This window comes from Dermochelys coriacea, chromosome 26 (genome assembly GCF_009764565.3).
Source record: "Dermochelys coriacea isolate rDerCor1 chromosome 26, rDerCor1.pri.v4, whole genome shotgun sequence".
NCBI classification, from domain to species: Eukaryota; Metazoa; Chordata; order Testudines; family Dermochelyidae; genus Dermochelys; species Dermochelys coriacea.
In genome coordinates, this window is record NC_050093.1 from 14,400,392 (window position 1) to 14,541,767 (window position 141,376).

At 49.9% G+C, this 141,376-nt stretch overlaps 5 protein-coding genes and 1 long non-coding RNA gene across 8 annotated transcripts in view; 1 reads left to right on the forward strand and 5 right to left on the reverse strand.

Moving 5' to 3' along the window:
- Positions 1–5,180: 5,180 nt before the first annotated feature.
- Positions 5,181–36,749, reverse strand: STARD7 (StAR related lipid transfer domain containing 7). 2 transcript variants are annotated; one of them, XM_038384781.2, is made up of 8 exons: positions 36,255–36,749; positions 25,025–25,227; positions 24,614–24,663; positions 18,459–18,569; positions 18,282–18,364; positions 15,826–15,925; positions 11,564–11,648; positions 5,181–7,409 (listed from the first exon to the last, which is right to left on the reverse strand). In XM_038384781.2, the coding sequence occupies exons 1-8, from the start codon at positions 36,635–36,637 to the stop codon at positions 7,219–7,221; spliced, it is 1,206 nt and encodes a 401-aa protein (XP_038240709.1). In that variant the 5' UTR covers positions 36,638–36,749; the 3' UTR covers positions 5,181–7,218. The 2 variants fall into 2 exon arrangements, with proteins under 2 accessions (XP_038240709.1, XP_043358828.1); XM_043502893.1 differs by having other exon boundaries at positions 5,181–8,816; positions 36,255–36,738.
- A 4,705-nt stretch (positions 36,750–41,454) lies between these two features.
- TMEM127 (transmembrane protein 127) lies at positions 41,455–58,600 on the reverse strand. The gene is made up of 3 exons (XM_038385021.2): positions 57,876–58,600; positions 45,876–46,040; positions 41,455–44,740 (listed from the first exon to the last, which is right to left on the reverse strand). Exons 1-3 carry the CDS (start codon positions 58,117–58,119, stop codon positions 44,433–44,435), a joined length of 717 nt encoding a protein of 238 aa, XP_038240949.1. The 5' UTR covers positions 58,120–58,600; the 3' UTR covers positions 41,455–44,432.
- On the reverse strand, positions 46,846–51,043 carry LOC122457572. Its single transcript, XR_006277180.1, has 2 exons — positions 48,669–51,043; positions 46,846–47,841 (listed from the first exon to the last, which is right to left on the reverse strand). It is a non-coding gene; the product is annotated as an uncharacterized LOC122457572 (long non-coding RNA).
- A 341-nt stretch (positions 58,601–58,941) lies between the features above and the next one.
- Positions 58,942–70,223, forward strand: CIAO1 (cytosolic iron-sulfur assembly component 1). Of its 2 annotated transcripts, none has more exons than XM_043503178.1 (8): positions 58,942–59,245; positions 60,047–60,212; positions 60,461–60,609; positions 63,543–63,654; positions 65,089–65,177; positions 65,690–65,891; positions 67,402–67,489; positions 69,381–70,223. In XM_043503178.1, the coding sequence occupies exons 1-8, from the start codon at positions 59,135–59,137 to the stop codon at positions 69,619–69,621; spliced, it is 1,158 nt and encodes a 385-aa protein (XP_043359113.1). In that variant the 5' UTR covers positions 58,942–59,134; the 3' UTR covers positions 69,622–70,223. The 2 variants fall into 2 exon arrangements, with proteins under 2 accessions (XP_043359113.1, XP_038240508.1); XM_038384580.2 differs by having other exon boundaries at positions 59,118–59,293.
- Positions 70,224–72,210: 1,987 nt separating this feature from the next.
- SNRNP200 (small nuclear ribonucleoprotein U5 subunit 200) lies at positions 72,211–112,994 on the reverse strand. Its single transcript, XM_038384579.2, has 45 exons — positions 112,724–112,994; positions 110,136–110,299; positions 108,495–108,666; positions 107,710–107,902; positions 107,199–107,254; positions 105,920–106,018; positions 104,159–104,311; positions 103,363–103,462; positions 103,115–103,251; positions 102,241–102,324; positions 101,803–101,976; positions 100,698–100,835; positions 98,276–98,431; positions 97,713–97,883; positions 97,215–97,408; positions 96,074–96,197; positions 95,319–95,468; positions 94,810–94,920; positions 92,745–92,876; positions 91,558–91,746; positions 90,280–90,477; positions 89,775–89,927; positions 89,498–89,578; positions 89,021–89,104; positions 88,353–88,459; positions 87,624–87,742; positions 86,166–86,320; positions 85,533–85,722; positions 84,673–84,846; positions 81,894–82,054; positions 80,212–80,439; positions 79,492–79,683; positions 79,230–79,408; positions 78,307–78,458; positions 77,759–77,867; positions 77,460–77,568; positions 76,306–76,495; positions 75,943–76,107; positions 75,482–75,603; positions 74,908–75,051; positions 74,467–74,643; positions 73,964–74,124; positions 73,735–73,816; positions 73,326–73,418; positions 72,211–72,791 (listed from the first exon to the last, which is right to left on the reverse strand). Exons 1-45 carry the CDS (start codon positions 112,766–112,768, stop codon positions 72,648–72,650), a joined length of 6,411 nt encoding a protein of 2,136 aa, XP_038240507.1. The 5' UTR covers positions 112,769–112,994; the 3' UTR covers positions 72,211–72,647.
- Positions 112,995–130,348: 17,354 nt separating this feature from the next.
- The window catches only part of LOC119848574 (pituitary homeobox 3-like), an 18,027-nt gene continuing 6,999 nt past the window's right edge, over positions 130,349–141,376 (reverse strand). The window contains exons 2-3 of the mRNA XM_038384542.1: positions 131,956–132,170; positions 130,349–130,831 (exon numbers count right to left, since the gene is read on the reverse strand). Coding sequence (XP_038240470.1) covers positions 130,349–130,831; positions 131,956–132,170 — 698 coding nt within the window. The remainder of the gene's footprint in view (positions 130,832–131,955; positions 132,171–141,376) is intronic.

Genomic DNA, 141,376 nt, shown 5'->3' on the forward strand with positions numbered 1-141,376 from the left:
CAGCGCAGTAAAGGAGCCCTGGGCACTGTACACGTGGGCAAGGCACGTAGAGCGCTCTGACTCCGTGGCTGCAGCGCTGCTGGTACTCCACCTCGGTGAGTGGAATAACATCTGCTGCGCCCTCGCTGGAGCGCCGCAGGTGGACAAGGTGTTGCTTTACTGCGCCCTGATCAGCCTCCGGAAATGTCCCATAATCCCCTTAAGTCAAGTGGCCACTCTGGTCATTGTTTGGAATCAGCTGTAGGAATGCGGAAATGCCCATTGAAGCTCCATTTCTGACAGCCGGCTGCTTATCTGCTTGGAGACAGAGCAACCATTAGTGTGAATGCTGGGTGTGTGAGAGAGAGAGAGGTGGGGGAGGGGCCTGCAGCTGTCTGAACTTCCAAGACAGCATGCTGACATAAAATATCCGGGTTGGAAGGGACCTCAGGAGGTTATCTAGTCCAATCACCTGCTCAAAGCAGGACCAACCTCCAATTTTTGCCCCAGATCCCTAAATGGCCCCCTTAAGAGGCACTTATCATTGTGAGCATCTTATGCTCTCAGCCCCCCAAAAACCCACTCTCTCTCCCCCCACATACACACAACACACTCCCTGTCACACCCCACCCCCTACCCCATTTGAAAAGCACGGTGCAGCTACCTACATGCTGGGATAGCTGCCCATAATGCACCGCTCCCAATACCGCAAATGCTGCAAATGGGGCCACGCCAGTACGCTTGAAGCGGTCAGTGTGGACAGACTGCAGCGCTTTCCCTGCTGCGCTCTGCGAAGGCTGGTTTAACTCAAAGCGCTCGACATCTGCAAGTGTAGCCATGCCCTGAGTCTGACCTCCTTGGTCAGACTCCAGCTGAGAGCCTGGATTGCTTCCAGCAGCCAGCTCTTATCCCCCACCTCACACCTCCCATCCTTTGTTCTCCAGCTGAGGTATGTTGCTCACCCTCCCTCCTAGGAGATGGTGAAAATCCACCTGCCTCTGGCTGCTTGGTTGCTAGGCATCCTGCTGAGTGGCTTTGCCATTGTCTTCATAGATTCTCCACTAAGATAGACTGGCTGAGCCAGACCCCTTTTCCAATCACCCATTTAGGGCATGTCTACACTACAATCTTAAATTGAGCAGTGAGGTTGACTTTCAGCCTCCTTCCGTAGATGCTTGCGCATCCTCATTATTAAAACAGCCGCCAAGGAGAGACTGCTGAATTGGAATTAATTTGCAAACTGGATACAATTAACTTAGGCTTGAATAGAACTGGGAGTGGATGGGTCATTACACAAGGTAAAACTATTTCCCCTTGTTTATTTCCCCGCCCCGTTCCTCAGACGTTCTTGTCAACTGCTGGAAATGGCCCACCTTGATTATCATTACAAAAGGTTTCCTCCCCCCCGCACCCGCCCCTTGCTGGTAATAGCTCATCTTAAGTGATCACTCTCCTTACAGTGTGTATGGTAACACCCATTGTTTCGTGTTCTCTGTGTATATAAATCTCCCCACTGTATTTTCCACTGAATGCATCTAATGAAGTGAGCTGTAGCTCATGAAAGTTTTTGCTCAAATAAATTTGTTAGTCTCTGAGGTGCCACAAGTCCTCCTTTTCTTTATCCTCATTATAGTGCTTCCACCCACTGAAGAGGGGCAGGGGGCGGAGGGCTGAGAGCCAGGTCTCTCTGCAGCTCCTTGCTGGGAGTCCAGCTTCTTCCCCCCCCCACCCAGCTTCTCAGCTCCCTGCTCCCACCCAGGAGCAGGTGAGCAGCTGCCTGGGGCTTCTTGCAACTGGTAGAGAGCAGGGAGCCAGCCAGACTGCCAGTAGGGAACCACGACGCTGGGGGCAGCAGGTGAGCCAGGCTTTCTTGTTAATTTCACAGCTCTAGCAGCATCATGAAATTGACAAGACAGCCAAGAGCTAATGTAAGGAAGGCAGAGTCTACACCCACACTATGTTGCCCTAGCTACAGGGACATAAGCCCTGTGCCTCTCATGGAGGTGGAGTTATGGTGGTGTAGTAGGGCACTTGCACTGATGGGACAAGGCGGTAGTGTAGACAGTGACATAATTAGGTCAATATAATGTAGACCAGGCCTTAGTCTTGGACAGCAAGAGGACATTCATCCCTGCGCCTCTTAGCCTGCCCTGAGAGCAGAGTCCTTGTCCATCCATTGGGTAACACTACCACACGCAGGAGAAACTGAAGCACACATAGGATTAATACAAATTCCAAAAATTCCCACTGTGTCAATGGGGGGCGGGGGAGATTAGGCAAATTCACACAAGTACTACCTCCTAGGGAGGTCTGCATGTACTGATTACACTGGTAAAAACCTCAACCACAGGATTTAAAACGGTACTTAAAAACACTACACATGCAAAGGGAACAATATCCTGCCAATACAACTTCATTTGCTGCTGCATTTGTCTAATATTAACCATTATAAACAGAGCAATGCAGCTAGTATTTGGAATGATCCTTACAGGGGTAAGAGGGCCAGGCAAAAAACTTCACTTCTCTTCACACGACTCGTTCTCTGTGTACCTGTGCTTCTTCCTCTTCTGTGAGGTCATTCTTGAGGTTGAAGGTCTTATGAATTTCTTCTGGAGTTTTCCCCAAGGAAGACCGAGGACAGGGTAGGTCTGTTATTCAGTGAGAGGTGGAAAATAACAGAAAATGTAGAAATGGTAGAGGTGCTTAATGACTTCTTTATTTCGGTTTTCACCAAGAAGATTGGTGGTGATTGGACGTCTAATGTAGTGAATGCCAGTGAAAATGAGAGAGGATCAGAAAAGGATAAAATAAAGAACAAGTTAAAAATTACTTGGACAAATTAGGTGTCTTCAAGTCACCAAACACTGATAAAAAACATCCTAGAATACTCAAGGAGCTGACTGAGGAGATATCCGAGCCATTAGCAATTATCTGTGAAAAGTCATGGAAGACTGGAGAGATTCCAGAAGACTGGAAAAGGGCAAACAGTGCCCATCTAAAAAAGGGACAAAAGGACAACCCAGGGAATTACAGACCAGTCAGCTTAACTTCTGTACCCGGAAAGATAGATAATGGAGCAAATAATTAAGCAATCAATTTGCAAACATCTAGAAGATAGTAAAGTGATAAGTAACAGTTTGCATGGATTTGTCAAAAACAAATCATGTCAAACCAAACTTGATTGCTTTCTTTGACAGGGTAACCAAGCCTTGTGGATGTGGGGGAAGTGGTAAGACATGGTAAATCTTGACTTTAGTAAAAAACTTTTGATACGGTCTCGCATGACCTTCTCAAACAAATTAGAGAAATGCAACCTAGATGGAGCTACTATAAGATGGGTGCAAAACTGGTTGAAAAACCATTCCCAGAGAGTAGTTATCAGTGGTTCACAGTCATGCTGGAAGGGCGTAACGAGTGGGGTCCCGCTAGGATTGGTTCTGGGTCCGGTTCTGTTCAATATCTTCATCAATGATTTAGATAATGGCATAGAGAGTACACTTATGAAGTTTGCAGACGATATCAAGCTGGTAGGGGTTGCAAGTGCTTTGGAGGATAGGGTTACAATTCAAAATGATCTGGACAAACTGGAAAAATGGTCTGAAGTAAATAGGATGAAATTCAATAAGGACAAATGCAAAGTACTCCATTTAGGAAGGAACAATCAGTTGCACACATACAAAATGGGAAATTTTGGCCTAGGAAGGAGTACTGCGGAAAGGGATCTGAGGGTCATAGTGGACCACAAGCTAAATATGAGTCAATAGTGTAATGTGGTTGCAAAAAAAGCGAACATCCTTCTGGGCTGTATTAGCAGGAGTGTTGTAAGCAAGACACAAGAAGTAATTCTTCCACTCCATTCCATGCTGATTAGGCCTCAACTGGAGTATTGTGTCCAGTTCTGGGTGCCACATTCAGGAAGGATGTGGACAAATTGGAGAAAGTCCAGAGAAGAGCAACAAAAATGATTAAAGGTCTAGAAAATATGACCTATAAGGGAAGATTGGAAAAAAAAAAGGGGGGGGGGTTGTTTAGTCTGGAAAAGAGAAGACTGGGAAGGGACATGATAATTTTCAAATATGTAAAAGGTTGTTACAAGTAGGAAGAAGAAAAATTGTTTTTCTTAACCTCTGAGGATAGGAAAAGCAGCAATGTGCTTAAATTGAAGCAAGTGCGGTTTAGGTTGGACATTAGGAAAAAACTTCGTGTCAGGGTGATTAAGCTCTGGAATAAATTGCCCAGGGAGGTTGTGGAATCTCCATCATTGGAGATTTAAGAGCAGGTTAGACAAACACCTGTCAGGGATGGTCTAAGATAATACTTAGTCCTGCTATGAGTGCTGGGGACTGGACTAGACGACTTCTTGAGGTCCCTGGATTCTTTATAGACCAGCAAACAAAGAAAAGGACTTTTGAATAAATAGCCTGTGTTTAAACTGACTCAAGGTCTTCTTTCTAATCCAGGAAAAGGGAAGGACATTCTGCCCAAGGGGGCCCCAACCCTTCTGGAAGGGTTGGAAAGACTGATACCGACCAGAGCCTTTGTGCAGATGGGGTGATCTCTGGTAAGCTTATTAGTATGTTTATAGGTTCATTGTTTTTCATGTTTTTTCTGTAATGCAAAATTTTACCTTAAGAATAAGTCTACTTGCTTGGAGACAGCCACGTGGTAACTTATGTGTGGCAATTCTGCTGTTTACAGCCTCTGATGAGAAAAGCAATGCAGGCCTACTTAGGCCATCTGGCTTGCTGGGGAATGCACAGTGTAGGCAGGGAACTGTGCTGGCTGAAAAACCTCACGCAGGAGGGAGATGCAGGCAGGTCTCTGCCCAAGAGAGGGGACAGCTGGGGAACCGGGACCCTAGAGTGGGTACCCTTCCAGATCATGGAGAGAATGCCTTGAACTGACACCACCCACCAGGCATGCAAGAACATACTAGGCTGTATCTAGATCTCCTGGCAAGCAGCGTACCTGGCAGTGCACCAATTGCTGCTGTTCTCCTTGTTCATGTGTCCTGCCTTGGAGGACACATTCCTTCTCCTCAGCCCAGCCCTGCATACCCTTGAGAAGCAGCTGGCCAGAGCCAGAGGCAACTGACTCCTTCCAGCTGCCCGCAGAGGCACAGCGAGAGCTTTGCTCCGCCAACCCCATCACCAGCTCCACACTCCCTCCTTCAACCTAAGGACGCTGTGACTCCATTAGGGTTTGTACCAGTATAAGTTTATTCACACATCTGTTTTCATAGAAATGCCAGGTTTGAGTGAAGTAACAAATCCAGCGTGGCTCTGTTAATGGACCCCAATGGTCACAAACAGGAACTGAGAGGCCAGGAGGCCTCCAAAACAGCACCCCTCAACTGCACTCAGATGAGGGTCGAGCCCCCTCCCACTCACTCACTGTACCCTATGGTAGCCAGGCCCTTGAAGAAAAGGGGAGGTGCAAAGAGTTGCTTTCTGGCACCACAGCAGGATCTGTTTGTAGGAGCCCACCAGGCTCATGCCGTCTGTCTTACATGGGACTTCAAACCGCATGTTATAAGAAAAGGAGTGGGGTCGGGGTACCTGACCACTAGGGGCTATCAGCACAGAATTCAGTTTCCGCTGGGACCAGGTATATCCCGAATGGGAGGTGGCAGAAAGCTCTGGCCCCAACGTCCCAGCTCCCTGCACTGAGAGGTGAGCCCCACCAGGCAAGTGCCATGAGCAGCAGTTCCCTACAGCACAGGAGAATTCATGGAGTCCTTCCCTGTGATGGTGCAATTAGGGCTGTTCAAGCATGAGACTTCAGCCCCGTGGAAGAGCATTTGCACTGTGTGCTCCCCCCTGCCCCCCCAGGGGACTGGACTAACTCTGCCTATCACAAGGAGAACCAGGCTGACACACACTGGCTAGTACATTCTGAGTAACAGGAAATACACAGGATGGGGAGAACTCTCAGTCTCTCCTCTAGATCCAAACCGGGACTACAGGGCAGAACAGGAACCTCTGAGGTGAACACATGCAATTAGCCTGACCCAATATGCAGTTCGGTCATTGCTACAAGAACTTACTCGTTTATTAAGGTTTAACCACTTTCCTAGATTGCTCCAGACCCCTCCCTACCAAAGCAAGTGCTGCCAGCTACCCTCACCCTGGCTGCATCCTGACAGCTTCCCCTCATTGGTGTGCCTGGGAGATACCTCCTCTCCCAACACAAGGGAAGCTGGGTAGCAGCCATGACTGCACGAGTGTCTCTGATCCTACAAGACAGAGGTGCAGCTAACTCACCACAAGAGGCAGCTGTGGGCAGTTTTCTGTTCCCTTGTTAGTTATGGTGGCATGGGCATTCACAGGAGCAGGAGCTGTGCCCTCCCAGGGAAAAATCAAAATAAAAAGCCACTGAGGCAAGAAGGCAGCTGAACCAGGCCTCCTAATCCATACTCCCTGCCCAAGTGATACCAAGTCCCTCTCCCATGCCAGCCTGCAGAGCTACAGGTAGTAATGCTGCCAAGAGTCCTTCCTTCTTCCCACCAGGAAACCACAGGCAAAAATATGGTGACAGGTGCTCCGGTGCTGGTTCCCCAGGAAGCATCATCCTGTTCCAGTGGGCAACACTGAGTACAGCCACAACCCCTGCCAGGCATGGCGCTTTGCTTCCAGCTGAGGCCAGGGCAGCTGCGGGGGAAAGGCACTTGGACAGCAGAGGAACACTCCCCTCATGTGGCAGAGGCAAACTGCAGTACACACACAGTGCCACAGCCCTGGTGCTGCTGAACACAGATCCCATCCTCCTGTCCCCACCCGCGTAACGTGTTTGGGGCTGGCTGCAGACCAGCACACCCCTAAGCTTCCCTAGACCCCACCCCCAGCACTGCAGAGCCTGGAGCTTCAGGAGCCAGTGGCATCTGTGCCCAACACGAGCTGAAAGGGGAGGGAAGGAGGGAGAGACATGTTGTCCATACTGTGACAGAAACCAGGTGTTTTTCTGGGGCATCCCATCACCAGGACAAAACACCAGTACAGAGAGAGAGCCACAACGTTGTGTTTCAATGGCCAGGCCTTGCTAGGAACAAGGCTCACACAGGGGAGAGACCCCTCTCCCCACATGCTGCAGAAGACGGAGGTGAGGAGAGGTTTGGAGACAAAAGGAGAACAGCTGAACTAAGCTCCAGTGGCTACACTGACATCATAGCTCCCCATCAGCCCTGCTCTGTGGATCCAGGAGCAGAGGCTAGGGTGCTGACTCAGGTGGCACTGCCAGCCCTTAGGCGTACTCAAGCTGCGCAGGGCTGTGGGTGTCTTCGTTCTTGTGCTCTGCACTGGGCATGCTCGCCTTCCCCTCGCCACTGCTGCCGCTCTCAATGGGTTTGGCAGAGATGTAGTCCCGCACTTCAATCTCCATCCGCTTCGCTTTCAGAGCCGCTGTGTGCAGCTTCTCCAGGAAGTCTGGCATGCCTGTCAGGAAAGGCAATGACACAGTGAGCACCAAGGAAGTGCAGGGAGGGGACATCTGGACTGCTCCAAAAACAGGCTCATACCTCAACACAAACAGCCACCAAAACAATCTATCCAGTGTCTAGCACACAAAGGGAGCACCCATCTCTGCAAAACCTAGGCACCTCCATGCCCCCCGGAGCTAGTGAGCCACCTGACTAAGAGGTAGGAGTAAGTATGGTAGCCAGGAACTCCCAACTAGGTCACTGACACACTGATCTCAAGGTACAGAGAGGCAAGGTGACTTGCCTAGTTTCCTCCTCTAAGCAGGGCCAATGGTGCTATGGGGTGGCGAGGGAAAGCACACACAAGAACACTCACAGGAAGGTGTACACTATTGTTTACAGAGATGCTATCAAATCAAGAAGGACTTGGCAGGGCCATGGCAGTAAACTTCCTGTTCTGTTCTACATGAAGCTAGATTAAGGTTGCCCAAATACTTTCCATTACAAGACCCTCTTTTCAGTTGTGTATAAATTTGCCAAACATTAACACTTTGGGTTGAAATTTCTCAGGACATATTTCTGCCCCTGGCTGAATTTGTCTGGGAAGTTTCAACTGTTCAGTCATTTCTGAGGAGGAGGTTAGTTAAAACAAAGTCTTCCAACTATTTCACTGAGAAGCTCTGCTACCCCATGCTTTGCAGCAGGTCTTGAAATTTCATTGGGGAGATGCTATGGTGTCAGGGATGTGACTTGTGCCCATCCCTGTGAAAAATTAATCCAAATTTGGCCAAATCGCAAGCATGTGAAGAAGTCTCAGTTTGCACTTTAGAAAAGGGAGAAGTTCACTAAATCACCCTAGATTCCATCTGCACTGAACATGCTCCATCCCCTCACAACCCCATGTGTCATCCCCAAGTGAGCCTGCTCCATCCCGGGGCTGATCAGGACTTGCCCCGCAATTGCTCCTCCTGACTGTTGCTATGTCACTGGAACCTAAAGCAAGGAGCCTGTCTCTCCTTTGCTGATTGCTCCCCCTTCTGGTACCCAGGAAATAAGGAGGTAGAAGGAAGAAGTACCTCTGTAGGCGAGTGAGAAAATGGTGGTAGGGTTATGGGAACCAGAGGGTGGGAAGGAGCATAGGGGGAACAAACAGGCTGAGGTACAGGAACACAATGGTGGTCTACACTAGAGTATACTTCCCCAAAACCTGGTATCAAGCCATGGAGTTCTCAGGCTCCAGACTCCTCTGCTGTCAGCAAATTTCTGTGAAACTACTGGCAAAGTGTCATCCCCCTTTAGTGCAGATCCACGTAGAGTAAGAGATGGTCATTGTACTATTCCCCTCTGTTAGCTCAAGTGGGAGAGGGCTGGGTTTGCAAAGGGCTGAATCCTGCTGATGGCCCATGGGCAGATCAGGCTGATTCTACAGTAAGAGAAGTTGTTTTTTCGCCCCCCCTCCTTTTTTTATTTTAAATTTGGAAGCTAATTCCCAAAAAAGCGACACTGAAAGAATGTTAAAGATGCAAAGTCAAGCACTCAACAGTTAGGTAATGACAGAATTAAGGTTGCCCAGGCAACCTTCATTTGCCCCCTTGTGTGTCTGTATTAGGATAGTCTTTGGTTACATGATCACATAATATTTTTTCCCCAGAGGACCCAGACCTTGTGCTCTGGGAATGAATGAGGGTTGTGTAGTGACAGACGCTGTCTGTAGGACCTCTGCCTCATTTGGTGCAAAAGTCAGGTGGTGTGTATTTACTCTTCCTTTAGTGGGTGCTATGAGATACACAGGTCCAGAGTTGGAGAACTGCAATGGAAGTGGAGCAGAGCTGTTCTTTGATCAGAGGGCTATAAAAATGCTAAGTATTTCTGAAAAAAATAAAAATAAAAATCAGACCTTAGGTATCACAAGCTGGGCACCCAAAATTAGTGAACACTTGACAATTTTGGTCTTATTCTGTACCTCAGCTGCAAAAATGGGGATACCAGCATCACTTACTCTCACAGGGTACATTCATTAATGTTTGTGAAGCACTCAAATACTACGGTAAGAGTAACACAGAAAGAGTCAGGAGGAAATTCCAAGTCCTGGGTCCATCCAGTGCAAGTTTTGGACGGTGTGTGGTAAGCAAAGCCTGAGGGCATATATTGAATGAGGAGGATCAAGAGAAACACTGAACTGAAGGAGATGGGTACTATGGGGAAATAGTATTTAGTTACATGATCTCATTTTATTACACAGTGCAGATGCCCAAGGGAGCCAAATTAAGGGCTCCTGGACAACCTTAATTCTGTATTGCCCTACTTGAGCACTTGACTTTGCAATCTTAATGGTTTAATGTATTTCTACACAGGTTCTTATCCCATGCTCATAACTGTAGTATCCTACTGCTTTCAGGCATGCACTATGTACAGTGACTAACAAGCATCTTGTGCAGCCCATTCTCTCCCCTGGAGAGCCATGTGTGGCAGGGTACAGGTCAGAGTAGTGCACCTAGTACTTGGAGTGGAAGGGGAGGAGGTTTAGCTGGTGAGAGATTTCATTCCACAGCTGCAGACCATCCCCTGAGAAAGCTCTGTCTCCTGTACAAAAGAGCTTCACCTCATGGAAGAGTTTTCCATCATGCCCAAGATGCAAAGCTGCTGACCAGTGTCTTCCCTGACAGAACGTTAGCCTCAGTTAGATATGCTGGTCCCAGACCACTGAGCACCTTGAAAGCAAGAACTGAGAGCTTGGTTTTGACTTGCTTTTTGATGGGAAGCCAAAATAGGGAGTGGATGCCAGACCTGCTCGTCTCACTGTAGCCCGTGCTGCTGAGAAGATGTGCTGCCATGTTCTGCAAATGACATCAGTAGAGGCTCTCAAATTAACAGACCCTGGTGTAAGCAGGACCCAGCTGGTGACAAGGTGTTTTCAATTCAGGTCCTTGTCTCTAGCACTCCCTCATGCTGTTGGTCTGAAAGAGCCCAAGCTTTAGAGCATCCATTTTACACAGGCTTTTGGGCCATTGTGGATAGAGTCTGGGGATGGGAAACTCAAGTCCTTTAAATGGTAGTGGGTTGCTTAAGCTACAGAATGGATGGATTGTATCTCAGAGGTTCTGAGCTGAGCAGAGCAGAGCAGAGCATTCGGGGATAAGTCACCTTGTTGCACAGCCCTTCCACTCCAATCCCGGAGCAGGAAGCTTCTATGTTTTCACCCACTCTCGAGGGGAGACTAAAACACACCATGTGCATCTGCAGTGGCTAGTGAGCCGAGCCCACTTGAGTGCTTGGAGGGTCACCCTGGGAGGCGTTTCGGAGGGGATGAGAGTTTGTTCAGCTTCTTCCTGATCTTACAAGTAGTGATTTTTTTTTAATGGCAAGTTCCAGTCTGTGGGTCTCAACCGTGGCAGTGTGCCTTTAACGGCTCCTGGGGCGCGGAGATCACCTAGTACAAGGGGGAAGGAACACCATTCCAGAGTGCAAGGATTGGAGGTACAAAGGCCACAGTAGGTAAATCCCCTTAAGTGTCAGACAGACAAGAAGTCACGGACAAGCCTCCCAATTCCCATTTCCCCTTGATTGCTGGTCAAGGGGAATCAGTGAGAATCAGCACCGCTGGGCAGCTCTCCTCTACAGTTATCTTTCTCAGGTTCTTCAAACTGAAGCCCCTGTGTAGTGCACCTACCCCTCCCCATAGGGACAGAGAAACCAACAGAAAAGTCCTGAGGCCCTTCACCACGCATTCCCCAGATCCCCCACACCAGACCTCTAGTTTGTGTACTGAAGTCTGTCTGTAGTTCCCAAAGGAGGAGGTCCTTTGGACCAACACAGGCAAGATTCTCCACAAAACACCCTCCCACTGCTTTCATTCCAGAACCAAGGAGACCTGAGGGCTCATGATGCTCAAAGCATCTAGACCCCCAAACCAAAGTAGGGATGTGAGTATTGTTTAAAAAGTTAACCGGTTGACCAACTAAACGGAGAGGGACCCGCAGGGCTGGGGCTGCTCTGGCCGGCGTGGCCCGCAGGCTTGTGCAAGCCAGCACAACTGTGGCTGCACCAGCCTGCCAAGGGCTGGGGGTTAACAGTTAGGCTGGGTTAACCGGTAAGACTAATACTTACTGGTTAACTGTTTACTATTTTACATTCCTAGTCCAGAGCGAAGGGTTAGAGCCAGTGACTCACCACTAGAGACCATCCAGCTGACACAGTAGCGCGGGAACACTGTCTGTGGATTGTCGCTGTACGTCAGCAGGTAATCAAAGCCGTTCTGCAAGAGGAATAAGTTTAGCGATACCTGACCTGTCACAGGAACCTCTTGACAACCAAGGCTGATCTTACAAAGCCACTACCTAAACGGGGCAGACAACAGCCCCCATCTCAGCCAGCCTGTAGTGCTGAATGACTCACAGGAAGGTATTTTAGTTGCACAACACTATACCACACAGGGAACTTTCTTCCTGGCTGCCACTTAAAACCAAGAAGCATGAGAATTGAAAACAAATGTATCAGAATCCTGACTAGAGTCTCTGCAGATACTATTGGCATTATGTATTTTAAGTCTGAACCATTTTTCTCCTCCAGTCTCTCTTTAATTGGGGCAAGAGAAGGCTGACATCCAGGGCTTTGATGGAGAGCCGCAAAAACACGAAGACAGCTGGGACATGGAGGAAGCAAGCAAGGGGCTCAAAGTATTGAAATCATCAAATTTACCCCCAGCTCCAGGTGTCTTGAGCAAGCTGTTTCACCCATTTGCTCCATTTTCCCATATGACGACAACATATTTAGTCAGCTCCTTCCCAGGAGAGCGGAGGGTTAGTTTGTGAAGTGTTAAATGTGTCATTTACCACACTACAAAACCCTGAGCAGGAGGATCTGAGAGGCAGCAGATCAGAGGCCTTTGGAACAATACATAACAGCAATAAAATTGGAGATATTGGGTTCAGAAATAAGAGCATAAAATACAAATGGGAGGCATGGTCCCACAGTATACCAACATTTTTATGGCTGACTTAGAACAACACTTCCTCAGCTCTCATCTCCTAATGCCCCTACTCTACTTACACTACATTGACAACTTCATCATCTGGACCCATGGAAAAGAAGCCCTTGAGGAATTCCACCATGATTTCAACAATTTTCATCCCACCATCAACCTCAGCCTGGACCAGTCCACATAAGAGATCCACTTCCTGGACACTACAGTGCTAGTAAGTGATGGTCACATAAACACCACCCTATACTGGAAGCCTACTGACCGCTATTCCTACCTATATTCCTCCAGCTTTCATCCAGACCAGACCACACCATACGATTCACTGTCTACAGCCAAGCTCTACGATATAACCGCATTTGCTCCAACCCCTCAGACAGAGACAAACACCTACAAGATCTCTATCAAGCGTTCTTACAACTACAATACCCACCTGCTGAAGTGAAGAAACAGACTGACAGAGCCAGAAAAGTACCCAGAAGTCACCTACTACAGGACAGGCCCAACAAAGAAAGTAACAGAACGCCACTAGCCATCACCTTCAGCCCCCAACTAAAACCTCTCCAACGCATCATCAAGGATCTACAACCTATCCTGAAGGACGACCCATCACTCTCCCAGATCTTGGGAGACAGACCAGTCCTTGCTCACAGACAGCCCCCCAAGCTGAAGCAAATACTCACCAGCAACCACAAGCCACACAACAAAAACACTAACCCAGGAACCTATCCTTGCAACAAAGCCTGTTGCCAACTGTGTCCACATATCTATTCAGGGGACACCATCATAGGACCTAATCACATTAGCCACACTATTAGAGGCTCGTTCACCTGCACATGTACCAATGTGATATATGCCATTATGTGCCAGCAATGCCCCTCTGCCATGTACATTGGCCAAACCGGACAGTCTCTATGTAAAAGAATAAATGGACACAAAGCAGACTTATAAGAATTATAACATTCAAAAACCAGTCGGAGAACGCTTCAATCTCCCTGGTCACTCGATTACAGACCTAAAAGTCACAATATTACAATAAAAAAAAACTTCAAAAACAGAGAGACTGCTGAATTGGAATTAATTTGCAAACTGGACACCACTAAATTAGGCTTGAATAAAGACTGGGAGTGGATGTGTCATTACACAAAGCAAAACTATTTCCCCTTGTTTATTTTCCCCCCTACTGTTCCTTACATGTTCTTGTCAACTGCTGGAAATGGCCCATCTTGTTTATCACTACAAAAGGTTTTTTTTTCTCTCCTGCTGCTAATAGCTCACCTTAACTGATCACTCTCATTATAGTGTGTAGGATAACACCCATTGTTTCATGTTTTCTGTGTGTATCTATCTTCCTACTGTATTTTCCACTGCATGCATCCGATGAAGTGGGATTTAGCTCACGAAAGCTTATGCTTATATAAATTTGTTAGTCTCTAAGGTGCCACACGTACTCCTGTTCTTTTCTCAAATCTAGGTTCCAATCAGCTAGCTGCTACACAGGTTGACCAGCCAGAGTCCAAGGGGCAGATCTAGACTGCTATGTATTCTGCTAATACCACATAAAAGCTCCTCCCAAGTGGTTGAAGCACAAGGGCCAAGATTTCCAAGAGTGATTAGCAATTTTGGGTGCCTGAGACTCCTTAGTTGGGGACTGTCCTGCTTTGAGCAGGGGGTTGGACTAGACCTCTTGAGGTCCCTTCCAACCCTGATATTCTATGATTCTAGGGGCCTGATTTTCAGAAGGTGAGTGCTCAGAACTTAGGAGGAGTCTCAAGTTGGGCACCCAAAATCGGTTATTTTCAAAAGCAAGATAACATAACACAACTCTTGAAAAAGTGTTAGGCAGGTCAGAGGACATGATCAAAGTGGTCTCTTCTGGCCTTGGAATCTATGAAAATCTTGGCTAAACTTTGACTTCGGGTACTTAGCTCAATATCAAAACCAAGATGATACCAAGGAAGTCACAGCTTTGTGACTGTGACACAGGAATCTCTTGGTGCCAACTGGCAAGGAGGTTACAGAAATCTCCTGAATCTGGAATAGACATGGTAGCTCATCAGGAGAGCATCACGTAATAGAAGCCTATGTCACTCTGGTCATCAATATAATTGTAAAATGTATGTATGGGTACTATGCAAGGAGTTACGTATATATACTGAAAATATGTTCTCAAAGAATATCTAGGCACTGGTCACCAACAAAGGTGAAAAACAAGTTTTCTGTCAGACAAGAGATGTTTACCTGTCTGGCTATTTAAATGCACATTAATAATTGTATGTTTCACAATGAGCCACCTGTTACCAATCTGAACTGAATGCTAATGAAGGATTGTAAGAAATTTCAAAGAGAACAACAGTGTGTGAGAGTGAGTATGGACCCTACCTAGAGGTGCACATCACAGGTTTGTTCTACTATATTTGGGACAAAGACGATATGCTGGAATCCGTCACCTAGGAAGCAAGTGCACAGCGAATTTGCTTCATGAAAGTGGGATCTCAGCTAGGCTTGGCTGAAAAAGCTGGAGAGGAACTTGGGCAAAAAGCTTCTTTAGACAAGACAGTAACTTGTTACAAAAAACAACAAGGAGCCTGGTAGCACTTTAAAGACTAACAAATTTATTTGGGCATAAGCTTTCGTGGGTAAAAAACCCACTTGACATCTGAAGAAGTGGGTTTTTTACCCACGAAAGCTTATGCCCAAATAAATCTGTTAGTCTTTAAGGTGCAACCGGACTCCTTGTTGTTTTTGTGGATACAGACTAACACAACTACCCCTCTGATACTTGTCAAGTTCAGTCTTCAGAAAGAATTATATTCTTTTATATGTAACCATTTTCCCCCAACATTCTTACTCAGTATCACCTGAATCTGTTCTTTATTCTTGTTTTCACTATAAACATAACTCAGTCCTGTGGTGTAAGCTAAGAGATGGCCCTGAGTTGAATGTGAAAAGCTAGTATGTCCTGTTCCTTTGGGAACAGCAGGCCTGGTAATTCTGAGAGCATTCAGTGGACAAGGGCTGGATACTGCAGGGGATACTCTGAGGACTCGGGGGTTGGTGTGTGCCTATTGCTACCTGTACATATAGCATGAGGCCTGAGGGGCCTGGAAGGCAGTACTTGTGCTGCCAGAGGCTGGTGGTTTCAGGGAGCTGATCCACGGCAGGCACAGACAAGACTTCCTTATGCTAAAAGCAGGCAATTGTCCAGGGCCTCACAGTCCTGGGTCCCATCAGAGTGGTTTGTTGTCATTACGGCTAGGCGAATCTACACAGCTCTCCCCTTGTTACTTAGAGCTGGTATCCCTGGTGCAGCAGCTGCAGACCGCAGAGCTTTAGTCAGCATATTCAGTTACCACCTTTCAGAAGAGGTCCTGTCCTGACTCAGGTTCTACCTGGGGAGGCCTCAATGACAGCCAACTGTTCCCCTGGTTTTCCAGGCTGGTCAGGAACTTACCTCATCGAATGTCTTGTGTGGTCGGATAACCATCTGGGATTCATAGGTTCGAACCCGCACGAACTCGGGATCTTCTGGGATACCTGGGTGATCCACTGCTCTGGAATATATGCAAGATGGGAAAAGGGTATTTATAACCCTGGGTAACCCCTCTTGAGGTTAGCTTAAGACCTGGGTCTAAATGGACAGATGCTGACAGACTGTACTAATCATCACATATGATAAAATATAGACGAGTTTCTCCACAATGGTGAGAACCCAAGCTATTCTCAGAGAGCCTCCTGAAATTTTGCTGTCATTTAGAGAGGCTCCAACAGGCAATTTATAGTAATACCTAGATCACAGCGATTTACAAAAGGGGGCATCAACATCCCTATTTTACCAGTGGGGAAACAGAGGCAGAGACATGACTTGTTCAAGTTCCCACAGGCAGTCTGTGGAAGAACAGGAAACGGGCCTGCCCTATTATCCACCCTGCCTCCACTGCCATTGATAAGGCATTTTAAGTAGTCATTGTGTGTCTATGAACCAGGTATCGCTACGTATGTGACTAAAACGCACACCAGATAGCCCTCTCCAGTATTCTCTTCTAGCCCAGTGGTTCCAGAACTGGGCTCTTCCACACCACGCTAGACATGACAGAAGGGCTTCTGACAAGGGACCCGAGAAGTACCGGCCTTTCCAATTTTGAAGCCACATCCCCTTTGAAGCTCTCATTCTTTCCTCCATTACTGGATCAAGAACATCGCTCATCCTTCAGCCAGCAGAACGGAGGCCATTCCACGGACTGCAGGGCAGGAAGCTCGCACAACCATAGCAGCATCTGAGCACCACTACTTGAGCCTTGTGCTCACTCAGTTCCAGCTTCCTTCATGCCCTCCTCCCACAAGCATCTCACTCGCTCTCTCCTACGCCTGGAAAGACCCTCTCACTCCTCTTCAAATATCTCATCAAAGCCCGCTTCCTCCAAACAAGCTCCCCCACACCAACATAACAAGAAGGGGAACACGATGCACACAGTGCAAAATGAAGAGTAACCTCTTGATTTGTCACCATCTAAACTTCCCTCTCACTCCCATGCCCTTGTCTGCCATTACACCTAGATTGGCAGGGACCATGTTTGACTGTCTATGCAGCAAACGTCAAAGCGCCGTATAAATGCAGGATAGTCTCTAATTTCATGGATACGTACTATTTGCTAGGGCATAGGCATAAGAGACTGAATTAAGGTTGCACTGAGGCTCTAGTAGAGACACTTCTGCCCATTCCCTGCCTTGCCCCCAAGTTTGAACTTTTCTTCACTGTCCCCATCCCAGTCCTGTCCTTACCCATGGCTCCTTGTTTCAGTCTATTCTCCTCACCCCCTCCAAACTCTATCCCCAGTCTCCTTGCCCAGCTATTCCCAGTTCTCCCCAGGCCCATCTTCTCCCCACTCAATGGCCTCCAGTCCCTCTCCCCCCACCCATATTCCTCACTCCCACTAGCTCAGAATCCCCCTCCCTGGACTTCTCATTCAGTCTCCTCCCTGCATTGGCAGTCCCCACCCCTGTGCCAGCCTCCAGTCCCAGTCTGTTCTCCACCTCCCCTTCAAAGCTTCTTGCCCCAGCCTACTCCCTCTCGCCCCCCAGGTCCAGCTGTTCCCCTCTGCCCCCCACATTTGAGTCACGTGGCTTACTCCTTCAGACTGCCTGAGTGCCGGCATGAGAGTCGCTGAAAGCTCAGGAGAGAGAGGCTTCTTGCTCTCAGTTCTGGTGCCCAGCCCTACCCTGGCACAAAGCTGCTAATAATAGGGAAAGTCCAGCTTCACTCCCTCCAGCCCAGGGCTACAGGTATTGCTTATTCATACTGTGGAGAGGCACAAGCACAGCCGGGTCAGCACTACAAGCTGGAGATGCTGGAGCATGCACAATGCACATAAAATCTCTGAAGATTTTAGCTTAAAATCAAAGAAGTCTCTCTACTGAGCACATGTGAACTGAGATTTTTCAAAGAGTTACAACTTGGCCAAATTAGGGTAGATTTTCATATGCTCAGCAAAAGGCACATCCCTGATAAAAAGTCCACCCTTCCTGCCAAATTTCGAGTCCCTCTTCCAAGATGCAGGAGCACACGAGCTTTTCAAAGAAAAGCTGATCAGAATTTACTACTACAAAACATTTTTCCCTAGCCTTATTCTCAGAAACAGCTGAACCAGCACAGTTTCTGAGGCAGACACCCAGCACAGAAAATTTGAAAACAGGGTCTTATAATGGGAAGGGTCAAACAAACAATCTATAACTAACTGCCTATAACAACCCACTGACCCAGGCAAAAGAATGGCAAAGGAGCAAGGCTTACAAAAGAAACAATGCCTTTGCTATCTTTGTCAGAGTGACAGTGAGTCTAAGGACAACCCCATCCTCACACCATGGCGCTAGGTGTAGCAGGAATAGCTAGATTGCGTCAGTGATACATACCGTGACACCAGCACCATCAGATTGTTTTCCTGGTCCACGCTGTACCGCCGAACATACACATAGTCCCGTGAATACATTGGGTACTAAAGGAACAAAGACATGCAAATCAGTCCCTTCTAACACCAGACAGGCCATCAGAAAGCAAGGGGGGTGAGGGAGGGAGGAAGGAACACTCACCGGGAAGTGAGTTACCCAGTGAACCACCTCCGAGCCAGTGGACAGGTCTCTCTCAATCACATCCAGTTTGATGACCAGTGAATCCCATTTCTTCCTGTACTCAGTGTCCAGCTATGGAACAAGGGAAGAACTTATGACAATTGTGTAGCACGTTTCTTCTATAGTCGAGGTTATGGCTGGAGGAGGTGCCCCCCACCTTAGAAAGCCAGACAAATGAGCAGTTCCTTATACTGTGGAAAAGCCAAGCTCTACCTGCCAAAAATAAACACTGCTTTTGGGAGCCAGGCAGCATTACAGGAAGTTTATGACCACTAAGATACTCTTGCTGGGAAAAAACACAGTGGCGGGGATGGCAGCAGGGACACAGGACTTTATAGCTTTTCCCCCCTCTATAAGGCTGCATTGGGAAGCAGATGCTCTGCTGAGGAGGACTGGGGATAGAAGGCCCTAGAGTCAGACTCTAGAGGCCTACAACAGACCATCACACAGAAAAAAATTGTAGGCAAATACTAGAATAATCTTGGTGACTCCCCCTCATTCCACTCACACAGAAAAATGGTAAAGTAAAAAACACTATCACCTGTGGCAAATACTTTTCACAAAATGACGACTCCATATTTGACCTCTCAGTCCTTGTCCCTCCACAAAAAAACCTGCACAACGCCTTCAAAATACGAGCTTGGGAGTTTAAATTCATAACTTTACTAGACCTTCAAGATCACAGTGAAGATAGACACTGGATTTATGGCTTATTACAACAACCTGTAACCCACTAACCCCCCTTTTTTGTTCTATGACAGCAGAGGTGTTAACAGGCCACTTCACCTTGAATGATTTCTTACAATCCGTGTTAACTACTTATGCTAAACAATCTGTTCCCGCCTGTATTCAGCTGGGACACTAACCCCTAGTCTACACTAGTTAGGTCAATGTAAGGCAGCTTACATCAATCTAAGGACTTGTCTACATTACAAAGTGTTGTCGACAAAATGCATGTCTATGATCAAAAAGTGCTATAAAGATTGCTATTGCACGTTCACACTATGCTCCCTTTATCGGCAGAGCAAGTCCGCACTTGGTGCTCTTGCACAGACGGTGAGAGCAGTACACTGTGGGTAGCTATCGCACTGTGCTGTTCACCACTTTCTGAAGGTAGGACTTGTGGGAAGGTGGAGTGGACCGCAGAGCATCATGGGTGTGAGCTCAACGTCCCATGATGCATTATTTTGTGTCCTAGTATTCCCATGGTCTTCTGACTGCATTTTTCAACAGCCCCAGTTTACTGTGTGTCCATCTCTGTATGAAGGGATCCTACACTCCTCTCTACTGTTGTGGTCATGTGGTTATGAACACATCACGGATGGACATGCAGTACATCATGAGCTCCCAAACTGAACAGGAATCAGAGTTGCCTGACCTGCTGCGTGCCAGGGAAAGAACCACCACCAGATTACTTTAGGCATTCACAGAACAGCTGCACATGGTGGACTGTCGCTTTTGGGTTTGGAAAACAAGCACCGAATGGTGGGATTGCATCATTATGCAGGTCTGGGATGACGAGCAGTGGCGGCAGAACTTTCAGGTGCAGAAAGCCATCTTCCTGGAACTGTGCGCGGAGCTCGCCGCAGCCCCGTGGCGCAAAGACACCAAAATGAGAGGTGCCCGCTCAGTGGAGAAGCGTGGGGTGATGGCAGTATGAAAGCTGTTAACTCCATCCAGTTGGTCGCAAATCAGATCGGGTTAGGAAAGTAGGCCATGGGGACTGCGTTAATGCAAGCGTGCAAGGCCATTAATTGCATCCTGCTACGAAGGACCATGACTCTTGGCAATGTGCATGAAATAGTGAATGGTTTTGCAGAAATGGGATTCCCTAACTGTGGCAAGATTATAGACTGAACACATGTTCCAATTTTCACCCTGGACCATCTTGTGACAGAGTACATTAATAGAAAGGAGTACTTCTCCATGGTATTGCAGGCACTAGTTGATCACTATGGGCGTTTCACTGACACCAATGCAGGGTGGTCTGGGAAGGTGCATGACAAGCATCTTAAGGAACACTAGCCTGTACAGAAAGCTACAAGCAGGGACTTTCTTTCCAGACCAGAAGATTCCAGTGGGGGTATGACGAAATGCCCAGTAACCTTGGGAGACCCAGCATACCCCTCACTCCCTTGGCTCATGAAGCCTTACATGAGAAACCTGGACAGCAGCAAGGAGTGCTTCAACAATCGGCTGCGTAGGTGCAGAATGACCACGGAATGTACATTTGGCAGATTAAAAACACACTGGTGATGCCTTTATGGCAGATAAGATCTAAGTGAGGAAAACATTCCAACAGTCATAGCTGCCTGCTGCATGCGCCATAATCTTTGTGAGACTAAAGGATGAAAAGTTTGCCCAGGGGTGGAGGGCTGAGGCAAATCACCTGGCTGCTGGTTTTGAGCAGGCTGATACAAGGGCTGAGACACACAACAGGGGGCAATTCGAATCAGGGAGGCTTTGAGGCAGTATTTTGATCATGAGAACCAGTAATGTGTATTTCTATACAGCAGTCTGCCAGACTTCATTAATCTCAGTTTTGTTTGCCTAACTCAACATGATTCCTAAGCAGGATTTGCAGTAAACAAATGATTAAACTCATGCCTATGTTTTACTACCAGTTGCAATCAATAGGTGTAGGGTACAAAGATTGGTCATCTTTCAGAGAGTTTGTTTTTATTAAACACCAATTAACACACACAAAAGGCTTGGTGGGAAGGAAGAGATCAGTGAAGGACAGTGTAAGCTCTCAGAGCTGTGCGTGAATCCAACTATCATTTTGGAAGCTATCCGAAGGGGTGGAGTGAACAGGATACCGAGACGTTCCGAAAAGTTGAAAGGAATGTAGGGGAGGAATTTGGGGAAGGCATGGAAAACAGTTCTGTATTGGCTGCAGGGGGTAGAGCACGCATCTGTTCTGACTGCAGTATGACTAGGGACTTAAGTCATGGAAGAGCAAATGGAGATGCTGATCTGCTCATGGGCCTTTTGAATGCATGCCTCACTCTCCTTTCTGTCCTGCCTTTCCATTTCTCGCCATTCCCTGCATTCTCTGCCTCAGAGGATTTGAGCACCTTTTGGAACATGTCTTCCTTGCTACGCCTTGGTTGCTTCCTTATCTGCCAGAGGCGCTCCCCCAAAGGCCACATCTGCAGAAGCACAAGGAACAATACACAGAAGCATGATTGTTAGTTCACGCACAGCACTGAATCATTACAGTAAAATACACCTCTTGGAACATACTAATCACTTTCTCACTGACCCTTAGCAAGCAAACACCTTGCCGAACACGCTATGTTTCAAGGGGATCAGTGCAGGCGAATAGGGACAATATTGTAGATTCTGCCACCATTTTCCACAGGCAGGGGTCACTGAAGCAGATCTCACTCCTGAGGGTAAGCAAGGATTCTAGGATGCATCTGCTGCACACATGCAGCTTCAGACTCGGTCCCTAGGCTGTTCACCTGTGTGCCGCTTTAGTCCCTGAACAAGTGATTGCCAAGTGGCGTGGGAAAGTTTCCTACAATGGGGGAAGGAACAAAGCAGCTCTTCCAAGGAACCTTTGGCAGAGGATTGGCGAGTACTTCCAGGAAAGTTTTCTAGAGATCTCTCTGGAGAAGATCTCTCTGGAGGATTCCTGTGAAATCTCGGTGTGCATCAACACACTGTTCCACCGCACTGCTTAGCTGCGCAGGGTAATTTGGAGCACACTCAAATCCAGCTAGTCTTGCACATTTCTATCCCTTCACCCACTTCTACAGAATACAAAGCAAAGGGAAGCTGCACATCATATAACTGAGCAGTATCAAGTCAAAAAGATCACTTACCAGGAGTCTCCTCTCCTTCTTGTCACCGGCAAGGGACTGCGGGGACTGGCTAGACATTTCCGGAGTGGAGAAGAGTTCCTGACTTGCTGCCCCATTGGACAAACCGCTGTGGGCTCCACATCGTCCTACAACTCCACCTCCTCATCCATGACTTCATCTTTGGTGTTAGGTCCACTGTCTGCTGCCTTCAGCCACGCCAATGTATCCGGGGGCTATTGATGGTAGGGTTGCCGCCAAGGATGGCGTACAGCTCCTTAGAGAAGCGGCAGCACCGGAGTGACAGTTTGCCTCCCTTGCCTTCTTGTATGCCCACCTCAGCTCCTTTACCTTCGCTCTGCACTGCACAGTGTCCCAATCGCAGCCTTTATTACACAAGCCACAAGAAATCTCCCCATAGGTATCGAAATTCCTACGGCTGGACTACAGCCTCCTTTCCCCACATACACAGCAGATCCAACTCCTCTGCTATGGTCCAAGTGGGAGAGCATTTGCCACATGCACCCACCGTGGTCAGCTGGGAAGATGCGAAGTGAGCTCTCCATGCTGAGCAAACACGAAGTAGAATTTCAAAAATTCCTGGGCCTTTAAAGGGGGATGTTTGTGTACCTGGCTGCAAGGCAGTGGAGTTTGAATTTCTGACCAGAGGGGTCAGGATGGGCATTGTGGGACACCTTCTGGAGGCCATTTACAGCAACAAAACCAAAAGTGGTGTCTACACTGACACTGTGTCATTAAAATTTTGCTGCAAAAAGCTCTGCGCCTCTTGTCAAGGCAGTTTTATTTTGTTAACAGGAGAGTTTTGTCAGCAAAAGTAGCATTGTAGTTTTGTCAATAAAAGCTGCCTTTTGCTGACAAAACTGTGTAGACAAGGCCGAAAACAGCTTATGTCGACCTATGTCAGCGTCTACACTACAGCCTTGCTCCTGCCGAGGTAAGAGTCCCACTACACCAACATAACTGCACCTCCACGAGAGGCATAGGGCTTATGTTGATGTAATTAGGGTGACAGTGTCTGTGTAGACACTGCGTTCCTTACATCGGCTGTTGGCTGTCTTATCAATTTCACGGCTCCTCTGGATGCTCTCCCGCTGACATAGTTACCACCGTTCATTGAGCGGCTTTTATTATGTTAACGGGAGAACTCTCTCCCATTGGCATAATGCAGCTACACAAGTGCTCTTACAGTGGCACAGCTGTATCGATACAGCTGTGCTGCTGAAAGCTTGTAAGTGTGGACATGGCCTCAGTCGATGTAGTTACGTTGATGTAGTGCCAGTGTAGACACCGAGTTGTTTGCATTGATTGTTGCTGCCTTTCAGAAGCTGTTTCACAATGCCCCACACTGACAGTTAAACAGCAAGTGCTTCTGGTGAAGATGCACACCGCCGACACAAGGAGCGTAGTGTGGACATGCAAAAGCAGTTTAATTACTGCGGTGGCTGCAAGTCGATGTAACCTTGGGTCAACTTAACTTTGTAGTGTAGACTTGCCCTCAGTACCTTTCCCAGACCTAAAGAAGAACTCTGTGCAGCTCAAAAGCTTGTCTCTTTCACCAACAGAAGTTGGTCCAATAAAAGATATTACTTCCCTCACCTTGTTTCTCTAATACTAGGTTGCGCCAGTAGTGAGGTGGGATATGAGAGAAGGATGACTTTGGCAGCATTAACAATTGCAACTCTGGATATTCTTGCTAACCATATAAAATGTCCAATCCTTTTTTGAATCTTGCTGAGTTTTTGGCCTCAACATCCTATGGCAGCAGGTTTCACAGTCTAATTATGCATTATATGGAGAAGTATCTTATCTAGAACTCACGTCTCCTGAATCCAAATGCCATGCCCTATCTGTTGGGCCAGGACGGCTACCATGGGGAAAACAGAGTCTCAACTAATTTAAGCAGCTCCATCCTGCCAAGTATTTTTGATTCACCAGAAAAGACATACCAGGTAATTAATGTGAAGAGGGAGCATAGAGTTTATACCAAGGATTTACTTAACAACGGATCCTAAGGAGATTACCAGCCAGACAGGGCATAAAGCTAACAGGAGGTGAGCAGAAGCTGTATACATATGTAAAGCCAAATAGACCCACTTCCAGGTGAACTACAGGTGGATTGTTAATGCAGAGCAAATCACCCTGCTGTGGGCATCACAACAAAGCAAGCCCTAGGACTTGCACGCCCCTCCTATGCGGATGTTATATTAAGTGCTGTGGGTAGAGAGTTGTATTTTATTTCCAACACCTCATGCATCCTGGAATTAGAGATATGGGCCTAGAAACACTCACCTGCACATTGAAGAACTGCCTGGGAGTCACATCTGTATACGTCCCAAAGACTGCAGTAAAGGGAAACAGAGTTTTGAGACCACATGTACAAGCCAGTTTTTGTATCTCAGTTCAGTGGGATCACATGAGAAAGGTCTTTTCCAGAAGCTGCTATCAGGGGCTGGAATCATACTACAGAGGGGAGGAGAGGCAGTGACCAGAAAGAGGGACAATATGGGGGAGGATGGAGAATTCCAGTGAGAAGCTGGGAGAGGGAATAGTATGATGTCAGGAGAGAAAGAAGGAAGTAGGTTTTAGGACAGGCCATGCTGAATTTTTGCTCAGCGTTTGAGAGCCACGCACAGAGCGTGAACAGGCATCATACTGCGACTGACAACACACAGAGTCAGGCAAGGGGGATGGAGGAATTACCTCTGTACTGAAACAGGTGGGTCCCTTGTATTGGACGCCTCCACAGCTTGAAGTGCTTCTTGTCCATCACCATCTCCCAGGGGTGCTCTTCGCGAGCGGCTGTTAAATCAACATGGGTTTTGGAAACCAGCTTCTGGTGCTCTCCCCCGCTGCCCTGGAACAGCCTGGAGACTTCCTCCATGTGCTTCATCTCCTCTGCAGACCTGGAGTGGGAACAGAGGAAAGGCTGTGCTAGTCAGTGCCAAGGCCTTGCCACAGAAGAGGCCAGGACCACCTACTATTTTGCTACATACACAGCCTACGAGGCTAGCAAAGTATTTTCTGCCTTCATTTATCCCAGCAGCAGCCACGTTAGAATAGGATTCCCCGGAGGTGCCAGCAATGGGCCGCACACTCCCTCGCCAAGGGAACAGAACCCAGAGAAGCCAGGCTGGGAAAGGGACAGCAGCTCCACTGTATACTCTCTCTCTCCCTGGGCAGAGTTCTTCATGCTACCTGCTAGGCTTGTCAGGACTCCAAGTGAAAGCCTCCTTCAGCATTGATGGGGATTGCAAAGATCTTTTCTTGGGGAGGAGAGAAGGGGGCACAGTTGGGGCAACCATTAATGCCAACACTGCTGCTTAGGAAGCCAAACTGCCTGTGTAGGGAGAGGGAACTGCAAAGGAGCCTGCTCCTTGTACAGATGGACTGAAGCTTTCTACAAGGTCAGGAATACTTTCCCCTTGAGAAGAACAGACTCAGCAAGCAGTATTTGCTAGCATTCTCCACACATTTTTAGTCCCTCAAGCAGGGTCAGAACCCCATATCACCTACAAGAGATAGTTCTAAAGTTCACAGGTGGAAGTTAGACTTCGCTGGGAGGTCAAATGGATCATTCAGCTCTTGTAAATTAAGCTTCCAGTAAAAAGCTACAGCACTGCCCTGGATTTGAGGGGTGTATATACCCCCAGAATGTGATTAAGCTAATGGAAACCATATTATGTGTATTCAGCTACCCTGAATTAATGAAACAGAACTACACATAGCTAAGGGTTAATTTGGAGACCGGCTTTCAGAAGCAATGTCATATCTAGCAGGCAATTTCTGCTAATCAGAATGGGAGGAGGGGACAGACAGACAGACAAACAAACTGATATGGAAAACCTTGGTGGTTGGAAAACCTTGAATCTAGATGCCTCTGATATTAGAAAGTTTATTGAAAGTTAGGAAAAGTGATGATCAAGTGGGGGGTCATTATGACCCGTGTGTTTTGTAGAAGTTAGTTTTAAAAGATTGGCTAACACAGTGTACTTTGGAGCAGTCCTCTGAAACTATCTTGAGAAACAATTTTCCTGACACCCTTTTGCACCGATGGGTGAGCACCTGGCCACTGCGAACCTGCTGTTTAGTTACTCAATACCATTCCAGATGTTAGGTAAGTATCTGGGATGTTCTAAACCTATTACTTATGTCTGTGTGTGCTTAAATCTGATAAATTGCAGTTTTAAATAGATCACGCTTACTTGCATGAATCTTATCGGCCCGAATTGCTGTGTTCCTGTTGATTTATTCCTTACACCAGCTGGAGTGAAACAGTTAAGTTGCCCATGTTGTTAACTTAACTTCTGAAAACCCTGGGTAACAGCAGAGGCAGCCAGCAGTTATCCCAAGTAAACAGATGATGGACTAGATTGCTAATGTGCAAGGGATGAACTGCTAAAAGAAAAAGCCTTGACAAGGGAAAGAACCTCTTTGGAACAAGGTGAAACTTTGGGACTAACCCATTGTTAAAGATGACACTTGCAGCACTGAACTAGAGCCAGGGTGCTCACTAAGTCAGAGAAGTATAGCTTCCCAAGATAATCTAGGACAGGTTGTGCCTATTTTATTAGTATAATGTTTAGCCTTGTAAAAGTGGAGACCCCATAGTGCAGCAGACAACTAAACCCCATTGTGGCACTGCACCCCATTGACCATAGTAATATGATTATGATATAATTATGTAGCATCTTGTATAAAGTATGCCTTGTAAGGTATCATTCTAAAAAGTCTTGACCTGTTGAAGATTAATATCCTGTTAGATTGTGTGCGAAGTTATACAGTTTTGCTAGGTAAGTGAAAACACCCACTGTCAGCCTTTCAGGTACAAAAATGAAGAAGCTAGACAGTGCTGATGGCTCATCAACAAAGACAATGGACCATGGAAGAGCTGAGCCTTTCTGTGAATGTTTCAGCCAGCCTATAAGCAATGGCTGCTGTGACTCAGCAAGGCATGCAAGGACATGTGACCAGACCACATGATACTGAACTCCATTTTGGTACCTGTATTTGTCCACAAACTGGGCTGGAAGCTTAGCTTAAAACAAAGGGTTCCTGCCAGATGAAGAGACTATATAAGGTGGGGAGTGACATCATGATTTGTCTTCACTCCCCCATAACTCAACACCTGAAAGATGTTCTGAAAGACAAAGGACTTGGAATGCCGTCTGTGCCTTAAGAATCTGCAAGCCTGCTCGTATCATCAGTCAGGGTGAGAAACTAATTCAAATCCTATCTATCTAGTATGCAAGGCTTAGTTCACATTTTTGTTTATTTGCTAGGTAATCTGCTTTGATCTGTTTGCCATCACTTAAAATTTATCTTTCTGTAGTTAATAAACTTGTTTTATATTTTATCATAACCAGTGTGTCTTTAAGTCCCTGGGAAAATCTCATCTTGGTTAACATAGGCATGTGCACATCTTTCCCACATCGAGGGGAAAGCAAATTATATTGATGTTTCTTTTTATGTCCCACAGCAATCTGGCCTCCAAGGAATTGTCTAGTTCCCCGCGACTCCTCTGGCAGCTCTGCAAATAATGCAGGATCAGGAATACTGTGCTTGGAACACTCATCACAATACTGCAAAGCTGTGCAGGATTCATGCGTCTCACAGAGATGGCGGACATGGGGGCTTTTGAAAAGAGGCGCAAAACATTATAGGATGCAGATAAAATTATGGGATGGAGAAAATTGCCTCAAGGGACATTGAAACCATGTTCCCAATCAACCCTGCATGACTCGTTTGCCCCCATGAGGCATTGCGAACCCTTCCCAAAACATCCTGCGCTAGATGGTGGCAAGTTGCACAGTGGGAGAGCTACCCACAGTGCATTGCTCTTTGCATCAATGCAAGTGCTGCTAGTGAGGATGTGCACCGCCGACACAAGAAGCGTAGTGTAGACATGCAAGAGCAATTTAATTACTGCAGCGGCTGTACGTCAATGTACTTATGTTGACTTAATTTTGCAGTGTAGATTTGCCCTACATCTCCTCACATATTCATTATGCAGAAAGCCATCAGAAAGTTGCCCAGTCTGGCCTCTGCAAAGACTTATTGGAGCTAGCAGTAGGAGGATGGCGCTTCCTGATGGCAGTGTCTTTAGTAGCCAAATACTACAGAAATGTTTGTCTATCTCTTCTTATCTGCTAAAGTTGTACTAAGAGTTCAATTTTGGTACATTCATACTACTGGAGTGGTACAGTAACACTTCCAAAGGTCTGTTCACTTTACTGTGCAGCCAACTTTGCCATTTCCTTCAAGTACACATTAAGAGCCATTCCAACTGCGTCTGCCATGCCAGTAGCTCACGGGCTCTCTGACTGATCCAGTCACTTCCTGCAAGTGAACCATTTTCACCCCTTTAACTATGCTCAGAGCAGCTCCAAATCAGAGGCTATGTGAGCCCTATCAATTCCAACATCTGCACCACTGCTATGAACGATATAAAATTAACTTGACACACATTAAATGGATTAAAACCTGCCGGATAAGTCTCAAGATGTATCTAAATGGGGAACTGTCTTCAACAGGATACGTTTCCAGTAGTGTCCTGCAGGGATCAGTCCCTGTACTGTTTAACTAAATTTTTATCAATGACCTGAAAGAAAACCAAATCATCAGTGATAAAATTGGCAGATGACAAAATTTAGGGGAGTGGTAAGTAATGAAGCGGACAGGTCACTGTCTCAGCATTGCTTGGTAAACTGGTACAAACAAACTATATGCATTTTAATATGGCAAAATGTCAATGTAAAAATAGATCTAGGAACAAAAAACACAGGCCACACTTACAGGATGGGGGACTCTATCCCAGGTAGCAGTGACTAGCAAAATATTTGGGGGTTGTGGTGGATAATAAGATGAAGTATGAGCTTCCAATCTTATGCTGTGGCCAGAAGAGCTAATGCAATCAACGAACAGGAGACTCTTGAGCAGGAGTAGACAGGTTACTCCACCTCTGCATATGGCATTGGTGTGACTATTGCTGGAATACTGTGTCCAGTTCTGGTGTCCACAGTTCAAGGAGGACATTGAAAAACTGGAGAGAAGAGCCACAAGACTGAGGGCTTGTCTACACTACGCAGCTTTTTAGCAACAAGGCTATGTCAACATAGCCTTGTCACTAAAAGTCAGCGTTTGTGAATTTTCTTTTGCAGTATTTTGTTGGCACTTTTGCTGACAAAATACTTCCACACTGCCGCTTTTGTCTTTGGCCGGGGGTGGGGTATGTGTGTATTAAGCACCCGCAAAAGAAAAAGTTTTGGCGACAACTGTGCAGTGTAGACATACCCTGACTAAAGGATTAGAAAACCTGCCTTACAGTATGTTTAGCTTAACAAAGAGAAGGTTAAGGGATGATGTGATTACAGTCTAAGTATCTACATGGGGAATGAATATTTGATAATGGGCTCTTCAAACTAGCAGAGAAAGGTATAACACGATATTCCAATCGCTAGAATTTGAAGCTAGACAAATTCACACTAGAAATAAGGTGTACATTTTAAATAGTGAAGGTAATTAACCAGTGGAACAATTCACCAAGTGTCATGGTAGATTTTCAATCACTGACAATTTTTAAATCAAGACCAGATGTTTTTCTAAGAGATCTGCTCTAGGAATTAATTCAGGGAAGGTCTCTAGCCTGTGTTATACAGGAGGTCAGAATCGATGATCATAATGATCCTTTCTGGCTTGGAATCTGTGAATCTTATTCAACTGAAGGGAGAGTTGTAGGTAGGCAGGATGCAGTTGCCCAAAACAAAGTATAGCCAGGACAGCAGGGAGACTAAGTTTCCTTAAAAATTCCCTTTTAGTTTGTTTTTTGAAGGGAGGGGAAAAGCCTGGTTGCAGTTTGTATTTCTATAAATCATACAAGTCACTTCTGACCTTGGCACCAGACTTCAGCCGGCACCTGGAACAGATAAAGTGTCTACAAAACCAACTTGGCAGAATCAGTTTAGAAGGTTCTCAAACTAGGCCCCCCCCCTTCCTGGGTCACTGTTTGCCTGATAGCAATCTGCAAAGGTCAATCAAATTGCACAAATTACCAAAGTGAGGCAGCAGCCTACATTCCCCTATAAAGTAATTTCTGGCTGGCAAATAAATACTCTGGCTGCACTGTTAGGGTGCCCAGCAAACAGGCTGCAGAATGAGACAGTCCCTGCTGCAGCATTTACAACCTAAAAATAAACCCAGAAGTACAGCAGATGTGCAATAGAGCTTCCAAACAAAATTCCAAGAGTTCTGCATTTCTTGGTTGGGAATCTGCTCCCACCGCTCCCCAGGGAGCCAGAAACTGCCTGGACAATTTATGCAGGCACTCTACCACTCCATAGATAGTACCATCAGCGAAGCACTCATCTCCAGCAGATAGTATTTCCTACAGCACATCCCACATGACCTGATGGGCAGCTAACTTGGGGCTAGTCAGGTTTCAAGATTCGATGCGTCACATATCTGAAGGCTCACCAGTGGAAGCTCCCAAATACAGGGAGTCCTCAGACCTGCGTCGGATGACGCTTTTCAACTGACTGCCCATTTCGCCCCACGATACTTGCTTCGCCCTTACAATGCTCGATTTGCATAAAGTTCGCTTGAAATCACTTCCACTTCAATACTAGTATAACTCAACTAGGAAGCGATTGCTTCTGGCTGCCACCTGTTTTTGATTGGCTGAGCTCAGAACTGGGAAGCCAACAGTGACTGGCCGAGGCTCAGCATGTGTGCTGTTCTCCCTGGCTTTTTGAGCCTGTGTTGCTGGCTTTCAGCGCAGCATGTGAGAGTTTATATGTTTATTTGAATGCTGTTTACAAAATACAGTGTACAGTAAATATAGATGACTAATGCTGCAACATCAATGTAATTCATTTAGTACAAAAAAGTGGGCTATTGTGGTGAAAACAGTGTATCAAGCCTTGGTTCAGGAACCAATCCCCCCTTCATACCATTGATTCCTATGGGAAAAGCAGTTTCAACTTGCAACGTAATTCCGAAGACTCCCTGTATGTAACAGATGACATGTCACTCTCACCATCTTTCACTCTGAAAATAGGTCAGATCATCTGTACCCCATGTTCATCTCTCTTCATTACATCCAAAGCTGTGGCTAAGGTCTGTCACTATTCCCAGACAGTCTATTTAGGAAGCAAAAGCATGCAAGAAGATAATCAGATGCTACTGTAGAGATATAACATAGGGGGGAAGAAGGGAGGAGAAACGCGATTTCTAATGACTATTCAGTACAGACCTACTTAAGGTTTTTTATAACACCCCAACTCAGGCTCTTTTCTAGACAGTCATTTATTCTCTATAAAAGGTCTCACATTGAGTACTAAGTGAGTATTAAAGGCCTGAGGTCTAGAACCAAGGACACTCAGGATGAAGCCTGCCACTCTAGCACACCAGTTCCCACAGAGCACTGGCTAGAGGCCCACAGAGCTGGATGATCCCATGGTGCTGGCTGATTCTCATCTCCCGCTGCTACTCTTCATAAAGAGGTAACTCAAAATCCAGCACTGCCCTAAGATTATTTTCTGAGGTAGGCATTTGCTGTATATATAGGACGGTATGTGATTGCAAATGTGGTCTGAAAGGGGAAGTTGCCCATGCAATTAGGAGCGGGAAGAGAGGTCTCCAGAGAACAAACTGTGATCTACACCAAGAGTTTGAGAAGAACTCAAGTCCTAACTCATGCTGTTCTTCCATATAATCTTTTAGAGGCGGGCATCAGAACAGAGCCTTACAAAACAGGACATGGGAGTTATGTGCAGCAGGCAAAAACACAGCTGTGCAGAGGCTTGCCATGAAGGAGCACACCGCACAGGCAAATCATTACTTACAATAAAGCATCATTCTTACCATGGAAAGTCCTACTCAAGTCATGGTGCAGGTGAGACTGTGTGGCACAAGAACAAGGCACAGTAATGCTGTCTGAAGTGCTCATTTGAAGCGCTCAAAATGCTTTACCAATGTGAGTTAAGCCTTTATTTCTGGATTGCTGTGCACAGCAGGATTTCATAACTGATCTACTGTATTAAGGACGCAATGTGGATAACATTACCAATACTGAGAACGTGTGAGCGTGTTGGACTTCTGCACCCTCACCAAAATTACAAAGATTACTCCACCCTTTTCCCCCTCTTTTCTGCCTCTGTATTTATTGTTTTTTATGTTTTATCTGTAAAGCATTTGCCCTATTAATACATGTGCTTGCTTGGAAGAACTGCACGGTGACTGGTAAAAACATCAGCACTGTTCTCTGAGGTAAAGCACAGACCAGGTGTTGGCCTTTTGGCAGACTGGCTTACTGGGAATATCACAGTACAGATCAGTGGTGCAGCCTTAAAATCCCCAGTCATGGGGGGAGAGGGTCTCTATCCACGAGAGGTGATGGCTGGAAGTCTGAAACCTTGAGGGACCATGGAGCAGGAATACAGGTGCAGTTACCCTGAAACTCTAACAATTATTACCCTCATCTTAAAGATGGGGAAACAGGCACTAAAGCCTAGTTTTCCAAAAGTGACTAGTGATTTGGAATACTTCATTTTTTGGGATGCCAAACATGAGACATCTTGAAGGGGGCTGATTTTTTAAGAGCGGTGACTCGGCATTTGCACAAGGTAACACAGCAAGTAAAGTGATGGAACCAAGAATAAGATGGAGGAGTGTTTAGTACCAGTATTCACCACCTATAGTCAGTGGTGGATTAGCCATGGAGCCAACAGGGCCAGAGCCCAGGGGCCTCAGCATATCCACCCCTCCCCCCTGCAAAATGGACAAGGCCCCAAGCCCTGACAGGAGCACCGGGGGGGGGGGGGGGAAAAGAGGAGGGAAGGGGTCTGCAGGAGGAAAGGGTGGGGAGGAGCCCATACTTGCTCTGGCCCAGGGCCCCACAAACCCCTAAGCCACCTCTAACTATAGAATTTGTGGTAATTTTGGATTGCTTGCTCATTATTTAAAAATATAAGTTTATATATAGCTTAGTGCTGTACAGTACATTAAAAACACCTATGTTCTTTACGTTTCTTCCTAACATGATAATCACTGCATGCGAGACTCTTAAATTGTCCCTTTTCAGAAGTTGCCACAGGAGAACGCTGTCTTAAAATGCAACTATAAATTCTTGTCCGAGATCTGTATTTAGATTTGATCCTATAACGTCTGACACCAATTTGAATGTTTTAGATCAGTTATTAATGAATAGATCTTTATTTTTATTTAAGCTGCTCTAAAACTTCATGAGAAACATGACAGTAAAACAGGATTATGCAGAGGAGTACATTCACATAAGGGTATTAAACAGACAGAGGCCTGAGAGTTAAAATTGTAGCATTTGTACATGCAGGACCAGCTAGTAAAAGTACAATCTCAGCAAAGAACTAGAAGAGGGCTGCTGGGAGCCAAAAAAAAAATGTTTTCTTTTTTAATTTAAATCCAATATATTTTTCTTTTTTTATAATAAACCAATTTCAAATCAAATTTGATGCTATGAAAACCTATATTAAGGCCTTAATTTATTATAATCATTTAAATACAAATATTCAAATGGCACATTTGCTGCTGAAGTTTTAAAGAAAGTCAAACTACTAGCTTGACTTCAAAAGTTAGAATCAGGGGGAAAAACATCATCTTTATAGAGAAAAGCAGCCTTTAACTCAAAGTTTTGATAGAGATTCATGGACTCATTTGTATTTAAATGTTGAGAGTATAGTAAATGTAGGCCTTATCTGAATTTAATACAAAATATGCTATTTTCAACAGATTTTTTAAAATAAAACAAAAAATTAAACAAACAGATTTTTTTTATTTAAAAAATAATCAATTTTTATCCACTCTGGTAGGAAATTCTGGTACTAGAAAAAAAGTTAATCAAGTCAGTTCTATAGAGAAGGAAAAAAAGATTACTATTCAGAAATGTGGTTGAACTTTTTGGAGTTTACTGGAACAGTTCATCTCCGACTACCAAAGCTGATAGTTTTCAAAACATGGTTGCTTGTTTTAAAATACTAAGGAAGGGAAAAGCCCCTTCAACAATCATCAAAATTAAACTAAATATTAAGGTATTAAAATAAGGAAAATAGATATGAAGTAAAAGTAGAAAAGCTCAATCTCAGAGTTTTAATGGGCCAACTAACAGGTTATGCATCTAAATGTAAAAAAACCAATGTGATATTCGAAGACTTCAACAGACAAAACAGAAGAGGAAGAGCGTAGAAAAGTATCAACCATAATATGTGATCAATACCACAAAGCTGAAGAGAATGACTGGTAGCTCGTCTCACCAATACAGCTTTAGGGACTTCCATAAGCTAATATATATACACGCACACACACATATATATATATACACACACACACACACACACACAACACATTTTCTCTCTGTTTAAGTTGCAAGACAAGTTTCATGAGCTTTCCGATACAAAAGAATGGATCTGTTAATAAATATGAAAATGGATCTGTCTGTTAGAAGATTCACGACCTCAGCCTTTCAATTAATTTTAAAAGACCAAATCCCATAAACGTTTAAGCATGTTAATAACTACTGTATGGTCCCATAGGTAGCCTTGATGGTATGCCTGATCCAACACCCATGTAAGTCAATGGAAAAATTCCTATTACTTCACCGGGTATTGGATGAGGCACCACCTGCCTACCTGTTTACAACATTGGGTCCTAAGAGAACTCATGATGCACACTTGAGCCCCTCAAAAGAAATAGGAAAAAGACAACATTCTCAGTATTTCAAATATATAAAAAGCCATGAAGAGTTTTGTTTAACCTTTAATAGACAAAGTATCAAGGACGGGTGCAAATGCAAAGGCTATTTCACTTCTAAGAGTTTCTGTGATTTAACAAAAAGAAAAGGAGCACTTGTGGCACCTTAGAGACTAACAAATTTATTAGAGCATAAGCTTTCGTGAGCTACAGCTCACTTCATCGGATGCATTTAACAGATTGCATAATATAATGTGTTTAACCTCTAAGAAAAGATGCAAACAAGTTTAAACATTTGGATAAGACAGCCCTGAGACAGGAATGGCCTTGACTCTCTGTACCTCCCTCAAATCCTTCATTCTACAGGCCGTTTCAAGCAAAAGTACCTCATCACATATCACCCCTCATCCATGTTTCTGGGGCCCAAACAATCACAAAACCGTTCATCAGATATTTAAAATATGAACTGCCCCTACTCTTGTTATTAAAGAATGGATATATTTCAGCTCAGAAGCTAGAGACGGAAAGGATCTAGCCAGTCATCTCATCCATCCATCCCTGAATTAGGACCTTCATTTTCTAGTGCATTAAGGCAGCGGCTCTCAACCTTTCCAGACCACGGTCCCCCTTTCAGGAGTCGGATTTGTCTTGCATGCCCCCAAGTTACACCTCCCTTAAAACCCACTTGCTTACAAAATCAAATATAAAAATGCAAAAAAAAAAAAAAAAAAAAAAAGTCACAGCACGTTACTACTGAAAGTTTACTTTCTCTCTCTCTCTCCCCCCCCCCTCTCATTTTTATCATACAACTATAAAATAAATCAACTGGCATAAAACCAGTGTACGTAGAGCAGTATAAACAAGTCGTTTTATGAAATTTTAGTTTGGTAGGGACTTCGCTAGCACTTTCAATGTCGCCTGTTGTGCATCTAGGCAAATATCTAGATTCCCCCCCGCGGAAAGTCCAGTGCATGGCAGGGTGGGGGGAGCGGGGGGGGGGGACCCTGCATGAAGTAGGGTGACCAGACAGAAACATCGGGACGGGAGGGGGGGGGAATAGGAGCCGATATACGAAAGAGACCCCCCCACATCGGGACTGCCCCTATAACGCCAGGGCATCTGCTCACCCCAAGGCAGCTTCTGGGATACTCGTGCGAAGGCACATGGGCCCACAGGCTCCCTCTTCCCGATCCCTGGGGGCCCCAGGACCCACCTTCGCAACTCCTCCTCTCGGATCCGCTCCTCTTCCCACAGGAAGACGCCGGCCAGGGCCGCCATCAGCTTGCAGGCGCCGGCGTGGCGGGCCTGGAAGCGGCGCCACAGGCAGCGGAAGAGGCTCCAGCGCGCCCGCTCCGAGTAGATGTCGCCGTAGAGCTGGCCGACCTGCTGGGCCCGCCGCACCCGCTGGCCGGTCACGTAGCTGCACTGGCTGGCCAGCAGGGCCAGGAGGCTCTTCGGGCCGGGGCATTTCTCGGGCTCCTTCTGGAGCCAGCCCAGCAGCCGCTGGTAGCGGCTCCGCAGGGCCTGCGCGGGCCCCGAGCGGGCGCCCCACCAATAGATGCCGGCGGGCGGCCTCCGCTGCAGCGGGTGGAACATCCCGGCCGAGGCGCGCGGCCTAGCGCGAGAGAGCAGAGCCCGGCCCCGCCGCCGCCGCCCGTCGGGACGTTAACCGCTACCGCGCGCGCGCCGCCTGCCCCCGCCCACTGTCTGTCTGTGGCGCACGCGCCGGCCCCGCCCCCCGGGCGGGCTCGAGGGCGCCGGCCCCGCCTTGTGAGCCGGCGCGGGCGCCACAGCAACGCCGTCCCTCGTGCACCCGGCTCGTGCACCCTCACGCCCCGCGCCCTAGGGATCTGAGCCGGGCCTCCCGCGCACGCCCGGGGCGCGGGGCTCGAACCCGTGACCTCTGCCTGGACGGGCCAGGCTCCGACCCCCTGCGCTATGGGGCCGGGCCCCTGGGGGACGAGCCGGGGCCAGAGAAGCCGCATCGCCCGGCCCGGCCCGCCTCCGTCCCCCCAGCAGGGCGCCTCCAAACACCGCTGCCCGCGGTGGCCGGCAGCCCCTTCCCGCGGAGCTGGGAGGTCTTCGCCCTGCCCTAGTGCTGCTGCAGCCCTCCCGAGCCGGCCGCTTCCTCCCGCCCCGCTGTCTCCCGGGGCATCCCGTCGCCGCACTCCTCGTGGGCCCGGGGGCCTCGCAGCTGAGCCGCCTCCGCCAAGAGCCTCGAGTCTGGCTGCCGAGAGACTCCAGCAGCAGAGAACGCCTCGGCCTCCCCGGGCACCCAACGACAGGCCTCATTTCTCCACCCGCTACTGTATTTTCCACTCCATGCAGCGGACGAAGGGGGTTTTAGCCCACGAAAGCTGAGGCCCAAATAAATTGGTTAGTTTCTGAGGTGCCCCAAGGACGCCTCGTTGTTTCCTCCTGCCTGGCTTTCTTCAGCACGGACATCCAGACTGCATTCCTAGCAAGTCACAACCAGGATCGGGGAGGACGCCTCGAGGGTCCGGCTCCATCTCTGGGCCTGACCTCCACAGATGCAGGCAGAAAAGAGCAAGCGGCAGAGATGGCAATACACCTTTTTCCTCTCATTGTAGATTTTTCCTGCTGTGGTACCTAGAAAAGTGCTAGAAAAGTCCCGCTTCTGCCTTTCTCTGTAGGCAAACTCAACAAACCGATTCCCTTTGTCTCCTAACTGTCTTAGTCACTGCAACTAGAAAAGGAGTACTTGTGGCACCTTAGAGACTAACAAATTTATTAGAGCAACACGGCTGCTACTCTGAAACCAGTCACTGCAACTATGTGCCTATAGTTTTGGTGCACACTATTAGATAGCTGTCTTATGCCACCCCAGAAGTGGCTGCATAGCAAGGGCAAGTGGAGTGATCTATTCACAAAGACAGGGTGTATGTCAGCACTGAAAGGTGCAATATGAAAATTAAGCCATTATGAAATGGGACAACTAATTGGAGTCCAAAATCCCACCCCTCAAACCATCTCAGAGTTTTATTATCTCTGAGTAAAAGTAAATGGAGGGTGAACTCCTTCCCCCAGGGCAGGACAGTCCTCTGGAAAGATTAACAGGTTTCAGAGTAGCAGCCGTGTTAGTCTGTATTCGCAAAAAGAAAAGGAGTACTTGTGGCACCTTAGAAATTTGTTAGTCTCTAAGGTGCCACAAGTACTCCTTTGCTTTTTGGAAAGATTAAAGTACACTACTGTGACAGCATGAACCAGGTGACTGATTTCCCTTCTTCCTGCCACTCAGAGGGCCATGTGGGGCTGGCGGCTATCCATTAACCAACCTAAGACTGAATATCCTCTTATGAGAAGGTAAAGCACTCCCTTTAAAACGGGAAACCTTCAAGTGGAATAGAGGAGGAAACCCACAGTTGAAGACTAACTCCCCTTCTTTGTCTATGGTTTCTGGAGCAGGGGCAGCCTCCACTATGGAAATCCTAGGCCTGAACAGACATGGACAGTAAATTCCCTTCCCCTCAATCTAATGGTCTGTTCACCTCCAAATCCAGATTCACTGGTGCAGGTAGCAAGAGGAAATGACTAATACGGTTCATTCTGATCCAGTTACACACAGTGGATATCACTGGTGCTAGCTGAGGCAGAGAAGGGGTCGCCCCATTTCAAAAAAAGATATATTGGCATTGGAAAAAGGTTCAGAAAAGGGCAACAAAAATTATTAGGGGTATGGAATGGCTTCCATATGAGGAGCGATTAATAAGACTGGGACTTTTCAGCTTGGAAAAGAGACTACTAAGGGGGAATATGTTAGAGGTCTATAAAATCATGACTGGTGTGGAGAAAGTAAATAAGGAAGTGTTATTTACTCATAACAAAAGGACTAGGGGGCACCAATGAAATTAATAGGTAGCAGGTTTAAAACAAAAGGATGTATTTTTTCCCCACACAGTGCACAGCCAACCTGTGGAACTCCTTGCCAGAAGATGTTATGAAGGCCAAGACTATAACAAGGTTCAAAAAAGAACTAGATAAGTTCACGGAGGATAGGTCCATCAATGGCTATTAGCCAGGATGGGCTGGGATGGTGTCCTTAACATCTGTTTGCCAGAAGCTGGGAATTGGTGACAGGGGATGGAACACTTGATGATTACCTGTTCTGTTCATTCCCTCTGGGGTACCTGGTATTGGCCACAGTCAGAAGACACGATGCCAGTTGGATCTTTGGGGGTCTGACCCAGTATGGCCGTTCTTATGTAGTTTCCTGCCCTTCAACAAAGGCCAAGCATTTAGGTAGCAGGTTAGTGGAGAGGACCCTGAAGGATGCCATCCACTGTCAGTATGTGGAAAACCTAAAACGGAAGCCAGACCAGGGCAAGGCATTAAAGATGACATGCAAGTGGGATGCCTGCAACCACTTCCTCCCCGCTTCATCCGATTTGCCGACTGAAGGTTCCATCCACAAGGTCTGGCTCAACTGTGTTCTGCTGAACGGAGCCGTCCACCATAAGAATTGGGACAAGTGATGTAGGAAGTGTGGCTAAGCCAGTGACATTACCCCACGTCCTGTGTAGCTGCAAGCCCCATTCCAGAGGCTGGCAGCTGTGACACAATGCCATCCAAGATCACCTGGTCATCTCACCACCCGTAGGGAAGGTTGCTCTGAACTCCACCATCCCCAGAACCGACAGCCAACTACGACTGGACATCGCCACCACCGAGGACCGGAAGATCATCATGGTGGACATCAAAGTGTCTTTTGAGAACAGAAGTCTGGCCTTCCATGATGCCGAAGTTCATAATGTGGAGAAATATGCCCCTCTGGCCAAAACCTTGAGAGTTAGGGGTTACCAGGTTCAGATGTGCTGATCATCGGCACTTGGGGCGCATTGGACCCCAGTAAGGGGCGAGTGTTGAGAGAATGCGGAATTAGTCAACGCTACACTCAGTTGATGTGGCAACTCAGTGTCGGACGCCATCAGATGTTCGACGGACATCTGCATAGAACACATCATCAGACATCGGCAATAGCAGGAGGGATGAGCTGGAGTGCCAATGAGAAGCGCAGTGGGAAAAGTGACTCAAATACTTTCCTCATGGATTGCGTTTTCTAAAAGGATAACCTACCCTAATTCTCAACTACTAAGGGACAATCTTCACTCATTGATATATTTTTCTTTCCACAACCAAATCTCTGTACAACTTTTCATGAGTGACGAACCTGAATACTTGGATGCTAATGCCTAAACTGTATTCTTAAATGTCTTCACCTAAATTTGGGTTATTGCTGATTACGCACTCTATGTATCATATGACTTTTAAAAACAAACTTTGTATTTGTGGATAATCTAAGCACTATAACCAGATGTACAGACATTTTTTTCTCAACCTGTGTATTATATAATTTTAACATTAGCTTTAATAAAATTTAAAATCTAATAGCACCCACAGCTATGACTATGTTCTACTCAGCCCAAGGGATAGATTCAATCCATTATGTATAACAGCTCCCAGCAAACATAAGGCCCTGCACTCCTAGAGCACCTGATAGTCCCCTCACACTAAAGGTGCACCCTGAGAGCAGGATCAAACTCAAACAGCACTAGTATTCAATGTACAGATAGCCAGGATGAACAAACAGCTTCCTTCTCTTCTAGAGCAGCGATTCTCAAACTGTGGGTTGAGACCCCAAAGTGGGTCACAACCCCATTTTAATGGGGTTGCCAAGGCTGGCTTAGACTTGCCGGGGCCCAGGGCTGAAGCCTGAGCCCCTTCACACAAGGCCAGAGGGTTTCAGTCCGGCATGTTGGGACTCAGGCTTCAGTCCTCCCTCCCGGGGTCGTGTAGTAATTTTTATGGTCAGAAGGGGGTCGCGGTGCAATGAAGTTTGAGAACCCCTGTTCTAAAGCCATGTTCATCCACAATGCCATAGCAAAACCTGTGACTGATCCATGTTGTGTTGAATCAAGACTCCAACAGTTGGCTCTCCTTGATGCTTCAGTCTACCGAAAACCCCCAGCGTAAAGCTCTCAGCCAGTCATACAATACTGGACATGGAGTGAAAAGCCCTTTCTGAGCCCTGGCAGGCTTACAGCCTGAAGCATGAGAGTCAATCAGCCTTATTTTAGCATGATTGGGCCCAGCAATGAAATGTAAAGTAACAACCGCTTGCAGATTATAGTACAGGACTAGCAGCAAGGAATGCCCAAGTTTTAGCTCCAGCTCTGCATCTGTTATTTTTGGCAAGTCACCTAACTTCTCTTTTATCCTTTCCCTTCTCTGAAATGGAGAGGTTGCTTGTGTCACAGAGGAGTCAAGAGGCTTGTTAAACTGATCTTGCAAATGACAAGTGCCAACTACTACCAGAGTAACCCCTTCTTTCTCTTGTTCCTCAGCCCTGTGACAATTAATCTTGTGTGAAATAAAGAGTAAGGACTCCCAGGGGAGACTAGTTATATCCTTTTTATTTTTTCTAGAAAAAAATCAGAACATAGAGCTGAATTTACATAAGCCACCAGTGCCTTGTGGATGACATTAATGGTGTGAAAGGGATCTCACAGACTGAATACATGGATCATCTGTAAACCGGCTGTGGAGTCTCAGTGGCAGAAACCAGGTGAACAGAGGTGGTCACCATTCCTAAAGTGGCTCAAAGTTCCTTTGGCACATGGATGTGTTGTTGCCTGTTCTGCTGTCCTTCCCTAGGCCTCGAGGAAGAAAAGAAAGCTGCATGGAGTGGCTAGGAATAAGGTTTTCCCCAGATTTCAGGTAGGATTTCCTCAAGCTCCAAGGGATCAATTATTAGTTGGGAATAATTAAAGTATTTTTACAGAAATACAATTTTTGAATGCATAGGATATTTTAAGTCCAACACACACACTCCCTCTCTCACAGCAGTAGGGGAAAACCCAGAACATTTCCCACCCAAACTAGACACAGAGGTCACTGTGGAGTCCACTACATAAATGGACTGTAATTCAATTTCAGAGCAAGAACAGGGATGCCAAGTAATGGCAAGATCATATCAGCCATCAGGATACAGTCTAGGGGCCTCACTAATTCACTTTTTGGCTGCATATATAACAGCTGGCATCAAGCTGACCATTCCATTGAAGCGGAAGGGAAGAGCAAAGCTGAGACATTTGGTTGCCTGCTGGAGAAGACCCTATTACCATTACCACTGGCAGCTTCTTTGCCACCCGAGTTCCTTCTAAACTCTAAAAGTCCTTTATCTGACACCTTATCTATTTGTTCCTCTCTCTGCTCCAAGCCTTTCAGTGGAGAAGATGCCTTAACTCTCCAGAATCAATTTACGAGCTATGGTTGCTTTCCCCTAAGCAGGGGGTGCCGGGGATGGAATGTCTTATTTTCTCCTAGGATAAGACTCCAGGTTTGCATCTGAGGTCTGGATGTTGGATTACATTGGCAATCTCCTCTTTTGTACTGCCAACACTTGCAAATATGGGAGGGAAAGGAATGAGCTCAACAAAATTGCTGGTAACACTTCGATATCAGATATACATTCAAAGAGAAAGAGAGGGGATCCATTCAGAACTGCATAAGAGTTACAAGCTGCAGTAAGCCTGTACTAAAGTGACTCAGACATACCACGGCATCATCAGTTCCAAGCCACCACTTGCGGGACATGACCTTCCTTCCCGAGCCTCATTATTCCATTTGAAGAACATGACCAAACCCCACACAGAACTCAGCTCAGCATCCCAGTGACATGCAGGCCACTTTCTAAAACCTCTTTAAAAACAATCCCCTCCAAGGAGAATTGACCGTTTAACTGGTTTCCCCTTCAATATCTTTCAGTGTTATATGCTGTCCCTACAATTGTGATGATAGCTGGCACAGTGCACATATGTGGATGCGTGTTACTAGCTCCTTCTAAGCAGGCCTGGCACTAGCACACTGCACTACTACATGTGCAGGGAGAAGGGAGCCCAGCCCAGTGCTCCTTGTGGAAATAAAGCACCATGAGTAGTTCCAGAGTGCTTCCTGGAGCTGTTAGATGAAAAGTGCTGATTGGTCACAGCATATCCTCTTCAGCTGGGAGAATGGTCTTTGTAAAGGGCAAAAAGGAGGGAAAAATATCTAGATTAAAAGAAAAGGGGACAAAATACCTTAAAACCAGAGCAGGTCAGCGTGAAGACAGACTTTGCATACAATCTCTAGCCAACTGTGTATCTTGTGGAGACCACGGAACAGGTTTTCAGTAGTTGTCACTGTACAGCAGATTGTTCTCTTTTTAACACTAGAGTAAAAGCTGTCATAGATCCACCTGCTGATTGTGCTGTGGTAGCCACAGGCGCTGGACTTGAACAGGTATTGTCAGCTCCCTTTATACCACAGTTGAAATTAGCACAGCTTTTTTTTTTAAAAAGGAGGCTCCATCTTTCACCCAGCTCTGGCCTAATATTTGCAAACTTATCGGAGGGCCGCTTAATGGTAGCGGTATACAGCAGCTAGTCCTAGCAAGTTCCACAGTTCCCCAGAAGTCGGGGGGGAGTTGGGGGGAAAGGCTGTGAGCTCGGAGAATAAAGTGCAAAATGCTTGTGTAAATAGCATGGATCAGAGTGTGGAAGTGGAAAAAGCAGCGGTGGCAGTTTTGCTAGATCTTTCAATTAGTATGCTATCGATATAAAGGAATTTCTCCTCTACACACTAATTCATAGTGGCGGGAGTTTCACCTATATATAGGTGTCATGGTGTTCCTATGGAGCACACCTCTCCAGGTGTGCTTATCACTAAGCTACACCTCTACAGAGGCTTGACTGAGCTTGCATGGATAATAGCAGAAGACTGTAGAATTCACCTCTAATACAGGTGTGTGTACTTGTGTGACTTTCACTTCTGTGTAGGTATATGGGCCAGTGTGAATGAGATCTTGAATATCACAATGCAAGATTATGGAACCCCCCTGCCCGCAACCACACACCCTTGCGCCAGGTACGCACACGCATGTCACAGACAGGTGTGCTCTCCTGCACAGCTGTGCATTCCTGCACCATGCTGGTGAGTACGTGGGTGAGTGGGAGTATTCTGGCAGCACAGTACGAGTCTCTGAGATTACAGAGGAAGTTGAGAGCTGCTGATATCACCCTGGTCAGGTACTATTTCAGCACTGCCAGGTACATACAGTGCATGGGAGTGGGAGATAAAAATCACAAAACAAAGTCCATAAAACAAGAGGGTTTGGGGGCTCTGTAAGAAGAAACCGCTGGTCATTTGACTCTCTAAAGCAAGTCCTCTCCCTTGTGGGTAGAAGAGCATAAGAGTGAGCAAGGTGCCTGGGAAGTGAGGCACTGTTGAGTGGCCTCCATGGGCAAGGGAGTGCATTCCCAAAAAGAGGTGGGCAGTTAGTTCTGGGGGGCTGGGAGAAAGCCTAGCTGCCACCCCCTATGGCTCGCTGGCAGCATTATGGCGTATAAGCAGGAGGCGGCTGGAACTGGTTGATCACTTCGTACTCTGCTGGGTAAGGTTCATTCTCCTCCATCTCGGACAGGAGCTCCAGTGCCTGCTCCTCCTCCTCGGTTGGGTAGTGGCGCAGCAGGTTGGCAGCAGTAGCGAGGATGGAGGCTCCGCCAGCTCCCGCCACCAGGTAAAAGCTGACAGCAAAGGTGACGTAGACCTGAGATCCATGGTACTTTTTGTGCTGCTGCTGCTGTGCAAGAATCAGCTCCGAGGCCCAGTAACAGAATCCAATCACAGTGGCACATTGCAAAACTGAGACCAGCAGCCGTGGAGGATATGCAAGAGAGAGAAAGTAGTATGTGACAAGGAGGAAGCAAATTACTTTATTTGTTAGGCAAAAAAAAAAAAAAAAAAAAAATCAATGAGACTGCACAGGAACCCTCCTGGGAGACCACCACAAAGTAAACAGAAATGCCAGATTTTCAGGGCCAGCCCTATGTCTCTGCACAGTAATGCACACAGGAACCTCAACCTGACTTCTATAACCTGCATAGCATGGTGGGAGAGTTTGTTAACTAGAAGTGGGAAAATGGACACATGCGATAAAAGCCAAAATAGGCTGGGAGAAATCATGGGCATGTGGGCTTTAAGGATGAGTTGAACATGCCTGGGAGTCAGGGCTAGAGTGTTCAATCTCTAAATTCATCTTTCACAAACGGGGGAAGAAGGCAGATGGGAGCCAGCAGGCAGGCAGGAGAAGTTGAAGGTTCATGCAAGTTACACACCTTTGCACCACATCTTTGGCACATGTCCAGGGCTGATTTAGAACAACCCTGGTCATAGTGCAGAGAGCACAGCTGGCACCTGTGTGACACAGCAAGTGGGGGCGTACAATCCTGCTGCTACTAAGATCAATGGCAATTCTTCCCCTGACTTGAGGGGAAGGGGACCCATGGTTATCTTACTTCTCTCTGTGCTAAGGGATCACTCTGAAAATGAAACATACCAGCTCATCCCCATTAACAGAGTAAATATAAACTTCATCCTAGGCCTCTATTTCTCACAGATTTAACCCCCGCTTTTAAAGCTGCAGCTGCACAATGTGGAGCGAAAGTCCTGCAGTCAAGAGCACAGACTGACACCTCTAGGACTCTAACAATGCGCTGTGCTGATAGCAGAGGGGAAGACAGCTGCAGAGCTCATGTGCCTTTGAGAATGCAGACCCAGCAGGGATCAGGGACACAAGGAAGGCAAGGAAAACCCCTTTGGACAGCAAACTATATCCTGTTTGCTATGCTCTGAGGTATAGTTGGCTGAGGGTGTACAAGGGCCCAAGGTAAGATATCAACGCAGCTTTCCCATGCTGCAGTTGATGGTGCTAACTTCCGTGTTCGTATGCTACCTTACATAACCAGCCTCACTGAGGTGCAAATGCCCTGGCAGTTACCTGTGAGAATGTGAGCAAAAGCATAGCGCCGAGTGATCTTCAGTGCAGGATGCTTGGGTCCAAAAACATCCAGCAGGAAAGCTGAAAGGCTGCAGATTATTCCAAGGAAACAGAAAGCAGCAATGACCCGGAGCAACAAGACCGTCTGTGGATTCATGCAGTAGTCTGAGAAAGAGAGAATACAAAGTGTCAAACCTCAAAATCTCACTGTCATAATGGATTTTGAGCTACTCAGCTCATTCAAACACTGAGATGGGCTTTTCAGAACCGAGTCATTTAACCTTCCACTTGCATCAGAATCCATGCAGGGGACTGCACAGGCATCAGCCTTCAGCTATCAGGTCTTTATTTGGGGCATCTTCACTTGGAGCTCTGCAGAGCACACTTCTACTGAAATATTCACACTTTATCCAGACACCATACTTCTGTCCCTCAGCCAAAGCAGGAATGACTGATCAGTTATCAAACATGGGAACAGAGCCTGCCCGCCATACCAGATTAAAAATATCAGTTCAGACATCTTCTGCCTCTGCCCAATCATCCAGCCCAAAGTTATTCCCACAAGAGAGCAATGACGACAGAGATCTATATATAAATTTAGGGGCCAATCACAAGGTGCTGTGAACCCTCAACTCCTATTGACTCCAGTCCGAGGTGTGGGTGCTCAGTGACTCTCAAGAGGTGCTTATCACCCCATAATTTGCAATTCTGTACAATGTTTTTCCCAAGCTAGTGAAAGCCACTAACAAAACAGAAGAGATACAGGCGCAAACCAATTGCATTCACCTCAATATTCCAAAGTGTATACACTGCAACTATCAGCCAGATCACTCAAATATTTCACTGGAAGTTATTATGCTGATGAAACTGACTCGGGAAACACAGACAAGAAGCTAAGCAGCTGAGGCAACAGGAAATAACAAAAGAGTCTGCAAATTAAACTGAGTTAGTAATAAAGCCTCCTGGTAACACACCTAACATTGTGTCTAGACAAATGAGTAATGCTGTAGAAACGGAGATCACCTTGCAGCCCAGAGGTGGCCATTCCTTCAAGGGTTAACTCTGGTTTGCTCTTAACTATTCCAATAATGATCTATGGTCACTTGTGTTGGCAAGTTTGCCTTTGTGAGAGTTTTAGGATGCTGAAATGTGCTGGTTTGGCAGCCCACAAGAATGAAATTCCCTTTTTGTCCACAGATTAGGTACAACCTGGAAAGCACTGGGCAAGTTCTCCCAAGCCCACCCACCACCATACTCAACCTGGAGTGGTGATGGCATAGGGCAGTTCCATCTCCAGGATGGTGCCAATTCTCAGCCTCTGAGGCTGACAAGGAGAAGGCCAATTAAGGTTTGATGGGATGAGGGGGTTAGCTCCTTTAGTCCAGCAGCAGCAGCATTAGTTGTAGCAGAGAATGATCACTGTGGCTTATTTTATATTTTGGCTAAGAGATGCTGATAAGCGCAACACACAGAACAGCTTACATAAGAGGCTGGATGCAATTATACCTGTTTGTTGAGGACAATGAACCCTCTTCTTCTAGCATCCCCAGCAAAGTGAAACGGTTTCAGTCATTTAACACTGCATAGGCATCACGTTAACCATGTTAGCAGCCTGAAATTGACATTAATTTTTATATATTGCCTGCAGCAATTGTGTTCAACATGCTGCTAACAGAGCTGCGTGACACCTCTAAATGGACAACCTACCCTAAATTCTCAATTACTGAGGGACAATCTTCACTCATTGATATGTGCTTTCCACAACCAACTCTCTGTATAAGTTTTCATGAGTGATGTATCCGAATACTTGGATGCTAATATCTAAACTGTATTCTTAAATTTATTCACCTAAATTTGGGTTAATGCCGATTATGTACACTATGTATCTTATGATTTTTTAAACAAACTTTGTGTTTGTGGATAGTCTAAGCCCTATATTCAGATGTACAGACATTCTTTTCTCAACCTGAAAAAAGAACAGGAGGACTTGTGGCACCTTAGAGACTAACATTTATTTGAGCATAAGCTTTCGTGAGCTACAGCTCACTTCATCGGATGCATTCAGTGGAAAATACTGTGGGGAGATTTATATACACAGAGAACATGAAACAATGGGTGTTACCATACACACTGTAAGGAGAGCGATCACTTAAGATGAGCTATTACCAGCAGGAGAGCAGGGCAAGGCGGGGGGGGGGGAGGAGAGAGAAAACCTTTTGTAATGATAATCAAGGTGAGCCATTTCCAGCAGTTGACAAGAACTTCGGGGGGGGGGGGGGAACGGAAATAAACAAATAAACATAGGTAAATAGTTTTACTTTGTGTAATGACCCATCCACTCCCAGTCTCTATTCAAGCCTAAGTTAATTGTATCTAGTTTGCAAATTAATTCCAATTCAGTAGTCTCTCTTTGGAGTCTTTTTGAAGTTTTTTTGTTGAAGAATTGCCACTCTTAGGTCTGTAATCGAGTGACCAGAGAGATTGAAGTGTTCTCCAACTGGTTTTTGAATGTTATAATTCTTGATGTCTGATTTGTGTCCATTTATTCTTTTACGTAGAGACTGTCCAGTTTGGCCAATGTACATGGCAGAGGGGCATTGCTGGCACATGATGGCATATATCACATTGGTAGATGCGCAGGTGAACGAGCCTCTGATAGTGTGGCTGATGCGATTAGGCCCTATGATGGTGTCCCCTGAACAGATATGTGGACACAGTTGGCAATGGGCTTTATTGCAAGGATAGGTTCCTGGGTTAGTGGTTCTGTTGTGTGGTGTATTATATAATTTTAACCTGTGTATTAAATAATTTTAACGTTAGCTTTAATAAAAAATTTAAAACTAACAGGCAGTTGGGTATGTGGAAAAAAGTCAGCTGGCTGAAACAGTGCAACCTGGTGTGGAAGGTTTTAATGATGCAGACAATGAAATGGCGGGGGGGGGGGGGGAAAGAGGAAGAGGATTCTATGCACTGTGCACAAAAACTTGACCCAGTTACACAATCCATACATTTTTATATCCTCCAGAGACTTGTTCCAAACTAACTCATGAATATTCTCTCTTCCTTTCTCCATCCTCTCTTCTTTCATCTAGCACCAGCTTCCTCTCCATCCCGGACCATGGTCTTCCCACTTTACATGAGCTGCAGGCTCATGCAGCAGCAATCTGGATCTGCCCTCCTGGAGTTCTCCCCCACACTACTCTCTATCTCATTCTTCAGTTTTCACTCTTCTCCCTTGCCCATCTCATTCAGTTCCTCTCCCCCTCTGATGTTATTGGACTGCCACGTCAGGTTGGAAAGCATGGCAGGGGTGTGTTAATGTGGCTTGTGCGAAAGACTACAAAGAATAAGGCCCAGATCATGGAACTGGATTCCCACATGCACCCCCTGTAAATATCCACCCCTCCATCAAACTAGGAGGAGAGTCACCTGCAGAGGGGAAGTGAAAGCTTGAGGTGAACTTAAACATTCTGTCAGAAGGCATCAGAAAAGCTTGCGACTCTCAGCTAACAAGGACATGATTACAGCAGCAGTCCAGTAACTGAGACCAAATGATGCTCTTTGTGGATGTAAGGGGTCACTCACGTGGATCTAACTGTGGTATCGTATGAAGTAGAAGGGAGGCGATTTAATATTCAATGACCATTGTGGGATTTCTCACCTCCTTGGTACAGTGGTAGTGTCAACTTCAGATATTGGGTAACACCAGCCTACATTGTACATACAAATCTAGCTGTATTGTGAAGACTTTATGTTGATTATTTTATCCTGCACTAAGTACAGGTCGCTTAGAACCAAGGTTCTCTTTCTTCAGGCACTGTTTGCATGTATTTGCCTTAGAAAGATCAGTGCACATACCGCAGCTGCTTTTCCATAGTTGTGTGTGTTACCCAGTATTATAGTTATTGAGGGCTGAGGGAGGCACAAGGGATGTGACTGCCTAAGGTCACATGGTGAGTCACTGGCACAGCCTGTGTTAGAACCCAGGACCCCCAGGCCCCTGGCTCTAATCACAGCCTTGGAACTGAGAGTCACAAGCTGCTTCTGATGCCTTTTGGTGGGATGCTCAACTTCCCTTCAGTTGTTCACTTCCCCTTAACAGGGAAACCCCCTCCTAGGTTAGTGGTGCTGTTTACAGCACAGAGCCCCACTCAGCTAGCAGAAGTTCGGATCTATGTGAGGCTTTGCACACGAGTTATTTTAGTCTAGGGTCTTTCATGTTGAAAATATCTTCAAGAACTTTCACATCTGACTAGTCATGCTACAGGCAAGTCACTTCTGTTTTATATTACTTTCATCATGGCAACATAAATCTTCATAAAAACATATTCAACAAGTACGTACCCAAAATGAGCACAATATTATCATCCGCAGACATTGGTCACATCACCTTAACCAGGGTAAATTCTCCAACGGCCTATTATAAAACTTGGGTCTATACATTTACCCTAACTGTGAGCTCAACTGTAAGAAGTGAGAAAAAATTGAGAAACAAACGCCAATGGGAAAAAGTGCAAAAGCCAAGACAGAAAGACTAAATTTGTCCAAACAAAACGGCCTACTGATATAATTTAAAGACTATGTTAAAATCATGCTTGGTAAACAAGAAAATGTGGAACCAGAAATCAGTGAATCAGAACTGGTGTCAGAAACTAGGTCTAATAGGTGAACTAATAATGTATTCTGCCCATCACTCCCCTTTTAAGGTCCTCAAAAAGAAACTTGGTGCGGGGAGGGGGTGGATGAAAGACTCTCTTCTCCCACTCCCCTCCAGATGTCCTTTTCTTTCCCTACCTTAGTTCTTCTCTTTGCTAGCCCTTTCCTTTTTCCTTCTGTCTAACAAGAGTCTGGCTGAGGCAGCTAAAGTTTTGTATACATTTTGCAACACTGCTATAAGCCTGTGATCAGAGAGGCAGCTAAAAGCAACGCGCTAACTAGCCCAATGCTGGTATGAGTTTGCTGGGCCTTGGAGTGGCTGATAAGACCATGTGCTGGGCCTGCTTTTTCCAGCAGTGAGGTTAAAAGTGAAATTCAACACTGTGTGTCTATGAGTTAGAGAAGGGAACTGGAGTCCCTGGGTTCTATTCCCAGTACTGCCATGTCACTTGGTCTCACTGTGCTTTAGTTTCCACATCTGCGCAATGGGAATCATGCCAATCATGCCAAAATCACTGAGATCCTAGGATGAAAATTACCCCACAAGGGCAGAGTTACAACACAAGCATATACAGTAGAACCTCAGCATTACAAACACCTCGGGAATGGAGGTTGTTCATAACTGAACAAAACATTTTGGTGGTTCTTTCAAAAGTTTACAAATTAACATTGACTTAATACAGCTTTGAAACTTGACTATGCTGAAGAAAAATGCTACTTTTAGCCATCTGAATTTAAATGAAACAAGCACAGGAACAGTTTCCTTACCTTGTCAAATCTTTTTTAAAACTTTTCTTTAGTAGTTTATGTTTAACACACTACTGTATTGTACAGTATTTGCTTTTTTATTTTTATCTCTGCTGCTCCCTGATTGCATACTTCTGGTTCCAAGGGAGGTGGGTGACTGACCAGTCAGTTCGTAACTCTGGTGTTCATAACTCTGAAGTTCTACTGTAGATATAATGCATGTAGCTTTCAATATATCGTGCACGTGGAATAAATATGACAGAAGTGAGGTAAAGATGGGTCCCAAAGGGCAAGAATGATAGCGCTGAGAAAAGCTCGGGCAGCAAGATTTGATTACGATTTTAACAACGTTGATAAAATTCTCAAGCTGAAGTTTGTAGCGGCAGGATTCAAACATAAAAACTAGGGCTGTCAAGCGATTAAAAAATGAATCGTGATTAATCACACTGTTAAATAATAATACAATACCATTTATTTAAACATTTTTGGATGTTTTCTACATTTTCAAATATATTGATTTCAATTACAACACAGAATACAAAGTATACAAAGGTTTCAGAGTAGCAGCCATGTTAGTCTGTATTCGCAAAAGAAAAGGAGTACTTGTGGCACCTTAGAGACTAACAATGTATTTGAGCATAAGCTTTCGTGAGCTACACCTCACTTCATCGGATGCATTCAGTGGAAAATATACAAAGTGTACAGTGGTTTCTACATTTTCAAATATATCGATTATTTGTATATTGAGTTCAATTACAACACAGAATACAAAGTATACAGTGCACACTTTAAATCTATTTTTTGATTACAGTAAAATTCACCTAATACAAGTAATGTAGTGCAATCTGTTTATCGTAAAATTTGAGCTTACAAATGTACAATTATGTACAAAAAACCTGTATTCAAAAATAAAACAAAGTCCACTCAGTCCTACTTCTTGTTCAGCTAATCACTCAGATAAACAAGTTTACCTTTGCAGGAGATAATGCTGCTTGCTTCTTGTTTGCAATGTCACTTGAAAGTGAGAACAGGCGTTCTCATGGCATTGTTGCAGCCGGCATCACAAGATATTTACCTTCCAGAGGTGCTAAAGATTCTTATGTCCCTTCATGCTTCAACCATTCCAGAGGACATGTGTCCATGCTGATGACGGGTTCTGCTCGATAACAATCCAAAGCAAAAAGTGGACCAACGCATGTTCATTTTCGTTATCTGAGTCGGATGCCATCAGCAGAAGGTTGATTTTCTTTATTGGTGGTTTAGGTTCTGTAGTTTCCGCATTGGAGTGTTGTTCTTTTAAGACTTCTGAAAGCATGCTACACACCTTGTCCCTCTCAGATTTTGGAAGGCACTTCAGATTCTTAAACCATGGGTCGAGGGCTGTAGATATCTTTAGAAATCTCACATTGGTACCTTTTCTGCATTTTGTGAAATCTGCAGTGTTCTTAAAATGAACATTTGCTGAGTCATCATCTGAAGCTGCTATAACATGAAATATATGGCAGAATGCGGGTAAAACAGAGCAAGGGGGACACAGTTCCACCTCCAAGGAGTTCAATCACAAATTTAATTAACGCCTTTTTTTTTTTTTTTTTTTTAAACAAGCGTCATCAGCATGGAAGCATGTCCTCCAAAATGGTGGCTGGAGCATGAAGTGGCATACCAATGTTTAGCATATCTATCATGTAAATACCTTGCAATGCTGGCTACAAAAGTGCCATGCAAATGCCTGTTCTCACTTTCTGGTGACATTGTAAATAAGAAGAGGACAGCATTATCTCCTGTAAATGTAAACAGACTTGTTTATCTTAGCGATTGGCTGAATAAGTAGCACTGAGTGGACTTTTAGGCTCTGAAGTTTTACATTGTTTTGTTTTTGAGTGCAGTTATGTAACAAAAAAAATCGACATTTATAAGTTGCACCTTCAACACAAAGAGACTGCACTACAGTACTTGTATGAGGCGAATTGAAAAATACCATCGTTTGTTTTTCATTTTTACAGTGCAAATATTTGTAAACAAAAATAATATACAGTTTGATTTCAATTACAACACAGAATATAATATATATGAAAATGTAGAAGAACATCCAAAATATTTAATACATTTCAATTGGTATACTATTGTTTAACAGTGCGATTATAACTGCGATGAATCACAATTAATTTTTTTAAACGCAATTAATTTTTCTGAGTTCATTGCGTGAGTTAACTGCGATAATCGACAGCCCTAATAAAAACAAAGGATTAGATACAGGACACAGAGCTGCAGCTGCTAAAAATCAGAAACCCAATACTCTTCCTTTCCTTGTTTGATCTAACTTTTCACTTCAGCTCATCATAAAGCAAATACAAAACACTCTGTTGCTGGACACCATGGGGTTCATGTGCCTGTGATCTCAGGAATAAATGCACCATGAGCAAATTTCTTTGAGGTTATCTCTGTGCTTCCACAACTCACCTGTGTACAGCTTTACAGTAATAGATTCATAGATACTAAGGTCAGAAGGGACCACTCTGATCATCTAGTCCGACCTCCTGCACAGCGCAGGCCACAGAATGTCACCCACCCACTCCTATGAAAAACCTCACCCATGTCTGAGCTATTGAAGTCCTCAAATCATGGTTCAAAACTTCAAGGAGCAGAGAAGCCTCCCTCCAAATCTCCTAAATCCCCCAGTAGAGTGATATTGTAAAAGGTCTGCCTGGTTTTCATACTGTAACTTAGTAACTGTGAAGCACTTTCAGAACTTCTAGAACACCTCCTCCCTGCCGAGAAGCAGGCCAGGGCTTTATGAAGTGATGTCATCTAGGCCAGGGGGATTTTAAAGCTGTGATTTTAAAAACTGATCACTTGAATCAGCACAGTGGCCAAACAAACGGCAGCAGGTGCTGTGTTATCATATAGGAGTCAAAGCAACCTCAAAGCATTTGCCACTTGGGCCAGCTGGAATTGTGAGCCTTAAAGAGGTGATGTCAGCCTTTGACAGAGTGAGGAAGTCATTGCACTTTTGAATTCCCTAGCAGCTGGTCAGCAAAACCTCTAGCTCAGAAAGTCAGCTGTCCTCCCAACTACAGGGGTGCTATCCATACGACTGCTATTGGAGCAGGAAGAGTGAGTTTATACAAAGGAAAAAGTGGCTATTAAATAAGTCATGGATGAACACTTTAAAGGTGAACCTCAACATTTAACCAAATAACCCACCTCAATAAGATACCAAGAGGGAGGGGGAAGTCATTATTAAGCAATGGAAGCAATGCTGTACTTGAATAAAACTCACCCCTTTAGATGCTCAGAGATCGGAGAGCACACTTTATGGTTCTTCTACCCAAAAGAATGACACACACTAGGCAACGGCAGCTCCGATTTCTCGGTTATGAAGGTCAATCCTAGCACTAATTACACGGTTTTACGACATGTAGTTCCCCCCACCTTAGGCATCTCAAAAAGCAAGTTTTTCACTAGCAGCAACATATTTGCAGTCATGGCCTGGCTAACATTAGATCACTACACTGAGAGGAGGGTCCGCAAGGAAAGAGCAAATCCATATTTGGAAGCCTGCACTTGCTGGCCAGCTCATCAGAGTAACCTTCTCACATTGGTGCTGCCTCTCAAGAGCTAATTGACTAGTGGTGAGTCCTAAGGGCTTATTTACACAGTGTGGTAATGCACCAGTGGGGTGTGAATTCTAATTTGCACCAGTGTGTGTCAAGCACTAGCTGGCCCATGTGGATCCTGCTGATGTGCACTAAAAATTCCCTACTGTGTGTTAATGTAGTCCTATTTCAAACAGTACCACGTTAATGCACACTAGGGAACTGTCAGTGCGTGCCAGAAGGGTCCACATGAGCCAGTTAGTAAATGACATGCTGGTGTGGACCAGAAGTCACACCCCACTGGTGCACACTAACACACCATGTAAACAAACCCTCAGCAACAACATTAGGATCTGGATTTTGGGGTTGGCTAGATCAGCCTCAACTCCAAAATTAACCACTATAGATAGATAGCACCTCATGACTGACACCCACACATGGGATGCTAGTCTTTAAAACGAGGAACAGGCAAAATACTGGAGTCAAAGACTCCAAATGACTTAATATCCTGAGCTAAACGGGTTGCTCTAACCTGTTGTCTGGAATTTAATCTCTTTGAAACAATCTGCAGAAACAAGCAGCAAGACGTAACGGATATACGATAGAGGAGAGAGATTTAGGTCTAAACATGACACAATCACACATGAATATGAACAACTTCTCAACCACATCTGACAGCAACTTGATCAAAACAGGAAATTAAAGGAAAAATTCAACTATACCAAAGTTTCTGTATTTCTTGCCTTTTCAAGAACATCTCCTTCCACTTCCCCAGCCAGTGCCAAGAACAAAGCTGATCCTAAGGATGTGATATGGATAAGGATATGAAGTGATACTTTTCAGACTGATTTTTTATTTAAAAGAATTTGTGCTAGTGAAAGATGCTGAACAGACAGACCTGAAATTGAAGACCTCTATTTATCTCCAAAGCAGATGCCTAACACAGAGAGACAAGGCAAACTTCCAACATCAAAGTGTTTAAATCTAGTCTTAAAGGGACTCCATGGACCATTCAGACCTTGATCTCTCAGTTAAGACTGACAACAAGGGATGCATTTGTGCTACAGACACTTGTCCACTAGGATCTAGTTCGAGAAGCATTGATTAATTTCACACAGATGATTAAGTAGCTATGAGGTAGGCAGTAACAATACTGAACTGACCCATGGTGACCCTTTACAAACCCACCCGGTAGAAATTCAGAACCCTCAGCAGAGGGTTCAAACAACATTAAAAAGTTGATAATGTGAATCCACATTTATGAAGCTGAATGTTTTAGAATGGCTGGAAGGGACCTCAAAAGGTCATCTAGCCCCACCTCCTGTGCTGGGACTATATTAAATATACCTAGACTGCCTCTGGGAGGTGTTTGAGTAACCTGTTTTTAAAATTCTCCAATGACAGGAATTGACAGCCTCCTTGGGTAACCATGGAAAGGGGCGAAATGAGGGGAGAGACAGAAACCCAAAAAACAATTTTGTTGCAAATAAAATATACAAATATTCATGAACAAAATTAAATGTGAAAAATTTGTTCCTTTTAAAAACATGAAATTAAAGTTACTACTTTTTTTTTTAGTTTGAAGTTTTTTGCCAATTTTTCTCCCCCATTTTTCACCACCTCTACTTTCGCTAATAAAGAAATTGAACAAGTAACTAGTTATTATAAAATTTAAGGCGTATACTTTGTTGTCCTTAAACCTAATGCAAATTTCCAATGATGTTCTTTACACAGCTACCAGAAGCACGTCAGACACTGTAAAGAAATCTGCAAAGACATGAGGTGAAATCCTGTGGAATGAACCTCTATCATATCCCCCTTTAGTCGTCTCTTTTCTGAATATCTATATAGACTAAAATATAGAATCCAGACCCTATTAAGTCAATGGCAAAATTCCTAATGACTTCCAAAGGAACCATGAATGAAATCCTGGCTCTGTCCCAAAGAGCTCAGTCTAATTTCTGATGGAACACATTGAACAAGAGTAATTAAAAACATAGGGTGAAGTAGCATGTCTTATCAAAACAACAGCCTGTAGTTTCCAGTTACGGTGCATGCAAACATCTTGCTGCTCACCCAACAATTGGCTATAGGCCAACATAGAGCAAACTTCTGCCCAGCACAGAGTTTAAAACCTCTCCCTCTACATGCATGAACTGCCACTGATGCCACAGGCAATTCTGCGGAGAACAGACTATCAGAGCTGAGACACTTGCCAACGTGCAGAATTCTGCCTCAAGAGCAAAGTCTGAAAACAAGGCTCAAGCTGTTCTGTTCTTCGTGCAGAGCAGACAGGAAATGAAGTCAGTCATAATAAGGATGATTTGAGAAAGCCATGTCAGCCGTCACTGTACAAATATGTAATAGAGACAGCATGGGGATTTACAAGCCCTTTAAATGTACAAAAAAAAAAAAAGAAAAGGAGTACTTGTGGCACCTTAGAGACTAACAAATTTATTTGAGCATAAGCTTTCGTGAGCTACAGCCCACTTAGGGGGAGGAGCGCAGCGGGGTCCAAGCCGGGCGGGGAGGGGGTCCCTGTGCGGAGGGGGAGGGGTGCAGCAGGGTCCGAGCCGGCTGGGGGGGGTCCCTGTGCGGAGGGGGAGGGGCGCGGTGGGGGGGTCCCGAGGTGACGGTCTCACCTCCCCCTCAAGTCAGGGAAGCCCAGGCCCGGGAGGGTCTCTCGCCACAGTTCTCACTGCGGTCCGCACTTCCGGAGTCCCTCGAGTAGCGACCGAACGAACGATGGAATGCATCGGATGGAGTGAGGTGTAGCTCAAGAAAGCTTATGCTCTAATAAATTTGTTAGTCTCTAAGGTGCCACAAGTCCTCCATTTCTTTTTGCGAATACAGACTAACACGGCTGCTACTCTGAAACCTGTCTTTAAATGTACAGTATATGGCACTAATGCTTGCTCCTGCTTACTGGACCTGGGCCATTCCCAACCACATACTCCCCCACAGCTGATCCCAGGAGGAACAGAAAATAACCCATTCTTACCTCTAAGCAATTCTGGATCAACATAACCAAGCACATCAGCTACACCCAGCTCCTGACGGGAACAGGTCCCTCCATGAATCCGCAGCCAGGCAGGCTCCGCCAGCGCAGTGCACAGGGCTGTGATAGACAGGGCGCCGGGCAGCGCAGAAGCCAGGCTCCTCTCTGGCTGCTTTGGCAGGGCACCTCCACTCTGGCCTCTCCGCCTGCGCCCTCCAGGCAACCCAGAGCCACCTGGGGTGTACATGCCAGAATCCTCTCCTTGCGATGGATCCAGTACCAAGGGGCACAAACTAGCTCAGTGCAACCTGCCGTGGACCGTGCTGCGCTAGGTCCTCAGCAGGGCGCGAATGCCAATGAGGACAACCTGCACGCGTGTCACGCAGAGGCCAAGCTCAGAGAGGAAATCTCAGCACCCAAGTGGGATGCCGGGGGGGCTCAGAACCGCAGGCTCCCTCTAGGCACTTAAGAAAAGGGGAACACTGCAAGCACTCTCTGGAAGCAGAGTGGGCACCCAGGGGCCCAAGTGAGTACCTGGGGGGTGCTGCAGGTGGGGGAAGCACTTAGCAACTGGCCGGCTCCCTATTGGGGAGGGAGGGGAGTAGCAGGATCTAAGCTGGTCCCCGGAAGTCCCTATTGGGCAGGGGGCGCGGCGGGGTCCCTGTGCGGAAGGGGAGGGGCGCGGCGGGGTCCGAGCCGGGCGGGGGGGGTCCCTGTGCGGAAGGGGAGGGGCGCGGCGGGGTCCGAGCCGGGCGGGGAGGGTCCCTGTGCGGAAGGGGAGGGGCGCGGCGGGGTCCGAGCCGGGCGGGGGGGGTCCCTGTGCGGAAGGGGAGGGGCGCGGCGGGGTCCGAGCCGGGCGGGGGGGGAGTCCCTGTGCGGAGGGGGAGGGGCGCGGCGGGGTCCGAGCCGGGCGGGGGGGGAGTCCCTGTGCGGAGGGGGAGGGGCGCGGCGGGGTCCGAGCCGGGCGGGGGGGGTCCCTGTGCGGAGGGGGAGGGGCGCGGCGGGGTCCGAGCCGGGCGGGGGGGGAGTCCCTGTGCGGAGGGGCGCGGTGGGGGGGATACCGAGGTGACGGTTTCGCCTCCCCCTCAAGTCAGGGAAGCCCAGGCCCGGGAGGGTCTCTCGCCACAGTTCTCACTGCGGTCCGCACTTCCGGAGTCCCTCGAGTAGCGACCGGCCCCTGCAGCCGCGAGGCAAAGCCCGAGCCGCCGCCGCCGCCCGAACTTCCGCTTCCGCTTCCGCCTCCCCAGCCGACAGCGGCGTACATGCTACGTCACGCGCCGAAGGGCGTCACGCGCCCGCCAGGCGGCCTGGGAGTCGAGTGGGGGGGGCCCGTTAGTCGGGCGCCTTCCGTGGGGCCGCGTCGCGCGCCGCAGGCGGGTTGGCGCGAGCTGGGCCTGGCCGGAGGCGGGGGAGCGGTCGAGGTGAGGGGAGCGGCCGGGGGGGCTGTTGGCGGGGCGGGGGGGCTGTCGAGGTGAGGGGGGCCCGGGGGCGGGGCGGGGGGGCTGTCGAGGTGAGGGGGGCCCGGGGGGGCTGTTGGCGGGGCGGGGGGGCTGTCGAGGTGAGGGGGGCCCGGGGGCGGGGCGGGGGGGCTGTCGAGGTGAGGGGGGCCCGGGGGGGTTGTTGGCGGGGCGGGGGGGCTGTCGAGGTGAGGGGGGCCCGGGGGCGGGGCGGGGGGCTGTCGAGGTGAGGGGGGCCCGGGGGCGGGGCGGGGCGGGGCGGGGGGGCTGTCGAGGTGAGGGGGGCCCGGGGGCGGGGCGGGGCGGGGCGGGGGGGCTGTCGAGGTGAGGGGGGCCCGGGGGCGGGGCGGGGCGGGGCGGGGGGGCTGTCGAGGTGAGGGGGGCCCGGGGGCGGGGCGGGGCGGGGCGGGGGGGCTGTCGAGGTGAGGGGGGCCCGGGGGCGGGGCGGGGGGGCTGTCGAGGTGAGGGGGGCCCGGGGGCGGGGCGGGGGGGCTGTTGAGGTGAGGGGGGCCCGGGGGCAGGGCAGGGGGGCTGTCGAGGTGAGGGGGGCCCGGGGGGGCTGTCGAGGTGAGGGGGGCCCGGGGGCAGGGCAGGGGGGCTGTCGAGGTGAGGGGGGGCCGGGGGGGCTGTCGAGGTGAGGGGGCCCAGGGGCGGGGGTGGTTGGGCGGAGAGCGGTAGGCCTGGGCATTCTGGGCTAAGCTCTGCTCCGCTCCACAGGGAGGCTGTTCCAGACCCACCGTCGGGATGAAGGACTCGCTGTCGCTGCTCGCCCGGATCCCAGCCCACCCTGACTCTCGCTGCTGGTTCCTGGCCTGGGACCCCTCGGGGACCCTGCTGGCCTCCTGCGGGGGCGACCGCAGCGTCCGCATCTGGGGCAAGGAGGGTAGGAGCCGCTTCCAGGTTGGGCCTGTGCTGTTAGCTGCTGGGTGGGGATGCGGCTCTGTCCCAGGAAGGTGAAATCCCAGCTGCTCTTGAAGTCTCCTGGGTCCTGGGAGCCCCTCTGGCCACAGGCTGCTGCCTCACGTTGTGCCTTGGCCATAGGCAAAGCTATTTGTGAGCTGGGCTGGGAAGGGAGCTCTGGCTGCCAAGCCCCCCACGCTTCACTCACCTCTCTCTTGTCCTCTGCCCTAGGGGATGGCTGGGTGTGCAAGTCTGTGCTGGGCGAGGGGCACCAGAGGACCATCCGGAAGGTCTCCTGGTCCCCGTGTGGGAGCTACCTGGCTTCAGCCAGCTTTGATGCCACCACTTGTATATGGAAGAAGAGCCAGGATGAGTTTGAGGTAAGGCTGTCTCCACAAGGCTGAGTGCGGAGGATGCTTGTGGAGTCAGTGCTGGTATCAGGGCCTGATCTGAGTGCCCTCCAGAAGTATCAACAGAGCCCAGTGAGCAGCAGAACACACCTTCTTCCTCCTCCCCCCCGCCCCCCTTGCTACTGTGCCTCCTGCAGATGCAGTGCATGGCCCCAGATTTCTGTCTGTCTGCATAGTGATCATCCATCAGTGAGATGTCGGGGAGAGCTGAGCACGTTTATTCACTGAAAATTTAGTGTAACTTGACCCGAAATGATTCATGAATTTGACACAAATTCACAAATAGTTCCAGCTCAAAAACTTTGAGATGTAGGCGCTATTCACCAAACTGGAGGAGGTGCTGCGTCCCTTGTAAGCTTTAGGCAATGGTTAGGGTCCTCCCCTCTAATGCCACCATTGCAGGGGTGGTCTCCTCTAAATTCAGTTCCCTGCTCTGTTTGGTGTGAGTGCCCTAGCCACTGGGCTGTGGATCTCTTTCTGTCTCGCCTGTTAAAGTTCTTGCGTTGTGGATAACTAGTCATTGGAGCAGGGTGGGTGTCCTGCCACCCAAGTGGGTACCCTGATCACCAAGATCTTTCTCACTCTGGGCCATTGACTGAATATTTTGTACAAAGTGGTACAGAACCACCAACATCCATACACACACCCCACCCCACTTTGTATACCTAGGCCTTCATTTCTTTTGCAGGGCTGTTGAGGAATGATGAGAAATACATTAAAGGTTGTGAAATGCTCTGAGCTCTGCTGATGAAAAGCACTATTTTAGAGCTCGGTGGTGGTGGTGGTATGTGAAAAAGTGCTGCGAATCAAAACGGTTTGTTTTCGGTTGAACAAAATGGTTAAAGGATTTCTGTTCACTTTTTCAATTTGCTGGAATCTTGCAAAAATTTCAGATTTAGTGTGGCCCAAACTAACAGGTTTTTTTCCAATTTGTTAGAACTGCAGCAAGCTGAAAAATCAGTTATTTGTCCAGTTCTGGCATCAAGCCCCTTTCCTAGGTGAGGTGCTGTCTGAAATACAGTACTCTGGGCTATCCTCAGGCCAGTTTAGACTTGTTTGGCACACAGTACAACATGGAGTTCATAATTGGGTATGGACATATCCCATGCTGTCTCAGTCCCATAGATGTCCCCTCGTTAGAGATACAGAGATGCCAAAGTGGACAAACCCCAGTCCACTGGATTCCATCTCTGTCAGGAACCAGCCCCAGCTGCTTAAGCAGAAGGTGCAAGAGCCCTGCAGAAGCAGATGGGAGATGATCTGGCCCCTATGACGGTCTCATCCTAACCCGGGGTGGTCAAACTTTTTGTCCTCAGGGCCACATCTGGGTATGGAAATTGTATGGCAAGCCATGAATACGCACAAAATTGGGGGTTGGGGTGAGGGCTCTGACTGGAGGTGTGGGCTCTGGGTGGGGCCAGAAATTAGGAGTTCAGGGTGCAGGAGGCAGCTCTGGGCTGGGGCAGGGGGTTGGAGGGAGGTGTGGGGGCTCTGGGCTGGTGTTGGGGGTGCAGGAGGTTGCTCCGGGCTGGAACAGAGGGGTTAGGAAGGTCGGAGGGGGATCTGGGAAGGGGGTTGGGGCACGGGAGGGAGTCAGGGGTGCAGGCTCTAGGCGGCGCTTACCTCATGCAGCTCCCAGAAACAGCAGCATGTTCCAGAAACAGCGGGGGCTCCAGGTCCTATGCGGAGGCGAGGCCAGGTGACTGCATGCTGCCCTATCCACAGGCGCTGCTCCTGCAGCTCCCGTTGGCTGCAGTTCCCGGCCTGTGGGAGCTGTGGGGGCAGCATGCGGCACCCACTGACTGCCCCTACGTGTAGGAGCCAGAGGGGGGACATGCTGCTGTTTTCGGGAGCTGCCTGGAGTGGGGCAAGCCCCTGACCCTGCTCCGTGGCTGGAGCGCCAGAGCGAGGCAAGCCCTGGACCCCACTGCCCAGCTAGAGCTCAAGGGCAGGATGAAAATGTCTGGAGGTCCGGATGTGGCCCCTGAGTCGTAGTTTGCCCACCCCTGTCCTAACCTCTCATAATAACTGGATAAGCCCTGAAGGGGGGGGGGGGGCATGAGTATTAACTATTCTAATGCTGGATAATCTTGTTCTTCATATAAATGTCCAGTCTCTCTTAGAACTAAAAAGAAAAGGAGTACTTGTGGCACCTTAGAGACTAACAAATTTATTATTTATGCTCAAATAAATTTGTTAGTCTCTAATGTGCCACAAGTCCTCCTTTTCTTTTTTGCAAATACAGACTAACATGGCTGCTACTCTGAAACCTCTTAGAACTAAGCAATGCTCATGGCCTCAGGGGTATCCCATAACAGGGTGTTTTGCGGGCTAATCACTGCTTGTGTGAAACAACTTATCCTTTGATCACTTTTGAACTTGTCCTCTTTCAGTTCCATTGAGTGTCCCTTGTTCTCGTGAGCAAGAGCCTGCGGGGAGATCTCTAGGGCCTGGGTTGAAATGGGAACATATATTCGTAAAGAGTTTCCAGTTGGGGATTCCCCACGCTGATGACTGGCCCAGTACCTCCGGGGACAGCGTCCTTACAAGGCATGGAGTTGCAGTTGGGTGCATGTGGAACCAAGTGTGATGGAGTTACAGCAGGGGATGTGGCACGTGGAGCTGCATTGAGCCTTCCCACAGAGCCTGTTTGAATTCCTGGCTGCAGCTGTTCCTGGGAGGAAGGGTTCTCTCTGTCCCCAGCTGCTGGGGCTCCTAATCACTTTGGGGGGAGGGGGGTGTCTGAGCCCTCCTTGTTCTGTTTTCAGTGAGTCAATTGTCTCTCCTCCTGCTCCCTCTGGTTGGCCCAAGGGCTTCCCTGGACCAATGGGGGCACTGGGAGCATGAGGCTCCTCCCTCCCTGGGGCTGGCTTAAGCACAAGCTCCTTCTCTCCCTCTGACAGTGTGTGACCACCCTGGAGGGACATGAGAATGAGGTGAAGTCCGTATCCTGGGCCCCATCCGGCAGCCTCCTGGCCACCGGCAGCCGAGACAAGAGCGTCTGGGTCTGGGAAGGTGAGAGACAGGTCTGAGGGGTGGGGGGACCAGAAGCACCCTGGGAGATATGTGAGGAACCAGGTTTGATGGTTCTCAGGACTGAGGGGCACCTTGTTACCCCATACCTCCAGCTTGTGGGAGCCTTGCCCATGGTGCCTGGATGTTCGCTCCCGGACACCACCAGTCTTTCGGCCGCTGTCTCTCCTCTGGGCTAGGTTAACAATCTGCCTTGAGATTAACAAGAGGTGCACCCCAGTCCCTAAGTCCCTTTGAAGTTTTCCTCTGATATCCAGCCTCTGACACTGGTTACTCACAGAAATCCTGTAACTTTTGCCCCCAAAGGAGCAGGGTACCCCAGTTAGACCTTAAATCACCACTCCTGTACAACACTAGAGCCCTTGTGAACACTTCTAATAAAACAAAAGAAGGTTTATTTAAGAGTAAAGATTCCACCAGACACAAAGCCGAGCGGTGGAAACAAATGGTTACAATAAAACCAAAATTATAAACAGTGCACTAGGGCCTACATTTATTAACAGATTCCTTTCCTAGCAAATAAGGGAGGTTTCCCCCAAAGTTTAGTCTCTGGCAGACCTGGCTGCTTCCCAGGAGCCAGGATCCAAATATTCATAACACTCCTGCTCTTCAAGATGGCTCCTCAGTGAATGAATGCAGAGTGTCTTTCCTACTGAATTGGTCTTTGGTCTCTGTTCACAGCTGAGGTGTTCCCCTGTGTGTTAAAGGTTTTCTTTTTCCCTCCACATGATTTTGATTGCAATTGACTTCGATGCTTTTCCCTTGATTGATCTGGGAGGGGGCAAGGGTAGACAATTGACCCTTGTATTACATCACCAGCCAACCAGGCAGGGAGGGGTGACGGCGTCCTGTCTGCTGGAATGGGCTGTTACCGAGACGCACGATTCCCTGGCGGCTGACTTTTACTCCAAGACCACAAATCACAAATTTCAATATAGTTCTATTATTCCTTAACTATTGCCCGTATGTACATCGTGTAATGAGTATCAATAAATTACAAGCTTTCAGTAGAGACCTCACATGCTACCATGATATACCATGGACATGGTGTATTGGGAATAGAGAGTTTGTCAGGTCTGAGACATGAGTGACTTGTCAAAAACAGTGAACCATTGACTCTGATGAACCTCTGTCACACCAGGTGTGTCAAGAAACATGAGGTGGGACCATGGGTGGGAGGCTGGGACATGAGACCTGGAGGATCATGGGAGAGAGGTGGGCAGAACAGGTGGGTCTGGGAAGGGGCGGCTGAAGGACTAAGGGGCAACCCTGTTATCGGTGCTGACCCATTCAGGTCGGGTCCTTCAGAGCCAAGGCTTCCCCTTTGCCCCTCTGTTGGGCAGTCACAGGGATGCAGAAGGGTGCTGGGCAGAGTCCCTGACTGCGTTCACCCACAACCCCTTCTCTCTCTCACAGTGGACGAAGAGGACGAATACGAGTGTGTGAGTGTCCTGAATGCCCACACGCAGGATGTCAAGCACGTGGTCTGGCATCCCAACCAGGAGGTGAGGGCTCTCCCCAATGGCACCACAGGCCTCCCTAGCCCCTTCATGCCCTCCCACCCAGGTCTTCAGTACTCCAAACATCTGCTGTCCTGGGGCTGTGCCCGTCATTGCTGTGATACTAAGCAGGTGCCAAAGGTGGTGGGAGTTGGTGGTGCAGCTAGAACTGGAAGAGGAATCCACTGGGTCTGACTCTGAGCAGAGCCCAGAGGCACAAAGGTGATCAACTGACTGGCTCCCTTTCACCCAACTCCCTGAGCAAGAGGCATACAGATCCGCCAACCCTGCAAGTGGAGGGCAACCCTGCCCTACAGGGAGCTCCGCTGTTCTGGGAGGAAAGAGGGCTTCAGGCTTGGCTCCCCAAGACTGTGTTCCCCTTAGCCTGTCTCTCTCCTTCCAGCCTGGGGGAATCTAAAGGCCATGTTTTCGGTGGGTGTGCAAGGTCCTGTGTGCTGCCCCCCATCCTGGTTCTCCTGCTCCAGAGCTCATTTATGTCCCCCCTCTTTCCCCATCAGCTGCTGGCATCAGCCAGCTATGACGACACAGTGAAGCTGTACCGCGAAGAGGAGGATGACTGGGTGTGCTGTGCCACACTGGAGGGACATGAGTCCACTGTGTGGAGCCTAGCCTTCGACCAGAGTGGGGAGCGCCTGGCCTCCTGCAGCGATGACAAGACAGTGCGCATCTGGCACCAGTACAAACCAGGCAATGAGCAAGGTGAGCAGGGCAAGCTGGGGGTAGAGTCTGCTATCCCAGGAGCCACTCCTACCCCACTGCCATCCCGGGAGACAGGAGCACTAGAGAGAGAGTGGTGCGTCGGTACTGTCCCTAATATATACAGCTGCGGAAAGGGGAGAGGATGTGCCCAAGGTCACGCAAGGAATTGATGGCAGAGCTAAGAATAGAAAGCAGGACTCTGGACTCCATGTCCCCTGCTCTAACCATTAGACTCACTCCCCTTCATATGTAGCATTGGTCTGGGTGAAGCTGATTGAGAGCAAGGGACAAATAGCCCTGGCTAGTCTGACAAACAACTTAAAAGGTGCTGTGCCAGCTTCCCCCTGACACCTCTGCCTGTGCGCAAACACCCTGGCACAGGTAACCCAAACCCTCTGCATCTCTGAGTCAGGCCCAACTGGCACCTGTGCCTATTGGGGTAGCAGACCAGCCTCCAAGGAAACCTACCTGTGCTTTGCTCATCTCGCCCCTCCTTTTGGAGCAGCCAAATCTGTGACTGTCACAGAGTCACCTGGCCAGTGCTCTGGACCTACTCTGTATGAAGCCAGTCAGGACTCTGGGGGAGCCTCCTCTCTCTGAGCATACTGTTGCCAGGGCAAGAAGCTTACACAGCTTCAGCCTTCCTGGATCTGACCTTGGAGCAGTCAGCATCCCTTTCCACACCATGTGCTTCCTGCAGTGAGTCTGCCCTTGTGGGGCTCCTGGGGAAGCCAGAGGGCCCTGCACCCCAACTCTGCAGTCAGACGTGACTCATCTCAACCAGCATAAAACAGATTTATTAGTCGACAGGAACACAGCGTAGAACAGAACTTGTTAGCACAAAAATCAGTGACTTTCAGCCTACTCCACCTTGGGGGAATTCGGGGCCAGACACCCTGGACTCCCCGCTCCAGTCCCCCCAAGCAGACTGCCCGCTTCCAGCGACCCAACCTCAGACACCCCCCTTTGCTCCTCCTTCTGGTCTTTGTCTTGCTTCCCAGGCAAAGTATCACCTAGTCTTCACCTAGTCGCATCCTCACCTGCCCCCGAGGGTCTCAGCAAAAGTCACACACCCTTTTTCCCACCACCTAGGCACTGGTTCAGCGCACAGGGAAACTGAGGCACACACAGTACTCATGCAAAACGGTAAAATTCCCATAGTACAAGCTAAGAAGGGAAAATTCCCACTTCGTCACAGTGACACCTGCTGCTTTACATTCACTTGGTGCCACTGGGATGCTTGGTGCCAGAGCTACAAACCTCCCCTAGAGCGGGTGCCCCGATGGTCCAGCGTTCGTTGCCCCAGAGTCCAGGCAGACTTTCCCCATGTGCTGTAACAAAGACTGCACTGTCCCTAGCCACCAGGCCCTGGCGCAGTGCTAGTGTGACCGAACGTCTTCCCTTCCTGGTCCAGAACTGGAACCTGGGAGCAAGTGCCGCTCACACCTCTGGGACTCTGCTGCATGCTCCGCAGACAGAACTGCTCTGACTGTTGTCTGGCTTATTGCAGGGGTGGTCTGCAGCGGTGCCGACCCCAGCTGGAAATGCATCTGCACCCTGTCTGGCTTCCACACCAGGACCATTTACGACGTGGCATGGTGAGCCAGGGCTTGTGAACACTCAGTCCAGTCCACACTCTGTGGTGGGAGGAGTTTGTCCTGCAGGGACTCCCGAATGCTTGTGTGAGAACCACTCCCAGGGCGCTGGGACTGCAGGCCACGCAGTGGTTGAGACTGATGCAGCTGAGTCCCTGCCTGCCAGATGCTGTTTCACATCACTCCTGTCATTGAAGCATGATGGGAATTTTGGGGTCTGGCCACCACCCATGTAGTGGGGCCATGATTGAGTTAGTACAGTGGTTAGTGCCCACATCACCACCAATTTGCTAGGCCAGGAGGGGCTCCAGTTCTGGGGTCCCTCATGGAGCTGGAGGTCGCCAAGCAAGAGCATATTGCTGCTGAACCGTTATGTCCTCCAGCACTCAGGACTCCAGTTGCTTCCAGCCCAGGACCCCTCCCATCTAGCGGTGGGGCAGAGGCAGGAATGATCAGCCCCCCACTGTCAGATGTTTAAAATAGCGCTGACTTAGTGCAGTGGAGAGACCGGAGTTTACTCCTGGGGGATTCTGCGCCACTTTCCAGTGCAGAACTTGCACAGAATTAATGTTCTGCGCAAAATTTCATTTTTTCCTGCAGAACTGGAGCGGCTGGCTGCCTCTAGGAGCCGCTGGTTCCCCAGCTCGCACTGCGCGGGCAGGTTGTGGCTCCTGGGTGTGCCAGCCCCGCTCAGTCACGTAGTGCGGCTGGGCCCCCTTCCTGCACGGCAGCTGCTGGAGGCCAACAAACTGCGCCTCATGGGGAGAGGCAGGAGCAACAGCTGTGAGCTGCAGGGAGGGGCTGCTGCTTTCTGGGAAGGGAGACTGAGGGTAAGGAGGGGGATGCCGGGGGGGTCGGACATGAGCTGTTCTGGGGGTGTCCGAACCTTTACATTGTGCCCTCCTGCTATCAGCAGTTACAGGTTGTGCCTGCCCAGCAGGACCTTAACGAACCTACATGGAGTGGAGCCTGCAGCTGGGCTCGGGAGGGAGAGAGGGGGGCCTGGGTGTTTGAGCCAGGGGGGTACCCTGTGGCTGGGCTCTGGGGGTCAAGGGGTACAGGTTTCTGGGCTGGGGGGGCCCACACAGCCCCCTCCAGTACCCCTCAAATACCCCCTCCCAGTACACACACACACACCTCCAGCTCCCACTCCAGCCGGTAGTGTCATCTGTGGGGAACTTGAAATATGGTAACCCTAGGGGCCAAGGTGAAAAAACCGAGAATTGACTGAAAGAGTGGAGGGGCAGGGTTCTCCCCCAAGCTGGGCCCAGCTGCCAGGTGTAACACACCCAGACTGGGCATCCAACAAAAACATAACTGGTTGTTGTAGGGGTTTAGCTCCCTACTCCTGGGGGAGTCTCTTTTGTTGTTGCTGACAGGTGTTTTGAAACAAATCACCAAAATAATTGAAACTGGCATGATTGTGTGCTGTTATTTTGACATAAAATATGCATAATTTGGAATTATTTAGTGCAGAGTCCCCCAGGAATATGAATTATCTGGTCCCCAGTGCAGGTTCCATCTGGCATCAACTGCCTTCACTGTTCCAAACCCCACTTTTCAAGGAGCCTCCGAGGCTCTCAGAAGGAAACTGGCTCCACTAAGCCTGTCCCGGTTGAGGGTGGTAACTATGTGCAGTGGCCTAATGCAGGGCTCATTCCACTGCTTCTCTCCTTCCTCCAGGCCTTTACCAGCTTCTCAGCACCGCTGCCCCAAGCAGCCTCTTTGCGCTCCCCCAACCCCCTTGGATCCCTGCTCCCCTGGGGTTGGTCATGGCTGTCTGCACTCCTCGGGGCAGGGACTGGCTTGGCTTCACCATCTCCCCCCATCACGCTGCAGCAACGTGCAGAGAGAGAATCATCTCTGCTCACTCGCTGCCCTCTATTTGCTGCAGGTGTCGCCTGACAGGGGCATTGGCTACTGCCTGCGGTGATGATGCTATCCGCATATTTGAGGAAGAGCCGCTCTCGAATCCCCAGCAGCCCACCTTCGCACTGACAGCCCACATGCCCAGGGCTCACTCCCAGGACGTGAACTGTGTGGCCTGGAATCCCAAGGAGCCAGGGCTGCTGGCGTCATGCAGTGATGATGGAGAAATGGCATTTTGGAAGTACCAGCGGCCAGAGGTTTGCTGAGAATCCCAGCAGTGCAGCTCACACCCACCTCCCTCCCCATGCTGTGGGCCCAGGGCTGGTGTGTGCAGCAGCAGCTGTTACCTGGTGGGAGGGCTAATGTTCTGAGCAGCCACTTCCCCCCTGACTGCTCCAGCACGTGGATCGCCGGGGCATCATTGTGAAGCTTACCCAAGTTACTGCTAAACTAGTGTCTTAAAGGTAGATTTTGGGGGGGGGGGGAATGGGACAGGTGTCAAACAGCTTCCCTAGGGACTGGCTTTGCCTAGGTCTCAGTGGATGGTAACGGGGCATTAGCACTTGTAAAGGGACCCAGCATAAGTGCCTTCCTGGAGCTGCTACTAGACTGGCAGGATGCTTCAGCATGTGGCTCTTTGCAATAGTGCAACTCCCTGAAAGGTGCCAGGACCAGTTCTGGAGCTGGTCCCTGTTCTGGCCGTTACATGGGAAATGGGCATTTCCTAGTTGAGGGTTTCACTGACAGGGGCCATGTACAATCAGTTATGGTTGGGGCTGTTCTAGACCCAAGGTGGGGTGGAGGGGCTGCCTGCTGCCCTGTCAATCTGTGATTGAAGAGTACTAATAAATAATCATGTGCTGTCCCCACAAATCCTGGCTTTGCTTTATTCCCCTGCTGTGGTATCAATTGGGCTTAGAGCTGGACATCTCCAGCAGGCCCTGGGCCAAGCAGTGTCTTGGGCGAGTCTGGCTGGAAATGAGGTTGCTGAAGTGGCTTCTAGGAGCCTCCCAGAGCAGGGCTGTATCTCTCTGGTTCATGATTGGGGGGGAGGGGGGTGTCTTGGTCCCAACAAGGCACAAGCTGATAAAACCTTTGCCCACTATTACATTAAGCACTTCAGGATGGTCCTGGCTTTCATGGCAAATTGTTGCTGGTGATGCCCCTGGAACTCTAACCTTTCATTAAAGCAACAGAAAAAGTTAAACCTCTGAACTGTAATGTAAGTCAAGCTTTCATTTTAACCAGTCCACCTGAACTTTCCCTTTAGCTTTAGAGGCTGGGGAGGGAGAACCTGCTAAAAACTAACTGTGCTTTTGGAGGGAAAAGGAAGAGAGCTTCAAGGGCCAGAGTCTGACCCTGGTTCCTTAAGGGGACAGAAGAGAGACAATGCAGCTTTACTTGCAACCTTACTGCTGGAGAAACATGGGCATCTTAGCCCTGCCAAGACCTGGCATTTAGCTGCCCCCTGGACATGGGCTCCCAGCATTATTGCAAAAGATAAAGTCAAGGCCTGCTCAGGCTGACTGCCACAGACAGGAAGGGAAGGATACAAAGGGAGAGCAGGACCCTAAGCCTCCCGGTCCAAAGCAGGAGTTAGCTGAAGCTGATGGAGTGATGTCACCTGCTTCATTTTCCCTGGCCTGACCTGGCCAAAACTGTCACACAGGGACTCAGCCTGGGGGCAGCTAGGGTCATGAAACTGCTTCCACTGCATAACAGCCCCCTAGCAATCTCAGTGGACTTCCTCCCTGGGCTACCTTTAGTAGGCTGGCTGGCTGCATCTGCTCAACTCCAAAGTAAAACATGGCTGGGGGGGGGGGGGCAGCTGTTAAGCACAGGCACAGCTGGCTGGAGAGCAGAGAGCCAGCTGCAGGCACTATTAACCCCTTCCACCATAATCTGCTCAGCCACCCTCCCACTAGCATTTCACACCCTGACCTCCCAGCCAAAGCCAAGTGGCATAGGGCAGGGCGGAAGGGGGCCCCTGGGCTGTGCAATGCACCCAGGCTCAGAAGCTACTGAGTGTGCATGGCCCTAGTTGCATCATCCTGTGACTTCACCAGGAGCCCTGAGCACAGGTGTGGGAGCCCAGACAATCTAGCCAGCCTCATCTGTCTTCCAAACAATGTTATCAACAGGCTGAGTTGGACTTTTGTTCGTTTGGGCAATTAAGTGCCAGCCTCTGCCAGCACTCCAGCTAGGAGCAGGGCTTGGACCCAGACCCGCTTTCAGCCTTGAGTGCTCAAGGTTCTTGAACGCAAGATGCTGCTAGTGTCTTTAAAATAGACTCTTAGAGGGACTAAACTCAACTCCTAGCAGGGACGGCAGTTCAGGCTGGGTGTGGGAGGGACAGGACGCAAGCTGGCAGCGTTCCTTTGGGTTACGGTGCTTTGCAAAGGCAAGTTCTCCCTGTTTTACAGATGGGGAACATGAGGCAGAGCAGTGGCACAGCAAGGAACAGAGCCCAGGTGTCTCACTCCAGATAGTCGAGCAGCAGCCAGCACTGGTAGGGGAGCAGGGCTGGAGCTGCTGCCATAGGTCTAGGAAACGCAGAACTCAATGAGAGGACGTCTCTGGTCCCCAGCTGGAAGACAGTCGGACACAGGGCCAGAACCACCGAGGAAGGAAAGACTCAGCTTCAGGCATGAGCAAGTCCCCCCGAGAATGTGCGGAGAGGGGCCTCTCAGGACATGGGAGAGCTCTGGGGCTGGCGTGCCGCTCACGCCCTCCGTGCACTAATCAGAATTCCTCCCAACAGCGAGGGCTTGGAGGCTCCAGAGGAACGATCCAAGATGAGACACGTTCCCCCCCCTCACCCCCCAGCAAGCTTCTTCCACAGGACGCCAGGGAGGTTGTTTCTAAAGCGCTTTATTGAGGCCAAGACCCTTGGCCCAGCCCCCCTCTAAAACCACTGTACAAAGCTTTGCGGCTTAGCCACAGGTGTCAACATCTAAAACACAGGCTCCGCGAGATGCGGCGTCTCCTGCACGCGCCACGGGCCGTCCACACCGGTGCTACCCAGCAAGGAATGGGGCAGGCCCCAGGCCAGCGCAGAACTGCGAGGGGAGGTTACGATTTAAAGGGGCCAGGTCGCCGCACGCTGGATCAGCAGCCAGCCCAGAAGCAGGCGGCCCCACTACACTGCCGGAAGGGCCCAGTGCTGCCCACATTCAAACAAACGCCAGAGCTGTACACACTGTTCCCTTGGAACCACTGGGGACACCTCAGCTGCGCCCAGGTCTCGGCTACCAGGCAGGGAGGCCCAGGTCAGCTTTGGCTAAGGCCCGGTTCAGTCAGAGTCGCTGTCGCTCTCTGCCTCCTTCACATCCACGCTGAATTTATACTCCTGGTCACAGCCCATGTAGGCGTCACTCATGAAGTAGAGGGTGTAGTTGTGGGCACCTGTGGCTGGGGCCACAAAATCCAGTTTCACCTAAACAGACAAAGGTGTTTGTGAGCTGGTAGCTGAGCAGAGGAGCTAGCCCTGGCAGGGGGCTTCCCCGGCAGCTCAGAGATCTTGTGGCTAGCGTAGGAGCGATGTACCCGGCCCCTCTGGGTCAGAATCAGCACTCCCTGTGAGCTGGGCATTAGTCCCAGGTGAAATGAGGAAACTGAGGCAGGGGGGTTGTGACTTGACCAAGGCCACACTGAGGTAGTGGCAGAACCAAGACGCCCTCGTTCTCAGGTCATGCCTCCCCTGCCTGTGTGTACAAGTCGCTCGCAGTGCTGAGTGTCAGGCGCTAAGCCAGGCTTCCTCTGAGTACCAGGAGGGCTTGCCCTGGAGTGCTGCGTGCTACAGCGTGGGGGCAGGACAGCCCTTCACAGGGGCACTGAAATGACAGTGGAATGCCACAGGCTGGTTTGATCTAGCACACGCCCACTGCCAAGGACCCTGCTGCCAGGCAGCCCAGAAGTGCCAATGCCCCTGCAGCAGGGCTGCACCAAGTCCCCCTCCCTCCACGCTCACCTTGGCCTTCTGCTGCAGAGTCAGCCGCTTGATGGAGATGAGGCTGTTGGATTTGGAGTCTCCGATCACCACCCACCAGCCCTCCTCACGTTTCTGCAGAGGAAACGACCAGCGGTTAACAGTCCCTGCCCGCAATGGAGGGAGGAGCTCCCCTGGCTATGTTCCACCTCCCCTCCGCGCTGGCCAGCGAGGAGCCTAGCGACCATCATCCTGCTCGAGGGCTGGACACCGCAGCTCTCCCAGCATGCCAGCCAGCGAGGGCTTCCCGGGCTGGCTCAGGAACCCTGGTCCGCTCTGGTCCAGGGAGTCTATGGGGGACCCCCTGGGACAGACCCATTCTAGTCGTCGGGTGGCTCAGCCAGTCACAGCCATGAAGGCAGCAGTCCCCTCTGCGAGCAAGCCAACATACCTGGGGGAAGAGGGGAGCAATGACAGGTCCCGTGACCTCCTCCTCTCGCTCCAGCTGTACCAGCACCACCACTGGCCCTCCGCTGCAGACAGAAACAAGAGGTAAGCAAGGTCCCGCTGCCTCCCCAGCGCCTGGATTCTGCACCCAGGGATGCCAACGGCACTGCCTATTCCTTCCCCGGCACACGCCGCAGACAGCTCTGCACACTGCTCGGCACCTCCCAGCTCACCTGCGGATACACTCCTTCTCCACCACCTCGTAGGAGAGCTCAATGTTAGGGTATCGGTTGCAGAAACGGGCCACATCAGTGATCTGGGCATCCGAGAGCTGCAGCAGGCCATTGCGGTCCTCGTCCTCCATTTCCATGATGTCGAACACGCTCTCCACCCCCTGCAATGAAGCGCACACAGTGCAGGCACTGAGCAAACCCTGCACTCCCTGCAGTGCCAAGAACCCAGCCTGCACCAGCTCCCTACACCAGGCAGGGAGCCAGCACCTGGCTTCAACTACAGCCTTTGGCACCAGCAACAAGAGCCTGGTGCTCTCCACCCGAACAGGCCAGGGCTGGAGCGACACGGGTAAGGGGTTATCCCAGTACCGGCTGAAACGCAGCCGGGGCTGCAAAAAACGTTCAACCCATTTCAAAAAAACCAAGAGCAGGCGTCTGCATCTAGCCAGGCTCTGGGGTGCCTACAGCCAGAACTCCCCAGCCCCCCTCCCCCCCGCTCTCACCTTGTCCGTACAGCGCTTGATGTGCTCCGAAGTGAAGTGCGGCAGCTGCTTCAGATAAGAGTCCTTCGACCACATGGCCTGGGTAACCATCTGGGCCAGCTCCATGGCCGCCAGGGCCGGGCTGAGCCAGCCGTTGCTAGACAGGACATCCACGCAGGCCTGGATCAGGCGAATCGCCTGGGCGGGGAGAGAGCCGTCACGCCGGGGAATGGTGAGGCGTGCAGTACAGGGACACAGACAGCTGACAGCCTCCTCAGGGGAGGCTCTTCAGCTAGCTCGGCCCTTCTGCACATGCCAGCCACGCGCCCAGTGGAGGAAGCTCCTCCCCACCCCAGGAAGCAGGTAGTTATGAGCCTGAGCACTCAACTCAATTCTAAGCTCTGAAACAGCCCCGACGGCCCACTCCCCCTCAAGCACTGTGGGCACCGCCTCCCCCCGTACCTTGCTGAGGATCTCCTCCGTGTCGGACTGCAGCTCGGCGCTCAGCTGCATGCGGGACAGGTGTGCCTGCAGCAGCAGGTTGGTCTTGACATGGGGGTCGTTGAACTTGGGGTTATTCAGTTTATGAGGGACTTTCTGTGCCAGCTGGGGAGAGAGAGAGAGAAGCCAAGTTGGCACTTCGGTCATTCGAAGCAGAGAGCCTGGCACAGCCTATATCCATCATCCAGTGCTGTAACAGCTAGATCCAGCCTCCCCTGGGCTGTATCCTACCGCTGAGAAGGCTACATAACCCACTGCACCTCACCCAGAGGAGCCGATCCCCAGAGACGCTCCTGAATACCCCAGCAACTAGTCTGAGAATGATCTAACTAACGTAGGAGCTGACAGTCACAGCAACACAGCAGCCCCAGATAACAGGGTCCGCATCAACGCAGACAGCTGCCCCTGGATGGTCTGGGACAGCCCGTTTGTTCAAGCGTCCGAGTGAGCGGCTAGTCACCGATCTAGGTCAGACCTAGAATCTAAGCTGCTATCCCCGAACCTTGCGCCGGTGGGCATGGAGCCCGGCACTCACCTGCCGCAGGAGGTTATCCTCGTGGTGCCTGATGGGGATGTTCTCGTACTCAGCAGCGTTGGAAATTATTTCAATCAGCCCTCGCACCTTGGTCTTGGCATTCAGAGACATGCTGAAGAGCTCTAGGGAAGCCGAGGCAGGGAGAGGGGTCAGGGGGCGTCCGGCAGCGGGAGATGACCCCAGTGTCTGGGAATAGATCCATCTGCTGCTGGGCTGGCTTAGAGGCACAGAATCAAGTGTCCCAAGAGCAGATCTTTCTTTGCAGCATTAGCGAGAGCACGGCCCGCCCCAGCTGTGACCCTGCCCACTAGGACGGGTGCACTGCAGGGCTGACAGGCCAACACACACCCCCTTGCCCCCAAGCTGATGGCTACACTGGAGGAGATGAGTTCACTGCCCTCCCCTTCATGCCAGGAGCAGCAATGTGTGTGGCCTGGCTGCCCTCCCAGATGGGTCCTTACCAATGGTGGTGTAGTTAATGTAGTAATAGGCTGCGATCATCCCCAGATTGAGGGGCGCCACGTCCATCTCGTCCTCGATGCTGATGCACTTGGACTGCTCCAGGTCACTGAGGGTCTGCTCCACCAGCTCGGACAGGTGGTCTGACAGGTGTCTGTGAGACACCCCTGCAAACACAAGAGGCAGATCAGATAAAGCAGCAGAGCAGAGGGGCTTTGCAATCCTTGGGGCACAGCCAGGCTGCCCTGTCACCAGGGCCTAAGCCAGTCGGAGAGAAGGGATGAGTGCTGAACATGCCAGCTGTCCAGAGGCTCATTACCCCCCTATCCCAACACCGTCGGCTTCCTCCATCTCGCGCGGCTCACCTTGCAGATTGTAGTAGTTGGGGTTCTGGGTCATCCTGCGGTACAGGAAGGTCCAGGTGAGGTAGTCCACAGCATCCTGCTTATTCTCGATGGTCTTGGTGACAATCTCAGCATTGAAGTGGTCATGCATGCAGTGATCCAGGTGCGATTCCACTGGAAGGGGCTCGTACAGGAACTTCTTGAAGAAATCCTGCAGCAGGGAGAATGGAACCACACAAAGCAGGCGTGAAACTCAGGAAAAAGTGACCCCTTCCACTTTGGACATATGCACCCCACCCAGAGGTAAAAGCAACTTGAAGGACTTACCAGTACACCAGAGCAGGGCGGCGGGGTCTCAACCGGAAGAGGTGGGGCCTTTACATCCCCAGGCCCTTTAAATCACCGCTGGAGCCCCAAGCAGCCGCTACCCCAGGGCTCTGGCAGCAATTTAAAGGGCCAGGGACTCCGCTGCGGTAGTGGCGGCCTGGAGCCCCGGGCCCTTTAAATCACCACCGGAGCCCCAGCTCCCAGACACCACGGCTACCCGGGGTTTCCAGCTGCTGCCGGGAGCCCCAGGCCCTTTAAATCGCCGGCCTGGGGAAGCTGCCCCTTGCCGGTACAGTCGGCGGTGTACTGGCTCTTGCTGGTACGCTGTACCGGACCAGACCGGCTTATTTCACCTCTGACCCCATCCCACAGAGCATCCCTCGTCAGAGGCACAAAGGAGCAGCACAGCCATCCAGGTCCTGGAGAGCTCCAGTACCTCGTGCACCGATTTCGAACGAGGAGCTGCAGACTGTGCACCAGCCCCCATGGGCCACCTCCAACTGCAGGGGAAGCCCCAGGAAACAAGTCAGAAGGGGGGAAGGTGTTAGGAATGCAGGGTTCAGTGCCATCTGGGGAATTATTTTCCATCTCCAGTGGGACTATGGTGCACCTGTCCTAAGCCAGGCTGTCCATTGCACCCCAAAATGACAGCAGAGGTCTGGTTTGTAAAATGCTGGGGGAGCAGAGGTGCTGTCGCAGGGCATGGTGTTTGCCCACTGCAGCATTTGAGCCAAGTTAGCCTGTTCCCAAGATGGAGATTTGGGCCAATCTGACCAGAGCTGGGATAGGAAATCCATGCCCGGGCCGAAAGGTACAAACCACACACACGCGCCCCTCGCTTCACTCACCTTCTTGGATCCCTGGCACATAATAACGCAGCGCCCCTCGTCATCTTGCAGGGGGCGATTGGCATGGCCCACCATCTGCAGCACATCGTAGATGGGGTAATCCACATACCTGAGACAAAGCAGAGAGCGTCCCAGCAGTGAGCCGGACACACCCCTGACTGCCAGAGCAGGGCGGGGCACCTTCAGAACAATCCCCATTCGCTAGCCACTCCCTCCTCCACCTGCCTACTGCCACAGCACTGCCCCAGGCGCTGGGGGTGGGGGGAGGTCTCCTCCCAGGTGTGCTCAGGGATACTCACGCATGGATCTTGCCGTTATAGTACTGAGTGTCCATGATGATCACCAGGTGAGCGGCTACGTTCATGCCCCAGCACAGGCTCCGAGAGGCTACCACCACCTGGACAGCGCCTGTGGGCGAGCAAGGAACAGTCAGCAGAAAGCTGCCGGATGTTTCACAAGCAAACCCTGGGCATGGGGGAAGCAAGCCATGCCAGCGGAGCACCCATTGGGGATCAGGGCCGGGGACTTGACATGGGCCCTTCTCTCAGGCCCAGCGGCAGCCTGTGCTCTGAGCAGCGGCCCCTCACTGTCCCCTGCAAGCAGCATGAGCCCCCTGGGCCAGTGCTGTGTACAGAGCTCCGCCCAAGCCCAGCTGGCCAGCCCCACTTGGTCTGGGGGTAAAGCTGTCACTAGGCAATAGGTTACAAAGAGGAGGCAGTGGGATCCAGACTCCCAGGATCCCATTGTGGCTTTGGCAGGCCACCCCCTCCAGGCCTCCTTAGCCCCGCTCCAAGGTGGGGACATTAGCAACGTGTGGCGGCTCACACCCCGCCCTCGCTCCCGTTACCAGAGCCAAACAGCTGCTCCACCACGCGCCGTTCCATGGCTGTCAGCCCCTCGTGCAGGTAGCCAACACCATTGAGCAGCGTCTCCTTCAGGGTGCCGTCGCTCAGCTTGTCCAGATACGGCCCCAAGTCCTTCTCTGTGCAGTGCAGGAACCTGCGGGGAGGAGCCATCAGGGCCCTGCGAAGAGCCCTGCCCGCCCCAGAACTGTTCCTGTGCGCTCCGAAGCAGCGCTCACACATTGGCACTAAGTCCTCAGCCCCTTCAGTGGGATCAATGGCTAGAGCAGGCAGCAGGGCCTGGACTGCTGGTTTCCCTCCCCTCGCTCGGAGCTGCAGCCTTTAGAGCAGGGGACCAAGAGCCAGGACACCTGGGTTCTGGTGCTGGCTCAGCTACTGACTACGGACCCACATTACATCATTTCACTGCTATGCCTCAATTTCCCTGTCGATACAGTGGGTCTAACGTAACACACCCTTGTTTTATAGTGCCCGCCTCACAGGGTCTCAGTGCCTAGCTCTGCGACCCCTGGGAAGTTAGATGACACACACACACACACGGGTCACTTAACCCAGCCTGAAAGGCAGCCACCTCTGGGATGGAACACAGTGGCTTTTTAACAGCACACAGGAGTCTGGCACAGAGAGGAAAGGTGAAGCTCTGGGGCTGAACATGCAGGTGGAGGCCAGGGAGACAGTGGCTCTAAGAGGAATTGTCAGGCCAGTGGGACTGATTAACACACCCCTACAGGGCGGATCTCAGCACGTCCAGTGACCACAGGTGATCAGCAGCTTACTTTGGTCTCATCCAGGGCACGTTCTCCTCGCCCCCCTGGGCATCTCCACTGGGAAGGGTCAGAGAAGGGACGAGGGAGAAAACCCCAAATGCCCGCCCAGTCCTCCCCCGCCCCACACCCAGACCTAGTACCTCTGCCTCTGGACATCGGAGGCACAGGTGGTGAGGATGTCTATGGCCGTGAGGCGCGTCTGCTTGCGTGACGGGACAAAGACAATGACCGGCTTTTTGGGGGAGTGCTTCATGATGGCATGATAGACCGGCTTGGCCATGGACAGCAGGCGGGTCTGTGTGTGGCTGATGTTGAAGCCCTGAGTAGAAGAGAGGAGCCGGCAGTGAATGGTGAAGCCCCCGACCAAAGCCCTGGGGTGAGGGGCTCCTCCCAGGTCCCTACCTGAATGTGCAGCTCCAGGGGCACAGGGCGCACGTTGGGGTGGAAGTTGAAGGTCGACGTGGCGCTGCAGCCCAGCCAGTGAGCGACATCCTTCGCGTTTGACAGCGAGGAGCTCAGGGCCACGATGCGGATGGGCCGCTCGATCTGGGAGGAGATGTAGCGCATCCGGGAACAGATCACCTCCAGCACGGGCTGCGGATGGACACGAGGGCAGGTTACAGGTGCGGCGGGGGGGGAGGGGGAGAACAGCCCATCAGCCTGAGCCCTCTTCCCAGCCCCTGCACCAAGCAGCTGCTCAGCGATGACCATCAGGGCTGCAGAAGGGCAGCAGGCCAGCACCTCTGCCATCCCGGGCTCCCATGGCCTCTGTGGAGAGCCCCACCTCCTTCTCGGCTCTGAGCCAGCTGCAGGACTTCCAGTGGGGAGGGCCATCCATCCCACCCATCTCCAGACCCTATCTTGCCCCCCCACTTAATCCTGTAGCTGACGTCCTTTAAGTGCCAGGGCCCAGGGGTACGCTCCCAGCAGGACTGCAGTCCAGGGGGCAGCCCTGGAACAGTTTTTTGCCCCAGGTACATCATGCAGCAGGGATGAGATTAGCCACTTCAGTGGTATAGCTCCCCCCGACCCCTTTCCCTGGGCACTGCTTTGGGCTGAGGTAAAGGAGCCAGCAGGCCTCCCCCAGCGCGCCAAGACAGCCCAGCCCCCTCGGCCTCCTACCCCATTCTCGCCCCCGATGAGGTGCACTTCGTCCACAATGAAGAGGTTGACGTTCTGGACGTTCTTGCGCTGCTTCCAGCGCCGGGACAGGATGTCCCATTTCTCGGGGGTGCTGATGATGATGTTGCCCTTGCCCAGCAGCTTGAGATCCGTGCTGGTCTCCCCCGTCAACAAGACCACTTTCTTACTGAGCCGCTCCTGGAACTTCTCGTACCAGTCGAGGAAGACCTGTCAGGGCACAGCAAGTACTGCCATTAGCCCTGGGCCAGAGCTCTTGGCCGGGATTGCCCTGGAGTTTCCTTGTACTCCCTGGGCACAGGGACATTTCTGGGGAGAGAGGGGGCAAGACAGCAGAGTACAAGCAGGGAAATTAAGTTGTCATGGGATAAGAGGGAAGATCTTTTCATGGATTGAGAACTGGTTAAAAGACAGGGAACAAAGGATAGGAATAAAATGAACAGGGGTAACTAGTGGTGTTCCCCAAGGGTCAGTCCTAGGACCAACCCTATTCAACCCATTCATAAATGATCTGGAGAAAAGGGTAAACAATGAGATGGCAAAGTTTGAGGATGATACTAAAATGCTCAAGAAAATTAAGACCAAAGCAGACTGCGAAGAACTTCAAAAAGCTCTCAGAAAACTAAGTGATTGGGCAACAAAATGGCAAATGAAATTTAATGTGGATAAATGTAAAGTAATGCACAATGCAAAAATAACCCCAACTATACATACAATATGATGGGGGCTAATTTAGCTACAACTAATCAGGAGAAAGATCTTGGGAGTCATCGTGGACAGTTCTCTGAAGTTGTCCACGCAGTGTGCAGCGGAAATCAAAAAAGCAAACGGGATGTTAGGAATCATAAAAAAGGGCTAGAGAATAAGACGGAGAATATCTTATTGCCCTTATATAAATCCATGATACGCCCACATCTTGACTACTGCGTACAGATGTGGTCCCCTCATCTCAAAAAAGATATACTGGCATTAGAAAAGGTTCAGAAAAGGACAACTGAAATGATTAGGGGTTTGGAAAGGGTTCCATATGAGGAGAGATTAAAGAGGCTGGGACTTTTCAGCTTGGAAAAGTGGAGACTAAGGGGGGATATGATAGAGGTCTATAAAATCATGAGTGGGGTGGAGAAAGTGAATAAGGAAAAAGTTATTTACTTGTTCCCATAATATAAGAACATGGGGCCACAAAATGAAATGAATGGGTAGCACGTTTAAAACAAATAAAAGGAAGTAGTTCTTCACTCAGCACACAGTCAACCTGTGGAACTCCTTGCCTGAGGAGGTTGTGAAGGCTAGGACTATAACAGGGTTTAAAAGAGAACTGGATAAATTCATGGAGGTTAAGTCCATTAATGGCTATTAGGCAGGATGGGGAAGGAATGGTGTCCCTAGCCTCTGTTTGTCAGAGGGTGGAGATGGATGGCAGGAGAGAGATCACTTGATCATTACCTGTTAGGTTCACTCCCTCTGGGGCACCTGGCATTGGCCACTGTCGGTGGACAGGATGCTGGGCTGAATGGACCTTTGGTTTGACCCAGTATAGCCATTCTTCTGAACAGAGAGACAGAGGCCCCACACACCACCTCCTGAGGAACTGGGAGTTTCCAGCACACGGGCTGGAAGAGGAATCCAACCCACGCCCAGGAGACAGGGCCGTGGGAACTCACCTGCTCAGCAAGGGCCTCCATGGGGGTGATATAGACACAACGCCCCTCCGAGTTCTGCAGCAGCATCCTTAGGATGGCGAACTCAGCACAGATGGTCTTTCCGCTCCCTGTGGGGGCGCCCACGAACACATTGTCGTCGCTGTTATAGACGGTGTTAAACACTGGGAAGAGACAGAACACTTGGTTACCCCAGGTAGCCGAATTGCCGCAGTACCACTGAGCCAAAGCCAACCCCAGCCACGCTGCCCGGAGGTTTGGGGATTTCAACCCAGCACGGCTAGGACAAGGTTCCCATTACCCTGGCCTCCTTGCTGGCAGGCCAAAGCCCTGGCAGACAGACTGGCACCATCACCCCAGAGGGGGCCCCTCCAGGCCAAGGCACGCTAGCCGGGCAGTACTTCTAAACACCAAACAGGAGTTCCTCACTGAAGGAGCATTACAACGCAGACTCTTTCCAGGTTGATTTGGCAGGCTCTGGGAAGCATTTTAAGACCAGAAAACAGGCTCTCTTCTGAACAAGGCAACACTAGTTGCTTCAGAAGGTGTAAGGATCTCCGCCACCAGGCAGAGGGGGGGTAATCTGCCCCTATGGGTGTATTATGAAACGGAGAGAGGTAAATAGTGGTGTCCCCCAGGGGTCCTATTCAACATACTCATAAATGATCTGGAAAAGGGGTAGACAGTGAGGTGGAGATGACACAAAACTACTCAAGATAGTTAAATCCCAGACAGACTGCCAAGAGCTACAAAAGGATCTCTCAAAACCGGGTGACTGGGCAACAAAATGGCAGATGAAATTCAACGTTGATAAACGCAAAGTAATGCACAATGGAAAACATCATCCCAATTATACATACAAAACGATGGAGTCTAAATTAGCTGTTACCACTCAAGAAAGATCTTGGAGTCATTGTGGGTAGCTCTTTGAAAAACATCCACTCGATGTGAAGCAGCAGTCAAAAAACATAACAGAACCCTGGGAATCGTTAGGCAAGGGATAGATAAGACAGAAAATATCATATTGCCTCTATAAAAATCCATGTGTTGTGAGAGGTTTGGCTGCGTGTGTGTTCTCCCTGTGTGCTGCCCCAGCTCTGCGCACACAGCTGGCACAGCAGACCTCAAGCGAACCACCCAATGACCACAGGATCCATTAAGGGACGAAGGTGCCAGGCCAGGTTTATTGTTAACAAAGCATGGTAATAGGCCCTGGAAGACACTACAAGGTTACTAAGACATGTATGCCCGTGACAATGGACACAGCTAAGTGAATGGCGGGACTTTCCATTCCCCACTCAGCTGGAAAAAGATACTCCCTCCGAGATACATCTTTATACCCGGATACAAACAAGTTAGTACTGCCCCTCTGACACAGTTAGTTACTGCCCCCTGATGTGGCTAGTTATTACTCATCTCCTTGAACCTGTTGGTTTGATTAAAACATCTTTATTACATACTGTTATCCTGACCTTATCTTTAGGCAATGTTCCTATTATCTTTGGGGAATGTTTTTGTACCGTCCTTGATATCGGGATGTTCTGGTACCATTTAATATTTGGATGTGTTTGCGTGAGTGCTCTGTGCCTAGCACTTCTTAGGAATGTGTCTTTTTGCACTATCAGCCCTGTTCTTGCCAGATTCTGTGAACTTGCTTGCAGGCAGAGCCTGACGTTTGCTCACAGCCTGACTTTAGCGAACTTTGCTTTATGTCAGCAAAGACTGCCCACTACTTTAGCTCAGGCCTCATACCGGGCCTCTGATACAAGAGCTTATAGCTTAGACTCTCTCCCTGCTCCACCATGGTACGCCCACATCTTGAACAGTGCATGCAGATGTGGTCGCCCAACCTCAAAAAAGGATACATTGGAATTGGAAAAGGTTCAGAAAAGGGCAACAAAAATGATTAGGGGGATGGAACAGGTTCCGTATGAGGAGAGATTAACAAGACTGGGACTAAGGGGGGTTATGATAGAGCTCTAACACATCATGACTGGTGTGGAGAAAGTAAATAAGGAGGTGTTATTTACTCCGCATAACACAAGAACTAGGGGTCACCAAATGAAATTAATAGGCAGCAGATTTAAAACAAACAAAAGGAAGTATTTCTTCACACAACAGAGTCAACCTGTGGAACTCATTGCTAGAAGATGTTGTGAACACCAAGACTGTAACAGAGTTCAAAAAAGAACTAGATAAATTCATTGACGACAGGTCCATCAACAGCTATTAGCCAGGATGGGCAGGGATGGTGTCCCTAGCCTCTGTTTGCCAGAAGCTGGAAATGGGCGACGGAATGGATCACTTGATGGTTACCTGTTCTGTTCATTCCCTCTGGGGCACCTAGCATTGGCCACAGTCAAACGACAGGACACTGGGCTAGATGGACCGTTGGTCTCACCCAGCACTGCCGTTCTCATGTTCTTATCCCCACTGCCAATAGTTAGAGGCTGAAACAATCCCTCCCACTACTGCCAGGAGTATTAGCTACTGTAGCTCCGGACATCCCTGTTACCTGGGTGCAGCATTGGGAAGTGAAAACGTGGCTAGGGCAAAGTACGGTCTTGGCCTTTGATCATCACAGTGGGGCCTCTGTCAAGCCTTTCTGGCAAACCAAGGTTGTTCAGACCCCAGCAGCCTGCTCTTTCCCAAGGCACAGGGCAGGGAGAGGAGGCAGGATATCTAATGCAGAGGATCATTCACCCCCACCCCATGGAGTGGGGCCACCTGCTTCTCAGCAACCCAGGGAGCAACGTGGGGTGGGAGCTGGGCTAGTACCCACCTTGGGTCTGGATGGGGTTGAAGAAGGGGAACTTGTCCTGGTAGAGGCTCTCAAAGGCACTGTTACGCAGAGCAGACACAGGCAGTGGCTGCAGGTCCAGGAGCTCTGTGGGCGGGGGGTATTTCTCGGGGAGAATCAGGTGCCTGAAGGACACAGGCAGCTGCGTCTCACAGGCTGGAAATGAAAGAGAATCAGAACAGTTTGTACAGAGAATCAGCCATAGCGGTGTCAGACATACCAGAGAGTCTGAGCACCCAGGAGCCATGGGGTAGGGGCCTGGGACTGTCTGGGATCACTGCAGCAATGGGAGATCCTCAGAAAGTGCCCAGGTGCTGCAATGCCTTGCTAGCAAGAGGAAATACCAGCTCCCAGCACTGAACTTCTCCCACAAAGCAAATACATCCGCTTCAAACTTGGAGGGGTGATCACCTGCCCATTCATCCCGTCCCCCACGACAAGCCATCCCTTGCTACCAACTGATCTCAGCTGCCACTCACCACCAGCGAACCATCACCACTGCCCAACCTGGGCCTGACACTCTCTCCTCCCACAATGCACAGCAGCAGGTCTCCCCAGCCAGTGACTGAGGCAGTATCTGCTCTGTCCCAAGGGCATGATCCAGCGGTGGTTTTGCTGCTTGCTCACGGCTCCAGGCAATCCACCCTTCCACACGCAGTTCAGTGGGGGAAGGTGCAAATTCTCTTATAAAAAGATCCTTCCAGAGGCCACCTGCCCCCACTGCTTGGCTGGCAAAGCATTTCCCCCACCACAGCTTGGGTAAGGCTCTGCTCCAGCACCTCAGAGTCCCTGCAATACAGCACAAAGACGCCCCCCAGCCCAGCGGGCAGGTGGAGACTCACAGAGCCAGCGGTCTGAGACCACCCGGATGAAGTACTGAGGGGGCAGCGGCTCGAACACAGGCACGAAGAAGGTGATGAGATGCTCGTCCTGGGCATACTTCGCTTTCAGCAGGAAGTACTCATGGTGCAGAATCACTTCACTGTCCACATCCTCCACCAGGATCCAGAAGGCTTCAGACGAGCCATGCACCTGGACGAAACAGCAGCAAGCTTTGCACCGCAGCACCCAGATCTCTCCTGTTCTGACCCGCCCTGCACTGGGGAGGCCAACCACAGACAAGCTTTGCCACACATGCCCCTGCCCACACACCCACAGCTAGAGCTCTTCCAGAGCAACAATGCTCCCCAGGCGCAGTCCCACCCCACACCTGGACGTTCACGGATTCCCAGGCCAGAAGGGACCATTGTGCTCTGCCAGTCTGAGCCTCTGGATAGCACAGGCCAGAGACCGGCCCCACAATTCCCAAAGCAGAGCCATATTAAACCTTCCTTCCCCAGGTAGGGACTTATCGGCTGTGATGAAGTCACCCCTTCTCTCCAGCTAAATGGATGGTTTTCCTATCTGCCATCAAGCTGCCGCCCTCCCCGTGACCTGGTCAGCCAGGACTGTGCGTCTCTGGGGGCATCTCTCACCTTCTCATCCCACTGAAAGTCCGGGGTGATGGTCAGCTCTACTTTCAGGGTGGACCTGGTGATAGGCTGGAGATGGACAGACAGCTCCAGCTTTGGGAACAGATGAACGTACTTGTGGATCGTCTTGCCCATCTTCGGCATCCGAATGAGCTCCCCTGTAATGCAGGACACAAATGTTATGGGCAATCCTGGGGGAAGAGAATGGGCAAGCAGATGGACCCACACGCTCAGTGCTTCTCCAATTCAAGGGCATCCTCAAGGAGAAGCAGCTATTTCACATCTGGAACATCGTGATCCGAGGCACCCGTTCCCACAGCAATGCCCTTAGGCCAAACCCTTTCCCTGGATGTTATATATATTGTGGTAGCACCAACGGGCCCTCATCCAGCCCCCAATGTGCTAGGCACTATACAAACAAAAGGCTGTTCGGTGCCTTGAGGAGCTTTACAGTCCATGTATAAGATCCAGCAACAAGTGCATCCATCTGGTCCCAGGGAAAGGCTAAGGACACAGAAGCCTGGCAATGACCTAACAGAGACAGAACCTAGGAGTAGGTTGTAGTAGAAAGAAGGCCTGAGACATAATGCCTTGTATCAAAGGCCTGAGCTAAAGCAGGGGTCAAAGCTTTGCTGCTCTAAAGCAAAGTTAAGTTGCGAGCAAGAGGCAGGTCCTGCTCACAGAATCTGGCAAACACAGGGCTGATATTGCAGAAACACACATTCCCAAGTAGTGCTAGGTACAAGAAGATACACGCAAACACATTCCAAAAGGGGGGTACCAGAACACCCCGATACTAGCACATTCCCCAAAGATAATAGGAACATGCTAACTTATCTTAAAGATTAGGTCAGGATGACAGCATGAAGGATAGAGATGTTCTGATTAAACCAACAGGTACAAGGCGATGGGTGGCACTGAGATACGCCAGAGAGGCAGTACGGAACTTGTTTGTATCGATGTATAAAGCGGGTCTCACAGGGAGTGTCTTTGGCCAGCCGAGGGGACAGTGGAAAGTCCCGCTGCTAACTGTGCTGTGTCCACTGTCACAGGCATACACGCATTGAAGTATAAGGCACCAATACCGTGCTTCGTCGATAATAAACCTGTCCAAGTTCCTTCCCTACGAACTGAGTGTGTGCTTATTGGGCAGTGTAATTGGAGCCTGCTGTCTGGCCAGAGTCAGCGCAGCACGCAGAGAGACACACCTGCAGCCAACATCTGACCACACTGGTGATCTGGGAAGTAGGCGAGCTGCCCTCTGTCGAAATCCCCTGACATCCTTTGCTCTGGGAGGATATGGAGCTGGCAAGCGAAAGAGCAGTACCCTCTACCACCCTCCCGCTGCCTTCCTGCAGCTATTGCAGGGCTTCCGTGGGGAAAAGCAAAGGGAGAGAGATGAAAGCTGTGAGTGGCTCGAATGCAGGGACCCCCTTGGTACAGACGCCCCCCTTCCCATACCTATTTCATTATGGTTCAGGTCATAGAGACGTTCAAACGGGAAGTTCTTCTTCTCGATTTTCTTCACCACTTCCTCAGGCAATTTCCTGAACTGGCGCAGGGGGCACATGGACTGCCACCTAGGGGCAAGTGGGACGCAGGCGTTAGCGAGGGGATAGCCAGCGCCATCAGGATACCTGTAGGCACGTGCGTATGTCCGCCCACTGAGAAAGAAGCCAGCCGTTTCAATTGTGCCACTACAAGCACCCATACCCCACCACAGCTCACGTTTCCCCCCCAACTCAGGTAAGACAGTCATTCCCATGAGCCCAGAGACTGTGCTCCCCCATTCCCTACAATCAGAGCCTTCTGACAGCACTTCCACATTCATGGGACATGGAATTCAAGCTCCAAGAGCCCTGGGATATGACACACTGGGCAGCATTTTCTCTGGCTGAGACAAGCTCTGCAGGTGCATCCATGCCAACTGCACAAAGTGCAGCCGGCACCCAGGCTGTCCCAGGATTAAGGTTACTCTCTCGTCCCTCATCACTCACTGGCCTGTAGAGAACTCATTATGGTTCCTGTCAATGTTCCTGCACTCACTATCCTCCCACTCGCCACCAGCCGCTCTGGTCAGAACATCTGCAGGTCAGACGTGCCCCCTGGGCAGATCAGACACCTGGCCTGGTTACAGGCGGTAAGCCTGCGGCACGTCAGAAATCAGAGAGCCACAGAGCCATCACTTACATTCGCTTGTCAATCATCTTGCAGAGGTTCAGAGTCTTGTCAGTGAGCTGTGCCCAGCCCCGGTTCAGGACAATCTCAAAGATCGCACGCATCAGCCGCCCAGCAGACTGCCAGGGACACAAGAGAGCTGTCAGAGCCCTGGGGATCAGTGTGCTTAACAGCCTCTGGGGGACCAGGCTTTGGGGATTTCCTGTTCACAACTAACTGCCCTGCTCCTACCCCAATCTGAGAAACAGCTCCTCCTGCCCACCTACTCCACCATCCAGCCACGCGACCAGCAATCCTTGGGCCAACAACAGCCAGAAACTCGGTGTCTGTTAAGGTTACTTAATCTGTCAATATTTCAGATTCAAGATCTGTTGCAGAGTTAAGACCCGGAGGTCGTCTCTCTCCAAAATAAATTAGCTTTCACCTGCAGTAATTTTCATGTATTCATTTATTAATGAGCAGAGCATGGTGAGTTCGAAGAGGGCCACCACCCAGCTGACAGGAATTAGCCCCCGTTACAAATTCACAGCTCTCTTAGCCATCAAAGCAATTAACATTAACCCTCCCAGCCCCCAAGGAGCAGGCATTATCCCCACACCTTGCAAATAAGGGCACTGGGGCAGAGAGAGGGTCATTCCGAGATAGTGGCCGATTTTCTACCCACAAGAGTTCTTACTCACTTGTGTGACGTACACCATGTCTGCCATCAGCGCAAACCCTTCCAGCTTCAGCTGGGAGATAAAGGCCTGCAGGAGCACATTGATCTACAGACAGCAAGAACAGGAGTTAGAGCAAAGCCTTAATGGGGTTATCCACTGAGAACCTCCCATTTTTGGGGAAGAGCTCCTAGCTGGTCAAGGCTGGCGCAACAGTACTGGGAGAGTTACTGCCGTTCCTTCCCATCCCCCAGTGCAGGAAAGCAGTCCAGCCTGACACGATAAGCCCAATCGTTCTTGAAGCATCTGTCTGTGCGTGGCTCTGTTTTCAAGCAACCCATGCTCCTGTCCCGGACACTGCACAAAGGGAAGGGGGGCAGGTCAACAGGATCAAGCATTCCCTAAGCCATAGATCAGAAGCAGGGAGTGATTCAGTGCCACAGTGCTCTCCTCTCACACGGAGCTAAGCTTCCCAGGAGGGCAGGCAGAGGGGCAGCTCACCTTGGCACTGGGCTCCTCAATGCTCTCCTTCACTGGAATTGGGACCCGCTCTAGCAGCTTCTGGAGCTCCAGCTTCTCTTCCTGCAGGGAGAGAAGGGGTGGGAGGTGAAGCCAGCTTGGGATGGGATGAACTGGGTTATCGCATACAATCCCTCTGAACCAGGCAAACAACAACAACAACAACAACTTGGCAGCCCTCCAGGGTACAGGAGAGAAGATCCTGGGAGTACCTCTCCTTCCTCAGCAAGCACCCCCCCGGCCAGCCCCAGAGCCGTACCTCCCGCACAGTGATGTTCTTGAACTCAGAGGACAGGGAGAAGACCCGGAAAAGCTCGATTTCACTCAAGGTGGGCTTCAGGAGCTGGTTGTAGGTTTGTACGGTCTCGTTGGTGATGTAGTAGTGGCTGGCAATGCGGCCCAGCTCAGTCACCTAGGGAGGAAGGGAGGAGTAACTCCAGTTTGTGGTGGTGGAGCGCAGACTCTCTGGCTGATCAGGGGGCTGAGCCAGGCAAAAAGGAGCAGCCTGGAGCTTGCTGGAAGATACGGAATGAAGCTGGCCAGCACAGAGGCTCCTGACATGTGGAGCAGTGTCCCTGAGGAGCCAGGAATCGCCCAGGGGAGAACATTAATCTTGTCAGCGACACAGATCCCTCCCTCAGCCCCAGCCTCTCTACTTCCATCTTCAAAGCAAAGGAAACCCAGGCCGCGATGATAATTTGCTCAGCAAGGAGGCAGAAACCTCCATCTGGCTTCAGCGAGTCCCCACCCTTCCCCTGCCTCACCTGGAAGTTCCCCGTCTTCTTATCGTACTTCACAAGATTGTTCTTGTCTAGCATCAGTGCTGCAGTGTGAACTAAGTCCAGCCGGCGCTGATCCAGCAAGGGGTCTCCCTTCAGGTCATCATGAGAGAGCCCATAGAGCGACGGGGAGCGTAGCATTCGGATGTACAGGTAGGCGTAGCCCAGCCAATTCACTGCATCCTACGGACAGACACCGAGAACCAGGGATATTTCAGCTGAGCGGGCACACCGCTGCCCCTGAAGCAGGAAGTTATGGAGACTATTGGTTCAAAGCCCAAAACTTACCATGATGTGACCCCGCCTAGATCAAGTAACTGGGGGCAGTTTTAAAGTCTGAGGCCTCATGAAACATCAGAACTAGAAAAACTGAAAGCGAGAAGAGGCAGCTCCTACCCCTGGCAGACTGTCATAACTGACCTTAACCTGCACCCTCCTGAGTACGAGCCGCTTTCCTGCACTTCTCCTGTCTTAGGGTTAGGGGCCATTATCTGCAGAACCATCAAAGTGCAAAATAAACACGCTCTATCCTCAGGGCTGGGCGCCCCACATTCATGTGCAGAGACTGCTCATCTCAGACACCCTGGCCAGCAAAACCGTGCTGCAACGTAAAGAGATTCCAGCCGAGAAAGCTAGCCATAAGCAGGGGAATATTGTGAAGACCAAGCGGAGATCCAGAAACCGAAGGACCATAGTTTAATGTAAAAAGAAAAGGAGTACCCGTGGCACCTTAGAGACTAACATAGTTTAATGTAAATGCCTTCAGGGCTAATACATTTTTCTAAGCACCTATCCTGGACCAAGGAGCAAAAATCATTTCACTCACTGCCTGAGGACACTAGTCTCTCCCCCAGCTCAGGCAACAATTGGAAGCCAAAGGTCAGGAAATAGCCAAAATGCTTCACTTACAGACAATTTCGATTTACACATAAACCCCAGTCCTACGCTGGATTGAATGTGTACTCCATTACTTTTACAATTTGTACATCTATATCAAGTTCCACGCCCTTTTCAGTGACAGGGCTCGGTTTTCTGCTACCCCTACAGACAGCACTAGAAGGCACATGGAGATGCAAGAGATTGTCCAGGGCAGGCCAGTGTGTTCTGTGCCTTTCCGAGCGTCTGTCCAGCAAGCCACCAGGAATGGCCACAGAAGACAGGACACCCTTCTCTCCGCCAGCCCCAGAGATCAGGTGCATTGTGAACATTTCTATACAAAGGTGCAATTGGGGGGTGGGAGGGATGACACAACCCGACTCTCACCTTTGCATTCTGGACATTCCCCAGCACCACCTCTGCATTCAGCATATCTGGCAGTTTCGACACCATCTGACTCTCGATAGGGAGCTGCTGGTTGAGTAGGGAGAGGTAATACTGCAGCTCTCCGTGCGAGGTGATGAGGATCCCCTCACCCTTTGTGTCGTACTGGGGTCTCCCAGCACGGCCAAGCATCTAGGACAAATAAAAGGCTTAATTAGATGCAGAGAAGAGCTTTCAGCCTAGCCAACAACAAAACATTTCCCTAACTGCGGTGCCACAAGCCAGTCAGTGCTCAGCTACCCACTACAGAGTGGGAGGTGTACATGGTGCGGGGGGTCATTCCTCTGGCCTCACTCCTACCAGCACACTTATTCTGGGGTTCAGCTCAAACAGTCAAGACAGTCCAGCTGGGGGAGGCAGAGTGGGGCCGGTGGTTGTTGGCTATGGGTGAGGCTACGTTTTAGTCACAGATATTTTTAGTAAAAATCAGACAGGTCACAGGCAGTGAACAAAAATTCACAATCCGTAACCTGTCCATGACTTTTACTATATACCCAACTATAATTTTTTTGGGGGGTGGGGGGGAAGAAAGGGGGTACCTTGGGAGGACGGCTCGGGGGGTGCCGCGGGCAGGCTCCCTACCCCGCTCCTAGGGAAGCGGCAACCTGTCACTCTGCCCCAAGCCCTGGTTCTGCAGCTCCCATTGGCTGGGAACCGCAGCCAATGAGAGCTGCAGGGGTGGTGCCTGCGGGCGGAGGCAGCACAAGGAGCTGAGGGAGGAGAGTTGCTGTCGCCCTTCTGGGGAGCCGCCCCGCCCCCCACTCCCAGGTAAGCACCACCCTGCATCCCAATCCCCAGCCCTAAGCACCCCACACCCAAACTCCTGCTACTGGGGGGCAGGGGAGCCCAATACTGTCCCAGCAGCAGCCAGCGTGCCTGGTCCAGGGACTGTCCAAGCTGCTCAGGTGGCTCACGGGCCACGTGCACCGGCACCGACGAAGTCAAGGAGATCAAAAGTCACGGAGTCTGTGACCTCCATGACCAACACGGACCCTTAGCTATGGGAAGCGGTGGCAGCTGTGGTGTCAAAATGCACGAAGCTGATCACATGGGAGGACTCATGAGGCAGATTCCAATAGGAGAGGAACCTGCTAGGGATGGTCAGAGCAGCTTTATTACTAGGACTTTACCTGCAGGATGTCCAGAGCACCCAGCTCCGTCCAGCGGCCCTTCTCCGGGCTGTACACCTGTGTCCCTTTGATGATGACCGTGTGAGCAGGAAGGTTCACGCCCCAGGCCAGCGTTGCAGTGGAGACCAGAACCTGGAGCAGAAACACAGAGGGTTGGTTCGCTCATTCGCACAGGAAACTCCAGCAGATACACTGGCTCTTGCTCCAACAGGACAAGTGTGCCGGAAAGTCTCCTTCTATGTACCCAAAGCTCAGTTGAGAGGACCCCAGCCTAGGAGACTTGAGGCCTATTCCCAGATCTGCCATGGGCTGCTTGACCTTGGGTAGGTCAAGCCGGTCACAGTTCTGAGCAACTGCACCTATATTCCCCCCTCCACAGTCCAGCCAAGAGCACCCCGGAGGCTTCCGGCTCCCCAGCATTGCCTTTCTGCATGGAGACCCGTGACTCTCTTCATTCTGACCAGGGTACTTCCAGACTCCACAGCTCCCTACCTCAGCGTCCTTGCAGAGATACTGACAAGGGCACCGGCTTTTCTCTTCAGAGCTGGTAAACAGGTATCAGTGCCACCATTAGCAGGTACCACACAGCACTTCTTGTGCATGCCTGCTTTACTCTAATTAAAAGCACTACAGAGAAACATGATCAAAGAACCCGCACACATGGTACTAAGCTTACCAGGGTTCATCTCAACCCTCACATGAATTCTGGCAGGAGCAGTCCTTCAACCCCCACCCGAGAGATTCCTTGGGGTTACCAGTTCAGAGCTTCAGCTCAGAACAAGCAGACCCAGACAGGGTTAGTCCCCCACTTTATACCGTTCAGGGGTCTTTGAGCTGGAGTGTCCAGAAGTAGGTCATTTGTAGACAATGGGTTTTCTTGAAGAAGCTACACTCCAGGGTTAGCTCAGCATGGCTGAGTCTCACAGGTGAAGAGAGCACAAGGTGGATGGAAGAATTTTTCTGCTGGCCTAGCTAGCCTTTGAGGAGGTGGGTTAAGTACCGCGATGGGAGAACCTCTCCCACAGGCGGTGGTATTGTCTACACTGAAGCACTACAACTGGGCCACTGGAGTGTTCCCAGTGTAGACAAGCTCTCAGTGAAGTCCATTCAGGATATTGTAAGGCATGTGTTGTCATCTATCACAACATCCCCTCTTGTTTATACTGCAGTAGCACCGAGGAGCCCATATCATGGGCCAGGACTCCACTGTGCTGGACACTGCCCCAACCCAGAGCAAATACTCTCCCTGCCCCAAAGAAGTCACAAGTCTAAGGGCAATTACCTTTTCCAGCCCTTAGTTTCTCCAGCTGTAAAATAGGACCTCAGTCTCACTACCCCCAAAGTTCTTTACAAAGTGAGGGTAAAGGGACAATGTTATCCTGTGCTCAACAGAACCCTGCTCTTCCCACGACAGGACATCTTCCCTACAAAGCCACTGCATCCTTGTGGGCAGCAGGCAGGGCTAACTACCACAGCTGCATCACTCACGCATCACACCACAGGCAGAAATGGAGTAACAGGACATGAATATGGTTTAGATCAAAGTCACAGACAGGTCGCAGGCAATAAACAAAAATCTGCCAGCTCCAGCCGCCACCACCGTGGCTGAAGCAGAAGTAGTCACAGAGGTTCGTTAAAGTCAGGAACTAATCCTAGATGATCCTCCATGACAGTAACCAAGGTGGAAGCCCACAGGCTGCCTGTGAGAGCGCCAGCTAAAGGGATATCCAAGAGCATGGATACCCATCTATGCTTAGAGAAAAGGCTTCCTTCCCCTATCCTAGCCATGCCCTGTTCATTGACCCATTCACTACCTGGGTTGGAGCCTAGACCTGACCAGAGAGAACCCAGTCTGTGTGCCTCGAGTGTCACAGTGAGCACTAACTTCATTGAGACATGACAATCAACAGACTTGCACTTCTAGTCTCTGGATGGAGCATCCCAACACATGCTGAAGCAGCAATCACCTTAAAGCATTGCTCAAGTATCTCACAGGGACGATCCCAGCCTGCCCTGAAAACACGTTCCACAAGGAGCAATAATTACACTTGGAGCAGGGACTCACCTGAATGTGCTTGTCAGCAAACAGGTCCTCCACCAGTGTTCGATCTACTCTGGTCATCCCAGCATGGTGAATAGCAAAGCCGTATGGCAATAGGTCCTTCAGCTCTAGATTCTGCAGCAAAGGGACAACTAATTACAGTCAGACTCTTTAAAGAGTGACTCCACAGTTCACACCACAGGCCAGGAGAAATCCTGGAGGGCAAACCAGGGAAGGGATTACCCTGAGCCTGAGCTCCTGAGAATTTACAAGCGCTGGTCTCTCATGCTGCCATGAAACCAACACCCCCACAAGGAACAAGGACGCAGGTCCCACTGTTCCTACTGAGAAGATTTTGGTTGAATGTTGTGAGTGAGTGTAGACATAAGAGGGAGAGAAAACTCGGATTCTAAGGAATTGTGGCAAGCTTATGATATGAGCCGCAGTATTTTTGTCCCCCCAAGTCTGTTAGGCTGTCACAACACACCGGCCAGACTACAGGCAGATACCCCAGCGCTCTGCCTGCCAGTTACCTTGCACTGCTCAGCTTCTGTCCTCAGGACCTCTGTAGAGGCTGAGCCCTCACGAAGGAAGAGGCCCAGCGTATCTTTCTCCAGACACATGTCCCTGATGGCTCGGGCTGTCTTCCCTGTCTCCTTCCTGGAGTGAACGAACACCAGCACCTGTCAAACGTACCACACAGCATGGTTATCGGGGCAGGGGAGGCCAAGGCAGCTGGCACACAGAGTTCTGCCCCAGCCCATTCCCTGCGCTCAGGAAAGCGAGGTGACTATGGTGCAAAAGCGTGGCCAAGACGACTCACTGGGGCATGGTACTGATGCAGCAGGTCTGGGCTGGAGTTGCTGGCCTGGTCATGGGAGCACCACGAGAGGAAACTGTTTAATGCTGGAAGAGGAGAGACGCTTGGCTCTGGGAGGGACTGTGGGCTCAGTGAGCTGGCTCAGGAGGGAGCTCCAGTCAGCTCTGACCAGAGGGATTGAGATGAGGCACAGCCATGTGGGAAGAACGGAAGTGCTCAAGTTGGATGGTCAGCAGGTGATAGTCAGCAGGGGGAGAAACAGCAGTTTGGGGTGCATGTCCCTGTCTCAGCTGCTAGTAGCCAGCACAGATCTACACTTCTATCCACAGACAGAAAGTGCAGCAGTTCTGGAGCTGGGAGCAGAACCCACAGGACAAATGTAAAGAGAAAAAGCTTATCATCAGTGCACCATAACCAAGAGGCTTAAATGCACCAGCAACTAAAATACCAGCAGAACGTCAGGCCTACCTGATTCTTCCCAGCATGCTCCATAATCTTCTCGTAGACAATCTCATTCATGATCTGGAAGCGCTTGATTGCTTTCTTCTCTGTGATTCCCACATAGGTCTGCTCCAGGGGCACTGGGCGAAAGCTGCAATGAGAAGCAGGTAGCATGAACTGGCTGGAATGGCACCTCCATGCTATGGATTTCTTCCACAGATCAGATGGTTTCTATTCAAGAATTATCGTGCAGATTCCTTCGCAAGCTTCAATACAGCCCCTCCACAGAGACTCCATGCTAAATACCCTCCTGTTCTAGCCCAACACACAGAGATTCAGTGAGTCACGTTCTGGCCAAGCACTACCTCCTTGTTTTAGTTCTACGACAGCAGTATTCGACTATCACTTGAGTCCATTCCCTGGAGGCATGTCCTCAGATACGGATGAAACTTTGCAAGCCACCTCAGAGCTATTTGAAGCTTCCCCCAAGAAGCTTCTGCAGCAGATTGGGGTGGAGAATCCCTTTTCTTCACCTCCAAGCTTATGTTCTGAACCCAGGTATGAATATAACTAAGACTAAGATTATGTCATGGAATCCAAGATTTCCAGAGACCATGACATTTTCCACTTCAGTCCTGGGTGGTGGGGCTGGAGCTGTCAGCTGGCTGGGGGACCCGCAGCTCCCAACCACGGGCCCAGGAACTCCAAGCCATTGCGGGCTCCTGAGGGACCCTGGAGCCGCGGCAGGGGTGGGTGCTGGACCCCCAACCACCCATTTTGTCAGTTATTTTTAGGAAAAGTCAGGGACAGACCACAAGCTTCTATGAATTTTTGTTTGTTGCCTGTGACCTGTCCCTGACTTTTCCTAAAAATAACCATAACAAAATCTTAACCTTAAGTATAACTAATAGTTACACAACCTCAGGAAAACATCCCTAGGGTGCATTTCAGGGATGCAATCTTAGACCTACAGATTCTAATGGATCTCCCTAAAAGCCACAAGCTCGTCCCGTGGCCAGTTAAACCAGGCTGGATGCCCAATGAAACCCTGGCACCACCAACTTATTGATAATTACTTTTTAAACCACCTCCCTGTAAAGATGTCACCAAAGATCTTGGCTGCTTCCCCAACTGGATTATAAAAGGCCCTTCCCAAACTTTCCCGCACCTGTTATCAAAGTAGAATAAGCCTTTGACAGGGTCCACTCTCAGGAACGTAGCTACATCTTCATAGTTTGGGAGAGTTGCACTCAGGCCAACAAGCCTCACATCCTCCTGGGTCATCTCAATGTTGCGGATGGCTCTAGCGACCAAGGACTCCAGGACAGGGCCCCGGTCGTCATGCAGTAGGTGGATCTCATCCTAAAGGAAAAAAGGGGTCGGAAGAGGTTGACTTCCAAGGGGAAAGGCTTGACTGACTTCTTTGCTGCATGTCTGGTTCATTCGTATTCCCTGATGGAACTGCATGGCTGGGCTTGCATAGGTTTAAACACCAACCCATCCACCACTCCCAGATGAAGTCTCATATCAATTATGGCCCCTCAGAGACCGCAAAGACCCTGACATAACCCTTGTTGCTTAGGTGCCACAAGGCACTTCTTGAAGTGCAGTCACAGCCAGCGTCACTATCTCCCAGTGCACTTGGGGAGACATTACTGCTACTCACCAGGATAATGAGGCGCACTAGCTGGGTATAGGTGCGCTCCCCTCCCTTGCGGGTGATGATGTCCCACTTCTCAGGGGTGCAGACGATGATCTGGGTAGCATTGATTTCTTCCTTACACAACTGATGGTCTCCAGTCAGCTCGGCCACATTGATGCCATAAGTGGCCAGGCGCTAGGAAAAACCAAGTATGATTAGGCTGGATGAGAGCCCAGCGCATGTGAGGAGATCGCGAAATGAAAGGTCCTAAGCAGCACCTTTGGGAAAATTGCATGCACAATTGCATACCTTTCCCAAGACTACAAACAGGGTTTTCCGCACCGTGGCACTAAGCAAGACACGGATTCTTCCTCTATGGTGCTGAATCACAAAGCTTAGAATGGAGGCATCAGGCCCAAGGGAACAGGGAATACCAGGCACAACACCCTCTCCTCCCAAGGCTTGATACCTTTTAATGCTAGAGCTGAGCTGGAGCCCCTCTGAGTACAGACCTCACAGGGGCAAAGCTCCAAGTCCTTGCTCCACTCCCCCTCCCCTGCAGGACCAGACCAGAGTCATTCCATTACCTTCCCAAAGCTGCCCACCATCTCCTGCACCAGAGACCTCATAGGTGCAATGTAGATGATTTTGAAGTCATCCACGTTGATGGTTCCATCCATGTTGATGTGCTTCCCGATCTCGCGTAGCATGCACATCAGAGCGACATTGGTCTTCCCCGCACCCTGGGAGACAGAATACACCTCTGTAGTCACACCCTACACACTGTTGTAATAATCTTTGTATAAACTGCGCCTTGTAAGGTATCAGTTTAAAAAAACAAAACAAAAAAACCTTCATAATTTGTTGATCAGTATTGGTCTGGTAAAACACGTGTGCAACATTATATGTGAAGTTATAAGATTTCCCTGTATTGCGTTCACAACACACGTTTCAAACCCCAAAGCCCTGCCCAAAAAGACATTGACAAACAGGTCTGTCCCAAAACAAAGGAGCATGTGCTCTGCTTAATTTGCATTTAAGCAGGAGACAGTCATCAAGCAGGAAGGGAAGACAAAGGAAGTTCAACCAGTGAAAAAAAAACAACAGGGAACATCCCTCCACGTAGACTCTTTGGATCCTGGTTCTCAGCTGGAATTGTTTTTCAAGAGAGGGACTCAAATGATAAAAAGGAGGGGCAAACACCCCTAGACACCCCCCCCTCTCTCCCTATCACATTCACTGCGCCTGAAGAGACAAGGGAAGTAGGCGTTGTACTCTGAGGGAGGGTTTGGTCAGTAATCTGCTGGAGCACATGGTGAGAAACTTTGCTTGAATCTAATCTAGTTTGTTAAGTTAGGTATTAGTAAATATCTTGCCTTTATTTTTCTTGTAATCATTTCCGACTTTTATGCCTCATTATTTGTTCTCACTTAAAATTTACCTCTTTGTATTAAACAAACTGGTTTTACTGTTTTAGCTAATCCAGTGTGTTTAACTTAAAGTATCTGAATAACTCTGACAGAAGAAGCTGGCATATTATTCCTTTAAAAAAAATTATGTATTTAATATATTTGTACTAATCGGGAGAGTGCTGGGAAGCACGGGACATACATTTCTAGTGGAAACTCTGGGACTGGGGGAGTGTTGGGGTCACCCTGCAATGTAACCAAGGCTGGTGAGAGTCAGGCTGTGGCTTGCATGCTGTTTATGAGCAGCCCAAGAGGGAGCTACAGCAGCAAGGCATTGTAAGGCACCCAAGGTTGCAGGACAGGGGATAACACAGCCCTCCACTGGGCTGGATTGCACCCTGGTACATACATTGGATCAGCCCCATCAAATCCACAGCCTCCTCACAGAAGCCAAAGACAGATTCCCCTCTAAGTATGAGCCAGCCCCCTTCTAAGATGACATAAAACTACTCCAGATAGTTAAGTCCAAAGCAGACTGTGAAGAGCTACAAAAGGGATCTCAAAAAACTGGGTGACTGGGCAACAAAATGGCAGATGAAATTCAATGTTGATAAATGCAAAGTAACGCACATTGGAAAACAATCCCAACTATACATATAAAATGATCCGGTCTAAATTAGCTGTTATCACTCGAGAGAGAGATCTTGGAGTCATTGTGCAGAGTTCTCTGAAAACATCCACTTAATGTGCAGCGGCCGTCAAAAAAGCAAACAGAATGTTGGGAATCATTAAGAAAGGGATAGATAAGACAAAAATATACTGCCTCTTTATAAATCCATAGTACACCCACATCTTGAATACTGCGTGCAGATGTGGTCATCCCATCTCAAAAAAGATATATTGGAATGGAAGAGGTTCAGAAAAGGGCAACAAATTTGATTAGGGGGATGGAACCGCTTCCATATGAGGAGAGATTAATAAGACTGGAACTTTTCAGCTTGGAAAAGAGACGACTAAGGGGGGATATGATTGAGGTCTATAAAATCATGACTGGTGTGGAAAAAGTAAACAAGGAAGTGTTATTTACTCCTTCTCATAACATAAGAACTAGGGGTCACCAGTTGAAATTAATAGGGAGCAGTTTAAAAACAAACAAAAGGAAGTCTTTCTTCACACAACACAGTCAACCTGTGGAACTTTTGGCCTTCACAACATCCTCTGGCAAGGACTATAACAGGGTTAAAAAAAGAACTAGATAAGTTCATGGAGGATAAGTCCATCATTGGCTATTAGCCAGGATGGGCAGGGATAGGGTCCCTAGCCTCTGTTTGCCAGAAGCTGGGAATGAGAGACAAGAGATAGATCACTTGATGATTACCTGTTCTGTTTATTCCCTCAGGGGCACCTGGTATGGGCCATTGTCAGAAGACAGGACACTGGGCTAGATGGACGTTTGGTCTGACCCAGTATGGCCGTTCTTATGTTCTAAGAGAGTTGGACTACAACTCAAAGTCTGTGCTAAACAGGAGGGGCTGGAGGCTCTGAGTATCTATGAAGTGGCCTCATGGGACAGGAGGAGACAGCTTGCCCAGATCCTTACCGTGGGAGCACAGAGTAGCAGGTTCTCATCAGTTTCAAGCGCAGCACGGTAGAGTTTGCTCTGAATCCGGTTCAGTGTTTTGAACCCCTCAAACCCAGCTTGGGCATATTTGGGCAGTTTGTCCACAGAAACCAGTTGCTGAAAACGTGAAACATAATTAACATCAAAGACCAGGCTCTTTATTGTGCAGCAAGCAGGGCACTCTGTGGTCTATAAGAGAGACCCCTTGGGGAATGACAGGGAGCTTCTTTGTGTGTGGCTGGGATATGCTTTGTGCATAGCAGTCCCAGAGCAGGCAGTAAGAGATGAGATGGGACCCACTAGACCAAAGCATTTGGCCTGGGGGCTCTAACTGTTGATCTGCAATCTCACCCATCACTCTGGGCAGTGACCAGCAATGCAATCAACTAGCACAGAGGATTCTAACTCTTGGGCCAAACTACCGATTCCCCAGACTGCATCCTTTCATGTACCAGGCAGTTCCCACTACAGGTCAGAGCTCGCAGGGGAGCTCAGATTGCCAGTGTGGGGCAGCGATTACAGCATGTACCACAACAATCCATAACCCTGTACAACCAGCAATGACTTCTTATGACATAGGTTTGACTGTCTCCATTTTACAGCTTGGGAAACTGACAGAGTCCAAGTGACTTGTCCAGCCAGAACTGGAACCCAACCTTGACTATGGCCCATGCTCATTTGCTCAGTCCGGCAGACTAGCTTGCAACTGACAAAGGTGCAGCAACAGTGCCCCCAGACCCAGCACAGCAGCCCATCTTTAAGGTGCAAGGAGGAGCCAGAAGCACCAATGCTAGGTGCACATTCCAGGCATTAGGAACCAAAGGATCAGGAGCCATTTTTGGTCACACGAAATCTCAGGTAAGCAGAGCTTAACACTCAGGTTCCTTAAGGGTCATGTGTCGGAAAAGGCCCAAGTCCTGCTGGCCCCAGGACACGTTGTGGAGATGCTCCCTCAACACCCAAGTTGCACACTGCACACAAGAAGTGCCACAAAGTTGGCGGGTTTCTGTGGGGGTGGGGAAGAAGGGATGCTGGGTAATCCAACCCTGCTCACCGCTGACCGAAAAGGAACAGAGTCACCTACCTCTTCGGAGCCAAAGGGCTTTGGCTTCAGGGCAGGCACATGCACCTCCTCGTAGCCTTTGCGCTGCCTGCGGAACGAGCCATCAGGCAGCTGGCAACGCTTGTTGGCCATGAAATGGCTGCCCTGGGCAAACACCAGATCTTCCAGGTCCAATACCTGGCGTGGGGCCAGCGCCTGGAAAAACCAGAAGGAGCATCAGAGAAAGAATGGGAGGGGCCCCAATTTAAAGGGGAAGCATGGCAACCGTTCCCTCCAGCCTGCAAGTCTGCTTTCCCAAGCAGATCAGGGGCTTAACCTTTCACACCCCATCCGCAGGCAGCTAGATCAGGGTGTCTTCTGCACCCACCTGTCCCTATTTAACAGCCCCCTTGCACTCATTTAGCCCCTCATCTAGCAGTTTCTCGAGCATACAAAGAACAGGTGCCTTAAGGGACACACCTCTCCACCCTGATCCAGATCCATGGTTTCCAGGTCTGTGTCCATCCGGGACTGGCGCACACGTTCTCTGCGAGAGCGTTCCTCCTGGACGGCAAAGGGAGAGGGCAGGTTAACACTGTGCTGACACCTCTCGGGGGGGAACAGCAGCTGCTATGCCCCACTCTGCACACTAGCGCCTGCTACTGCCCCACTGCAATAGCTGAAGCTGTGCTAACTAGTGAGGCAGCTCCTCAGGCTGGGAGTCCCTCTAAGCACAGCCATCCATTCAACCAGAGCCACCTACTGATGGGTCACTGGAAACCAACCACGGCCAGGGCCAGAAACATCAGCTGTCCCCCAGGGGAACATACTGCAATTGACCCTGTGCAGATGGGTGTAAGGACAGGCTGGGCCAGGCACAGGAAAAGTTCATTAGAAGCACAACTACAGCATGGAGCTGACCCAGGGAGCTAATGAGCCATGCTTAGCACTACAGGATCAGACCCTGGTCCAGATATCTCAGCTCCCTCAGAGCAGGTCATGCTCAAGGCCTCCAATTAATGATGAGCGGATCCGACATGCTCCGAAGGGAGTTTTGTCTCAGAGGACCACGTAACAGAGACACAGCAGCTGCTGATTAGTAACAGCAGAAGCAGGCACAATGCTCTGCACCCAAAGCTGGACCTGGCTAATATGAAGGGAGGATGCATGGTCAGTCTACAACCATCATCACATCAAAACCTCTATGCTGTGACCCGGCAGGCTGTCACCCGCCCACCCTTTCAATCCAGTGATCGCAGTGAAACGTGCGTGTGACATGCATTCAAAGTGCTATTTCAATGGTGTCAGCTCAGATGCAACAAGAACCTTAGGGGCCTCTCTCCGCTCTTCTTACCCGAATCAGATCTTCCTTCTCCGTCTCATGCAGCTGATACAGAAATTTTGACAGCTCGGGATCAGATTCCATCTTCCCCATGATCCTCTCCTTCTCGGCTTCACTTTGTGCACTAGCCAGCAGCGTACAGTACAGGACTGGAGGGAGAAAGAGGGTGAGAGATGGCAGCTACAAGCACAACCGGAGCAGTACAGAGGCAAAGGACCAGGGTCACAGCACTCCAGGTTAACGAGGTGCCCAGTACTCACTCATCATTCGGTGCTGCCTCAGCACCTTAATGAAGTCAAAGGTGTTAAAGCCCAGGAGCAGGACAAGCTGGTTTTCACACTCCCTGTCATCGCTGGCAGTCTGGGAAAAGAAGGGACAGAAAGAAGCTGGTTACATCTGCTGCCCTGCTTCACCATGGGAGAGGGTGGGGGACCAAACTCCCACTGCACAGCAGGTAGAACCCAACTGCATCGCAAATACGAGCTACCCGCCAGACTTACAACCCAGATCCTCCATGTAACAATCAAGACTCTAAGCAGATATCTCACCAACACTGGCAAGAGTCTAACCAACCTCTTCCCACCTTCCTAAGAGGCCCTTATGGGCAGGACACCCGGGTCATCTATGCTGGTACAGTTTACAGGCTTTTAAGCTTCATAAATACTGTAGATGAAGGGCTGGAACCTGAGATGTGCTAGGCACCCTAATTCCAACTGAAGTCAAAGGGAGTGAAGATCAGGGCCATGGTTAGCATGGGGAACACCACACCAGAGCTGGCCTCCCAGAAGACGTTTCTGAAAAAGCAGTAACTGTCACCCAAGAGAAGGTCTGCCCGTGCGTTAAACCCGGTCGTCACAGCAGAGGAGGGGCAGGGTGGGTGCATCATCATGGGAAAAGTGGCACAGTAGCAAACCGTTTGGTTGTATTAACATTTTAATATGGAAAAATAGGTCCAAATTGTAAAGAACTGCCCAGGCAGCTTCCTGTCTTCCAGCCAAGCAGGCCCGGAGTCTGGAACCTTCTCCACCTGCAGAGGCAGGATAATTGGCCACATACCTTTAAGATCTCTAGCACCTCATCTGCTTTCTTCTGGGACACAATGGCATCATCGTAGAAGCGACTCAGCTGCCGCTGAAGCCAAAAGGCATCAATGTCTCGGGGATGCAAGTCTCGCTTCTTGGAGCTCATCAGCTCACCTGACGCCACCAGCTGAAAGACAGTCAGTGTCTCCTTACAGCCCTCCATCGCCCGCGCAGAACTGAGTCCCCAGGAAAGGCACAAACAGCCTCTTGGGTAAGCAAAAGCACACCCAGTATTTCCCCATCCCCCATGGCTGTCATGTACGTGAGCAGAGCCCTGGGAGCAGCAATCACTCATGCTATTCCAGTCCCAGAGGAGCACTCGTTTAGGCTCTTATCAGAGCACAGTCCAACAAGCTGGGAAGATTTGGGGATCCTATGTATGACTTACAAATTCAGGTTGATATCAAACGATGAGATTGTTGCTATGAAATCTGTTATATCATAGAACACCTCACTGTCTATGTGGATCCCACACTAGCTGACAGGACCTAGCACATACCCGTCAGACTAGGGGCAACAGGGCACTTAATTGTAATGGCTGTGCTTTGACCAGACAGTAATAAGGCTAAGGAAGTCTGCTGGAGCTGGGAGAAGTTACTTCCTCCTACCTGTCTGCAAGATGGAGAGAAGTGGTGAAAAAGGAGCTACCAGCGGCATGACAGAGGACAGAAGAGGGTTTAAAGACCCTCACAGGGGAAGACTGGGAGAGCCACACACGAAGATTTGGGCAAGAGAGGGGTATGATGCTGGCAAACCCAGTGCCAGCTCACGTCAAGGCCCCAGGCCTCACTGACCACAAATGCATAACTGGATACAAGTTTGGCTCACCTGTATGTCAGTACTGTTAACACAGATATTAGAGTTGTAAGAACGTGTTTGCTTACACCTTAGCGTGTATGATGCTGCATGTATTAGTGCTTGTACACGCCACCACTTACGTCAATATAACTTATGCCACTCCGGGTGTGAATAAACCACCCCCCCGAGCGACACAAGTTACACCGACCTAAGCGCCAGTGCGGACAGAGCTTCTCCCGCCAACATAGCTACACCGCCTCTCACAGAGGTGACTTTATTGTGCCGACACGAGCATCTTCATCAGAAACACTACCACAGCACAGCCACATGGATGCAGCGTTTCCAGTGTAGACTAGCACTTAGTCTTGCTTATATGTGCCCCATGCTATAAACCAATATTAAATGTTGGCATTGTAAACCTCTGTAACTGTGCAACTCATCAAAAAGGGGGGGAGGGAGCCTTCTCCAGTGCAAATGCTGGTTTCTGACAGAAAACGTTAGGTCCTGCCCAACGAGAAGGCTTTGAAACCAAATGAGCCATTGTGAGACCTCAAAAGAACAAAGATTGTTAATCACACTCTCATCCCCCGGCCAGGAAGAGGAGACTTGTGCATGAAGTCATCCCATTAGCAGGGCTCTGGGGAGAAGGGGATAAAAATTCCCGACAAGAAAAAAAAACTTGGTTCTTTTTCCTGCTTGGACTCTAAAGGGGAAGAATCATTAAGCATAAACAAAAGAGCCCCAGCTGTTTTACCAGGGTAAACCAGAATCTATCTGGTCTATCAGTCCAGCAGGGGGCCCTCCGCTAGATCTGTCACACTAGTGTCTGCTATCACCATTAGGAATGAAGTCCCCAAAGCATTAATACAGCCACCAACTTCAAGCCAACCCTCCAGCGATAGGAAAGTAGCCTTTCGCTTCCCCCTTGGGAACTCACATTGGCTGAGAGGGTGCAGCGGACAACGGCCTCGTCCCCTTCCATGTCATCATCAGACGCCTCATCCCGTACTTCACCATACACGTCCTCATCACCTTCCTGTTGGAACACACAACTCCTGTTAATAGCTCTCTCCCATGGAAACCTCATGGAGAAGCTCTCTAGCTCCCCCCTACACCTTGGACAGGAATACTGGAAATGCCGTCCCTACCAAGAACTGGCCATGCTGGTCCTTCCTCCAGCAGCAGAAAAATCATACTGTGGTTAAGGCAGAAGATCACAGGACTTTGGGCAAGTCCCATCATCCCATGCCTCAGTCTCCCCATTGATAAGATATGATAGTATCAGAGATGGCGCTCCTTGTACTGGAAGCTCAGTAGAAGTGAGCATTATTATTGTAGTTTGGCATCTTGCTTTCAGTTGTGGCCAACACCAGATACAGCCAAAGTCAGTAGAAAAAATAATGCACCAAGCCAATTGGGCACCCCTAAATTACGGGAGTGAGGGAAGATCTTACTGACTCCATGCAACAATCATCTATAGCCTAGAGCAGGAAGAGGGACAGTTCCTTACAGATGCCATCCTAGCCCCGTGTCAGGTCCCTTGTTCAGGCTCACTGTTATTCTTCTCAGTACTACCCTGGGGCAGCTAGTCCCTTCGGTTAGTTGTATTTTAGATGGAGCACATTTCCACTGAGCTCGCTGCAGACAAGCCTCATGATGTCAAAGTGCATTCAGGACTCATTAGTGCGTACAAGTCGTTTCAATCCTTTCCCACCTCAAGACCTTCAAAAATAAGTGTTACCAGTGCTCAGAATTTCCAGCATTGTTCCACCTTAGGAACCAGCCAAAGCAATTCTTTTCAGACCCTCACTCAGGTAAGTATTACAGAAGAGCAATTTCATTAAATAATCCCAAGTGGCTCACATTTAGAAAAAGCATTGCAGGAAATAGGAAGTCAGAGAGATAGCAAGTTTCGATCTGAAAAGGACTGGTGAGGAGGTCAGGAAGTCTGATAGCTGATCAAAACCAAGCAGCTGGCCTATGGGCCAAGCCATAGAATTCATACAAATTTCTGTGAAAGGCAGTACAGCAATTTACGAAGCCTTCCAATGCCAGGAAGCAGGGTCTAATCTTCCGGCCTGGCTTGGCCTTGCTGGCCAACATGGCTGAGATTGATCCAAACTCTTGCTCCCTCCGTACCCAAGCCCTGTCCACAACCAGCAGCACAAAGAAGAGTGACAGTTCAGCCACCACCTTAGAAGCATCTGATCACTTACCTCTTCATCAGACTCAAACTGCACATTCACGCCGTACGTCTCATCAATATTATCATCTGCAAAGGGGGACAAAGTTAGAAGGGTGCAACCCAAGCTCAACCCAGTTATCCTCGTTTTGCAAGAGCACCAGCCAGCTAAAGCATGGAGAGCACACCCAGGGAAAGGCCAGAACACGGATACATTCCCACTAGAGGCTAAGCAGAGAAATACCACTTGATCTGAATCAAAATACTAAACATTATTCACAGATGTCTCTGGGAGTCGTATGCATGGCTTAGGCTAGCGTGTAGCCCTTCATCTCCAAGTGCAATACTATTTACCACCAATATCCAAAGAAACATTTTTCAAGCCCCGTCTCAGTTTGAAACACTTTTTAGCCTCCCTGCATACAGGCACTGTGCCCTGTTTGTGAACCAGCTATTGAAACACGACATGCTGACAACCCGTATACTGTGCTCTGTGAGATAATACACGAGAGCAGTCTAGACACAAGCTCAAGGGTGATCCCTACCCATGTTCTGGATCTCCTTGTCACCACCATAGTCTGTGATCTTCTTGCCCAAGTTCACCAGCACATGGTAGCGGGTGTCATCTGTCTGTCCTAACAGCAAATCAATTTCCTTCCGCCTCTCTTTGTCTCGCAGCTTCTCGTTCTTCAATACAGCCAAGACCTCATCAGCTGCTCCACAGAGAATGTCACGTGGCTGCAGAAGAAATGAAAACAGCTGCAACACACCTAATTTGGGGTATGCTCCATATACCTGACTGTGCATTTCTCAACCGGGATAAGCACTGCCACTGCTCAGTTGTGGAACTAGAAGACTGGCTCACATTTATGAACAAAATGCTTCCAGCTTTCTGCCTACAAAAATTATCTCCATGGAAAAACAACTGATCTGGAAGCATTCCCCTCCAAAAACACTTTGGAGCGCAGCACTGTGCCAGCACATGAAAAACAGCAACGGCCACGACGCTGCTCAGAAGTTAGATCCCACCTTACAGTAAGGGCAGTCACTCCAGGTAGCTCAGGGGATGTGTCTAGGGTCCCATGGAGACAGTATCTCAGGTGAAGAGCTTTAGCACCCACAAATTGTTATACATCTCAGCAGCTTGCAACAGAAGCATTAGCTGTCAAGGATCCAAAGACCAGCTTATTGACTGATCTGAGCTACAGCTCTGCCAGCTATTTGCCTCGCACACACACTTGGGGTTCTGACAACTGCACTCAGCTGATGTGCCTTCACATCACAAGCAGTTAGAGCAAAGATACCCTCACAGGTCCATGCACATCCTTACCTGGTCCCCAAGTGCTGCCTGAATGAAACTTAGCAGCACCTCATAGGTCTCCCGGGTCTCCTTGGTTTTGGGTTTGTAGATGATTCCCACCATCTCATCAATGCCCTCAGAGAGCAGCGTATAACCCTTCATTTTGTTGATATCATGCCTGTCCTCATCACGCTTCCTCCTCCTAGAAAGCAGGGAAAGGAAAACATCACACAAGTCAATCAGCAGATTAAATTGCTTCTCCAAATTATGCCAATCCTTCTGGCTGGGAAAAGACGATGGATAAGCAATGAAACAGATGAAACATTTTCTGTCCCCACATTTGACTTTAAACCGGTCAACATGCAGTAAAAGTCACCAATCTATCACCCCTCACCTATCCAATAAAGGACCATCATTCTAATCAGGGGCCATTTATCCTTCTTTGAAGACATCAGATAGTTTAGGTGCAATGGTTAAGGTGGTGTTGGATATTTTAAAATAAAAAGAAACGTGTTCACTAGGTTTGCTTGCATTTTTTTTAAATAAAAAAACATTTTTTATTTGGATTTAACCATCAGCTACAGTATTTGTAACTTCAATACTGAAATACTAGGCTAGTGCAAAAGACACCAAATGGTCAGTTTCCCTATCAATTGTCATTGTCTAAGCAGAGACAAATTAGAAAGTAAGCACTTGGTATAAATGGTGGCAGTTTTTGTTTTTTTTTTTTTTAATAATTCAAGCAATCAGTATCTCAAGGACTTTTTTAAAATGTGTTGTTTTTAAAAGCCTGATACATTTGAAGGGATACTATTTTCTATCCATGGCACAAGTTACTTTCATTTGTTTCAAGTTCAATAAAAATTCTCTCTGCCTGGCCAATTCACATGAAACTCTTCTTCTCCACAGCAGCACACTGTCTGCAGTTCTCGGATAAAATCCTTATGCGAGAATATTAACTCAGCATTAAATCTGATACAATTAAGATCTTAAAGTCATGGAATTTCGAGTTGAGGTTCCTCAAGGCAACCTTCACTCCTCCTTCCCACATTCGTGCAGCATAACAGAATCCTTCTCTATAGAATTACACCATCTGTACCGTCATCATGTGCATATCTAAGGTCTACAAAATAAGTTGCAAGTAAAACAAATCAAGAGTACATAGCTGAACTTACATAAGAAGCAATATTGAGGAGGGCTGTGAACAGGTATCACTTTAAGAGCATAGGCTTTAAGAGTTTTCCTAGATAACTGCATGATAATTAAGGTTAAGATTTTGTCATGGTTATTTTCAGTAAAAGCCATGGACAGGTCACAGGCAATAAACAAAAATTCATGGAAGCCCACGACCTGTCCATGACTTTTACTGAAAATAGCTGGGAGGGATGGGATTGATAGCTCCAGACTCTGAAGCCAAAGAAGTCGTGGAAGTTCATTAAAATCATAGAATCCATGACCTCCATGATTGAATTCCATCCTTAATGATAATCTCTGAAACCCAGGCAGTGGGAAATACTTTAAATTCCCAGGGCTAGATCCCACACAAGCTTTTCAGCACGAGACTCCGGAATACCATGCTGCAGTCAGAACGCTTTCATTCAATGCTCTGTGCCCATTTAGTCTCTTAGAACCCCGAGCTCTGAAAGACAAATTCATGCATAACCCACTCACTTCGCTCGTCTCTCTTCCTGCATCTGGGGTTTGGTTCTTTGAGCCTTATCACCCATACGAGTGCCCTCCAGCTTCCCAACCAAGGAGAGCACCTCCCCCGTAGGCTCATCTCTGCGGGTCCTGTCGATCAAGGAGCGATCAGCTTGAAGTACGAGGTTAGAATTCTGGAGGGATCATAGCACAAGAGAACAGGTAAGAGGTGTGAAGAAACTAATGCAACAATCTCTATAACCCCAGCCAGGCCAGTAGTAAGTTTCATTATTGCCCATGGCCCATCCCAAACAAATTCCCACACATTATCATTACTGTAGCACCTAGGAGCTCTAGTCATGAGCCCAGACCACATGGTGCTAGGCGCCATACAAACAGAACAAAAAAAGGATCTCTGCTCCCAAAAGTTTACAATTCAAGTAGAAAACCAGAGACAACAAATGGCTACAGATGGCAGAGCATAAGGAAACAATATACTGGCGATCAACAGTGGCTTCAGCACACTAACAGCTGTCAAGCTTTTTGTAGGCCTTACTGCAAAGAGCAGTTTTGAGAAGGGATCTGAAGGAAGATAATGAAATTCCCTGTAAATATTTACAGGGAGTGTCATAAGGGGGAAGGGCAATTCAGGGCAAGCATGAAGATGCTTGTCCAAAAATTTAACAAGTGGATGGTAGCAGTAGCCAATCGGAGGCAGGAGTCATCCGCTCAAGAGCGAATGAGAGATGATAGGTAGGGTGGGCATTGACCGTGAAGAGTCTTGAAAGTAAGTGAAGACCAGTAGCTTATGTTTGATACAATAAAAGGGCACAGGCACCAACTTTCCAATGTACGGGGTTGGAGGGACCCGCACCCCTCCTCCAAGGCCACACCCCCACTGCCTCTTCCCACCCCTCCCATGCACCCAGCCCCAGAGTACCCACAGAGTCAGCGTCTATGATAAAGGGGGACCCGGTGAGGGAGGCAAAGAAAGGGGTGACATGATCAAAGTGACGAGCTAGGGACATTATCTTTGCAGCAGCATTCTGAACGGATATGAGTGGGGCAAGACTGCAGTGGTCCAGGCCAGAAAGAAGGATGTTGCAATAATCAAGATGCAAGATGAGAGCTTGGACAACAGTTTTATCCATATGAATGGAGAAGTAAGAAAGGCCACATTGGGGGGATATTATGCAGGATGTAGGATGCAACTGAAGGAAAGGAACACCACACAGCAATTAGAGACAAAAAGAAAAGGAGTACTTGTGGCACCTTAGAGACTAACAAATTTATTAGAGCATAAGCTTTCGTGAGCTACAGCTCACTTCATCGGATGCATTTGGTGGAAAAAACAGAGGAGAGATTTATATACACACACACAGAGAACATGAAACAATGGGTTATCATACACACTGTAAGGAGAGTGATCACTTAAGATAAGCCATCACCAGCAGCAGGGGGGGGGAAAGGAGGAAAACCTTCCATGTTGACAAGCAAGGTAGGCTAATTCCAGCAGTTAACAAGAATATCAGAGGAACAGTGGGGGGTGGGGTGGGGGGGAGAAATACCATGGGGAAATAGTTTTACTTTGTGTAATGACTCATCCATTCCCAGTCTCTATTCAAGCCTAAGTTAATTGTATCCAGTTTGCAAATTAATTCCAATTCAGCAGTCTCTCATTGGAGTCTGTTTTTGAAGCTTTTTTGTTGAAGGATAGCCACTCTTAGGTCTGTGACCGAGTGACCAGAGAGATTGAAGTGTTCTCCAACTGGTTTTTGAATGTTATAATTCTTGACGTCTGATTTGTGTCCATTCATTCTTTTACGTAGAGAATGTCCAGTTTGGCCAATGTACATGGCAGAGGGGCATTGCTGGCACATGATGGCATATATCACATTGGTAGATGCGCAGGTGAACGAGCCTCTGATAGTGTGGCTGATGTGATTAGGCCCTATGATGGTATCCCCTGAATAGATATGTGGACAGAGTTGGCAACAGGCTTTGTTGCAAGGATAGGTTCCTGGGTTAGTGTTTTTGTTGTGTGGTGTGTGGTTGCTGGTGAGTATTTGCTTCAGATTGGGGGGCTGTCTGTAAGCAAGGACTGGCCTGGCTCCCAAGATCTGTGAGAGTGATGGGTCGTCCTTCAGGATAGGTTGTAGATCCTTGATGATGCGTTGGAGAGGTTTTAGTTCAAAAACCAGTTGGAGAACACTTCAATCTCTCTGGTCACTCGATCACAGACCTAAGAGTGGCTATCCTTCAACAAAAAAGCTTCAAAAACAGACTCCCCGGGGCCCCTTCCCCACGGGCCCCGCCCCCCGCCGGCTGCTCCCCTCCCCCGGGCCCCCTCCCCACGGGCCCCGCCCCCCGCCGGCTGCTCCCCTCCCCCGGGCCCCCTCCCCACGGGCCCCGCCCCCCGCCGGCTGCTCCCCTCCCCCGGGCCCCCTCCCCACGGGACCCGCCCCCCGCCGGCTGCTCCCCTCCCCCGGGCCCCCTCCCCACGGGACCCGCCCCCCGCCGGCTGCTCCCCTCCCCCGGGCCCCCTCCCCACGGGACCCGCCCCCCGCCGGCTGCTCCCGTGCCCCGGGCCCCCAGCGCTCCCGCCCCCGCCCACTCACCGCCTTGTACTCGTACTGCAGGCTCCGCGCAGTCACATCCGCCATGGCGCCGCCTCACCCGCCCGGACCCCGGCGCTGGATTCGAGTCGCTCCCGGGGCAGCGGATCAGGCAACGGCCCAAACGGAACCAGGTCGCCGCGCCGCGCAGCACGCACATCCGGCCGGCAAGTCCTTCCGGGGCACGCCGGAAGCGCCCTGCCGCGAGCCCGCCCCCCCGGATGTCGTCCGGCCGCTGCTTCTCCCCGTGGCGCCGCGGCCCCGGCTGCGTTCGGCCCCTCCCCCGCGCCCAGACGTCAGCGCGTCGCCCTGGCACGCTGGAGCGCGCGGCGGTGGTGCGGCGCGAGCGCGCGCCGCGGGCCGTTCCCGCCCGCGGACCAATGGCCCTGGCGTGAGCGCGCAGCGGCGTTGCCTAGCGACCAGCCGGGGCCGGGGCCGGGGCCCCCTCGCGGGGCGGTGCTCGCCGGGCAGGGAACGTGCCAGGGGCGGGGCTCGGCTCTACGAGCCCGGCTACCGAGCCCAAAGCAGCCGCCTTTCCGGGCGGGGATGTGTCAGAAATCTGCCCCGGCCTTTCCTAGCGGGCTGGGGCCTCGGGGGCGGGGCTCCCAGCCAGTAGAGCCTGGGGGCGGGGCTCCCTCCCATACTGGGGGGGCGGGGCTCCCAGCCAGTAGAGCCTGGGGGCGGGGCTCCCTCCCATCCTGCGGGCCTCGGGGGCGGGGCTCCCAGCTGGTAGAGCCTGGGGGGCGGGGCTTCCAGCCGGTAGAGCCCGGGGGCGGGGCTCCCTCCCATACTGGGGGGGCGGGGCTCCCAGCCAGTAGAGCCTGGGGGCGGGGCTCCCTCCCATCCTGTGGGCCTCGGGGGCGGGGCTCCCAGCTGGTAGAGCCTGGGGGGTGGGGCTTCCAGCCAGTAGAGCCCGGGGGCGGGGCTCCCTCCCATCCTGCGGGCCTCGGGGGCGGGGCTCCCAGCTGGTAGAGCCTGGGGGGTGGGGCTTCCAGCCAGTAGAGCCCGGGGGCGGGGCTCCCTCCCATCCTGCGGGCCTCGGGGGCGGGGCTCCCAGCTGGTAGAGCCTGGGGGGCGGGGCTTCCAGCCGGTAGAGCCCGGGGGCGGGGCTCCCTCCCATCCTGGGGGGGCGGGGCTCCCAGCCAGTAGAGCCTGGGGGCGGGGCTCCCTCCCATCCTGTGGGCCTCGGGGGCGGGGCTCCCAGCTGGTAGAGCCTGGGGGGTGGGGCTTCCAGCCAGTAGAGCCCGGGGGCGGGGCTCCCTCCCATCCTGCGGGCCTCGGGGGCGGGGCTTCCAGCCGGTAGAGCCCGGGGGCGGGGCTCCCTCCCATCCTGGGGGGGCGGGGCTCCCAGCCGGTATAGCCCGGGGGGAGGGGCTCCCTCCCATCGGGGGGGCGGGGCTCCCAGCCAGTAGAGCCTGGGGGTGGGGCTCCCTCCCATCCTGGGGGTCCGGGGCTCCCAGCCACTATAGAACCGGGGGTGGGGTTCCTTCCCATCCTGCCAGCCTGGTGGGCTGGGCTCCCATCCAGTATAGCCCAGGGGGCGGGGGCTCCCAGCCAGCGTGACCTAGGGGTGTGGGGCTCCCTCCCATTCTGCGGGCCCCGGGGGCAGGGCTTCCAGTTGGAATCAGCCTGAGCCACACTATTGTGTGAAGCCTCAGTGTTGTGTTTTGCTCTGATCTCTCTCCCAAAGGGTGGGGTGCGTTCTCTGTTGTGGTCACTTCAGGCTTGGAGCATTGTCCAGGACTGTGAGTCGCCCTCAGTTGTGCAGAGCCAGGAGCTCTGGCTATAAGGTCTGGCGCTTTGGCAGGAGCAGGTGAACCCCACCTCTGCTGCTTCTTGGTGGATTTTTTCTCTTTCAATACAAGGAAGTTGGTGAATGAAGCACAACAGCGAAATGAAAAGCCTGGTCGTGGGCTAAAGCCAGGGACCATGCGTGTAGCAGTTCAGACTGAAGCAGGGATAACTTGCAATAGTGCTCAGGATTAGCTGGCACAGGACTGATGATGGCACGCAGCCCAGGTCCTTTCAGCTCCTTTCTCGGCCCCTCAAAATCACAGCTTCAGGCAACAGCTGGGCCACTGATATCCCAGGTTTGCTCCCCATCTTTATCCTGATGCTGCTTGATGAGGCCTAGGTACACATTCTGTTTACCTCTGTTTATTCCTGCACAAGGCAATGGGTATCATCTAATTTTGTCTTTCCCTCTAGGCTCTGATGATGGCCATTACCAGCAAAGAATAAATATCCTGGGCCATGTGGGCTCTGCGCTGGGGAGTTAAACCATTGTTTGAATCCTGGCATGGGTGACCTACACAAGAAGTAGGCACCCAGGAGCTAGAAGGGTTGACTAGGTTGTGAGTTTCTTTTCTGCATCCAGCAGCCAGAGGGGGAGATCCAGCCAGCTTGCAACTGGCTACCTGGTGGAGCCTCACCAGCATTGTCTGTGCTTAAGCCCAGGCAGGACTACTGGACAGAGTGACCGCTTTGACAATCATGGTCATGAAGTCAGTTTTCTGGGACCTCCCTGCCCCACACAGAGAGATTCAGAGACCTCTGCTCTGGAAACTGATGTGGAGGGTTAAACCGTCCTAGAGAAATGAAATGAGCTGTGACACAGAAGGAAAGGCAGGGTCAGCCTAGGGGACTTCGTGGAGGTCAACGAATGGCTACGCAGGTGGTGTCGGAGAGAAGGCTTTGGATTCTTTGACCATGGGATGGTGTTCCATGAAGGAGGAGTGCTGGGCAGAGACGGGCTCCATCTTACGAAGAGAGGGAAGAACATCTTTGCCAGCAGGCTGGCTAACCTAGTGAGGAGGGCTTTAAACTAGGTTCACCGGGGGAAGGAGACCAAAGCCCTGAGGTAAGTGGGAAAGCGGGATACCGGGAGGAAGCACAGGCAGGAATGTCTGTGAGGGGAGGGCTCCTGCCTCATACTGGGAATGAGGGGCGATCAACAGGTTATCTCAAGTGCTTATATACAAATGCACAAAGCCTTGGAAACAAGCAGGGAGAACTGGAGGTCCTGGTGATGTCAAGGAATTATGACGTGATTGGAATAACAGAGACTTGGTGGGATAACTCACATGACTGGAGTACAGTCATGGATGGTTATAAACTGTTCAGGAAGGACAGGCAGGGCAGAAAAGGTGGGGGAGTAGCACTGTATGTAAGGGAGCAGTATGACTGCTCAGAGCTCCGGTACGAAACTGTGGAAAAACCTGAGTGTCTCTGGATTAAGTTTAGAAGTGTGTGCAACAAGAGTGATGTCATGGTGGGAGTCTGCTATAGACCACCGGACCAGGGGGATGAGGTGGATGAGGCTTTCTTCCGGCAACTCACGGAAGCTACTAGATCGCATGCCCTGATTCTCATGGGTGACTTTAATTTTCCTGATATCTGCTGGGAGAGCAATACAGCGGTGCATAGACAATCCAGGAAGTTTTTGGAAAGCGTAGGGGACAATTTCCTGGTGCAAGTGCTAGGGGAGCCAACTAGGGGGAGCGCTTTTCTTGACCTGCTGCTCACAAACCGGGTAGAATTAGTGGGGGAAGCAAAAGTGGATGGGAATCTGGGAGGCAGTGACCATGAGTTGGTTGAGTTCAGGATCCTGACGCAGGGAAGAAAGGTAAGCAGCAGGATACGGACCCTGGACTTCAGGAAAGCAGACTTTGACTCCCTCAGGGAACAGATGGCCAGGATCCCCTGGGGGACTAACATGAAAGGGAAGGGAGTCCAGGAGAGCTGGCTGTATTTCAAGGAATCCCTGTTGAGGTTACAGGGACAAACCATCCCGATGAGTCGAAAGAATAGTAAATATGGCAGGCGACCAGCTTGGCTTAATGGTGAAATCCTAGCGGATCTTAAACATAAAAAAGAAGCTTACAAGAAGTGGAAGGTTGGACATATGACCAGGGAAGAGTATAAAAATATTGCTCGGGCATGTAGGAAAGATATCAGGAGGGCCAAATCGCACCTGGAGCTGCAGCTAGCAAGAGATGTCAAGAGTAACAAGAAGGGTTTCTTCAGGTATGTTGGCAACAAGAAGAAAGCCAAGGAAAGTGTGGGCCCCTTACTGAATGAGGGAGGCAAGCTAGTGACAGAGGATGTGGAAAAAGCTAATGTACTCAATGCTTTTTTTGCCTCTGTTTTCACTAACAAGGTCAGCTCCCAGACTGCTGTGCTGGGCATCACAAAATGGGGAAGAGATGGCCAGCCCTCTGTAGAGATAGAGGTGGTTAGGGACTATTTAGAAAAGCTGGACGTGCACAAGTCCATGGGGCCGGACGAATTGCATCCGAGAGTGCTGAGGGAATTGGCGGCTGTGATTGCAGAGCCCTTGGCCATTATCTTTGAAAACTCGTGGCGAACGGGGGAAGTCCCGGATGAATGGAAAAAGGCTAATGTAGTGCCCATCTTTAAAAAAGGAAAGAAGGAGGATCCTGGGAACTACAGGCCGGTCAGCCTCACCTCAGTCCCTGGAAAAATCATGGAGCAGGTCCTCAAAGAATCAATCCTGAAGCACTTAGAGGAGAGGAAAGTGATCAGGAACAGTCAGCATGGATTCACCAAGGGAAGGTCATGCCTGACTAATCTAATCGCCTTTTATGATGAGATTACTGGTTCTGTGGATGAAGGGAAAGCAGTGGATGTATTGTTTCTTGACTTTAGCAAAGCTTTTGACACGGTCTCCCACAGCATTCTTGTCAGCAAGTTAAGGAAGTATGGGCTGGATGAATGCACTATAAGGTGGGTAGAAAGCTGGCTAGATTGTCGGGCTCAACGGGTAGTGATCAATGGCTCCATGTCTAGTTGGCAGCCGGTGTCAAGTGGAGTGCCCCAGGGGTCGGTCCTGGGGCCCGGTTTGTTCAATATCTTCATAAATGATCTGGAGGATGGTGTGGATTGCACTCTCAGCAAATTTGCGGATGATACTAAACTGGGAGGAGTGGTAGATACGCTGGAGGGGAGGGATAGGATACAGAAGGACCTAGACAAATTGGAAGATTGGGCCAAAAGAAATCTAATGAGGTTCAATAAGGATAAGTGCAGGGTCCTGCACTTAGGATGGAAGAATCCAATGCACCGCTACAGACTAGGGACCGAATGGCTCGGCAGCAGTTCTGCGGAAAAGGACCTAGGGGTGACAGTGGACGAGAAGCTGGATATGAGTCAGCAGTGTGCCCTTGTTGCCAAGAAGGCCAATGGCATTTTGGGATGTATAAGTAGGGGCATAGCGAGCAGATCGAGGGACGTGATCGTTCCCCTCTATTCGACACTGGTGAGGCCTCATCTGGAGTACTGTGTCCAGTTTTGGGCCCCACACTACAAGAAGGATGTGGATAAATTGGAAAGAGTACAGCGAAGGGCAACAAAAATGATTAGGGGTCTAGAGCACATGACTTATGAGGAGAGGCTGAGGGAGCTGGGATTGTTTAGTCTGCAGAAGAGAAGAATGAGGGGGGATTTGATAGCTGCTTTCAACTACCTGAAAGGGGGTTTCAAAGAGGATGGCTCTAGACTGTTCTCAATGGTAGCAGATGACAGAACGAGGAGTAATGGTCTCAAGTTGCAATGGGGGAGGTTTAGATTGGATATTAGGAAAAACTTTTTCACTAAGAGGGTGGTGAAACACTGGAATGCGTTACCTAGGGAGGTGGTAGAATCTCCTTCCTTAGAGGTTTTTAAGGTCAGGCTTGACAAAGCCCTGGCTAGGATGATTTAACTGGGACTTGGTCCTGCTTTGAGCAGGGGGTTGGACTAGATGACCTTCTGGGGTCCCTTCCAACCCTGATATTCTATGATTCTATGACTTCTGATGCCCCAGGCATAATGTAAGAGTCACAGTTACATGGGTGGGAACCCACAGCCTCATCTGACTTGGAAATTCTCCAGGATGGAGTCAGGTGAACCCAAGTGTCTTGTCTTGATTTCAAAGTCTAGTCTCAGGCTGATGTCCAACTGTTTAAGTAGCAAAGCTAACAGTAATGCCACCTCATTTCCACATGCACTTTGGATCTTCAACAGACTCTAAACACAAGAACACACCGGCTATAGGTCAGCAACAAACTCTTCGTTAAGTTGTTTTTCTACAGAGTATACATATGTAAGACAGTTGCTACCATCACCAATACAGTGATGTAGCTACACAGACAAGTCATGACACTACCCAGATTGTCAGAGGCACTCAGCATAAAAATAAGTATGAAATAATCTTGTCTCTGTCATTGTGTCTTCCAAGTTGGCTAGAGGCACCACTGGAATGCATCATTCTAGGATTACAGATCCCAAAGGAGTCAGTGGTTGCATGAGGCTGTGGGATCTGTGATTCTGGTAACTAGGTCAATTTGCCTGGGTGGGGTATGTGTAGGTCACATTTTCAGGAGCCATCCATTTCCAGATTCCATTTGATCTGATCTGATTCTTTGTTGACCTCAGTTATCTTCTGGTGATAGTGAACAGTCTGACAACATAGTGGGGCATCTTGATCCCTGGTATGACCATTTTGACTGAAGTAGCATTACACCAGGATGAATTCAACCTGTGGTTTGGGAATATTCGCCCTGAATGGTGAAGATCCATTGGCTGAGCAGTGTGACAGCAAGACTGAATGAGCGGACAACGAATTCCTCTCTTACTTACCAAGGCAGGGTAGGATTTCAATGCACTGGGAATGAGAGAAATGTGAGGAAAGTTGGAACATAAGAATGGCCACGCTGAGTCAGACCAGTGATCCACCTAGCCCAGTATTCTGTCTTCCGACAGTGGCTGGTGCAAGATGCTGCAGAGAGAATGAACAGAACAGGACAATTTATCAGGTGATCCATCCTGTCATCTAGGGTTGTGTCCCTGGCCATCCTAGCTAATACCTGTCCTCCATGAACTAATCTGATTCTTTTTTGAACCCCGTTATACTTTTGACCTTTGCAACGTCCCCTGGCAATGAGTTCCACAGGTTGATTTCTGCTTTGCATGAAGAAGTACTTCCATATGTTTGTTTTAAACCTGCTGCCTATTAATTTTACTGGGTGACCCCTGGTTCGTGTGTTATGCAAAGGGGTAAATAACACTTCTTTATTCACTTTCTCTGCACCAGTCATGATTTTATAAACCTCTATCATAGCCTCCTTAGTCATCTCTTTTCTAAGATGAACAGTACTAATCTTTTTAATCTTTCCTCATACGGAAGCCGTTCCATACTCCAAATCATTTTTGTTGCCCTTCTCTGTATTTTTTCCAACTCTAATATATCTTTTTTGAGATGGGGCAACCAGAACTGCATGCAGTATTCAAGGTGTGAGCATACCATGGATTTATATAGTGGCATTATATTTTCTGTTCTATTATCTATCCCTTTCCTAATTGTTCCTAACCTTCTGTTCCCTTTTTTGACTGCCGCTGCACATTGAGCGGATGTTTTCAGAGAACTAGCCACAATGACTCCAAGATCTCTTTCTTGGATAGTAACTTGTAACTTTCGCAGTCTGCTTTGGTTACTTTAGTTTACTTTAACTATCTTGAGTAATTTTGTATCATCTGCAAACTTGGCCATCTCACTATGTACCCCTTTTTCCAGATCATTTATGAATGTGTTGAACAGCACTGGTCCCAGTGCAGACCATTGGGGGAACCGGTATTTACCTCTCTCCACTGTGAAATTCTCATTCAATTGCAGCAAGATCTGGCTCAACCTCTTCTAAGGGCACATCTGCCTAGGGAAATTGGACCATTCAATAACATGTTTGGGACATGTACATTTTATGTCCCAGTCTCCCAGTGCAGCTAGTCTCCCTGTGACGAGAACCCAGAAGTAACTCTACCTCCCTGTTGCTACAGATCAGTGGCATTGGCCTTGGAAGCTCATTCTGAGAGGGCCTTTGATTTTCCTGGATATAGGGAGGGTGAGGCTGGAGCAGAACCATATCTGGCAACTGCAAAAGGAGTTTGAAAGTCAAATTGCAGTGTCTGATTTCCCCCCACTCACTCCTCCTTGTGGAAATCTGCTTGTTCAGGTCAGGTTCTCAGAAGAATCCTGCAGGTGCTAATGAGCATGTGACCCAATGCCATGTTAATTAGCACATTGCCACTGGGAACGGGAGAGCTGAAACCAAGGTGAGGCACGACGCTCAGCTGGCTTGATCATTAGGCAATTTAAATGGAAGAGAAGAGGCCAGTATGTTTCTCATTTCCTCCCCATCTTGTTTTCACACCCTAATTTCAGCTGCAGCCTCCAGAACCTGAATGGACTTGAGTGAGGTTTAGAAGAGCTGAGGTCAATTTTGTGATCATTGGTTTTCACTTGCAGGTGGGCATCAGCAAGGAGCAAAGACCCCACAAGTCATGAGAAAGGTTCTTCTCTCTAGATTCCCGGCCAAAGCCTCCAAATTGTCAGCGTTTTATTGGAACCAAACCCAGATATTGAAGATCTGAAGTTCTCAGGCCCTAAAGTGATGGGAGAGGTATAGAAACCAAGAGAGAGTGGTACAGAAACCCTTTTCATGGGCACCATGAAGAGCAGAAACTGAGGCTGGAATCTAGCTCTCTCCTGACATCGAAATCCCTCTCTCTCTCTGTTCCTTGACACTCTGAAGGACTCTACCAAATATAGACACCTGTGCTGTGTCTTCCCACAGAGCAGCTTTCCCAGTCCCCTCTAGCCAACCCTTCCAAGGAGTTTACCTTGCACCGTTAAGAATAGAGTGTCCTGCTTGCTCCCTGCCTCTCTTGGTTGAGTTCCAGCTCGGTTGTGAAATCCCCGTAAAGAGTCCTTCCAGAAGGATTGAGGCTGTCATCGGTACAGGAACCTGTTCATGGCCTGAGTCCTTATTAGGTCCAGAGGATTTATCCTGCGGATCAGATGTTCTACTCTGCCCTGCTGCCCCCAATGGTTGGTACCCAGAATATACGTGTGCAATGCTGTAAATGAAGCAATAAATTCCTTCTGATCCCTCTGAGGGTCAACTGATCCATGCGTGGAGAGCTTTGATTCATTGTCTTAACCGGCATAGCCACAAATGAATTAGCAGCGAGAAAATTATCCAGCCCTTTTGATTTAAACTCCACTGTTGGTATCTGACTCTCTGACCTCCTGCTGCAGTGAATTGCACTGCCTGGCTTCGGGCTGTAAGAAGTAGTATTTCCTTTGAATAACTCTGAATTACTGCCCTTTAATTATATGAGATGACCTGGGTTTTGCTACAGCAGTACAAGAAAGAGCTGGTCAGGTCTCGATACGCCCTTTGTGGCCTAAATGCCAGTTTATCCCCTCCCCAGGAGACATAATCCTCATTTTAGCAGTTGCTCATTTTAAGAGATCCATCAGCAGAGCTGTGTGGGGAGCCCAGCACTGGATTAGCAGGCGGGCTGCAGGTTGGGCTTGTGGACATTGTGAAAGCTGGGGGCTGGGTGGGGATCCCAACACTGGAATAGCAGTGGGCTGAGAGTCCAGATCGTGGGGCATCAGCAGAGCCTTGTGTGGGGAGCAAAATTCCCTCGAAGCTGCACGGCTGTGCGGCCACACAGCCTATTAAGCGCCACTCAGGCTGCGGCGGGGAGAGATGCCTCTCCCACAACTCCAGACCTGCCGCGGCTGGGGGAGAGGCGCCTCTCCCTGCTGGCCCCATCCCAGGTGCTGCTGCAGGGAAAGAGAGATGGGGGGAGTCCTCTCTCCCCGCTGTAGCCCCAGGGAACCCCAAACCCCTCCTCCCTGGCCCCACCCCAGAGCCCTCAACCCCAGTCGGAGCCCTCACCCCAACCCTCTACCCCAGCCCTGAGCCCCTCATCCCTGGTCATACCCAGGAGCCCACACCCCCAGCCGGAGCCCTCAACCCCTCTCCCCAACCTTCTACCCCAGCCCTGAGCCCCTCATCCCTGGCCCCACCCTGGAGCCCACACCCCCAGCCGGAGCCCCCACACATCATCTCCATAGTGGTGCACATAACAAAATTCATTCTGCACATGGGTGAGAAAACTTAGAGGGACACTGGTGGGGAGCCCAGCAGTAGAAGAGCAGCGGGGGCTGAATGTCAGGCTTGTGGCACACTAGCAGAGTTGTAAGTATCACCCAGGTGGCATAGCCCTCCATCTGTCTTGCTCTCCTTTTCAATCCCGCTCCCTGCTCTTTGACACTTTTTGCCCCGTTCCTTTGATTCAATGAGTTGTCTCTGAAATCTACAATGATCCCAAACCCTCCCATCCTTACCCATTTACCCTCAGCCCATTATCTCTCTGTTCAGAGGGCACTTCATGCCTAGCCAATTCACTCCAACCTGTCTGCTGGCTCCAGCTATGTTCTGGTATCACACAGACCAACGGGCTTGCTGCTGCTTCTATGGCAGAGGGTGTGTGGAGGGAGTCTCTAAGGTGCCACAAGTCCTCCTTTTCTTTTTGCGAATACAGACTAACACGGCTGCTACTCTGAAACCTGCAGGCAAAGGAACTCCTCCTTCCTGCCTTCCCTGACAGCCTGAGTGGGGACTGCTGAGGGGCCGGGCTGGAGCATCCCTGACAGGGTTCTTGTCTGCTCTGCTTCGGCCCACCTTCCTACCCATGCTCCTGACCCATTCGCTGCATTTCTCCCTCCAACCTGGCCCCCTCCCACTACTGTACCTGAGTCCCCCCACTGCTAGCAGGGAATGCATCTCTCTGAAGCCTTCACTCCATGATATACAAAGGTTTATATTGCCATGACTTCCCCCTGCTATAATCTAATTCCCACACAGTGCCTGGAGCAAAGCACAACTGTGTTACAGGGGAATGATGTTCCTAGAATGGTTGAAGGGTGAAGATTGTAGCAGGGCTGGCAAGAGAAATCACAAACAGGGTGTGTGTTCCAAAATACTGAGTTTTACGCTGACCCCTGTCCAATAGATGTACCCCATATCTGAGAAGCAGAGGTGTCAGAGCTTGTAATGTTTCTACGCCACACAGTACAGTACAGTGTCCTGATTAATGTTCTTCCAACACTTCCTGCTTGGTTTCATATTGTCACTGTAGCGATTATTCAGACATTCATTCAAATCAGAGAAAACTGTCACACATCCTGGACACACATCTGTGTGTCCTCTGCTCCTGGACACACATCTCTAGTGCCAGCCAAATCTGCTCTCCTCCATTGGACACCTAGTGTACATCAAGAATAAGGCCCTGACCATTTCCACTCAAGTGACTCAACACAGCATCTGGGAGATCACAACCTCTTCTGTCACCAGTGAGATAGATGCTGCCAAGCAGGTTAAACAGTTAAACACCTCACCATCATGCTAGCCCACCTCACCAGCTAACTAACAGCTTGGCCTGCTTGAGCTCCTTTCTTCAGGAAAAGCCGGAGGCTGGACTAGCATGGCGTGCTGCTAGTCAGGACTGAGGAGCATTGGGAGGAAGGGGTGGATAATTTGGAAAGGTAGGCACTGCTGCAGATTTGGCTTGAGGTGTGTTGGCAGAGCTGCATGTGGGAAGCCCAGGAGTGCAATAGCAGGGTGCTGTGGGTTGGGATTGAGGGGCATTGGCAGAACAATGTGTTCTGTTTGCTAACGGTCTAGAGTTTTCTTTAATGATGTGAGCGTTCCTTTATCTTCTTTCATAAACTCTGGTTCTGAAATGCCAAAAGATGGACAACAAAACTCCCAATCAGAAAGTCCCTCCGAGATGCAGGGCAGACTTTTCACATTCATTGTTAGCTGTATTTTTTAAAAAATTCACGTCCCAAAAGAGAATCAGAAATGGTTTAAACACTTTAAAAAACCTACAGACACACTGGCTGAATTAAGGCTCTCTTTTACAATACTGTTTTACTATTTAAAAACATAAGGTATTAGTTTTATTATTTATACATGAAGTATTTCGTTTGACTTATGTTCAGCTTATGATCCATTTTCTGTGCCCAGAAAGAAAAACCCTTTTGTGCAGCTGGGCCCTGATTCATGAACGCGCATGAGCACATGCATACACCCAACTAATATCAGTAATACCAGAGCACATTTATGGCCCCAATCCAGGAAACCACCTAAGCTTAAATCCATGCCTACACAGTCCAGCAATTAAGGAGCGCTTAACTTAAGCATGTGCTTAACTGCAGTCTTGAACAGGGGTGTTTTCCTGAATTGGGGCCTACGCGCTGTGCTGAACTGGGATGGGTATTAGCACGTGTGTCTGCTTTCCCCAGGGCCTGATCTGGAGCCCCCTGAGGTTGACGGGAAGGCATCCGTTGACTGTACCCCGTCCTGGCGTGGCCCCTGGACCAGCAGTCCACAGAAACACAACATGATGTGAGAGGCCTGGGTGAATAGGAAAGGAGCCTAGAAAGGAACGGGATCCTTCAAGACAGCAGAATTCAAATGGACAGGCAAGACTCCAGTTACATTTCAGCTGGCTGAGTTTTCAGGTTGGCCTTTCTCTGGAGCCAGAGACTCCCGCAGGCTCCTGTGACCCCAGCCTCGGCCTCCATGAACACCAAGCCTCCCAGCAAGGCAGTTTCTGAGGGCATGACCTAGAGCTCTGGTTTAGTTAGTTATGTCTGCAGCATGTGACTGCTTGGAGTGAACAGGACAATGGAGAGAGAGAAAGCTCATGTCCAGGAGCGGCACCACAGCCCCCACCACTGTCCACTGGGGACAGAGCCTGGTACTGATTTCAATATGGCCTGAAGTTTATTTGAGCTCAAATGTCAGAGAAAACCCAGGCCAAAAGTGGGTACAGCCCAGAATACAGGCCCACAGCGGTACAGCCAAGAAACCAGGGCGGCTACAGCCGAGAACCCTGGCCCAAGGCAGGTACAGCTGAAAACACATGGTGAGTACAGCCAAGAACTCAGGGTGGGTTCAGCCGAAAACCCAAGCTCGGGGCATGTACAGCCAAGAAGTCAGAGCAGGTACAGCCGAGGACCCAGGCTCAGGGCAGGAACAGCTAAGAACCCAGGCCCAAGGTGGGTACAGCTGAGAACCCAGGGTGGGCACAGCCGAGACCTTTGGCTCAAGGTTGAATACAGCTGAGAACACAGGGCAGGTACAACTGAGAATGCAGGCCCAGAGTGGGTACAGTCGAGAACCCAGGCCAATGGTGGGTACAGTCGAGAACCCAGGCCAATGGTGGGTACAGTCGAGAACCCAGGCGCGGGGCCAGTACAGTCGAGAACCCAGGCCAATGGTGGGTACAGCTGAGAACCCAGGCCGAGGACAGGTACATCTGAGGACCCAGGCCTTTAGTGGGTACAGCCAAGGACCCAGAGCCATGACGGGAACAGCCAAGAATGCAGGTCCAGGGGAACAGCCGAGAACCCAGGCCCATGGCGGATACAGCTGAGGACCCTGGCCCATGGCAGAGCAGCCAAGAGGAGAATCCCAGGCAGTTTTGTGCTTCCTGTGCAGGTAAGGAGGTGGCCCCAGGGGACTGGAAAATCCCAGCGCACTCATGGAAATTCCACTCCAAGGGCTAAATTTAGCTCCAATCTTTTCTGCCCTCCGGGCCTGCTTACATCGTAGATTCTGCTCCCATTCCCCAGCCAGAGCTCACATGACGTCGGCTCCCCGGGGCAGCAAATGCCCTGAGTCACCTTTGCTTCGCTCCAGTTGTATGCTGGTGTAAACCCACTGAAATCAATGCAATTACAGCCAAGTGAATCTGCTCTCGCAGAGAGGGGAAGCAGGGCCCCCCAGTGGATTTCCAAGCACTCTGCAGGCAGCTACGCTCTGAGCCTCACATGCCCATTTGAAGCACTGTTATGCTATTTTACAGATGGGGAAACTGAGGCACGGGAAAGGCAGCAACTCAGCCAAGATCCACACAGCTAGTGGAACCCCAGAGTCAGCATACAGCTGCCCTGCAAACACCACCATGCAGCAGGAGGCTTGGAGCCTGGGTTTACAGACTCAAACTCGTGGGGCTAACGTAACAATGCCAGGTGCCCCAGAGGGAATGAATAGAACAGGGAATCATCACGTGATCCATCCCCTGTTGCCCATTCCCAGCTTCTGGCAAACAGAGGCTAGAGACACCATCCCTGCCCATCCTGGCTAATAGCCATTGATTGACCTATTCCCCGTGAACTTATCTAGTTCTTTTTTGAGCCCTGTTATAGTCTTGGCTTCACAACCTCCTCTGGCAGGGAGTTCCACAGGTTGATTCTGTGTTGGGTGAAGAAGACTTCCTTATGTTTGTTTTAAACCTTCTCCCTCTTAATTTCATCTGGGGACCCCTAGTTCTTGTGTTATAAGAAGGAGTAAATAACACTTCCTTATTTACTTTCTCAACACCAGTCATTTTTGTTGCGCTTTTCTGTACCTTTTCCAATTCCAATATATCTTTTTTGAGATGGGATGATCAGATCGATGCACAGTATTCCAGATGTGGAAGTACCATGGATTTATAGAGAGGCAACATGATATTTTTTGTTTTATTATCTATCCCTTTCTTAATGATTCCCAACAGTCTGTTCGCTTTTTGACGACCGCTGCACATTGAGTTGGATGTCTTCAGAGAACTCTTCACAATGACTCCAAGATCTCTTTCTTGAGTGGTAACAGCTAATTTAGACCCCATCATTTTATATGAATAGCTGAGACTGTGTTTTCCAATGTGCATTACTTTGCCTTTATCAACATTGAATTTCATCTGCCATTTTGTTGCCAGTCACCCAGTTTTGAGAGATCCTTGGGTAGCTCTTCACAGTCTGCCTGGGATTTAACTGTCTTGAGTAGTTTTGTATCATCTGCAAATTTTGCCACCTCACCGCTTACTCCTTTTTCCAGATCATTTATTACTATGTTGAATAGGACTGGTCCCTTTACAGACCCCTGGGGGACACCACTATTTACCTCTCTCCGTTCTGAAAACTGACCATTTAGTCCTACCCTTTGTTTCCTGTCTTTTAACCAGTTACTGATCCATGAGAGGACCTTCCCTCTTATCCCATTGCAGCTTACTTTGTTTAAGAGCCTTTGGAGAGGGACCTTGTCAAAGGATTTCTGAAAATCTAAGTGCACTATATCCACTGGATCCCCCTTGTCCACATGCTCTTTGATCCCCTCAAAGAATTCTAGTAGATTGGTGAGGCATGATTTCCCTTTACTAAAACCATGTTGGCTCTTCCCCCTCAAATCGTGTTCAGTTACATGTCTGATCATTCTGTTCTTTGCTATGGTTTCAACCAGTTTGCCCAGTACTGAAGTCAGGCTCGCTGGCCTGTAATTGCCGGGATCTCCTCTGGAGCCTTTGTTAACACGAGCTGTGTAACCATTCCCACTCAGGCTGGCGCTTGGGGTCTGACGCCTCCCTCCGGCCAGGTTTCAGAGCCCAAGCAGTAACCTCTACCCCGCTATTTTCAGCCCCCTAGTGTGAGTCCCAGTCTGTAGACCCAGGCTCTAAGACTTGTTGCCACTGGGTTTTTTGCAGTGTAGCTGTACCCTGAATTCCCAGCCCTTGGTCTTAAACACTATCTATTCCCCACCCCTTTCCCAGAGAAATGAGGTGAAAGCTGGCTAGCCAGGGCCCCAGGCATGGCGAGCAGGGTGTGTTTGAAGTTTCACCCCCATTTCCTACAGACATTGCTGGAGAGCACCCTGTCACTTGGCTGCTCACAAGGTAGGGCTCGTGGGCACTGGAGGGGGCACTACTGCGTGTGTGGGCTTTTGAGGGAGGGGGGGTGATACAGGGGAACTATTTGAGCACGCCCCAAAATCCCATGGTAGCGAGCCCTGAAATGAGAGGAATTTGGGTATTGTGAGCTGTGCACCAAGGAGTCCCGGGGGTCTCCTGGGAGCTGGAATTGGAAAAGCCAGACCATCCTCCTGAGGATGGGACATGGATTGACATCATAATGCGGATGTGCCCAGATCCTGTACAAAGTCTGGCTAAGATCCGAAAGCAGGCCTGCACCGACTTTACAAGGCCAAAGAATAGTTTGCACCTAAATTCAGAGATTTTAAGGTGAGAAGGGACTGCTGTGAGCATCTAGTGAGTCTGCTTGTCCACCTGCATAACAAAGGCCAGAGAACTTCCATGCAGGGGCAGCAGATTTGGATAATTTTTGGTGGTGCACAGAATGGGTCCAAGTCCCGCCCCTGCCCTGACACCGGCCTAAGGCTCTGGGAGGGAGTTTGGGTGCTGGGTGTAGGCTCTGGGCGGGGACAGGGTTGTAGGAGGGAGTGCAGGGTGTGGGCTCTGGGTGGGAATTTGGGTATGGGCTCTGACTAGGGCAGGGGGTTGGGGTGTAGGAGGGGGTGAGGGGTGTGGCGCTTACCGTGGGCAGCTCCTGAAAGCGACCTGCACACCCCTCTGGTAGTGGCTCCTAGGCAGGGGTTGTGGGAGGGAGGGGGTCTCTGCATGCTGCTGCCCACAGGCACCACCCCAGTTTCTCCCATTGGCCATAGTTCCAATGGCAGAGTCGGCACTTGGGGTGGGGGCAGCGCGTGGAGACCCCCCCACCCCAGGGGCTGCAGGGACATGCCAGCTGCTTCCGGGAGTGGTGCGCTGTGCGGAGTGAAGGTGGGCAGGAAGCCGATTTAGCCCGGCTGCGCTGCCGGTGGTGGCGGCTGGGGCTTTGGGAACCTTTTAAAACACCCGGGGCCTCAGGCAGGGCCAGGGAACACTCTGGGGAAGGTGCATGGGGGTGGCAGGCGGGGCCAGGGGGGAGACCTGGCCCCAAACATTGCTGGAGCTGGGCCCCTGGTCCCTGAATATTCCTGGAGCCCGGGCACCACTGGCCCATATAACTCGCCGCCCCTGCGTCCCTGCACATGGTCTGCTTGCAACCAGTTTACCAAGTGATCCAGATCGCTCTGTATCGGTGACTGTCCTTGGCGTTATTTACCACTCCCCCAGATCTGATGTCACCTGCACTGACATTATTACACCTTCCTCCCAAGGATCCCAAAGCATGTTACAAGCATGAATGAGTCCTCCGGTGAGGCCGATCAGCACTGTGACCAACATATTCCAGACAAGGAAACTGAGGCACAGGGAGGGGACGGGACTTGCCCACGGTCACATGGTAAGGAAATGCTAGTGTTGGAAATAGAATCCAGGGCTCCTGATCTGTCCGCTGGAGTCCAGACACACCGTCCCTGCTGCTCTGCTCATCCTCTGGCACGCCCTTCCAGCGCTGGGAACGGAAGTCTCCGAGCTCAGGGACTCTCTGTTTTGTTGGCAAGAGCTGGAGCTAATAATGCCACCCAGTGCAGAACTCAGAACAGCGTCATGCCCTTCCCTGTGCCTCTGAGCAGGCTAGTCCCAGAGCCCTGCGTCCAGGCCTCTTCAGGTCTCCCCTCACAGGGCCTTTGTCTCCTCCCGAGAGTCTGTTATTTGTTTGGGATCTTAGATGGTGCTTTCCACGGTAATTTAACCCAAATTGTAGCACTTTGCCTGCTCTGAGCTTTGTCTGGGGCCGGATCTACAGGTCTTGGGCTAAGCCACAATCTTTGGGACTACTCATAGCCTTTGGCACCCCCTGGGCTCCCTGAGCTAGGCACTGGCAGAGGGAGGTGGGTGCATGGGCTATGAGGGCAGCTCTGGCGTGGTGGAGGGCACTGTCCCAGGACTGGGGAACCCTCCTCCCTCCACACTGTCCTTGGTGAGAGAACCCCCCACCCCTCTGTACAGTCTGGAGGGGGGGCTGGTACCGGTGCTCTGGGGTCCCCTTCACACAGGCCTGTCCAGCGTGTACTGGCAGGAGTTGGGGCTCACAGCTGGGCTTGGCAGGACCTCGAGCCTAAGGGACTGGGGCTGCTTTGCCCGGAGTCTCAGCCCTGCCAGGCTTGCGTTGCAGGGGTCCCTGTACATGTAAGGCAAAGCTTCGGGTCCGTAAGTGGGGCTGGCCAGGCTGTTGAAGTTCTCCAGGGCCGGGACTCCAGGCATGGAGGCTGCTGCCACCCCCGGGAACATGGCCTGTGGGGAGAAGGAATTGAGATTCATAGCATTGAAGAGCTGGAAGCCTTTGCTGGGGAGGGGGCTGGCCTGGAAGCCCTTGGGGGCCCAGCTGTTGTAGGAGTAGCTGTTGTAGAGGTCTTCATATGGGCCCCTGGGCAGACTGTTCAACTGGGGGCCAAGTCCCCCCTTGCACAGCTCAGTCTGCAGGTGTCGCTCCTTCTTCCGCCACTTGGCTCTGCGGTTCTTAAACCAGACCTTCAGCGAGTGAGAGAGAGAGAGAATGGGGAGGGGAGAAAAGCCTGCTTTGAGCTCAATATCACAGCAGCCAGCATTGCAGCTAATCTACCCACCTCCCACTTCTCAGCAGCTTGTGCCATCCCTGCTTCAGCTAGCAGAGACTCATGAGCACCCCCAGCTGGGGGCTGTGTGGTGGGGCTCAGCCCAGCTGCTAGCAGGTGAGCACACATCCCCCAAATCACCCCCCTTCCCCAGTTGGTAGAGGGGCCAGGGACTGAATGATCCCTGGAGACTGATTGCCCATCCCAGCCCTCTCCGGTACAAGCATGGTGCTTGCCTGGGCATTGCAGACATGGTCCCTGCTCGGTGAATAAGGCTCTAGGGATGCCAAGCTGGCATCCTTGCAGCACTACGTGGCCCCATCCAACCTGGTACCCACTTCCTGAGCTCACATCCGTTCTGAATCTGGCCCAAACAGCAGTCCTAGCCTTGGCACCTGGAATGACCCTGGCAGTTTTGTCTCCCTCCGTGACGAATTCCTATGCCCCAGTACGTGAGTCTGTCCCGAACCCAAAGACTCACTCAGCCCCTGTGATTAGCTTTTGCCAGTCTCTGCCAGTGCAAGCCCTCCAAGCTGCACATAGGGCAGGGAAAGCCCAAGCTCTGTGGCACCAGAAGCACTGTGGCGGCATCCAAGGGCTGACCCTGCATTCCACTCGAGCCCCAGGAGACGTGGATAGGAATTGCTTCTTGACTTGACGGGAGTTGCTGAGAGCCGTCCTTTTCCCACCGTTACCAGGCCTGTACAGCAAAAAGTTCCTGGCCCTGCCATCGGCACTTGTAACATATTGGCACTACGTGCATTGCATGCTTCTGTAGTGGATGACCTGCCAGAGGACAATGGTCTACTACTGCTACCAGCTAACGGAGCGACTCCTTCAGCTTATGCTTGGAATTCTGTGCTGCAGCTCTCCGCTGGAGGCTCTCACACGAACCCCACTCATCTGAAGGCCCCGCTCTGTAAAGGCTACAGTTGGAGGGGAAGGCAGACCATAGGCTGAGCCACTGCAGCTCATCAGACCTGGGTCCCACTCCAGTACAGACTGCCCCCTTCTGGAGTGTCTGAGGAGGCTCCTGCTTACCCTGATCCTGGGTTCCGCCAGGTTGGTCCAGCCTGCAATCTCCTCCCTGGTGCTCATGTCTGGGTAGTGGTTGCGCTGGAAGGTGGCCTCCAGCTCCTGCAGCTGCTGGCTGGTGAAGTGAGTCCTTTGCCTTCGCAGCTTCTTCTTGCCCAGGTTCAGCTCCTCTTTGTCACTGGAGCCGGATGACTTGGACCGTGAGTTCTCCCCATTCTTTGCTGCAGAAAGCCGGGGTGAGGGGTCAGTGGGAGAACCACCATGTGGGCCAGCCCAAAGCTAAACACAGGAGGGCTCTGCAGTGGGAGCCAAGGAGCCAGAGGTGCTGTCACAGACCCCAGGCCCCTGGGGATGGGGGATGTGTCACGCATCCCTGGGTTCCATTGGCACATACAGCGCTGAAGTGTCCTTCTCTGCCATGACTCGTAGACTCATAGACATTAAGGTCAGAAGGGACCATTATGATCGTCTAGTCTGAGCTCCTGCACAATGCAGGCCACAGAATCTCACCCACCCACTCCTGCAATAAACCTCTCACCTATGTCTGAGCTACTGAAATCCTTAAATCATGGTTTAAAGACTTCAAGGTGCAGAGAATCCTCCAGCAAGTGACCCGTGCCCCATGCTGCAGAGGAAGGTGAAAAACCCCCAGGGCCTCTTCCAATTTGCCCTGGAGGAAAATTGCTTCCCGATCCCAAATATGGCGATCAGCTGAACCCTGAGCATGTGGGCAAGATTCACCAGCCAGATACCCAGGGAAGAATTCTCTGTAGTAACTCAGATCCCTCCCCATCTAACATCCCATCACAGCAGGGGTCACTCAGGCCAGTACAGGCTTCGGAGAAGAGGGGGGCTTGTGGTTATGGAATGAGTCTAAGAGCTGGGTTGTGTCCCCAGCTCTGCCACAGCTTCACTGTGACCCCTCCTCTCTTCTCCTGAACTCCCTTAGCAGGGCCTGAGAGTGAGCGTCCCAGCCTTCTCCTGGATCAACCTCCCTCTCCCAGAGGCAGGGTAGGAACACATATGCACACCCCGGAAAGAAGTTATAGCCAGGTCTGTCAATTAATCGCAGTTACCTCAAGCAATAAACACAAAACAAATTAACTAGATCGAAAACATAATCACAATTAATCGCAATTTTCATCGCACTGTTAAACAATAATAGGACACCAATTGAAATGGATTAGAAATACTTTGGATGCTGATCTACATTTTCAAATATATTGATTTCAGTTATAACACAGGATGCAAAGTGTACAGCGCTCACTTTACATTAATTATAAATATTTGCCCAGTAAAAAAAGATACAGTATTTTTCAATTCACCTCATGCACGTACTGTAGTGCAATCTCTTTATCGTGAACCTGCAACTTACAAATGTAGAATTATTATTTTTTCACAAAACTGCGGTCAAAAACAAAACAACTTAAAACTTTAGAGCCTTCAAGTCCACTCAGTCCTACTTCTTGTTCAGCCAATTGCTCAGACAAACTAGTTTGTTTACAATTACAGGAGATAACGCTGCCCGCTTCTTATTTACAATGTCACCTGAAAGTCAGAACAAGCATTCGCATGGCATTGTTGTAACTCTTGTTGAAAGGTATTTATGAGCCAGACAGGCTAAACATTCATATGCCCTGTCATGCTTCGACCTCCGTTCCAGAGGACATGCATCCCTGCTGAATTGGAATTGGTGTTTCTATTATTGTTTAACAGCGCAATTAAAACTGTAATTAACCGTGAATATTTTTTTAAGTTCGCAATTACTTGGGATTCCTTTTTCAAATCATGTGACAGCCCTAGTTGTAACCACAACTCCATGGCTGGCTCTCTAACGCACAGAGGACAGAGGGCAGGAGGGCTTGAAAGCCAGCAGCTTTAAAATCAGGCACTTCAGGGATGGGGACGAGGGAAGAATCGTATCAAAAAGAAGATTGAGAGGTGACTTGATTATAGTGTATATGTACATGGGGGAAAACACCAGGCACTAAAGGGCTCTTTCTTCGAGCTGAGAAAGGCAGAGCAAGACCCAGTGGGTGGAAGCTGAAGCCAGACACATTCCAATTAGAAAAGGTATCAATTGTTAACAGTGAGGGGGACTGGACTCCAGCTCTTGATGGAAGCCCGGCTGCCTTTCTGCAAGATGCTTCAGTCAAACACATGTCTTTGGGCTGAGTACAGGGATACCAGGGCAACGTTCTCTGGCCTGTGCTATAGGGGATCAGACTGGATGATTTAATGGTCCCTTTGTAGCAAGCCTCACCCTGGCGCTAGCACCTGCTGCAGCGGTGATGTGACAGCCCCAGAGTGCTGTCCTCGGGAGAGAGATGGCCAGTGAGGGCAGCTCGAGCTGAGGAGGGGGCTCGTAATCCCCCCGAAGCTGTTGAAGAAGGAGAAGAATCAAGCTGCTGAGCTAGTGGATGAACCAGAGTGTGGATTGGAGGTGAGGTGATCAAATAAAAGATGAGCAGGAGACTAGAATAGGGCACGGGAAGTGAGAAGGAGGAAAGAAGGAAAATAGGAAAGGTTTCAGGTCAGGAGAAGCAGAAGAAAACAGATCTGGGCATGTGAACGGACACGGTTAGAGAAAGGAAGTAGAGGAAAATAAAATCTACAGACGCACCAGAGAGCATATCCAGGAAAAAACCTGAAATTAGTGAAAAAAGAAATTGATCAAAAAGCTGTTAGCTATAAACAGGTCCTAAAAACAGTAAAAGAGATGCCCACCCATAGAGGACCTACGTCCGTGAACAGAGAGAATGACCATTTGAACAGCTATTGACAGATCAAAGATGCCTAGTGTACAAACGAAGGGCCACTAGATGACAAAGTCCAGCTCATGGATGAACTCGGTGCAAAGAGGTACAACCCCAGGAACCTCGAATCTAAGGAACACATCAAGGTGAAGAGAAGAAAGAGTAGGACTGCAAGAGTGGTGCTGGACCTACAGCCAAGGAGATGAAAAGTTGATTCTTCTCTGAAGTGATACAATCTATTTTGTTGAGTAATCTCTTGTTCTTGTTAGTAACAGTGTGTTTTGTACTAGCTGCTCAGTGTGTACACGCTCACAAAAGTTAATGAGTTGTGGATCTAGCTTTGCAGGGACTTGGGCTTTCTCCAGCTTTCAACCTACAGGCTTCCCCACATGCTCCACAGACGGATCATTTCCTTTTTCCAGGGTGAGGGTGGTTTGAAGCCATTAACTGGCCCTTCTCTGTCAGAAAGGACAAACTGGAAACAATATTTTGGAAGATCTAGCATGGCTATTCAGCTCCACAAAGAAACTGTATATAGAAGTATCATCTCTAATTTATGCTATGGGGAAGCAGGCAGAGCCTATCTTTAAGTGCTTTGACTTTACTGACGACAGTCACAAAGATGACTGTGAAAGGGTTCTGGCTATATTTGATGCATAATTTATACCTCAGATAAATGGGGTTTGTGAAAGAGCAGGTTTTCACCAGAGAATTCAAGAATGAGTGGGAAATGTTGAATGTTTTATAAGAGCTCTGCATACATTGGCTGAAAACTGTGATTCTGGGAATGCAAAACATGAAAATATTGGTTTCAGAGTAGCAGCCGTGTTAGTCTGTATTCGCAAAAAGAAAAGGAGTACTTGTGGCACCTTAGAGACTAACAAATTTATTAGAGCATAAGCTTTCGTGAGCTACAGCTCACTTCATCGGATGCATTTGGTGGAAAAAAAACCCACCATTTTTTTCCACCAAATGCATCCGATGAAGTGAGCTGTAGCTCACGAAAGCTTATGCTCTAATAAATTTGTTAGTCTCTAAGGTGCCACAAGTACTCCTTTTCTTTTTATGAAAATATTGGTGACAGGCTGGGTATTGGGTTAACAGATAAAAACCTTTCACAGCAGTTACAGTTGAAGAGAGATTTAACCCTACACACAGCTATACAGGTAGCAAAGCAGTCAGAATTAGCCAAACAGAACAAAGGGCAGGAGCAAATTGAAAAATCTGAAACTGTCTGAGAAGCTACAAACAGACACTTGAATGTTAAAAGTCAAGATCATAAAACCCCTGAGGCAAGGAGGGAGAACTCCCAGGCTAAGAGGGACTAATTCCGGTCTACATGCACAAGGTGTGGAAAAAGTAATATCACAAGAGACAATGCACGTCCAGTCAGAGGCAAACAGTGTAATAAATATATGAAACATGGACATTTTGTAGTTGTTTGCTGCGTGAAAGCAGTCAGGGAGTTGTCTCATATTACAGACAATCAAGAGCCATTATTTCTGGGATTTGTCACTGGTGATGACATAGAGCCTGCCTGGAGAGTGAAATTGAATATTGATGGCAAGACTATTGACTTTCAAACTGATTCAGGAGCTGATGTCACAGTCATCTCAATCCCTCCCAGAGCCGAAGTCACCTGACACAGCCCTGGCTAGCCCTGGAGGGATTCTGAATTGCATGGGCCAGTTCATCACAGAAACAACCTACAAAGCTATGCATTCAGAGTGTATGTGATCAAAGGACCACAGACCAATAGCCTTCTGAGCCAGAACATGGGCACCAGGATGGGCCTAGTGAGAAAGGTGGAAGAACTTGACAAAGGATTTCAAGGTATTGGACTTTTGAAAGGAGATCCAGTACAAGTCAACTTAAGAGACAAGGCTGTACTTTGCAGTGTACAGACGCCTCTACCAGAGAGAGACTTTGGAAGAGCCTAGCTGCAGATTCATGTGAATTCAGAGAATCAAAGGATCTTATGATGAACACAGGTGGAGTGTTTAAGCAAGCTCTGTAGCCAGTCCACTTCTGGTAGACTTAAGGAGGCTCTATTTTCTCGTGAGAGCAGGGTCCTGGGAATCAGGATTGTGGGCCCACCTCAGCAGGCTGTGATTCAGAATTCCTGGGTTCTGTGTGCAGTTCTGCTGCTGCCTTACTCTGTGACCTCAGGCATGTCCCGGCCCTTCTTTGTGCCTCAGTTTTCCCAGTTGTGAAATGGCTGATAATAATCCAGCAAAGCACAGGGCTTGGATTGTCTGTGGCTTTCTTTGTGGGGTTTGTTACTCTCCCATCCCAAGTCTAGGGCTGAAATGATCCTCAAAGGAAACATGGCAGAGCTTCCCCCTGCAGAAAGGTGTCCCCTTCCCAGGAGCCTAGGTCTGCTCTCAATTTAGCCCAAGTTGAGGGGCTTGCAAACTACAGGGTATCTTTCAGTCCAGCCAGGACAGGGGTGGAACCCTAATGATGCCCCTACCTCCCAGGCCAGTGTGGAATGAACCTATCAGTGGGCTGCTGGGAAGGATTGAATGCTTTGGGATCCCCAGATGAGAGGGCTGGGACAGAGATGGGTGCAGCGCTACTTGAAGTGTCCACCCAGCCCCTGCTGGTGGCCCCTTGGCTATGTCTCAGGGCAAATGGGCTGTCTTCTCTTCTACCAGCCTTGCTGTCATCAGGTGCAACCCCGCTGGCTCCAGAGTGATCACGCTCAATCTCACCAAGCTGGGTCTCAGCACAGGGCTGTGTTGGGCTCCCCTCTCCATGGCTTCTTTCACGGGGCACAACGCCCACGGGCAGCACTATTCTCCTGCACCTCTTGCAGCTGCTGCCATCTCCTGGCCTGGCTCTGCAGTGTTCAGGACATGTCCCTGAGCAGGCACTGGGTGGTGGGTGGCAAGAGCAGGGAGGAGTGGGAAGCCAGGGCAGCTGGCACAGAGGAACCCACTGCAGTAAGGAAAAGGCCATGTTAGCTTGGCACCTATGCCTTGATCAGCTAGAGAGTGGCTATCCCACCACCATCAGGGCAGGTGAGAGCACTGGTATTTGGCATTGCAAAGAGCAGCATCTTTGCTAGGCTTGTTCAGAAGAGCGACCCTACAGAGTTTGCCTGTGTCCAAGGGGCTGCCGTAGGACTTATCGGCAGCAGGAGACCTAGCCAGGTATCCTCAGGGAGAGGTACAGTGAGGGGCAGGGTCCAAGAGAAAAGAGAAGAAAAGGGGTGGGGGGCATTGTCCTGTTGGCATCGTCCTGTTTATTGGCTTGTCCCAAAGGACTTGCATGAGGAGTTTCTAACAATTAGTGTTACTGGTCCCAGTTCAGAAACACTCACTCCAGCCAACCAATTGCTGACTCCAGGAGAGGATTCTATACAAAGCGAGATGTCAGGATTTGGCCGATTAGCAATACAGTCTCTGTTAATACCCAAGCAACTCCAGCTGGCTCTGCGTTCCATTTCTAGGGCGTGATCCTGCTCGCTCTTACCACCAAGGAGAACACATGCTACCATCGGTAACCCCCACAGGTGGAGCCGCTCCCAGTTTGTGTAACTGTCTCTGGGAAGCTCTACCAGGATCGGGCAGTGCCCCAAGGACCTCTGTATGCCAATGGGCACAGGAGTACATAGGAGGACAAGTATCAGGGGGTAGCCATCTTAGTCTGTATCCACTAAAACAACAAGGAGTCCGGTGGCACCTTAAAGACTAACGGATTTATTTGGGCATAAGCTTTTGTGGGTAAAAAACCATTTCTTCAGATGCAAAGCTTATGCCCAAATAAATCTGTTAGTCTTTAAGCCCTGGTCTACACTAGGCGTTGAGGTCGAATTTAGCAGCATTAAATCGATTTAACCCTGCACCCGTCCACATGAGAAGCCCTTTTTTTTTATTTAAAGGGCTCTTAAAATCGATTTCCTTACTCCACCCCTGACAAAGGGATTAGCGCTGAAATCGGTTTTGCTGGGTCGAATTTGGGATACTGTGGACACAATTAAATGGTATTGGCCTCCGGGAGCTATCCCAGAGTGCTCCATTGTGACCGCTCTGGACAGCACTCTCAACTCAGATGCACTGACCAGGTAGACAGGAAAAGGCCTGCGAACTTTTGAATTTCAATTTCCTGTTTGGCCAGTGTGGCAAGCTGCAGGTGACCATGCAGAGCTAATCAGCAGAGGTGACCATGCAGAGCTCATCAGCAGAGGTGACCATGATGGAGTCCCAGAATCGCAAAAGAGCTCCAGCATGGACCGAACGGGAGGTATGGGATGTGATCACTGTATGGGGAGAGGAATCCGTGCTATCAGAACTACGTTCCAGTTTTTGAAATGCCAAAACATTTGTGAAAATCTCCCAGGGCATGAAGGACAGAGGCCATCACAGGTACCCGAAACAGTGCCGCATGAAACTTAAGGAGCTGAGGCAAGCCTACCAGAAAACCAGAGAGGCAAACGGCCGCTTCGGGTCAGAGCCCCAAACATGCCACTTCTATGATGAGCTGCATGCCATTTTAGGGGGTTCAGCCACCACTACCCCAGCCGTGTTGTTTGACTCCTTCAATGGAGATGGAGGCAACACGGAAGCAGGTTTTGGGGACGAGGAAGACAATGATGAGGAGCCTGTAGATAGCTCACAGCAAACAAACGGAGAAACCGGTTTTCCCGACAGCCAGGAATTATATCTCACCCTGGACCTGGAGCCAGTACCCTCCGAACCCACCCAAGGCTGCCTCCCGGACCCGTCAGGTGGAGAAGGGACCTCTGGTGAGTGTATCTTTTAAAATACTACACAAGATTCAAAAGCCAGCATGTTTAATGATTAATTTGCCCTGGCATTCATGGCTCTCCTGGATATACTCCCAAAGCCTTTGCAAAAGGTTTCTGGGGAGGACAGCCTTATTCCATCCACCATGGTAGGACACTTTACCACTCCAGGCCAGTAGCATGTACTCGGGAATCATTGTAGAACAAAGCATTGCAATGTATGTTTGCTGATGTTCAAACAACATCCGTTCTTTATCTCTCTGTGTTATCCTCAGGAGAGTGATATCATTCATGGTCACCTGGTTGAAATAGGGTGCTTTTCTTAAGGGGACATTCAGAGGTGCCCATTCCTGCTGGGCTGTTTGCCTATGGCTGAACAGAAATGTTCCCCGCTGTTAGCCACGTGGTGGGGGGGAGGCAAAATGCGACCTTGTAACGAAAGCACATGTGCTATGTATGTAATGTTAACAGCAAGGTTTACCGTGAAAGAGAGTGTACCCATTGTTCTATAAAATGTGTCTTTTTAAATACCACGGTCCCTTTTTTTTTCTCCACCAGCTGTATATGTTTCAAGGATCACAGGATCTTCTCCTTCCCAGAGGCTATTGAAGATTAGAAGGCGAAAAAAACGCACTCGCGATGAAATGTTCTCTGAGCTCATGCTGTCCTCCCACACTGACAGAGCACAGACAAATGCGTGGAGGCAGATAATGTCAGAGTGCAGGAAAGCACAAAATGACTGGGAGGAGAGGTGGCAGGCTGAAGAGAGTAAGTAGCGGGCTGAAGAGAGGGCTGAAGCTGAAAGGTGGCGGCAGCGTGATGAGAGGAGGCAGGATTCAATGCTGAGGCTGCTGGAGGATCAAACTAATATGCTCCAGCCTATGGTTGAGCTGCAGGAAAGGCAGCAGGAGCACAGATCGCCTCTACAGCCCCTGTGTAACCAACCGCCCTCCTCCCCAAGTTCCATAGCCTCTTCACCCTGACGCCCAAGAATGTGGTGCGGGGGCCTCCGGCCACCCAACCACTCCACCCCAGAGGATTGCCCAAGCAACAGAAGGCTGGCATTCAATAAGTTTTAAAGTTTTAAACTTTTAAAGTGCTGTGTGGCCTTGTCCTTCCCTCCTTCACCACCCCTCCTGGGCTACCCTGGTAATTATCCCCCTATTTGTGTGATGAATTAATAAAGAATGCATGAATGTGAAGCAACAATGACTTTATTGTCTCTGCAAGCGGTGATCGAAGGGAGGTGGGGAGGGTAGTTAGCTTACAGGGAAGTAGAGTGAACCAAGGGACGGGGGGTTTCATCAAGGAGAGACAAACAGAACTTTCACACCGTAGCCTGGCCAGTCATGAAACTGGTTTTCAAAGCTTCTCTGATGCACACCGCACCCTCCCGTGCTCTTCTAACCGCCCTGGTGTCTGGCTGTGTGTAACCAGCAGCCAGGCGATTTGCCTCAGCCTCCCACCCTGCCATAAATGTCTCCCCCTTACTCTCACAGATATTGTGGAGCACACAGCAAGCAGTAATAACAGTGGGAATATTGGTTTCGCTGAGGTCTAAGCAAGTCAGTAAACTGCGCCAGCATGCTTTTAAACGTCCAAATGCACATTCTACCACCATTCTGCACTTGCTCAGCCTGTAGTTGAACAGCTCCTGACTACTCTCCAGGCTGCCTATGTATGGCTTCATGCGCCATGGCATTAAGGGGTAGGCTGGGTCCCCAAGGATAACTATAGGCATTTCTACATCCCCAACTGTTATTTTCTGGTCTGGGAAGAAAGTCCCTTCCTGCAGCTTTTGAAACAGCCCAGAGTTCCTGAAGATGCGAGCATCATGTATCTTTCCCAGACATCCCACGTTGATGTTGGTGACACGTCCCTTGTGATCCACCAGTGCTTGCAGCACTAATGAAAAGTACCA

Coding starts and splice junctions, on each gene's coding strand:
- CIAO1 (XM_038384580.2), top strand. CDS start 59,135: ATGCTACGTCACGCGCCGAAGGGCGTCACGCGCCCGCCAGGCGGCCTG. Junction 63,655..65,088: donor GAGCGTCTGGGTCTGGGAAG/GTGAGAGACAGG, acceptor TCTCTCTCACAG/TGGACGAAGAGGACGAATAC. Junction 65,178..65,689: donor TCTGGCATCCCAACCAGGAG/GTGAGGGCTCTC, acceptor TTTCCCCATCAG/CTGCTGGCATCAGCCAGCTA.
- STARD7 (XM_038384781.2), bottom strand. CDS start 36,637: ATGTTCCACCCGCTGCAGCGGAGGCCGCCCGCCGGCATCTATTGGTGG. Junction 18,570..24,613: donor GGCAGTTCTTCAATGTGCAG/GTGAGTGTTTCT, acceptor CTTGTTCCATAG/CTGGACACTGAGTACAGGAA. Junction 7,410..11,563: donor CAGCTGGATGGTCTCTAGTG/GTGAGTCACTGG, acceptor CTTTCCTGACAG/GCATGCCAGACTTCCTGGAG.
- TMEM127 (XM_038385021.2), bottom strand. CDS start 58,119: ATGTACACCCCAGGTGGCTCTGGGTTGCCTGGAGGGCGCAGGCGGAGA. Junction 46,041..57,875: donor TGATCCAGAATTGCTTAGAG/GTAAGAATGGGT, acceptor TCTCTTTCTCAG/ACTACTGCATGAATCCACAG. Junction 44,741..45,875: donor TTTTGCTCACATTCTCACAG/GTAACTGCCAGG, acceptor TGCTGGTCTCAG/TTTTGCAATGTGCCACTGTG.
- SNRNP200 (XM_038384579.2), bottom strand. CDS start 112,768: ATGGCGGATGTGACTGCGCGGAGCCTGCAGTACGAGTACAAGGCG. Junction 98,432..100,697: donor TGCTACTCTGTGCTCCCACG/GTAAGGATCTGG, acceptor TCTGTCTCCCAG/GGTGCGGGGAAGACCAATGT. Junction 86,321..87,623: donor CCTGAACCATAATGAAATAG/GTATGGGAAGGG, acceptor CCTGCATTACAG/GGGAGCTCATTCGGATGCCG.